Genomic DNA, 144179 nt, shown 5'->3' with positions numbered 1-144179 from the left:
TAATAACACCTATCTCCCAGAGTTGTTGTGAAGATAAAATAAGAAAATTTATAAAGTGTTTTGCAAACCTTAAGGCACTATATAAATGCTCCCTACTTTTGCATAGGTTGTTCTCCTATTTCTAGCTACTCTACTCTTTCTCGGCTCCTCCAGGAATTCCCTTGTTTCTCTGAATTCCTGATGTTCATCATTCCTTCCTGAACCCTGGCAATTTCTCACATTCATACATTACCATTTGTTCAGCCATCTTCCAGTCAAGGGGCATCCGTTTTGTTCCCAATTCTTTGCAAACATGAGAAGTTTTTGCTTTAGTTTTACTGGAAAGAGACTAAGGATAAGAAATCAGGTTGGTATGAAGGACCTTGTGCCCCTGACAAATCTCCAGGTTGTATAGACCCTCCCTACCAGGTGGTCACAGTGGAGCTCCATGACAGGGCAGGTATGGCCAAATTTAGCAGGCTCCGACAAACTCCAGCAGCCCATGCTCCTCTTCTCCTAAGGGTCTAAAATCAGACGAAAGAGAACATGAGCCCCTCAGAGCCAGAAGGGAGGGGAAAAAATGTCAACCCTTTGCTGGCCTGGATGGCTCCATGTGAACAGAATGTCTGGTGCTGTTAATGGAAACAGGTAGGATCACACCAAGGACAGTAGCCTTGAGAAGCAGTCAGACAGCCTGGGTCATAGTTGTGACAGATAGTCCTCCCAAACTCTAGGTTCGTGCCGGTTAATTTTGAACATGCCCAGTATCATTAATGTCTTCGTAGTGTTTGGTATTCACAGCATTTTAGAGCTAAAAGGGATTTGTAGAGACAATCTAGCCTAAACTGATCATTTTACAGATGAGAAAACCAAGGCCCAGAAAGTGATTTACCCAAGGTCAACCATGTGAACCAGGGTTTCCTTTTTCCTAAGCAATGGTTATTTCCGTTATTCCATGCTGTCATTTTGGGTTTTTTGCTTCCAGCAATATAACTCCATGACCTCATTTTGTGTTTTTCTTTCTTTTCTATATCACCACTTCCTCTATGTGATGTGCAATCAATGCTATGGCAGAAAGCAACTACCAAGTTGGGATCCCAACTCTGTCTCTATATGATTCTTCAGCAAATTATGTCACCTCTCTGGGCCTCAGTGGGTTCAACTGTAAAATGGACTAAATTAACTCTAGGGTCTCTTCCAACTTTAGATCCCATGACCTCTGATCATGCCAGAGCCCAGAGTATACCACTCCAGAACACTATCAGCCATCACTGGAAACAGCATAGACTGTCTTCCATGTAAACAAGTGGGCGTGACCTGGCTGCACAAGGCCAAGACTGCTACAGATATCTGTCTTTTGCATTTCCCAAAGTCTATTTATTCATCCACATGCCAGAAAAGCTGAGCTCAAAATCCATCAGAGGCCACTGGTGACTGGCCACAGAGAGTCCAGCCCTTCCAGGGGAGGATGAACAGGCAGAGTTCTAGACCTCGTTTCCTTATTTTGGTGGGGTAACTAGACAGTATGGCCAATGAGGAAGAGAGCTGACTTTGGAGTAAGGAGAGTCTTGGTCTGATACCCACCTTTGACTATGTGACTCTGGGAAAGTCACTCAGTGTTGCAGTGTCTCCAATCAACTCTTCAAGACTGTGAGTTGCAGAACAATTGTCAATCTGCTTTGACAGAGGAGATTTCATAACTAGAAATGAACAAATGGATGGATAAATAAATGCAATATTTTTAAGTGCTTCTACATGCAAAGCACTATGCTAAACACTAGTGGTACAGATTTAAAAAACAGACAGTCTCTGCTTTCAAGGAGCTCACGTTCTAATGGAGTCCACCACACCAATGAAATCCTAAGTCTAGACCAAAAAAACCCATAAAACTAAGACATTTCAGGAGAATTCTATAGACATATAGATTTCATCACTGCATTAAGCAAAGTCTCTCATGCTATTCTTGTGGACAAAACAGAGAGATAAGAGTTAGAAGAGAGTGCAGTTAGTGGGATTTGGAACTAGATAGCCAGACCCAAACAATCATCAATAACCACTCAATGTCGACTTGAAAGGATGTCTTCAGTAGAGTGCCCCAGAGACCAGTCCTTAACCTTGTATGATGTTCAACAATTTTATCAATGATTTAGATTAAAGCACAAAGAGTATGCTTGTCAGGTCCAAAGTTGACACAAAGCTGAGAACACACTGGATGATGAAGTCAGGATCCCAAAAGACCTCTACAAGCTAAAATATTAAACTGATTGAGTCTGAGAAAATATGATATAAAATTCTATACTTAGGTTCAAAAATGCCTTTTCACCTATATGGGGTGGGAGAGATATAGCCAGGCAATATAAAGATGTTCTGAGGGGACAGGGGTTCATGAACTGCATGAAGGGTTATTCTGTTCTGGTCAGAAACCCAGAGGGTCTTCCCATCCCAGATCTATTTTTTAAGAGGCCATTTTTTGCCTCATTTTTATTAAGCCTTAGTCACTGAGTGGGCACTGCCTTAGTCAAACTGAGACCCCACAGAGGACTTAGTTTCTTATGAAACTAAAGACCTTAGCTTGAAAAGTTCAAGGCCCCCCACTGCATCCTGAGCCACCTTCAGTTGTCCTGATCCATATCTGGCCACTGGACCCAGATGGCTCCAGAGGATAAAGTGAGGCTGGTGACTTTGTACAGCCCTCCCTCACTTAAATCCAATTTACTTGCATATCATGGCATTACCTCCCTCATGTTGTGGTCCTCTTCAAAAACACAGGACAGGAAGCATGAAGTATGTGTGTGACACAGAGAGCAACCACAAAAGCTAATACTAGCCAAGCTTAGATTTTTTTTTAAAGTGGCATTGTGTACGGAACAAAAGAAGTGAGCATTCTCCTCTCCTTGGCCCTGGTCAGGCTACATCTGGAATCTTGTGGTGAGGTCTGGGAAGCATATTTTAGGAATGATATAGACAAGCTGAAACATGTTCAAAAGAAGGCAACAAAGATAGTTCAAGGAGCAGAGAACACATAATTCGAGAAGCATTGGAAAAAACTGCAGATGTCTGGCTTGGAAAAGAGAAGGTTGGGGCAGCTAGGTGGCTCAGTGGATAGAGCACTGGTCCTGGAGTCAGGAGAATCTCAGTTCAAATCCAGCCACAAACACTTACTAGCTGTGTAACCTAGTCAAGTCACCGGATTGCTGTGGGGGAGGGGTTTAGGAGGAACACAATAGCTATCTTCAAGTATCTAAAGAGTTACCATGTAAAACAATGGAAAGTGATCTGCTTAGCCCCAGAGAGCAGAATGAGGAACTGTGGGTAGAAGTTACAAAGACACAGATTTAGGCTGAATGCAAGAATAGTACTGTTTCCAGTATCCTTAATCATCTAGTGGCAGTTGGTCAATGTGTAATGCTGGTGACGATGAAGGCCATTTCACCACAACAGTTGCTTTCCTTGACTTAGCAAGTAGCAGAATCAGGATTTGAATTCAAGTCCTCTGTCTTTAAAGGCAGAGTTTTTCCAAAGTATCATTCTGCCTCCTTTGAATCAGCTCTCTGCATCCATCAAGGAAACATGAAATCCAATAATTACAACCACATTTCTCAGAGACAATTCCACAACTGATATCACCATACAAATGAATTCCAAGACAATGGAATAGATCCAATTACAGTGAATATAAAATCTAATGTATATCCCATTTTACTGTCATAAAACCTAAATCCAATCAATCACATGTTTAACAGAATTATACCTGTAAAGAATGCAAATTGATCTTGCCTTAAATGCAAAGTTCAATTGTAGAAAATAGAGCAAGTGATTAATCATTAGTGCTTTTAGCCATTTAACACTCCCAAGCACTTTGCAAGAATCACATGTCTGTATTTCTTACGAAGAAATCCATTATCCAAACAAAACTACAATAGAATCATAGAGCTTCCAACTAGAAGGAATCTTTGACCCCAGCCAAACCTTTTTATTGTACAAATGGAAACTAAGGCACAAAGGGGAAAGTGACACACCCAATGTCACACAGCGAACAAATCCTAGAACTGGGATTAACTCCCAGGTCTTTTGAATCTCACACCCCAAACTTAATCAAGAATACCCATAGAAGCCCCAACCACTCCACATGGTAGTAGGTAGAAAAGGGTGGTAGAAAAAAGAAAACACTATGAGAACACCATTTATCATCAAGGTGGAATGGCAAAGTGCTCAGACACTCATACTTTCACACCATCAAGAGACAAATAGCTCCTCCTCTCCAACTGTTTTTACTGAGAGCCTCCAAGGTAGGGCCATGACTCAGGCAAGAGTCAGCTATAAAACACAGATGGAAACCCTACACTGGTTCTCCAAACTAATCTACTCAAAATGCTGAGGGTTATTTATGGAATCAGAAGAGTTCAAGCTGAAAAATCCATCAGAGGCCATCTAGTCTAATCTCCTCCTTTTACAGATGAGGAAACTGAGGACCAGAGAAAAGAAGTGACTTTCCCAAGACCCCACAAGAGTAATCATTCAAACCCAGATCTCTCAATACAAACCAAGTGCATTTTCTATCTCACCGCTTCCATCACACTAACCCAGTTCCAATAGTTATTTGTCATAAAACAAGACGTTAACTTGTACCTTTCTTGACTTACCTCTGACCCATCCCTATGTCCTTTTCTGGTTCATCTTGCTATCCCCTGGACACTCCAGAGTCCAAGACCGTGTGCTTCATTTGTGTTTATTTCTTTCCATGCATTGACTTCTGTCCATGTTGAGAAGAGGCACAAACTCTTCACATGTTGTAAAAAGTCAGGAAAGGGGGCAGCTAGGTGGCACAATGAGTAGAACACCAGCCCTGGAGTGAGGAATACCTGAGTTCAAATCCAGCCTCAGATACTTGACACATTTACTAGCCATGTGACCTTGGGTAAGTCACTTAACCCCAATTGCCCTGCCTTCCCCCTTGCAAAAAAAAAAAACTTTAAGAAAAAGTCAGGAAAGAAAAGGGAGCCTGGGATCCCCCAGCTTTACACAGGTATGAGTTTCTTGAGTAGATATAATCACAGTATGGATCCATTTCTACCCTTTGTGGGATCTGAACTAAATCAGGTCTTCAAAAAGACAAAAAAGACAGACAGATGGAGTGGCATCCCTAAAAACCTCAGTACAATAGTGTAGCCAGAATGGACTTTGTTTTCTTTGAATGACTCAGCTTGCCTCGTTGAGCTTCCCTGGACACTTGCTCTTCCGGGACAGGACCAGAGCTTCCTGTGTGATGAGTTGTGGGGCTGACTGAGGGGAGGTGTGTTAACATAGTCTACGCTAAGGGGAGGGGCCGAGTCAAGAACCAATCGGCCCTGGTCGTTCAGGCGGCGCTTGATGATGTCAAAAACTCTATAAGAGGGGAGAGGATAGCTTGAAGATCCTCCTTTCCTTTTCCGGTTGGAGCCAGAGACACCTACAGCCGAAGCTGAGCTGCCGGTAGCAGAGCTGACTAGAGGCTAGTGGGTAATCTTCTTATCGTAGAGGGGAAGCATATATATGATTTTGCCTTATACCATCTCGCTTCTCTGTGGCCTCCTGATTACCTTTGTAAGGCGGACTTATTGGGCCTGAAAGCTTTTGATGAAAATATCAAAATGGGGGCGCTGGTTTGTGGGTGTGTTATTGTGGAGTGTAAATACATGCTTTAGTTCTCCTGCCTTCTGCCTAGAGAATTCCTTATATCTTGCAGTTCCGGACCTTTTAGGCACATATGAGATTCTCTTTGAAATCATAAATTCTACCTTCCTAATATATTTGGCGACGAGGTGGATGGGATTGCTAGATATAAGATCTCTATTCAGAAGCAGAAGAACTTCAGAGGAAGAGATGAATATCCCAGGGTGGGAGGATCCATTTTATTCCTCCTTAGCAAAGGAATTGGCTAAAAAAGCCGGACCCTGTGAAAACTGGGAACCAAGGCTACAGAGAGGAGATCCTAAGGATTTGGAAAGGTGTTTACAAGAGGTTGGGATTCAGCTAGGCAAAGCTGGATAGTGTTATCAGCCTACCAGCTAGTATATGAAAGATTGAGATTAAGTGAAAGAGATGGGGGCACTCCTATCCCACAGCAAGAAGGGGAATCTCAGATAGCAGAAGAACAAATTGAAGCTCAAGAACCCACTGACTCAGATGAGAACTTTTCTATTAATGTGGCTAGGAGCAACAGGAGGCCAAATAAGCCAAGAGTGCATCCCAACTCAGCCCAGACCACGCCTGACTGCCGGCTTTGTCCTTGCCATGGTGGCAGGGGAAGCGAGTGGGGGGAAAATGAGACAATGTTAGGGGCTGAGACAGAAAACGCCACTAGGGTTCAGGACATCCCTCGCACAGAGAATGGGAGATGGTTAAATACTCAGACAAGCATTCGTCCTGTAGAGAGGAGGAGGACAGAAACCCGAGGTGGGAATTTAGTTACGAGGGAATTTCAGGAAGATTTCTCACCACAAGAGGTCACAGATATTTTAAGTAGATTCAGCCAAAGAGTAGGAGAACCATTAATATCTTGGATGGTAAGGCTCAGTGATCAAGGGGCCGGTGGAATATTAGTGGATAAGAGGGACTGTATGAGATTCGTAGGTATCAGCCACGATCCTCTAGTTCAGCAAGCTTTTAGGGAACATCATCAGCGAGGAGATGATGCTAGCAGGACTACCCTGTTGGCATTAGCTGCTGCGGGATGCAATAAGAGATATACTAATGATTCTATGTGGCCCACTGAGCACAGACCCTGGTATTCACTTAAAGATTGTATCATGAGAGTAAAGGAGGAGGTAATGAAACTGCTATTATGACAGGAACTGCAGACAAATATTACAATGATCCCATAGGAACCCCTCATAGGAATTTAATAATTAGGACAGCTCCCCCTGCTTATAAACAACTAATTTTGAATCTGTTACTTGGGGAAGTAGGGACCCATCTTACAGAGGTGATAAATAAGATTTTACAGTTACATGACTTAGGAGACTGGGGAAGGGATAGATCTCCTCGAGAGAGAAGGGTGAACAGCCAGCAAACTTGGCGCCAAAATGGAGTGACAAGAAAAGAAATGTTCACTGCTCTATTGAGAGCAGGGGTAGGTTTTGAAATGATAGATGGCATTCCAACCAATGAACTGTACAGGATGTACCAAGATAAACGACTCGATAACAGGAGAGATAGGGAAATCAGAACTGCTCCTGCAAATGCTACAGATGTTGAACCTTCATACCCAAGTGAATCACATGCTAGGGAATACTAGGAAACAGGCCAGGCCCCAGCCCAAATTAAGGAAATACGTAAGCTGGATTGCAGACCTCACATTAACTTGACCATATATTGGAAAAATGGGTCAAGTACCGTAACTAGGGCATTAATAGACACTGGGGCCGAGGCCACCCTTATCTATGGGAATCCAGACAAATTCAGCCATGGAACTCCTATTACCATCACAGGACTAGGAGGGACTGAAATATCAGCCAGACAAGTTAAATTGATGATGAAAATTGGACAGTTGCCCAAGAAAGAATATAGTGTGGTTATTGTGCCTATTCCTGAATACATCATTGGAATAGACATTTTGAAGGGTATGACCTTAAATTTACCTGAAGGGAAATACCAATTTGCTGTGAGGAAAATAGGCATTAATGCAGTCTTAGTGGGGAAAATCAAGATGGATCCAATCACTTTGCCCGAACCTTCTGAAGTAATTACTTTGAGGCAATATCGTGTGCCAGGTGGGCAAGATGAAATTGCCAACACTATAAGAGAATGTGTTGAGGCAGGAGTGTTAGTCCCTACAACTACTCAATGGAACAACCCTGTCTGGCCAGTCCGAAAGTCAGATGGGACATGGAGGATGACAGTAGATTATAGACAGCTGAACAAAGTGACTCCTCCCTTGTATGCTGCTGTTCCAGACACGGTTACTTTAATAGAGAGAATACAAAAACATGAAGGGACTTGGTATGCAGTTATTGATTTGGCCAATGCCTTCTTTACAATCCCAATAGACCCCAAGCAATGGAACCAGTTTGCTTTTACTTGGCAAGGCCGACAGTATACATTTACATGCCTGCCACAAGGATATATTCATAGCCCAACTATTTGCCACAGGATTGTAGCTGAACATTTGGATGAATTAAAGCTACCTGGCATACAGCTTACACATTACATAGATGACATCATGATACAGGGAAAGAATATAAAAGAAGTGGAGGAGAGTTTAGCATTATTAATTGACCATATGAAAAGCAAAGGATGGGAAATCAACCCCACAAAGGTTCAGGGGCCAGCTCAAACTGTAAAATTCTTGGGGATACAGTGGAATAGAGGACTGCGAGAAATTCTCCCACAAGCTCGACAAAAAAGTCAGGATTTTCCCACCCCTACTAATAAGAAAGAGGCCCAAAAGTTCATAGGGCTATTTGGTTATTGGAGACACCACATCCCACATTTGGGACAGATTTTAAAACCCTTGTATAAAGTCACCAGAAAGAAATATGAATTCGATTGGGGCCTTGAACAAAGTAGAGCTTTTGAGGAAGCAAAGGCTGCTATACAATTAGCTCTGGACTTATGGCCTATGCAAAATGGGCCAGTGGAGTTACAAGTGACTGTACAAGATGACTATGCAAATTGGAGTCTGTGGCAAAAGCAACAGAGCCGAAGTGTACCTTTAGGCTTTTGGTCAAGGAAACTGCCCTCATCTGGAGTGCAGTATACACCTTTTGAGAAGCAGCTGTTAGCTGCATATTGGGCTTTAGTAGAAACTGAGCAACTAACCCTCGGTCATGAAGTGATATTAAGGCCTGGAATTCCAATTATGACTTGGGTAATGAGTACTCCAGCTTCTCACAGAATTGGACATGCACAGGAGGCGAGCATAATCAAATGGAAGTGGTATATTCAGAATAGGTCCAGAGCAGGCAAAAGTGGAGTTTCTGCTTTACATGAATCGGTGGCGAACATTGGCACTGAGAGAAATGAAAAACCCCTTGAATCTAAGCAACAGATGGTGCCATCCTTAGTGAAATGGAATAATGGGTATGATGGACTAAGTGTAGAACAGAAGAAACACGCTTGGTTTACTGACGGGACAGCAAAATATTTAGGGCAGAAGAGACATTGGAAAGCAGTGGCCTATAACCCCTGTACTAGGCGAACTCTGGAAAGTTCTGGGATAGGGGGAAGTAGCCAATATGCTGAACTGATGGCAGTACATCAGGCCATCAGAATGCAGAAGGGAGGACAGTGTCATATATTCACTGATTCATGGGCGGTAGCTAATGGATTAGCTACTTGGATGCCTATATGGAGGAATCAGAATTGGGAGATTCATGGCAAACAAGTTTGGGGTAAAGAGTTATGGGAAAATATATGGGACATGTCTTTGGTTACGGATTTGTCAGTTTTTCATGTTGATGCTCACACGACCCTGACCACACCAGAGTGTGAGTACAATGCACACGCGGATCGACTAGCAAAGATTGCCACTGAATGTATTGTCCCTACTCCAACTGATGACTCAGCCTTAGCAAGATGGGTCCACCAGACCGCCGGCCATTTAGGGGTCCAGGCCACCCACCGATGGGCACAGGATCGAGGTATCAGTATCTCTCATGCGTTGTTAAAACAAGTAACAGAGGGGTGTTGTATATGTCAATTAGAAAAAGAACGAACTCTTCCTAGGATAGTAACTGGAGAAATAGCAAGGGGAAAAGTTCCAGCCCAAATTTGGCAGATAGATTATATTGGCCCACTACCCCAGGATAAAGGATGTAAATATGTATGTACTTGTGTTGACACCTATTCAGGTGTACTAGTGGCTTGTCCTTATAAGGACACAACTCAGAAAAACACCTGTAAAACCCTAGATATTGTAAGTTTATACTATGGAACCCCAATGCAGATTCAAAGTGACAATGGGTCACATTTCAAGGGCAAAAAGTGAAAAGATATTGTGTGTTGAATAATATAGAATGGATATATCATATTCCATATTACCCACAAGCATCTGGGCTGATTGAAAGAATGAATGGATTGTTGAAAGAACAGCTGAGAAAATTAAGCTCTAATAATTCATATCGACATTGGAAGGATAATTTGTCTATTGCCTTATGTAATTTGAATAATAGGCCCTTAGGGGGGAGTACACCTCTAGCCAGAATGATGACCCCAAATTTGCAGATTAGAGAACAGCAAACACGTGAGATCCAAAATATTGAATTTTGGACTGTGAGGGAAGATGTCCCCCTACCATGTCCAGGAACACCTGGTTCGGCAGGATATGATTTACATTGTATAGAGAATTTTAGGTTGAATAGGAAAGAGATAAGAAAAACCCCTACTGGAGTATGTACGAGAATCCCCAAGAATCATTTTGGATGGATATTACCTAAACCAGGATTAGCAGCTCAGGGAGTACATGTATTGGCTGGAGTGATAGATTCGAATTATCAAAAAGAAATTGTTGTGACACTCCAGAATTTGGGTGAAAAACCTGTACAATTTGGTAGGAATGATAGGATAGTTCAAGTGATTATTATCCCCTGTGAAAAAATACCCTTTGTGAAAACTGACCCTCCTCCCAAAATAACTACTAGAGGGGAAAAAGGGGCTTGCTCCATTGATAGAATAAAGTTGGGAGCTAAGGTATGGGTAAAACAGAAGCCAGATGATATTCCAAAGGCTGCAGAAGTCATAGCCCACGGGAAGAACAACACTGTAACAGTTGTCTATTCAGGGGAAGATAATTACCAAATCGTGCCCCTGAACCATATATTTTACCGTGAATAGGGCTATAATATTAGATTCACGGATCCCACAGGTATGGCCGATGCTGGTAATTGACACAAGCCACTCAGAGGGAAGGTGACTTTGTGTGATTAACGGATGAAAGCTTGTACATCTGGGGAAAGGCTGGGAGGACAATCCTAGCCTATCTAGGATGGGATCCTCCTGGTTTCCCTTGTACATCTGGGGAAAGGCTGGGAGGACAATCCTGGTCTCCATCTAGGGTGGGATCTTCTTGGCTTAGTTTCCTCATTGTGTTCCGTTTAAAAAGAAATACTTCCCATCTGAGTTTGGCTCTGATATTGGATCTCTGCATAACTGAAATTTCAACTAAACTGGAGATGATTTTATTTGAAGGATAATAGCCCATACTTGCCTACTCTTTTTGTTCTCTCTTTTAGTTAACCTTGTCACTAGTTCTGTCTCCTGCAGGTTTAAGCACCCTGCAGTTTCCGGTGACTACCTAAGCATGTAGCATTCTTGGAATTCCTGCCAGCTCGCTAAAGAACTGAACTCTGGAATGGGACTCTTTGGGGCAGGGACACCTCTACATCCAATTTCAGCAAGAAGAAGCTATGGAAAATGAGACCTTCACCCCTTACCCCAAGATTTTGAGCCCCAATTGTTTGAGGGGGGAATGATGATAGTGTTCTGTGTACTTATTTTGTGTTATCCTTGCTATATTGTTTTATTGTTATGATATTATTGATCCTATGTAATGGATATGAAGATCTAGGGGTGGACATTTGAATTATTAATAATTATTTTGGGATGATTGATTGAAGAGATTATCTGGCTGGGATCTAGGGGTGGATCACATTTGAATCGTAAACCAATATTTGGGAATGTCACTGAATGATATGTTTTGCTTTATTGTGAATGATATGTTTTAGTTTCCTGCATAATTGGATCACAATGTTCTAGGATATATAATTTAATTTGAATTATGATTGGATTGTGCATCCTAGAACATTGTGAGGGGTGGAGTGTAGCCAGAATGGACTTTGTTTTCTTTGAATGACTCAGCTTGCCTCGTTGAGCTTCCCTGGACGCTTGCTCTTCCGGGGCAGGACCAGAGCTTCCTGTGTGATGAGTCGTGGGGCTGAATGAGGGGAGGTGTGTTAACATGGTCTACGCTAAGGGGAGGGGCCAAGTCAAGAACCAATCGGCCCTGGTCGTTCAGGCGGTGCTTGATGATGTCAAAAACTCTATAAGAGGGGAGAGGACAGCTTGAAGATCCTCCTTTCCTTTTCCGGTTGGAGCCAGAGACACCTACAGCCGAAGCTGAGCTGCCGGTAGCAGAGCTGACTAGAGGCTAGTGGGTAATCTTCTTACCGTAGAGGGGAAGCATATATACGATTTTGCCTTATACCATCTCGCTTCTCTGTGGCCTTCTGATTACCCTTGTAAGGCGGACTTATTGGGCCTGGAAGCTTTTGATGAAAATATCAAAATGGGGACGCTGGTTTGTGGGCTTGTTATTGTGGAGTGTAAATACATGCTTTAGTTCTCCTGCCTTCTGCCTAGAGAATTCCTTATATCTTGCAGTTCTGGACCTTTTAGGCACATATGAGATTCTCTTTGAAATCATAAATTCTGCCTTCCTAATATAAATAGACAAGAATTGACTAGGACACAGGGTACATAAATATAATAAAACAAGGAAATCAGAATTGGTCTTAGTGAGTGGTTAACCCCCATGGCTCCTTTAGCCCATAAATCTCTGTAATGGGGTTCTGACAACTGGGAGAAAATACTTCTTAATCAATTGATAAATATTTAATATGCAGAATCACAAAGAATTTGAGCCTTGGAAGAGACCTCAAGAACAATCTAAGCCAGGGGTGGGGAACCTGTGGCCTCAAGGCCACATATGGCCCTCTAGGTCCTCGAGTGCAGTCCTTTGACTGAATCCAAAGTTCACAGAACAAATCCCCTTAAGGTCACAGGTACCCCACCCCTGATATACATACACAAAAGTAATCCATACAATAATGTACTCAAGAAAGACATTAAATAGCACAGAGCTAGAGTGTCTCCCCCTAGAAACCTGGCCCAAGAGAGATAAGTATCAACCTCTGTGACTTCAGTAGAGTATGGGTTTCTCTAGGTCTCCAATTCATCTGTGTCTGTCTCTGGGTGGTAAAAGCAGTAGCTGGTCAGGTTACTAAGTACAGTGACTCTTGGAGAGAACCAAATTCAGACTAATCTGCCTAGATTTATGTGTGATGATGTTATTCTGATGCTCAATGTCATTGATAGTAAGACCTACCAAGAAACTGACAATCCCCACTAAGAGATAAGTGGACTCTGGAAGGAAATGTAAGAGCAGACAAAATTCATTGTCTTTATGATTTTATAGAGGCCTAATCATAGCTCCCTCCTCCAAGGAAAGAATCCACAAGGAATGTAGACATTAGCAAAAGCAAATGAGAAGCTTATTCTGGTGAATTGGCCTAGTGGTGCTAGTTTAGCATGCATGGTACTGACCATGGTGCTGAACCAAGCACCAGTCACTTGAATGACTGCAGCCACTAGCAGCTGTTGTTACACAGACCTGGTAGTAGCTCCTTCTATCTTGGTAGTAACTCAAACCTATGTGTGCCAAAGAGGCAGAAATACTCTGGCTAATCATCAATGCCAGCAGCTTCATCTGTGAGCTGAACTGCTTCTTCTTTGGGTGAACTCTTAAGACCTTAATTTCAAGAATGTATGACCAGCAGCTGCCCTGCCAAAAGAAACTGCCCCTGCCCCTGCCCCTTTCTGTGTCCAGAAGAGGTCATGGCCTCCCTAGTCCTATGAATTTCATATGCTTTTCTACCAATGTTCTGAGTGCCATCTCTATCCATGATGAAGATGTTCTGTTCTCTTTATTCCCTCCTGGATCCCTGTTAATCTATGCAAGGATCCTTGAGGGTCTGGGAGAAGGCAAGGCCTTTTCCTGATTGCCTATGATGGTGGCCTGGGGTAATTTACAGCTCTCAAGCCCATTTTTCCCAAGTGCCAATGTCTTGAGGTCCTATTCTGATTCTTTAAAGGGAATAAAAAAAGAGAAGAGGTATAAGCCATCATACAGTCTCTTTGTCCTTTGGCAAGGAAAGCCTTTTCTAGCCTGCCAATTGCCCTCCAAAGGTCAGGCTGCAGTGATGTGTGCACTGGTAAGAAAGGACTCCTTCCAGTGTAAATGAGAGCAATTAAGACTTCCTTCCTTGGGCAAGAGGTTTCTCTTTAAGGGCACTTGTCCCCACCTGCCTAATACCCTCACTATGATCACGCAGGGTTGATCTGAAATGTAGGCAGAGTATGGGGTACTGTTTGTATGGTACACCTGGAAGACTCCAACCACCCTGAAATATATCTCACTGTCAAATATTTTAAAATTCTGCTGTTAGACATCCACAGATTCATCAAATGTTTGGGGGCATTAATTTATTAAGAGATAAAAAGCCTATGAAAAAGAACTTCAATAGGATTTTTGACAGAAATCATGGAGGAGCTGAATAAATGGAAGAATATCTCCTGCTTGTGGTTAGCATGAGCAAATATAATAAAAAATGCCAATACTTCCCAGATTTAATGCAATTTCAATAAAAATACCCATAGGTTATTTTGTAGAATTAAAGTTATAACAAAATTTATATAGAAAAATAGACAAGAATATTAAGAAGAACTATGAAAAAGAAAATTGGCAAAGGGGGAATAACACAATCAGGTTTCATAATGTATCTAAAAGTAATAATTATTTTTAACTGCTTAGCATTGGGAAAAGAATAGAGAACTAGATCAATAAAATAAAGTAGAAAACCCAGAAATATATATATAATACATATATATGTACACACACACACACACACACACACACACACACACACACACATATACATATATAGAGAGAGAGAGAGAAAGACAGAGAGAGAGATAATATACAATGCTCAGTGGAACATGGAGCATTGGTCAAATGATTTTAACAATTTTCAAAGGAGGAAACACAAACCGTCAATAACCACATAAAAAGATTCTCAAATTCCCTAAGAATAAAATACAAATAAAGACAACCGTAGGATATCAGATTACATTCACTGAAATGGCAGGAATAAGAAAATTCAATGTCAGTAGCACTGTGAAGAAACAGGACACTGTTCTCAGTTGAGCTAAGAGGGGTTATTGCAGAACAGCAAACTATGTATGAATTGCCATGTAATTATAGGTAGTATTTATACTGCATTTTAAGGTTTGCAAAATGTTTTATGAATATTTTCTCATTTTACTCTCACAACAATGCTGTGAAGTTAAGTGATGCTGTTATTCCCCTTTTACAAATGAGGAAACTGAGACTGGCAGAGGTTACCCAAGGTCACACAACTAGGAAAAGTCTAAGCCCAGATTTGAACTCAGTCTTCCTGGTTCCCAAGTCCAGTCCTCTAGCCATTGTATCACCTAGCTACTAGAACAACTGAGACATTCATACAGCACCATCAGAATGAGAGAATTCCACTTTTGTACTGTCCAGGAGCGAACTGGCCTATTGCGTGACTGTATGCATCTCCTACTAAGTCAGCCCATTCAGGATCAGCACCAGGGAAACCTTAAGTTTCCAGAACAGAGACTCTAGGGAGGAAGTGCTGCTAGTCTGTATCTGTGAAGGAACTACTCTAGGCAAGATCAATCTGAAAAGGTGACAATTGCCACTGAAAATTGCCCCAGGCTAGTATGAATAGGCTCTTGGCTAAGAGTGTGGCTCTGATGTTCCCACTTGTTCCCTTCGCCTCCATTCTCAAAGGACAACACACCCAGGGAAGAAGTCAGGCTCGTACTTCTGCCAAGTAGGTGGAGAGAGAAACAGGAAGGATCATATAAGCCAATTAAACCAATTCACATAGTACCTCTGGATGGAGGAGAGGGGGGAAAACTGAATTATAAAAGAAGAAATTTGTTAATCCCGAATTATTCTCCACTTGGTAGAATTTCTGATGAGCCATGTGACTAAGGGAAAAAGGAGAGTTCCAGGCACACTTAGGGAGAGATCTTTGTCCTGGAATCAACCCCACAGAGGCAGCTGCCTACTGTCTCGGCATAAGCTCCACATTAGAATCCCTTCCAGCTGCTGGCTCAGGGTAACGATTTTTTTTTTGTTGTTAAATTTCTGACACTGCAGAACCACTATCACTTCTCTCTCTGTTTCCCACAAGCAGGAAGTAAACTTCTCTAAAGAGGAATAAAAGCAAGGATGCGAGGAAAAACAGACTGAAGGCAAGAAGGGAATAGGGAAGGGAACAAGCATTTATTGAGTGCCTACTGTATGCACACACTTTATAAATATCTCATTTGATTCTCACAATAACCCTGAGAGGTAGGTGCTGGTTTTATTCCCATTTTACAGTTGAACAAAGTGAGGCTGGGTGGTTAAATGACTTTCTCAGGATCACAGAGCTAATAAGTGTTTGAGGTCAGATTTGAGCTCAGGTCTTCCTGACTCCAGGCCCAACCCCCCCCACCCACTGTGCCACCTAGCTCCCCAAGAGAGAATGAATTCTCCTGGCCTCATCTGGGATTGCTTTCTTTTTCTATACTTGATTCTGGTTTGCCACTGCCACAGAACATGGGATGGATGTGATGAGAGCTGTGCTTTTCATTCATTTGAGATTTATTAAGTAACTCCTCTGTGCAGAGATACAGAAACAGCATAAGGTAGTCCTTGCCTTCATGAAGCTTATATTCTAAGTGGAGGAGATAGAGTATACACTGGCTTCCTCCCTGTTCTTGAACAAGACCCTCCATTTCCTGACTGGGTATTTTCACTGGCTGTGCCCCATGTCTGGAATGCTCTACCTCCATCGCTCTGCCTCCTGGCTTCTCTGGCTTGTTCATGTCTTGGCTCATCTTCCTCAGGAGGCCTTTCCTAGTTCCCCATAATGCTAATACCTTCCATTTTACTTTACCTCCCTTCTACTCCATCTATATCTTGTATGGACATAGAGGTTGACATGTTATCTCTCCCATTAGACTGAGGCCAAAGGCTGTTTTTGCCTTTCTTTTCTCCCCAGCACTTAACATAATACTAAATGCATGGTAAAAGCTTGTTGTCTTGTATGTGTGTTTATCAGTAGCTGAACACGCATTTATGTTAGTCCAACTGTGATATTCTAGCTAGCACATTTGCTCGGGGGGCAAGGCTTTCCCATGATAATGTAAGGAATATTTTTAATAAACTAGTCTGAGGAGGAGCAGATGGGGTCCAAGGGGGGAGAAGAGGGAGAGACTCAGACATGACAGATAGGATTCTTAGCAGGAGCTGGGGAGCCCCCTCCCACCCAGGACTCCATCCTCTGTCTGGACAGCTGTCATAAGAAGATGTGCCATTATCAAGAGAATCCAGGAAACTCCAAACCTGCTCCCAACAAGCTTTCAGACCCAGACAGCTTCCTATACTGGCAGACTCCCTGGAGAGTGGCCCCAACCCCTACTCACTTGATCTAAGCAGAAATTTACATGGTGAAACTTCCTCCCTCAATGTCCCCCACCCCCACCCCCACCCCCACAGAATTCTCTATCCTGAGAATGCCCCCAGCTGTTCTGTCTTTCTGTTCCAGCTGTTCCAACTGGGATCCCACAGACAGTCAGTGGTGCAGGCTACACTTATCAGCGAGGAGTCAGATGAATATGGTTACCCAGGGGCTGCTTTTGACAATCTGTCTCTCGGGCCCTTTAAAAATGGCCACAGAGTGGCAGTTGATATATTAAGATATTTTTTTCTCTCTGCCTCTAATTTCAGCCTATCCGTCTCCCAGGTGGAGCTCCGTGACAGGCGGTGCCGGGGAAGCAAATGTAAACAGGCTGTTGGCCCAGACTGATGATTTCTGCATTACTTGCCTCAGTCTGAGCAGATGGAGCCCTGAAGGGGTGGCACAGAAGAGATTAGAGACAGAGACACCCAGACACCTTAGGACCAATGGTCTCTAGGGGTCACCCTCTCTCTCTCTCTTCATTCCCTTGGTGCCAGGGAAGTTCATCTCTCCTAAGGTTTTAGGAAAATACCAGCTTTGTTAAAATGGCCTGCAGACTTTTGCCAAGAGCCAGGGCCTGGGAGGCCATAGGCTGAGGGAATCTTCTGGGGAAATGTACTGGGAAAGTCCCTCAGTCCCCTTGGTCGAGCCACAGCCGGAATATTGTGTTTAGTTCTGGGTACCACATGTTGACAAAGACTCTGAGAAGCCTGAGAGTGTCCTGGAATGGGAACGAGGATGGGAATCATTCCCTATGACCATCAGGTCACTGGTGCCTTCATTGCTCAGATGAGAAACTAAGGCCTAGAGAGGTTTATATCAAAGGTCATCATTGAGTCCGACACTCTAATTTTATAGATGAGGAAAACTGAGGCCCAAGAGAGTTAAGTGAGTTGCCAGGGGTCATACAGATAGGATCAGAGGAATGATTTGAATCTATATTCTCTGACTTCAAAACCAGCACTCTTTGCCTTACATGGGAAGGAACTGGGAATCAGATTAGAAATGAGAACACTTCTTAAAAGTGTCAGTTTTATTGGTGTTCCTAACTCCTTGTATGTAAACTCTCTTCACCAATATCTTCAATTGATCTATTCCTCAGTCTTAGAGAATAGCCCCGGGCACTGAGATGTTAAGAGGCTTGCCCATGGGCAACATAACCAGCATGCATCAGAGCCTAGGTCTGTCTGACTCCAAGGCTCATCCTATATCCAGAGACAGCATGATTTAGTAGAAAGAAGACCTATGTTTAAAATTTCTCCTCTGACACTACCTGTGTGACCTTGGACAAAGCACTTAATCTCTCTGGGACTCAGTTTTCTGATCTGTAAAATGAAAGGAGTAGATTAGAAGGTGCCTGAGGTTCCTTCCAGCTGTATATATCGATTGTCCTATGACCCCAGCTATGACTTAGTAGATAACTCCTGGCAAATAACTACCTGAAGAGCTCAGAGACTTTAAGTGTCACACATGGTCACACAGCTAGGAAGTTTCTGATGCAATATTTGAGCCTGTGTCTCCCTGACCCCAAGCCCCAGAATCATATTCACTCCAGATCTCATCCCTTTATACATTCATATAGACTCAGAAATAAGATGGATCTGTAATTTCTTCAGCTAGGAGGAACTCCAGGCAGACCACTCACCTGTGACTTGGTTTTCCTAGGAAGGGCCTGAGGCACCTTAAACAGCTCATCCAGAGACTTCCAGCTAGTGAGGTGAATCTCCTCAGTTTATATATGGGGTAGTTGAGGCCTAGACAGCTTAAAGAATTTACTCCAAGGTCGTACAAGGGGCAAAGACAAGGTAATTCCACATCTACATCACTATGTCTCTATGCTCCTGTAAGTAGCCTAAGCTGGACATGGACCGGATCCAAGTCTACCAAGGCCACCATATCTATTTGTAACCAGCAGCTGGAAGGGGGCAGGAAGGCCAGATAAGGTGATAGCTAGAAGGATTGCCTGTGGAGAATGGAAAGCATTCTCCCTTACGGTGACAGACCCTCAGAATATGGGGCAAACCTGGAAGCCCAGACTCCTGGGTTCGATTTCCAACAACACTCTAAGGTAGGTACTATTATTATTATACCAGTTTTACAGCTAATGAAATGGAGGCTGAGAGAAATTAAATGACTTGCCTCCAGTCTGACAGGTTGTATGTGTATAAGGCAGAATTTGAACTCAGTTCTTCCTAACTCTAAATCCAACATTCTATCTACTATACCACCCGATTTTCTTCCTAACTTCAGAGCACACATTACACTATGAACCAAATGATAAGCTCTGTCCTTCAAGGAGTTTAAAACACATGTGACCTTGGGTAAATTGCTTAATTCCTGTGAGCCTTAGAGTCCTCACCTGTAAAATGGGAGCATAATATAGTAAAACTTTGACATTCTACCTGCATATGGTTATGGTGAGGATCGAAGAAGATATTGAGTATAAAGGGCTTTGTAAGCCTTTAAGCACCATGTAAGTGTCAGCTAGTATAATTTAAATGTTCCTAAGGCCCTTGGCAGACCCTGACCTACTATGTGCCATGATAAAAAATTTCCAAGAAGCTCAGAAGCTTGACATAGAAGTAAGCAAAGGAAGGAGACACAAATATCCCTGTTTTTCAGATCAAGAAAGTGAGGCAGCAGAGAAGCTGAGAAATCTATGGTAAGTCCTGTGTGAGATGACTTAAAAAAAATACCAAAAACTGCTGGTACATTTCAGGGGTCGTACAAGGTCATACATGTAGAGACTGACCTTTGCCCAAGCCAACAGAGCCACAAGGTGATTCCTTACATCTTCAAGGAATTCAGGACCTTCTGAACGAGATGGGAGAGATGAGTAAAGCTTCCAGTTCTTTCAGAAAGAGCAAAGTATACTTTTCTGGTGGTTTCCATTGACACAGATAAAGCTGAGAAGCTGCCCATCAACTAGTATTTTACCAGCTGATCAATTTTGTGTAATTCTCACTGAATTAAATCAAATTGAAATTTAATTCCCTTCCAGGAACAAATCCCATGAAAGGATTCAGAGAAGTGTTTGACTTCCTGCAGGCACCTGAAGGATGAAGTCTGCTGAAAGGCTAGAACACGATGTGTCTGTCACCCATGATGCCCGCCTCTAGGAAGGCACAAGATGGGTATCAGTTTTTGATGCAACCTTCTCGTAATTTGTCCTCTCACTATAATTCAAACTCTTCAATCCACTGAGAATTCAGCCACCATCTTCACTGAAATCTGAACACTGTGTCTCTTTCAGTAACATAAGATGTATTTGTCACCCCTGGAAACTTGGGCTAATATCCAGGAAAAGTATTGTTAAGTACAATTATCTCTGTGTTTATACTGCAGTCTGCTGAGATAGTTCTTCTCAATATTTCTTAGCCCCCAGGACATTATGCTCTTCACCTTCTGGGTTTGAGAAGGGCCTAGCAGGGGGTCAGGTATTTCACATGGCAAGTCAGTCAATAAACATTTATTAAGTGGCTACTGTGTATCAGGCACTGTGCTAGGGTTATAAAGAAAGACAAAAATACTCCCAGCTCTCAAGGAGCTCACAGTCTGATGGGAGGAGATAACATGCAAACAGCTATGCACAAACAAGCTCTATGTTGCATAAATTGGGGATAAGCAACTGGTAATAAGGGGGATCAGGAAAGGCTTCTGGTAGAAAGTGGGATTATAGCCGGGTCAGGGCATGAAACTGGGCACCTAGGTCAGAAAAAGAAACTGACAGTCCTTCTGCAGACCCACAGAAGGCACTTTGATTGATGAATCAACTCACTAATCAATTGACTAGACAAATATTCAAGCTTCTTGATACCCTCACCCATCTCCCCTCAAAAAAAGTCTTCATTGCGAGCTAACAAACAGTCCTAACCCTCCCAGTTTACCTTCCTTCTCCTTCTCCATGTCCTCTTCTCCTTCTCCTCCTCCTCCTCCTCCTCCTCCTCCCTCTCCTCGTCCTCCTCCTCTTCCTTCTCGTCATCCTCCTCGTTCTCCTCCTCCTCCTCCTTCTTCTCCTCCTCCTCCTCCTTCTCCTCCTCCTCCCCCTCCTTCTCCTCCTCCTCCTTCTCCTTCTCCCAGAATTAGTCAGAATTAGTCGCCAGTGGGACTGAGGTTGTGTCAAGTTCAAGGTCATAAAACAGTAAATGTCAAAGGGAAGACATGAATCCATGTCCTCTGACTATAGTACCCTTACCATTGGACCACACTGCCAATGTGAAGAGAACACAAAGAAAGCCCCCAAACTTGGCTAGATTAATGGGAAGACCATAGACTTAGAGATGGAACAGCCTTTAGAAGCTATGAAGTCCACCCCACTCATTCCATAGATGAAGAAACTGGAGTATAGAGGGTCACATAGCTAATAAGTGCCTGAGGCAGGATTTGAACTCATATCTTCCTGGCTACCAGTCTAGCACCCTACTTACTATGTTGTCTATCAGTAGGTAACAGCATCACACAATGCCATGACTGGGAGTTGTCCAGGATGGGCAAGACTGTATGGGTTGCAACTCACTTCAGTACAGGGAAGTACTCTCCACACCCACTTAGACTACTGGCATTTACAAGAGTCACTAGAGACAAACTGAAGATCAAGATAACTATGAATCGTAGATTCAGGACTAGAAGAAATCCTAGAGATCATTTAATTTCATTCCCTCATTTTACAGATGAGAAAACTGAGGCCCAAAGAGATGAAGGGATTTTTCCAAGGACATGTAGAGCTCCCCCTATCCAAGCCAAGGCCTATTGATTTCTCCTTTGAAACATCTCTCGAATACAACCCACCCCCCTCCTCCGACACTGTCCTCACTCTAGTGCAGGCCCTCATCACCTCACGCCTCCATGACTAAAAGAGCTTGCTGCTGGGTCTGCTTCCTCAAGTCTCTACTCCAATCCATCCTCCAGTCAGCTGATGAAGTGATTTTCCTAAAACACAGATCTGATCATGTCTCCCCCCGCCCCTTCTCAGTAAACTCCAGTGGCTCCCTATTGCCTCCAGAAGCAAATACAAAATGTTCCTACCCTTCCAGTCTTCTTATTCCTCAACACATCATTCATCCAATGACACTGGCCTCCTACCAAACATTCCATCTCTTGGCTCCGGGAATTTTTTCTGGCTGTCCCCATGCCTGGAATGATTTCCCTCCTCCCCTCTGACTACTGACCTTCCTGGCTTCCTTTAAGTCTCAACTAAAATGCCACCTTCTTTAGAAAGCCATCTCTAACCCCTCTTAATTCCAGTGTTTTCCCTCTTTTAATTATTTCCTATTTATCCTGTATATCCTGCACATATACACACATATACATATACACATACATCCTGTATATATATACATATACATATATATGTGTGTGAGTGTGTGTGTGTATATATATGTGTGTATATATATATATATATATATATATATATATATATATACATATATCCTGCTTGCTCTGTGTGCATTTATTCTGTGTTATCTCCCTCATTAGATTATAATGCCCTCCTTGAGGGCAGGGACTGCCTTTTACCTCTTTTTGTATCCCCAGCACAATGCTATGGCACTTAATAAATGTTTATTGATTGATTTGAACATGGATCACCAAACAAAGAGCAAGACATAAGCAAATCCAAGGAAAACCTTGAGCACAGATCCTAGGTTACAAAGTACATGTTTTGGAGGCTTACAATCACAAGGAATTTTTTTCCCCTGGTTAGACCTGAACTCTCTCTCCCATCTTTGTCTTCTCATCTCTCTTTCCCTCATACTTGGAACAGATCACTTCTCCCTCCCCACTCCCCATTTCCTCCAGCTGCAAGATCTTTGGCCACTGAGTGACCTCCAAACCAGAAACACTGGTCTTCTTGCTGTTAGTTGAATGTTGAACATAACCCTCTACCTCACTGCCTTTACTTTGGCTGTGCCCCCTACTTGGAATGCCCTCCCTCCTCACCTCTATCTCTTAGCTTTCCTGACTTCCTTAAGACTCAATTCAAACCTCACATTCTTCAGGAGGCCCCTGCTTTCCCATTCCAATTCCCCCTCCATCCCCATGCTAGTGCCTTCCCTTGGAGATTATTTCCAATTTGCCCTGTATATATCTTGTACCTACATACCATGCTTGCACATGGTCTCTTCCACACACTGTTAAAATGTGAGCCTTTGAGGTGGGGGCCTATTTTTGCCTTTCTTTGTATCCCCAGCATTTAGCACAGAGTCTGGCATAGAGTACTTAGTCATTTTTCAGTCATGTTTGACTCTTGGTGACCCCATTTGGGGTTTTCTTGACAAAGATACTGGAGTGGTTTGCCATTTCCTTCCCCAGCTCATTTTACAGATGAGGAAACTGAGGCAAACAGGGTTAAGTAATTTGCCCAGGATCACACAGCTAGTAAGAGTCTGAAGCCAGATTTGAACTTCGAAAGATGAGTCTTCCTAACTCCAGGCCCAGTACTCTACGCACTGAGCCACCTAGCTGCCCGGCATATAGTAAGCCCTTGGCTGACTGGCTTTAGTCTTAAATATTCTCTGACCTCCCAGACACCAAGGTAGGGACAGCCAAACTCCAGACCATGTGGGACAGAATTTTTGTGTTTGAGCACAACTTAATTCATTTATCTATTCTGGGGACAAGTAGGTGGCACCGTGGATAAAGCATCAGGCCTGGACTCAGTAGAACCTGACTTCAGATTCAACCTCAGACACTTACTAGTTGTGTGAACCTGGGCAAGTCACTTAACCCTGTTTGCCTCAGTTTCCTTATCTGTGAAATGAGCTGGAGAAGGAAATGGCAAACCACTCCAGTATCTTTGCCTAGAAAATCCCAAATGAGGTCACAAAGAGTCAGACACAACTTATCAACTAAACAACTATTCATTCCACAAACAATAATTTAGTGGCTACAGTACATAGAGCACTGGATATGTGGCTACACCTGCTTCTAATCCATTCCCTATTCCAAAGCCCAAACATCATTTGTCAGTGCCTGATATGGGACTTTACACACAGCAGGCACTTAATAACAGCTTCTGATACAAAGGAGTGAGATGGGCCAGACATGGGAGGAGCAGAGAGCATGTGGGAGGAATGTTCCTGTGTGAAAGAAGTTTCTCCCTCTCTCCTTCCCCACCCTCCCCCAACCCCCATCCCCAAGGCATCCTGGGAAGCCAACAGGAAGGGACATTTTTATTTCTTAAGGCCACCAGCCAAGCAGGGGAGATGCCAAGTCTTTCTCTCTCCATAGCAACAAGGATCTACTCCAACTCTGGGACCTTTCTCCTCCATCTTCCCCTGGGAGGTCTGTGACCCACTCCTTCGGAAGTTCTTCACTCTGAGGTCTCAGTTTCAAACACACCTCTCCTCTACTTCCTCCCCAGCATTCACCATTAGCATCCATAAAGCACTTTAAGGTCTACAAAGTGCTTAACTCGAGTATTCTCAACTCCAAATCTAGAACTCCATCCATTACAAGAACTAGCTGCCTCTGACAGCAGGAGAAAAGAATATCCTGGGTTGTTTTAGGGAGGGAGTCGGGGCGGGGGACATCCAACAAACATATAGATTGGTTCCTCCACCACTACTACAAAAAAATTGAAGTCACTTAGCTTCTGGGAGTTGAGATCCTCAGTAGGATGAAATGAGTCATAGACCTTGCCCCTGCCTTTCTGTGATGGCACAACCAGCCATTATATAGCAAAGTCTACCGGGTGTCCAGTTTGGAGTGAGACAAAGGAGAAATAGACCCATGGCCTGTCCTCAACAAGCTCACACTTAGGGCAAACACAGGAGGATGTGAGTCATACACAAGATCATGAGAGTGTTGAAGTGGGATGGGGCTGGGTAGAGGTGATTGTACCACTCAGCACAGAGAAGGAACAAATCCAAGTCCTGTCTTCAGAGGGCTCACACTCCGGATGGCTGAATGCACCAGGCCAGACCTGTTTGGAAGAGATAGAGGTGGGGAAAGAGGATGACAGAAAAAGAGTAGATTCAGACCCTGCCCTCAGGGAGCTCAGTCCAGGAAGGACGTGGGCTCGCCCTCAGTTAAGGACTCAATTTACCGTATTTTTATTAAGCAAGGTTCTGTGCTAGGCACTGGAATTTAACAATAAAAGTGACAGTTTTTAAAGGTGAATACATTTTCAACATTTTTGAGTGTGGAGACTCATTTTTCACAGGTCTCCTAGATGACAGTGAGGAAGGAGTAGGGGAAAGGGATGTGAAGGGGGACAGGGACCAGGACAGGGATGGGGAAGGAGATGGGGGTGGGGTGGGAATAGAAATGGGGTGGGTATGCAGATGTGGATGGGGATAGGGTGGAGATGAAGATGGGGATAGGAATGAAAATGGGGGTGGGGATGAGAACTGGGGTGGGGATGGAGATGAGATTGGGGGGTAGGGATGAGGATGGAGATTGGAATGGGGATGGGGATGGAAATAGGGGTGGTGATGTGGATGGGACTGGGGATGAGATTGGGGATGGACATTGAGATGGGGAGTGAGTGTTGGAAAAGGAGTGGAGGGAGTACAAGATGGGAAATGAGAAGTCCTGCTGACAGGGCAAAAAAGCCAGTTTCCACGAGTTTGGCTCAGCAGACTGGCTGCAAAAGATGGGCAAGGTAGAGCAGGACGGTAGGATCTGCATAACATTGCTATTCTCCCCCTTTTCCCCTTGGTTATGTTTTATCTCCTGACCACAAATTCCACAAGGAGCCCAAGCCTCCTCTCCCTCTTTCTCCCAGAGATTGTGAGCTTCCTGAGAGGGGCCTGGGTCTGCTCTTCTGTTTCCCCCAAAATGTGAATTCCCTAAGAACAAAGCCTGGACCTATTTCCCCTTCCCACATCTCCCCATCCAAACTGTAAGGTCCCTGAAGGCACAGCTCAAGGATTTCTCCTCCCCTGGTCTCCCTGCCCATAGTATGGCACAGAGCTGGAGGGGAAGGGAGGAGGAGGAACTAGAGATCTCTAACCATGTGTTGCTTGATTGCTGCACTGTCCATGGCAAACAGACCTTGCCACTCTCTTCCCAGCTGGCTTCCTGGACTCCAAGGACCCTTGGAGACATTACCCTCCAGTTCCCTTCTCTAACAGCAAGCTCTTGTCAGCGTAGAGGGGAATCTCCAGTCAAGAGCCCCAGCATTTTGTCCTTGGACTTGTGCTGTTAAACAGTTTTATCAAAAGGTTTAGATGAAATAAATGACAGACTAATCAAGTGGTTGGATAACACAAGGCTTAGGAGAATAGCTAACATGTTGGATAACAGAGATCGATGTTCAAAACTATCACAAAGTGTAGGTTCCAACAAGAAGAAGTTCAATAGGGATGAGTGTGAGGTTCTGCATTTAGGTTCAAAAAAATCAATGACCAGATGAGAAAGGTATAGAGGGAAAAAAACCTGAGGGCTTTGGTGGATTGTAAACTCGATATGTGCCAACAGTGTGGCATGGCTGCCAAAAGGCTCAAGTAATTTTAGACTGAATTAATCAAGAAATAGCTCCCAGAATCAGAAAAGTGAGTCCCTTTGTCCTCCTCTGCCCCGATCAGGCCACATCGTGTGCTCAGTCCTGGGAGCCTCCTCATAAGGAGTAAATCAACTTGTCTAGAACTGGTCCAGAGGAGGGAGAAAATGTGATGGTGAGGCATTTGGCCCTGAAGATCAGTGGAAGAAACTGGCAGGAAGAGCACTGGCTCCAGAGTCAGAGAACTGGGTTCAAATTCTGTGCGATCTTGGGCAAATCACTTAACCTCCTTGTCCCTCAGTTTCCTCATCTGTAAAATGGAAGAGGCTGAACTAAATGCCATCTGGACCAGCTCTAGATCTAAGATCCTATGGTTCTGGAGAAAAGAAAACATGGCGGTTATGATAGCTGTCTTTGCACATCTAATTATATGTTCCCTAATTGAAGATGTGCCCCACTGCTCTGTCCCTGACCTTCTCCTTCTCTCTTTCTCTCTTTCTGTTTCTGTAGCTCTGTCTCTGTCTCTCCTTATTTCTGTCTGTCTCTTCCTCTGTCTCTCTGTCTCTTTGTCACTCTCTGTCTCTCTCTCTCTCTGTCTCTCTCTCTCCACCCCCCTCTCCATCAGTTCCCATGGATTCAACTACCATCCTATCCCCACCATTTCAATGAAGATGACTCTCAGATTATATCCTGGCCTTTCCTCTCTACCCTACTTCAGGGGCCCATCAGTCCTCACCTGGACTATTTCAATGTCCCCTTGTTTAGACTTCCTGCCTATCCATCATACAATTACCAAAGTGATTGTCCTAAAAGCCCAGGTCTGACCATGTTACTCTCTTGTTCAGTAAACTCCAGTGGTTCCCAATGACCTCTAGAGTTAAGTACAAACTCCTCTGTTTGGCATTTAAAGATTTTCACAACCTGGCTCTCCTTTGCAGATTTATTCCATAGTATTTTCCTTCACACCCTCTACAATCCAGCCAAACTGAACTTCTTGCTGTCTCTCATGCACAGTGTCCCACACTGCTCTCATGCCTGGAATGCACTCCCTTGTCACCTCTACCTCAGATTTCCTCAAAGATCAACTCAAATGTCTCTTCTACATGAGGCCTTCTCTGACCCCTCAGCCTCCCCTCCCCAAATTACTTTGCATTTAATTTGTACATATCACTTATGTATATATTGTCTTCCAATGGATTGTAAGCTCTCTGAGGGCAGAAACTAATTCCTTTTGGTCTGTGTATCCCCATCTCCTCATACAATGCCTGGTATATGATAGGAATCAAACAATCAAGCAACAAACATTTATTAAACACTTATTATGTCCCTGACCCTATTCCAGGACCACAATGAGAATACAAAGAAAAGTCAAGACATGGTTCCTGCCCTCAGACAGCTGATGCTTCTTAAGGAATTGATTGATAGATGAATATCTAAAGGATTGTCAAATGAAGCAAGGAATAGACTTTATGTGGCTCCAATGGGTAAAACAAAGAAAGGAGAGTTACAAGGAAACACATTTGGATTCCATTAATGATTTAATTCAGTGAGCATTTATTAAGCACATACTGTTTACTCAGCACTGTGCTGGCCTTTAGAAACACTCCCCCCCAAAAAAATGCATTCTTTACCCCTACATTCCTATAAATTAACATGTTAGTTGACTGATTATATTCTAGATAAGGAAGACATCTAATAATTAGGATTATATGAAGACAGAACAGGCTGCCTGGTAAGGTAATAAGTTCACTATGGCTGGAATAGTTCCAGAAGAGGATAAATGACCCCCTGTTAAAATGTTGTAGTGAAGGCTCCTACACTGAGTGAGAGATGTATATAAATGACCTCTAAGATCCCTTCCAACTCTGAAATAACAGGTTTCAAGTACTCCCTTTTCTAATTTAAAAGGAGTCACTATGTCCTCTTAAAGGAGGGAACTTCTCCTCTGTTCTCAAACTGAGATCACCCACTACCTAATATTTACTGATTAATTTGAAGATAATGGTTTCCTTAGTAACCATCATTCTCAGAATAAAATACCTCTGCCCTATGATATAGACTGGATTATCTGCCAGCCTGAAGTTATACAATCTAAGCTTACCATGACCTAATTTAGTAAACACATTAGTCAAAATATTCAGAAATTTCTCTGCTTCCCATGGACAGGCCAAAGGAGGTCTAGGCCTTTGTTTTTCCATATCAAGGTTGAATGAATTAATGAATGGGTGAAAAAGCATTTATTAAGCCTTACTATGTGCTAGATACTATGCTAAGCATTGAGGATTCAAGTATTTTAAAAAGAGACAGTTTCTACCCTTAAGCAGCTTCCATTCTAATAGGGGAAGACAAAATTGATAACTGGGAAGAGTACTTTTGCGGGGAGGTAAAAAATTGGAAGGTAGTAGGTGGAGGCCACCAGCCATGGGAGGCCAATGGCGACATGGCCAGGGTGGATGATTACTCTCTTGTTCAGTAAACAGGGTGGATGATTGGATGGAATATGAAATTGAAACATGGTCTAGTATCTAGGCCCAGCCAATACATATAGCAGGCTAAGTGGGTTAGTTGGTACATACTCAGTCACCAGTCAACTGGGTAGGGCCCTAAGAATGGAGCTTTCAAAATGAGTGGATTAACATCTCCAAGGTAGGGAAGCCTAGGATTGGGCATACCAGGGCTGAGAAGCTGAAAGACTGGTTGACTTGCATTGTATATTGTATTGTATTGTATTGTATTAGGAAAAAATCATGTGGTCATAGGATCATGAGTTGTAAGAACCTTCAAGGTCACATAAAAATAAAGATAATAATAGTGCTTATTCCCTGAAATAAATCCTGAAGTAATTGTCCTGTGTAGAGTGCTATGGAAGCAGTTAAAGTGCTTTAGAAATGGAGTTAAATGTCAGTCACAAGTCTTCATTTTACAGTTTGTAAAATCATAGAATTAGAGCTGGAAGGGACCTCTGAGGACATCTAAGCCAACCCCATCATTTTACATATGGGAAAACTGAGGCCCAGAGAGGCTAAGTCTTGTGCCCAAGATCCCACAGGTGAAATATCAAAGGCAGGGATCAAATCCAGATCCCTACCGACTCTAAGCCCCAAGCTCTTTCCATTTTCCCCCCAGTACTTCTACAAGCACATAATCATGGCACTCTAAAATGGGAGGAAACTAAAGGCTATCCAGTCTAACTCCTTCATTTCACAGATGGGTGAACGGAGGCTGGGAGAAGTAAGTAAGGTCATCTGTCCAAGACCAAACAGATCATATCAGGATCAGCACATCTGATCATGCTTGAACTGAAGGGTTGGTTTGGTCTTGACACAGCTTGGCATGAGAGATAGAATCCTGAACTTGGAGTCAGAAAGAACTGGGTTCAAAACCTACTCCAATACTGTTTGGGAGATTTTCTTAAAAGTCAAGCAAGTCATTTAATTTCTCTGATGCTCTTTTTCCTCATAGATAAAATAGGAAAAATAATATCCTACCTCACAAAATATCTGGGAGGCTCAAATGTAAAGAATTTTGAAAACTTTGAAATGCTATATGAATTAAATGTCAATTATCATTATTATCTGTTGAAAGTGAGTTTCCTAGAAATCTTGTCCAAGTTTAAGACAAGGAAGAGTAATTAAGTAGATTACCCCCTCCACAAATCTTGTAGGTTGCCCATTCTGAGTACCCTTGCTAACTAAGCGCCCTCCATATGTCTGCACCAATATGCCCAATAATACAAGGACCTCCAGGGTGTCCCATCATGGCTATCATCCACATGGTCAACCAACCAGGGCCTTGGCCTTCCTTACTAATGAAACTCTCCAATCAAACCCATCTTTTTCACTCCTAATGTCATTATTACCCGTGTCTTCATTACCTTCATCATTCCATTTCTCTACTCAAAATCCTTCTATGGGTGGTGGGGTGGGAGGGAAATAGGATTTATTAAGCATCTACTATGTCCAGAAACTATGCTAAGTGCTTTTTACAAATATTATCTCGTTTTATCTTCACAACTCTAAGAGCTAGATGCTATTATTATCCCCACTTTACAGCTGACAAAACTGAAGTAGACAAAGATGAAGTGATTTGCCCAGGGTTATGCAGCTTTCTAGATGTGTATCTGAGACTGGATTTGAACTCCTGAAATTCCTGACTCCAGGCCCACCATATCCACTGTAATACCTAGTTCCATACAGTGCTGAGAAATATGTATATTCTTTTGCATTCCCATTTAGAAGATACCATAAGTCATTTAGTTCTAGTTTTTCCAGCAATTCGTTCAGTTCTCTATTTTCCCTTTTATTTATCTTTCTGCTAAAATTATCCAAAACTCAGAGGACATTGAAATCTCCTGTTACTATTGTGTCATGTATGTCTATGTATTCTTGTAGCTCAGTTCATGTTTCCTTTGTGAATTTAGATGCTAATGCATTTGGAGCATATAGATTTAATATTGATATGATTCCTTTCAGTATAATATGGTTTCTTTCTTTATCCCCTTTTGTGTTTTGAATATTTTTTTCCTTTGTCTGATAGCATACTTACAATTCCTGCCTCCTTCACCTAAAGAACAAAGTACAAAATCTAGAACAAACTGGCATTCAAGGCCCCTGACAGTGTAGCACCAACCTACCTCTCCAGCTTCATCATCCCTCACTACTTCCCTACATGTGCCCTATACTCTAGCTAAACTAGACATCTTGCCAAGTGATGAGACAGCTCGCCAAGCTTGTATTCAATCCAGGGTTGTGGACAAGGCTCAGTCTGGGGCCATATTTGGTAGGTCAGGCCTGAAGGACTGACTTCAAGCATTGGGACTGTGTCTCTTAATTGCTTCAAACTTAAGAATTTCTTAATTCACAGATGTTCGCAGAACATAAAACCTGGAAGGGATCTTAGAGATCATTTAATAGTAGAATCATATATTTAGAGCTGGAAATAACCTTATCAGTGAGCTAGTTCAAATTCCTCATTTGACAAACAAGAAAACTGAAGGCCAGGAAGATGGTGACTCTCCCAAGATCACACAGGTGACAAGTGGCAAAGATGGAATTGAACATAGTTCCTCTGACTCCAATCCAACAGTCATTCCACCACATCTAGTCAACCCCTCACATTCTGAAGACAAAGAAACTGAGACCCAGAGAGAAAGACATGACTTGCCCAAGGTCATTAAGCCCTGTGCCCAACTCAGTGTCACCTGGAGCTTGATACTCTATTTTATTTTGTTGTTTGTATGTCCTGGTCTTGTGATGCCATCATATAGGGAATTCCTTGTGTGGAAACTCCTTCCAGTGATGCAGGTTAGAAACTGCTCTGTCTTAAAGAGCTGTCTAGGGACACTGAGAGGTTAAGTGATTGGCCCACGATCATACTAACAGTATGTGTTGGAAGTAAGGCTTGAAACCAGGTGGTACAGTGGGTAGAACACCAGGCTTGGAGAAAGGAAGACCTGAGGTCAATCTAGCCTTAGATATGCACTAGCTCTGTGACCCTGGGCAAGTCACTTGACCTGTTTGCCTTGGCTTCCTCATTTGTAAGATAGGGATAATAAAAGTAATTACCCCTCAGGGTTGTTGTAAGGATCAATTGAAATAATAACTGGAAAGTACTTAGCACAGGGCCTGGCACACAGTAAATGTTATAAAAATGTTAGCTATTATTGTTACACAATACTGATTCTGACATTCCATTATGGTATTCTATTGATAGCTATGATGGTGATAATTGTGCTTAAGTCTGTTCCAGTGACAGAAAACTTGGTGGACTCCAACTAGGACATCCTCATTTCTATTTTTTCCCTAATCACTCTTAGGATCACTCCTAAGACCACAAATTTATAGAAAGAAAGGGCCTTACCAATCATCTGATACAATTCTCTCATTTTATAGAGAAAGAGACTGAGGCCCAGGGTGGTTAAGTGACTTGACCAAAGTCACACAGATCCTAAGTTGAACCCAAGCTCCATATTCAGCAGCCAACCCACTGCACCAAACTGATAACCTTGAATGTGGGTACTCATTATTTTTTGCAAGGACAAAGCGTAAGAAACCACACACACACACACACACACACACACACACTCACACACGCATGCCTGCACACGCATGCCTTTGTGTGTACGCAGGAACATCATTCTCCCCACTCAATGCAGCCATTTTTCTCAGGCCCTGACAAGTGATCCTCCAGCCCTCAGACAGGGAGCACGCTCTGTTAGGTTTCTAATTGATAATATCCCACCACTGATGTGCGCCTGTCAGCACCTCATGCAACTGTATGAGAACAGGTTTCACACTCCTTGTCTGAAACAATTTTTTACAGATAAGCCCAGATTAAGCAGAAACGGCAACAGAATTCAGAATGTACAGGGCCCAGGCAATCCAAAGCCATTGAAAGCTAGGTAGGGTAAAACCTGGCCCAGGACTGGAGTCATAACTAGGAATTTGGATGTCCAAGGCAAATGCAGCTGGGGGTAGGCAGACCTAGGGAGATTCACAATGACACTGAACCATAAAGAGGAAACTAAGGGTCCAGGACATTTTTCTCCCACCCCTGGCATAGAAAAACTAAACTGCGGTATGGGAAGAGCTTATGATATCGCTTTTGCCAACTCTCCCTGACACTTCCTGAGGCTGCTTATCCAAAGTACCCCTGTGAAAGGTGTGGTTGGGTTATCCAAGTCAAGTGGCATGATTTTGGGGTACATAAATGTCATTTAGGTAACTCAGAGGTAAATGACCCAGTGATATCTGATTAGGCTCCACTCAAGCCTGCCAAGTGGCTTCCAAGAACTACTCCTGTTGGGTACAGCAGTTTCAGGAGAAAAGGCAGCCCAAGACCGGGTAGAATGGCTTGAATCCCCAAACTCTGGAGAAAGATGTTAGGTGGGGGGATTCATAAGGATAGAGGAAGGTGAACCTCAGAAGTAGGGCACCATAGTGATGGGACTCTGGAATAAGGAATCAAAGGTGATTACAATGGACAGTACAAAACTAGCATAGCGTCATGAGGTTCACGGCCAACAGGCTAAAGGACCACCACAAGAAGGTGAGTCCTAGAAGAGGGATACTATAGTGATGGGACCTTGGGGTAGGGAAAGAGAGATGAGCACAATGAACATGGAAAAACTAGCATAGGGCCAGTGAATTCATGGCCATCAGACCAAAGGACCACTCCAGGGAGGAAATAAGTCCACCAGAAACAAGCCTCATTTCTATTTTTGCCCTGATCACTCTGTTACATCTGTGCCTAGGACTATAAGAAGCCTTGGGCACTTTAGCAATGAGGGTCAGGGTGATCCCCTAGCTCTGACCATTTGGATTGAAAGTCCACAAACTCTCCATCAGTGAGCATAGGTTCACATAGAAGGTGAGCTGGGCACTCAAGCACACCATGACCATCCTCAACACAGATCTATGTTAGTGAATAAGGACCATGTCCCTAGTCCAGGATTTGCTCTGAGACAGACAACAGAGCATTGGTAACAAGAGTCAACAATTCTTTTATATAGTACTTTGAGGTTTACGAAGCAATTTACATACATTATCTCATTTGGTCCTCATAACCCTGTAATATAATTTTGAGCCCAGACCTATAATTCCATTGGAATAGCAATCTCCCAGTGAGGAAATGCCTACCAATGCAGAGAAGCACCTGCTCTGTATTTTATGATCTTCATGCGTTGTCTGGGGCATTGAGAGGCTGAGTAACATGCCCAGGATCACACAGCCAGGATGTGTCAGAGGCAGGATTTGAACCCAGGACTCCCTGACTCCCCAATAGGTTTTCTATCCTTTACCTTTCACTGTTCTGTTCTGCTTCTTGAGGGCAGCAACACAAGCAGCAGCATCTACATTTTAATGATGCTAAAACTGGGTCACTGTGAGAGATGGTCACATAGCTAGATATTGTTGGAGCTGGGACTTGAAATCGGTCCTGCTTTCCCCTCCAGCCCAGTGTATTCTCCATTACACCAGGATGCTGAGATGACACCTAAAGAGGTTCAGTTTCCCTGGGGTGACAAGATTCATTTCCAGGAGTAGGGCACAGTTTGGAAGGAGTGTGGTGCTGAATACAATATCCAACAAACATTATTAAATGCCTAGTGCCTCCATGGTTCTGTGTTGGGGCTAAGGAAGGGGAAGAGAAGAAACATTTCTATGGTATCTGTTAGGTGCCAGTGGCTGTGTTAAGTGCTTAGGGATGCAAAAGTAGAGATGGAGAAGACCTCAAGTACCTTCTAATGGCCTGAGATGAATAAATGGAGAAGCATTTCTATGTGCAAAACACTATGCTAAGTGTGATGGATCCAAGTAAAAAAGTTGTTGTTGAGTCATTTCCAACCCTTCATGACCCCATTTGGGCGAAGATACTGAAGTGGTTTGCCATTTCCTTCTCCATATGAGGAAACTGAGACAAACAGGGTTAAGTAACTTACCCAGGGTCACACAGCCAGTGTCTGAGGCCAGATTTGAACTAGGGAAGATGAGTCTTCCCTGACTCCAGGCCCAGCACTCTATCCACTGTTAGAAAAGTAAGACAGGCCTTTCCCTCCAGGAACACATATTCTAAACAGAGGGAGACAACACGTATAGGGACACTTTAGGGACAAGGCAGATGAAAAAGTCCAGTGGTCCTTAAGGTGCAGAAGCAAAGACTTTTGGTAATGTATCTTCTGTCATGTCATTTCCATTGATAAAGCCATACCTATTTCTAATGTGGAACCATCGACAGTGTCAAGTGCTTGGGTAGTAAGCTTTCTTTTCCTGATCTTCAGTAGCTATGACTGCCAAAAAGGCAGGAGTCACCAGGTTTCATTGCCATAAGGATGCTTCCCTTGATGATGACTGAGGTCCCCAGGCAGGGAGCAGGGACAGTGGTCTAGAGAATGCTGCTGCTCCCAGGTCTTGGGCTAACTTGCCCATCAATGGCAATTGGTCACCAGTAGATGCTGGTGGTGGCACAGAGGGTGGGCCCCTTCTCCACGAGGGATGCTCACCTCTGTGATTAGCTGTGGGAACCAGGGAGGAAGCATGGCATCATTATCCTAAGGGCTCTTGGGTTCAAGGTCTTGAGCTATCTTGACCAGGGTTTGAGGGGAGGTGATAGCAGTGATTTGATCCAGCTGGGGCCCTTACTGAAGTGATTACAGTGACATATTTTAAATTAAATTTCTACCCAGGCAACAAGCATTTATTTTCTCTCCCTCTCATCTTCCTCCCAACTGAAACAAGACAAAACTCTTGTAACAGATATTCATCAATCTCACATCCTTCCCTCTGAGTGTCCTAGGGAATCACTTTCCCCTCTATAGATGACCTACAGCAAAGCCCCTAGTGATCAGCTTCGAAAAGTTAAGCTGCTGTCACATGTTGAAAGACAGGGTTGGGGGCAGGAAAGATCACTGCTTCCTTTCTGAGCAAAGACCACAATTTAATTGGGAAAGACCTCAAATACTCATGGGATCCTAGGAACGTAGACTTAGACCTGAAAAGGATCTCAGAAGCCAACTAGCCCAACCCCCTCATTTTAAAGAAGATGAGGCCAAGATAGAGGAAGACACTAGCCCACAGCCAAGTGGGTAATTTAAAGGCACGTCCAAGACCAGAATACCAAGACATTTAGAGCTTGCAAAACAATTTCTATTATCTCATTTGAGCCTTGCAGCAGCCCTAGGATCTAGCAATATCATCACACCTCTTTTACAGATGTGGAAACTGAGACTCAGACAGGTCAAGTGGCTTGCCCATGGTCAGTATCAGCAGTGAGATATGAACCCAAGTCTTCAGGACTCCAAGATGAAGACTCCATACCCTTTATCACATTGCCACTCATAAGTCTCAGAAGACTCAGAGATTCCTAAGCTGGAATGACTCAAAGATTCACAAGATCGTCAATTTAGATGTGGACAGTACCTCACAGGCCATCTAAGCCAACCTCCCCCCTTACAGATAAGCAAACTTAGGGCTGAAAGAATCTTAAGAGCCTTATCTCCACATTACAGACAAGACAACAAAGGGCCAGGAAGGTTGTCAGAGGGCATCTGGCCCATCATAAAACTATACAAAAGGTCCCTCTATACTATCCCTGACAAGTGGACCCCCCCAGGTCGAGCTGTATATTATTTTTTGGCTCTGCTTTCTTCGGTCTTCATGTACATTTCCCAATTGTCTTTGAACTCTGTATATTCTTTGTTCCTTTATGCACAACAATATTCTGTTGCATTCATATATCACAATTTGTTCAGCTATTCCCCAGTTGTTGAGCGAATAGCTTGCTTCCAATTTTTTCCTTATTACAAATGGTGCTGCTATGCATATTTTCCTACAGATAGGTCTTTTCTTCCTGTCAATCACTTCCTCTGAGCAGAAACCTCAAATCGCCCTCAATGCATAATTTTTATTTTGTAATTACCGATTGTTTTCAAAAATGGACCATTCCACATTTCTCTCAGCAGTGAGTTGGCACTCCTGTTTTCACATAGTCCACTATAGGCATTTTCAGACACAAGTCTGGCTATGACTAGCACAGTCTACCCTCACCAGACCCCACCTGTTCCACCTAGCTCTGCTAGCCAACCTGGCCTGGTTCACCTTGTCCCTATCACAGAAAGTCTGGGAAAAACTGTGACCAACTATGTAGTGACCTCTCTCTGGAGCTTACTGACTCACAGGGTTTCAGCATAGTCTCCTGGAATTTTCTGAGATTCCCTGGTAGTATTTTGTCATATTCTAACACAAGGCCCTGAACATATTAGATACTAATAAATACTTCGGCTTTTTCTTCTGTCTAGATACCAAGAAGAAGGGATTTGGAAAAGTTCCAAGATGTACTACCACCTCTCCAATGAAAACCAAGGTCTTCTGGGTCTCTCTATTCAAGTTTCTTTTTCCCCATTTTCCAATTCCATTTTCCAATCCCTGGGAAGCAAATTTGATCTCCCCACCCCCAGCTGTCCCTGGCTCTGCACTCCCACCTCTTCATTCATTAAGTAGCCCGTAGGGTCCTTTTTGCCCAGGACTCTCTCCTGGTGGTTGTCTAGGCTGTGACTGAGGAGAGCTCTCTCCTTTCTGAGCAAATGCTAAGCTGGGGCCCAGAGGGGCCTTCCTGTCATCAGAATATCCTCACTCAGCTTAGATTCCTCTCCCATATGTTTCATTGTATCAAAGATCTCAAGCATGAAGGAACTTCAGAGATCAACTAGGCCAGCCCCCATTTACAGACGAGGAGACTGAGGCCTAGAAAGATTATATGACTGGCTCTAGAGCACATGGGAAGCATCAGAAGCAGATCTGAAACCTCATCCTCTGACTCCAGAGGCAATGCTCTTTCCACTGGACCACACTGCCTTGCCCTCCTTCCCATACTCACCAGTATGTTCTATTACTTGGGGAAATGCCTGAGGTACAATGAGAAGACCATTGGATTTGGAGGTAGAGGACCTAGGTTTAAGTGTAGCCCTACTCTGTGCTATCCAAGTGACCCTGGGCAAGTCCATCTCCCTCTCTGAGCCTCAACTTCCTCATCTTTAAAAGAGGTTATAAGAAATGAAGTAGGGGGTGGTTTCAGAGAAACATGGGAAGACTTATATGAACTGATGCAGAGTGAAGTGAGCAGAACAAGGAGAACAGTTTATGCAATTACAGCAATATTGTGAAGATAGACAACTTTGAAAGACTTAGAAACTCTGATTAACACCAAGACCAACCACGATTCCAGAAGACTCATGATGAAACATGGTGCCCACCTCCTGATAGAGAGTTGATGGACTCAGTACCTGCAGACTGAGGCATGTTTTTTGGACTTCACTAACGCAGAAATTGATTTTGCTTGATTATGCGAGTTTGGAATAGGAGTTTTCTTGTTCTTGCTTTCTCAATGGGAGGGGGGAGTGGGAGATAAAAGAATCTTCATGAAAATAGCTATATTTCAATATAATTAGTTTCCTTTGGAATCTTATGTATTTTGTGCATCTAAAAACATGATTCCAAGAAGGGAATCCATGGCTTCATGAGGCTACCAAAGGGGTCCATGACCCAAAAGAGGTGGAGAACCTCTAAGATCCCTTCCAGCTGTAAATCCTATGAACCTGGAACATCTCTGCCTCAGAGGAGTGTGTGGGGTCTGACCTCTGTTCACTTGGCAGTTTATGCTTGCAACCCCTTCTCATTTCTGTGAGGCTCAGGTGGATACTAATGTGGATTATTATTTCCAGAAGCTAGGCTGGCAGCAACCTGGCCCAGAAGACAGCTGGGAACCTTCGTGGCATTGACTACTGGCCAAGGATTAATCCACAGAATGGACCCTCTCCTTACCCAGATAATCAAGAGCTTTCTCCCTATATAAGCCTAAAGGAGACAGATGCCAACATGCACAATTCCAGAGGCTCCAAGAATACCCTTTGCCCCCAAGCTAACTATGGGGTCAGGAATTCTTAGGGAGCTGGTATGGTTGGGTGAGGAAGGAAGCGGATCATAGGGCTTAAACCTGAAGAGGACCTTAGGGTCAACTAGTCCAACCCTTTCTTTCTATGGATGATTAATCTGAGACCCAGAGAGGGAAAATAATTTGTCCAAGGTCACACAAGTAGTAGGTGGCAGAACCAGGTTCTGAACCTGGGTTCAAATTTGACCCCAGTTCAGCATTCTCGAATCTACACTAAATTGTTTCCTCTCCTTTTCTCCTCCCCACCTCAGGCTCCCCAGGCCTCCTGTGAAGTAGGTTAGTAGAATGAACCCAACCCCGTGGCCTCACTCTGGGAACACAGTCATATGGGTCAGTAGCTTGTAATCTCCAGGAAGGAGAGATGGGAAATGAGCAGAGGGTATACTGGCTAGCTATGGTCCCTCTCCAACCCAATCTCTATATCCTTCTTCAACCTTCTCCTAAGTCTCAGTCCCTGCAAGGCAGGAGTCTCCAGCATGGGAGTTTCTTTAATCCAAAGGTTTCATTCATCTCCCCACTGGGCATCCATATGTTTTTCTACCTTGTGGATTTCCTGAATATGCAGAGATGGAGGAGAGTAGGGTAAGAACTGGAAACTAGGACTTCATGCCCCAGCTACCTCCACCCCACCACCTCAGTACCAAGCCCTGCCGCTTTGGGGACTATCAAAGCTGGCATTGCCAGCCCAGGGCCTCTGCCTCCCAGAGAAGTTAGAAGACAGATGAGGAAGAGTAACGTCAGTCTGTGATCGATCTAAAGAAAGGGGCAAGAGATTTAACTCCAGGCCTCCTGACCTGACAGGGCCAGAAGGAAAATAAGTTTTCCCTTTTACTTAAAGTCTCTGAAAGCCTCAACACAATCCATCAATTGCAAGCCCCGCACCCTTCCTCGACCTTTTGTTCAAAGAGAATGAAGTTTCTCGCTCCAATTTTCTTGGATTTGGCCGTGGCTGGAATGCAGAAACAGACAGAGCTAGAGCCCACCCCGGCAGGGGCCTCAGGCAGACTCCACACCTGGAGGAGCGAAGGGGCTAATGCAGCATCTTCTGGAGCTTACACAGGTGAGAGATCAGAGAAAACTAAGGAGAGGGAGGAGGCAGTGAATGGGATTTGGTCCAAAAAGCATTGAATTGTGGAGTCCAGATGGATGAAGGGAAATGAAAATCCTGATCAAAACACATCTGGGTTGTTCCATCCAGTCCTGGGCACCACATTTTAGGAAGGACATTGACACTGACTCTGGCAATTGACATTGATAAGGGCTCTGAGTCAAAGATCCTGGCTTCCAATCTCACCCCTGTCACTGATTACTTGTATGACCTTGGATAAGTCAATTAAACTTAAGGGCAGGGACTGTCTTCTTTCTGTTTTTGTATCCCCAGCACTTAGCCCAGTGCCTGGCACATAGTAGGCACTTAATGAATATTGATCAATTGAGTAATGGACTTAAATCTCCCTGGGCCTGTTTACTCAATTGCAAAATGAGGGGGTTGGGTCAGGTGACCACTGGATCTATGATCCCATGATCCTATTACCAGTGGGAGCACATCCAAAAGGCGGTGGCCTAGGACAATAAGAAGGCAAGAGAGCAATGTCGTCAAGGCTTGGTTGGGTAATTATAATAGCAAACATTTCTAGAGCATTTGAAAGTTTGCAAAGCACTTTATGAACGTCTCATTTGATCCTCATGACAACCCAGAGAGGTAGTTGCTATTATTATCCCCATTTTACAGATGGGGAAACTAAGACAGACAGAGGTGAAATGCCTTGCCCAGTGTAACACACCTAGTAAGTGTCTGAGGCTGGATTTGAACTCAAGTCTTTCAGACTCAGTCCCAGCACTCTATCTACTGTACCCACTTGTGCATGTTTAGCTCAGAGAAGAGTTAACATGGAAGGAACAAGATATCCATTTGTGGCATAGTAGAAAGAGTGCCGGATTGGGAGGACCTGGCTTCAAATCCTGCTTCTGCCACTTACTACCTGTGTGACTTGGGCAAATTACTTTCCTTCTCTGAGCCTCCATCAAGAGAAGGCATTTGCCTAAGGTCCAGTACAGTTCTATATCCATGATCCCATGATCTGTTTTCAAGCAGTGGCAGCATTAAGAAGCCTCATTGTTGGGGCAGTGGTGCAGTGAGTAGAGCACTGGCCCTGGAGTCAGGAGGACCTGAGTTCAAATCCAACCTCAGACACTTGACACGTACTAGCTGTGTGACCTTGGGCAAGTCACTTAACCCCAATTGCCCTGCCCCCCTCCAAAAAAAAGAAGCCTCATTGTTACCAGTCTCTGTGAGACTGGTCATTACCATAATTTAACAGAGCTTTGAATCAGGAAACTTCCTTTGCAACAGTAGATGAGGGAGACCTCAGAGGACTCCAAGATTCCAGAGTGCCGCTATTGGTGTCCTCCGGGGGGGCTGATAGAGCACCTTTGGAGGGTCTCGGCAGCTATTAACCTATTAACCATCCATGCCAAGGGAGTCACTGTCATGTCCAAAGGCATCTACTAGGTAAGATACAGGGAGAAAGAGCTTAAGCGAAGACAGTTTTATGGTATTTTGTAGTCAATTCTGCAAAATCCTTTGGTTTTAATTTGTGAAGGATTGTCACAAAGAAGAAAGATTAAACTTATTCTGCTTGGCCCCAGAGGGCAGGACTGGAATCAGCGGGTTGATGGGTTGATGTTCAGGGAAGCAGATTATGGCTCTATTAAAATAAATATTTCCTAACAGTCAAGAGATATCAATAGAATAAGCTGCCTCCAAATGTAAGAGCTCCCTGCCACTTCCAGTGTTCCAGACTGGCTCACCTGCTGGCCCACGTTGTAAACATCTTATCTCCCTCCTCTATGCCTTTGTCCAGGCTGTTCCCCATAGGGGGACATAGAGCGCTACCCAAAGCCTCCCCAAGTCTATCCCCTCTGCTGCCCCCAGTAGCTATTCAGGCCCTCCTGGCAAAAACAAAAACAAAAAACGATTACTTTGTACTTCATTTTGTATCAGCTTAGCTGGGTCTGTATTGTTTCAGTAGAATATAAGTTCTTTGAGGGCAGAGATTGTTTATTTTTTTTCCTTTTTGGTCTTCATAGGCTCCAGCACATCACAAAGAAAGTACTTCACAACAGCTGCTTGAATAAATGAAGCTGAAAGAATGATCACTTGCCTCGGATATTTTAGGGAGGATTCATGCTTCAGGGAGGACTTGGATTTGGCATCTCCTGAAGCCCTTTGCCACCTGGCCCCCTCCTGCCTTTCTGCTCTTCTTAACCTTGACTTCCCTCCACATACTGAATGACCCAGCAACACTGGTCTTCTTGCCATTTCTTGAACATGACACTTCATCCTCAGACTCCGGGCCTTTTGCTTTTTTTATTAAATCACTTTTAAGTGATGTCTTCTGTCTTTTATAAAAATCATCGTTTTCCCTGGTATCCCTCTTTTGCCTCCTAGAGAGCCATCCTGTATAACAAATGAAGACACCCTTTTAACAAATAAAGAAATTCTGTATAACAAATAAAGACATCCTATATAATAAAGATGTCTTATTTAACAAAGACAAATAAGAAAAAGAATTTTAAAATCAGCAGAATTGATCAATACATTGGAAAAGTCCAAAAGTATGTGCAATGTGTAAAACCTGTGGACCTCCCAGCTCCACAAAGGGGTGGGTCGGGGGTGTCCTCTCATATCTCTTCATTCCAGTTATGCTTGATCCTTATAATTTTGCAACATCCCTCTTGGTTTGTTTTTGTATGTGTAGTTGTTCTTTCCATCTACATTGTCGTAGTCATTGTATATGTTCTTTTCTAGGCTCTGCTTCCTTCACTCTGCATCAGTTCATGTAAACCTTTCCATGCTTCTCTGTATTCATCACACACTTCATTTCTTACAGCACAGTAATATTCCATTACATTCACGCACCACAATTTGTTTAGCCATTCCCCAATCAATGTGCGGCTAGATGGTACAGCAGGCTTGGAATCAGGAAGACTCATCTTCCTGAGTTCAAATCCAGCCACTTAATCCTGTTTGCCTCAGTTTCCTCATCTGTAAAATGAGCTGGAGAATGAAATAACAAACCACTCCAGTATCTCTGCCAAGAAAACCCCAAATAGGTCTCAGAGAGTTGAACACAACTGAAGACGATTGAACAACAGTAAAATTGTTGTGCATCTACTTTATTTCCAATTCTCTGCTATCACGAAAAGTGCCATTACAAATGTGTTGGTGGATATGTGGGGATTTTCTTTCAGTGGCTTCCTCAGGGTATAAACCCAGTAATGAGACTCTATGTCTTTCCACTGGCTGCCCCCCATGTCTAGAATGCTCTCCCTCCTTGTCTCTGCTTCCTGCCATCCCAAATCTCAATTCAAATCCCAACTTCTGCAAAAGGTTTTTTCCCAGGATACCCCAATCCTAGTACCACCCATCTGAGATCACCTCCATTTCATACTGTCTGTATCTTTTCTGTGTATAGGCACTTGCTTGTTATCTTTCCCATTAAAATGTAAGCTGCTCAGGGACAAGGAATAGTGTTGTTTGTTTTTTCCTTTCTTTGCATCTCCAGTGCTTAGCACAGTGCATGGCATGTAGTAGGTACTTAATAAATGCTTGTTGACTGACTGACTCTGAGGTCCCTTCCAGTTCTGAGATCCAGTGATGATCAAATACTTGTCTATGTGACACGACACAATTATTTTGATTCCATTTTTAATGAAATCCCCTGAACTAGCCAAATGTTTGGGTGTCATCCAGATAATAAGTATTGAAAGACCAACAGAAACATGGATCCTGAAAGAGAGAGCAAAACAAATAAAGACAGAGACAGATGCAGAGACAGAGAGGCAGAGGCAAAGAAGAGACACAGAGCCAGCAGGAGACAGAGAAGATACATGGAGGCTGACATGGAAGAAGACACTGAGATAAAAAGAGAGGAAGATAGAGATAAAGGGAGAAACTAAGAATGGCTGCTATGGAGAGAGACACCCACACACAGAAATTCTGGGGAAGGCCAAGTTGGGGGATAAAACCTGGAGAACAGGGCTGGGAAGGAGGATAAGTGAATGGAGGGAGAAGAAGGGAGGGACAAACTGGGCTGAAAGCAAGGTCTGATTAGCCAGGGTCCTGCTCCCAGCCAGTGCCCAATACAACATGCAAAAATCCCTGTTTCCTTGGAAACCAGTTCTGGGGCCTGCCCGGCAGGCCAAGGAGAGCTGGTGTAATCAGACCCCCAAGGCGAGGGGAATAAGCTGTCCTGGGGTTCCCAGCCAAATTGCCTGCCTGCCTGCCTTCTTGTTTAAATTGGTAATTTCCCACCTCCTCCTTCCCTTCCTGAAATTTGCTGCCCAGAAGTATCCTTGCCCATGACTGCTCTCCTATTTGGAAGCATCAGACACCAAGTCCAAGTCTGATCTGTCCTCCCATCCCCCACCCCAGGCCTGAGAGTGTCCAGTGGCTTGGGACACTGTGGGAACGGAAGGTCCTTCTGCTCTTTTTTTCCTTCCCTCCCCACTTTTTTTCCCTGGGGCTGGGGGAATATTACAGGTGTCTGCTAGAAATAAGGATGGAGATCATACCGAAAAAATGTCAGCCTGTCCAGAGGATTTGGGTGAGCAAGGGCTTCAGCTCACTCCCCAGGCACAACTCACACTGGATTCATGCATTTTCACTGATGGTCCCCATGCCTAGACTGTCTCCTCACCTCCACCTCCTGGCTTCCTTCTATCAAAGCTAAAACCCCACCTTGTGCAAGAAGCCTTACCTAATCCCACTTTGTGCTGGTACCCTCTGAGATTCTCTCCTTGTATACATCTTGTTTGTACATATATTTAGATTGTGAGTTCCTTGAGGGCAGGGCCTGCCTTCTTAGCATCCTTACAGCTTAACCCAGTGCCTGGCACATAGTAGGTGCTTAATAAATGCTTGTCAATGTGGAAGAGAATAAGCATTTATTAAGTGTCTGCTAGTCCCAGGCACTGCATTAACACCTCACAATAGAGAAGAATTGTCAAGAACTGAGCTCATGCAGATGATAGGGAAAAGCCTTAATCACAGGTATTTATACCTGAAAGGGTCTTAGAAGTCATTTTATCCAACTCCCTCCTTTACAGATGAGGAAACTGAGGCCCATAAAGGTGAAGGGACTTGCCCTCCATCCTAATAATGCTTGTCTGCCTCAAAGATGGGATTTGAACCTCTGACCCCAGAGCCTTGGCTCTTCCCACTTGCTTACACAGTGGTGGACAATCCATCGACCCTGCTGGCTAGGCAGACTCTCTCTGAGCAGCCTGGGCAAGGAGGGAGGCCACAGTTAGAGAAGGCAATGATGCCCCCCTCCAGCTGACCAGGAGGGAGGCCACAGTTAGAGAAGGCAATGATGCTCCCCTCCAGCTGACCAGGAGGGAGGCCGCCATTACAGAAGGCAATGATGCCCTCCTCCAGCTGACCAGGAGGGAGGCCACAGTTAGAGAAGGCAATGATGCCCCCCTCCAGCTGACCAGGAGGGAGGCCACCATTAGAGAAGGCAATGATGCCCCCCTATGGCTGACCAGGAGGGAGGCCACAGTTAGAGAAGGCAATGATGCCCCCCTCCAGCTGACCAGGAGGGAGGCCACAGTTAGAGAAGGCAATGATGCTCCCCTCCAGCTGACCAGGAGGGAGGCCGCCATTACAGAAGGCAATGATGCCCTCCTCCAGCTGACCAGGAGGGAGGCCACAGTTAGAGAAGGCAATGATGCCCCCCTCCAGCTGACCAGGAGGGAGGCCACCATTAGAGAAGGCAATGATGCCCCCCTATGGCTGACCAGGAGGGAGGCCACAGTTAGAGAAGGCAATGATGCCCTCCTCCAGCTGACCAGGAGGGAGGCTGCCGTTAGAGAAGGCAATGATGCCCTCCTCCAGCTGACCAGGAGGGAGGCCACAGTTAGAGAAGGCAATGATGCCCTCCTCCAGCTGACCAGGAGGGAGGCCGCCATTATAGAAGGCAATGATGCTCCCCTCCAGCTGACCAGGAGGGAGGCCACAGTTAGAGAAGGCAATGATGCCCCCCTATGGCTGACCAGGAGGGAGGCCACAGTTAGAGAAGGCAATGATGCCCTCCTCCAGCTGACCAGGAGGGAGGCCACAGTTAGAGAAGGCAATGATGCCCTCCTCCAGCTGACCAGGAGGGAGGCCACCATTAGAGAAGGCAATGATACCCCCCTCCAGCTGACCAGGAGGGAGGCCACAGTTAGAGAAGGCAATGATGCCCCCCTATGGCTGACCAGGAGGGAGGCCACAGTTAGAGAAGGCAATGATGCCCCCCTCCAGCTGACCAGGAGGGAGGCCACAGTTAGAGAAGGCAATGATGCCCTCCTCCAGCTGACCAGGAGGGAGGCCACAGTTAGAGAAGGCAATGATGCCCCCCTCCAGCTGACCAGGAGGGAGGCCGCCATTACAGAAGGCAATGATGCTCTCCTCCAGCTGACCAGGAGGGAGGCTGCCGTTAGAGAAGGCAATGATGCCCCCCTACGGCTGACCAGGAGGGAGGCCACAGTTAGAGAAGGCAATGATGCCCCCCTCCAGCTGACCAGGAGGGAGGCCGCCATTACAGAAGGCAATGATGCTCCCCTCCAGCTGACCAGGAGGGAGGCTGCCATTAGAGAAGGCAATGATGCCCCCCTACGGCTGACCAGGAGGGAGGCCACCGTTAGAGAAGGCAATGATGCCCTCCTCCAGCTGACCAGGAGGGAGGCCACCGTTAGAGAAGGCAATGATGCCCCCCTCCAGCTGACCAGGAGGGAGGCCACAGTTAGAGAAGGCAATGAAGCCCTCCTCCAGCTGACCAGGAGGGAGGCCACAGTTAGAGAAGGTAATGATGCCCTCCTCCAGCTGATTCTGATGTCTCTTCAGCCCCCTGATTCCTCCACCCCCTCATTTCACAATCAGTCCTTGCCTCCAACCATCTGAGAAAGACAACCCTTGCCCGGAGTGACTACTTCCTGCCCAGCCAGGTCCAGGCTCTTTCTTAGGGAAGCATACACCCACAAGCATCCACACAGCAGGACACTCACACCAGCAGACTTCAGTGTACACCTACACAACCAGTCACAGCCGGGGCGTTTGGCAGGAGAGTGATTTCCCTCGGCATCAAGTTCCAGACTTTTCCATAGCTCACTTCCTGCCTTTTGTCAAGGCCCTTCCCTACTCTAGGCCTCAGTTTTGCCATATGTTTGATAAGGTTGTCAGTCTCCAAAGTCTTAAAGTGTAACAAAGATTTGGAGTCAGGGGCTCCAACTACGAACTCCAGCTCTGCTTGTATACCAGCTCTGTGATCCTGAGCAAACGTCTCCTTCTCCCTCAGGGTCTCAGTTTCCTCACAGATAAAATAACAGAAATGGACTAAGCTTCTTTCTGGCTCTAAATTTATAATCCTGTCACTATGAGCTTTATGAGGGCAGGGACCGCATCTGACCACTGCTACAATCTCTCTAGTATTGCCATCAGCCTACATGAACTCAAAATACTCTCTTTGTTTTTTCTTAGCTCACCCAAAACAGGTAGTGGGGGGGGGGGGTTAATGGTTTTGTTTGCAATCAAGGAAAAAGGAAACAAGCAAAAAGCACTTAGCACACTGCTTGACACATTGTAGGTGCAAATATAACATTTGATCCTCACAACAACCCTGAGAGCAAGCTATAATCACCCCATTTTATAGCTAAGGGAACTAAGGCAGATAGAGGTTAAGTAACTTGCCCAAGGTCACACAGCTAGTAAGGGTCTGAGGCCAGATTTTAATTCAGGTCTTCTTGATTCCCTTCCACTGGGACACCCAGTCACCAAGGGAAAGAAGATGAAATAAATACAAGGTGTCAGAACATGGATGTAATGCAACATAGGGTAGTAAGGGAAGTATTGGATTTATGGCTATAAGACTTAAGATTCGGTTTCCTCCTCTATAAAATGACTCAGTTTGAACTTGATGGCCCCAAGGTCCCCTCCAGCTCTAGAGCTAGGATTCTTCAACCCTAGGATAGGACAATGGATCTGATGTCAGAAAATGTGGGTTCGAAACTCAGCTCTGCCACTTCATAGCTGTGTGACCTTGGACAAAATCCCTTGACCTCTCTGTAAAATGGGGGAGGTGGACTAAATAATCTAGCTAATCCCCTTAAGTTCTAAGTCTATGATACTACGACACCTTGAATTAACAAGACATCAAGGCCTGCAGTGCTTGGGGAAAAACACTTCAGAGTCTGTAGGGAATTGAGGCAAAAACCTGACCTTGGGGCAAGTCTCTCTGAGTCTCATTTTCCCCATTTGTAAAATTAGGCAGTTTAACTAAATGATCTCTAAGGTCTCTTCCAGCTCTAAATCTTATATTGCTAATCCAGATATAAACAAGAAAGGAATGGATCAAAACCAGCAACAGCTTTAGTCTCATTAATGTGGTGCCATGAAGCAGAGAAAAAGATTCAGGGTCAACTAAGCCCAGCAAAGGTTTGAAGGCAAGGGACTCCCCACTGGACTCAGGGCCAGGAACAATGAACTTGCCTTGTGTTTTGGCAGGAGCTCCTCACCAGAGCTCCAGTCCCCTGCCCTCCCAAGCCTTTGTCTGTACAGGTTCACAGAGCACCCAGAAGATGCTGATTTCTTACTGTTGTGTCAGCTAGGCCAACACACTCCAAGGACGACTCCTCTTTCCTTGGACACTAGAGTCAGTGGAACCCAGCTGGTGGCCAGAAGGGGCAGAGGAAGACTTTTCATGGTTTCTCCTGAAGATATTTCCACAGGCTTTAGGCTCTTCCCTCACAATATAAAACCACCCAAGAAAGGCAAGTATTTCAGATAACAACTCTATGGGACAACCATACACGAAGAGCATCAAGAGAGGAAGAATCAATCACTCTGCCCCCTTACTCAATTCCCTCTACCTATTTTGAAAGGCTGAGCAAGTAGGTGCTAGAGTCACCTCTCCCTCCTGAAAGAGATGTGACCATTCCTATTCCCTGGTTGAATGGAAGTTGAATCATCTCCTGCTGTATCAGGACCCTGGACAGCAGCCCAATCCCATTCACCATGTGTTGCTCCATTTTAAGAGAACTCCACAAAGTGGAAACAAAGTCCAAGACTCCTAGATCCCTAGTGCTGTCCCTTTGGAGTTTGTTGGTAAGAGACACTTTATTGTGATGGGTTGAGGAAAAGATGAACTATGAACTCTTGACACATGATCTGCTGTGAAAAAAGGGAGGTGCTTAATAAAAAATTCTTAGGGAGGTAGCAGCAGAGCTAGGGTTAGAATTCACATATCTTGTCAATCAGTTCTCTGCGTTATTGAATCTGCCCCATGCAGAATACAAGCCTAATGGGTAATGTTGACTCTGTTCTACTTCTCTCCCCCACCCTAACCCCAGTTCCAATCCTAGGCAAGCAGCAAGGAAGACAGATCTTGGAGGTGTCAAAAGCACTAAAAGTTTAGGGATGGAAATAAGGGGAAGGTCCCAGTCTAGAGGGGTTCTGGAGGGGGACTCTCCTAGTCTAGGAGAGTCATTCATTCAATCTGCTACTAAATAAGCACCTATTATGGTATAAATCCCAGGTACTAGAGGAGATACAGGGATGAGTATGACATGATCCCTTTCTTCCTCTTGGGTCTCACAGTCTAGCAGGGGGCATGATATAGATACAAATATGCCATACACAATAACCATAATGCATAAAATAAGAGCTCTGCAATGTAACACCTGGCCGTGGCAGCCCTTAGCTGTTATCTATTGTTTTTCCTCTTCATTTTCTTTCTGTTAGATGCCAAGGAAGAACACAACTGGGAAAAAGGAAAGTGATCTGATAATGCAAAAAAGCAAATGGAGGGTCACAGAAAGTCACAAACTCCAGGAATTTAAAAGGGAAGGGCCAGCTTTGTATGTGTGTCTCTCTTGCTCTACCAGTGGGCACTTTGACTCTCAGATGGCCGTGATTTGGAGCTGGCACAGTACGAGCTGCTGCTGTGGCCCTGGCAGCTCAGTAGAAAGAGATGCCAGAGAAACATGTAGGGATGAGTAGGAGAAGATGCCAAGGCAGCACCTGACCAAGAGCCCCTCTGACAACCAGGCTATGTGATATCCAACAGGGCTTTGTTCAACTGCCAGATAGAAGAGCATTGATGAACCCACAAAGGAGTCCCTACAGATCCAATCCCATGGTAGGAGATGATGGTGAATCAAGACAGGGATCACTCCCATCATTACAGTTGAGACCAAAATGCTTGAGGGGTGATCTCCAACTGTTATGGTCTTTGAGGACACCTTTCCAAATGCAGAACATTGGGTGGGGACAGGAAAATAGGATTTTAGACCTTGCTAGGATCCTCAGGGGAGGTTTAGGGCAGACCTTATTTGCTTTGTTTTTCCTGTATTAAAGAGTCCAGAAAAGAAGAGGAAGAGGAGGAGGAGGAAGAAGGAGGAAAAAGAGAAGGAGGAGGAAGGAGGAGGATCAAAGAAGAGGAAGAAGGAGGAGGAAGAGAAAGAGAGGGAGAAGTGCATCTGGGAGAGAGGATAATGAGTTCTATTTTGGACATTTCAGACACCGATGGGACATATATGTGAAAATGTTCTGTGGTAGTTGGTGATACAAGTACTAGTGTTCAGGAGAAAGACTAGAACCGGATTTTGGATTCATCTGCATAGAAACAATCATTTGAGCCACAGAAGAAGAGATACCCCAGGAGTGAAAGGATAAAGAGAGAAAAGGGACCAGGACAGATCATTGAGGGAATACACACAATTAGATAATAATTGTTGCTGTTGTCCGGTCATTTCAGATGAGTCCAATTCTTTGTGACCCAATTTGGGCTTCTCTTCGCAGAGGTACTGGAGCGGTTTACCATCTCCTTCTCTAGCTCATTTGACAGATGAAGAAACAGGCAAACAGGGTTAAGTGACTTGTCCAGGGTCACACAGCTAGTAAGTATCTGAGGCTGGATTGAAATTCAGAAAGATGAGTCTTCCTGACTTCAGGAACCAGAATTCTATCCACTGTGCCACATAGCTAGCATTTATGTAGCACTTTAAGGTTTGAAAAGCATTTTCTAAATATTATCTCATTTTATCCTCAGTTCAACTCTTGGATATAGGTGCAATTTTTATCCCCATTTTACAAACAAGGCAGAGAGGTTCAGAGACTTGTCTGTGATCACACAGCTAGTAAATGTCTGAATTCACATTCAGAGCTCTCTGACTCCAGGCCCAGAACTCTACACACTGCACCACCATACTGCTTCTTGATGTCAAGAGAGATGATGATTCAGCAAAGGAGCTATCAAGCATGTAGGAGGAAAGGTGAGAGAGGAACAGAGGGAGAGAGGAAGAGAGGGAGGAAGAGAGAGAGAGAGAGAGAGAGAGAGAGAGAGAGAGAGAGAGAGAGAGAGAGAGAGAGAGAGGTGGGGAGAGAGAGAGAGAGAAGTAAGGGAAGAGAAAGTGTCCAATAGGAGGAGGTGGTTGACAGTGTCAGAAGGTGTAGAGAGGTCAAAGTAAAATGAAAACTAAGGAAAGCCCTTCAAATTTAGCATGTAAAAGACAGTTGGTTGTCTTGGAGAGAATAGTTTCAGGTAAGTGGTGGGCTCAGAAGCCAGGTTTCAAGAAGTGAGAAAGCAGAAGACCTTTTCTAGGAACTTGGCCATGAAAGAAAAGGAGGAGGAATGTACTGTGATAGCTTGAGATGACAATAGGCAAAGTGAAGATAATGGTTGGGTTTTTTTTAAGGATAGGGGTGTTTGGGGCATGTTTGAAGGCAGCAAGAAAGAAGTCAGTGGATTAGGAGAGGTTTAAAATTTAGAAGTACAAGTAGAATGGTTGGCATTGGCAAAGAGAAGGGCCAGCTCTATAATGAAGCAAAAGAAGAAAGAATGGGGGATGAGGTTGAGGTGATTTTAAATGTAGAATTGAGGAAGAGAGGGAGCTGGCAACCAAGGGCCTCAATGTTTTTGAGAGAGGAGAGAAGAGAGGGGAGAGGGGAGGGGAGGGAAGGAGAGGGAAGAGGAGGGGAGGGAAGGGGAGGGAAGGGCAGGGCAGGGAAGGGAAGGAGAGGGGAGGGAAGGGAAAGAGAGGGGAGGGAAGGGGAGGGCAGGGGAGGGAAGTTTTCTCATTTTTAAAATGGGGACAATAGCAGCACCTACCTCCCAAGACTATGCTAAGGATAAAATGCGATGTGTAAAATGCTTTGCACACCTTAAAAGTGCTATATAAATGCTAGGTCTTATTAAAAGTATTAAAATTTTGAAGAGAAGAAAATCAGCCAGAGTTGGTGCGATGACCTGGAAGAACAAAGAGAAATGGAGTGACTAGAGGTTGTGGTGAGAATTCAGAGTAAATTTAGGTGGGGTGAGGCACAGGGTGAAATGGAAGGACTGGTGGTTATGGTTAAATAGGGAAATTTCAGAGTCATGGATTGCAAAGATGGAACACGTTTGTGATTAAAATTTAGCACCCCATTGGGGACCACTGCCCCAACTTACACTCGCAATCAAGGGTTGAATGCCCAGAGAAGAAGTTGTTACTTAGGTTCTAAGGTGACCCTGTAGGTCTGCCCTTCTAGCAATATAGCTCATAGTCCCTCATCGATGTGTTTCCCATGAACAATTATCCAGCATACTCAATCCACTGACAACAGAAGTATTTACTCATATATCATGGCAAGAATAGGGGGTACAACACATCCCTCCCCATAAACTTAAGGCACACTTTCCCATAGATACATGCAGAGGAAGAGTGGGCTCAAACTTGAGAGTACAATAGTAGTGAAACACATGTATATCCCATACATATGACAAAAGCAACTTACAATTCCTTGTACCAACAGAGCCCAGAAGTACTTCCTCTCTTTGGAGAATCTTCACACAGCTCCCCTTGGGTAAAGCATCTTCGCTGGTTGGATTGTTCAGCTAGGTTCCAGGGTCCCCTCCTCTCCATGGCATACTCTTCTCTGCTTCCAGCAGTCACGCTGTTTGAAGCTGCTTCTTCCCTCAGGTGACTGTATGTCTGTATTTGTGTCTGGAGTGTGTGTCTCCGCTCTCCATTGGATTTAACGATTAAGTGGGCAGGTAGGTGGCAAAGTGGACAGAGCACTGGGCCTGGAGCCAGGAAGACTCATCTCTTTCTGAATTTAGATCTGGCCTCAGACACTTACTAGCTGTGTGACCCTGGGCAAGTCACTTAACCTTGTTTGCCTCAGTTTCCTCATCTGTAAAATGAGCTGGAGAAGGAAATGGCAAACCACTCCAGTGTCTCTGCCAAGAAAACTCCAAATGGGGACACAAAAAGTTAGAAATGACTGAACAACAACAACAACACTGATCGTGTAGGACTGATGAAGGGGACTGGTCAAGTCCCTTTCAAAAATAAATGGCCAGGGAAGAAAGAGAAAAGAAAAATCCTTCCCTCCCCTCCCCTCAGGTATCTTACTGCACTTGGAGTCAGGAAGGCTTGGGCTCAAATACAGCCTCAGAAGCTTATTAGCTATGTGACCCTGAATAAGTCACTTAACCCCTGTCTGCCTCAGTTTCCTCATATGTAAAATGGACATAATAATGACACCTACTTCCCAGGGTTGTTGCAAGGATAAAATGAGATAATATTTGTAAAATACCTTGCAAACCTTAAGGTAATATGTAAATGCTAGCTACTGTTACTATCACTACTACTGCTACTTCTACTATTACTGCTACTACTACTACTACTACTACTACTACTAGTACTACTACTACTACTACCACCACTACCACCATTACTCCCAATCCCACCCCACCATTGCTGCTGCTGCTGGAGAGGATGGCCAGGGATGCAATACCTTCTGAGGAAAGCCAGATTCCTATGATTTCAAGGAGATGGAAGGAGTCTGTTAAACACGCGCGCGCACACACACACACACACACACACAGAGGCATGCATAGGCATGCAATGAAAGAAGAAGTTAGAGTCAGAGGCCTGGGAAGGTATAGGGCTGACAAGAATGGGAACGAGAGAGCAGGGAATGGTGGCCACGAAGGAAGGGAGCTTTGACCCAAGCAGCCTCTGACTCAGAATCACAAGAATTCTACACAGAGCCACAGAGCCATAGGTTGTCACACTCTTCTTAGTAGCAATCTCAATATTGATTTGATCATTATTCCCTGAACAAGAGGTGGTTATACAAAAAAGTAAACACACAGAAAGGAAAAAATGCAAAAACCCAGCGCGTACAGAGTGACACACAAAAACACACACATGAAAATAGAAAGGTGAACATATAGACCCATGGACTCTGGAGCATGGCTCTCTATGTCTCTGTGTTCTTGGTTGTACATGTCTTAGTGAACGTATGGTTTTTTCCCTTGTCTGTGACATGTTTCTGTATGTCTATGTATCATAGATAATTTTCTGTATCATGGATAATTCACCAAACACAAACATAAAATCATATAAAAATGTACAGAGACGCACAGATGCCACAAATACAGAAACATGCACATGCAAGAACACCTAACCTCGTTCCAGAGTCAAAGATTTATTCCCATGGTTCAATATCTTCAAGGCTACTCACTGTCAAAAATCTCTGGTCTGGCATTCAAGGCGCTGAACCATCTGGTCCTAGATATATTTCCCATTTTTCCTGTTGTGTTCTAGCCAAATTAATTTTTGCACAGTTCCTTGAAATGTTCACATGTTCCTACTGCCATACCTTTGCTTATGCTGTGTTACCCCTCTCTTCTCTGCCAGTCTAAATCCTTCTTGTGTCTTACTTTCTCTAGGAAGTCCCCCCACCATCTCACTCCATAACAACCTCTCCAAAAACACCTATATTCATTCTCTTCCCCCGCCCCCAAGCTGGGCCTTGATACTAGTAGTCATACTTTCACATATTCCTATCTCATCTGCCCAAATAGACCAAGAGCCCCATGAGGGCAAAGCTGGGTCTTACTCATCATTATCTCCCAGACAGAGTAAAGCACAATACTACAGATACACACACACACACACGCACACCAGAGAGAGAGAGAGAGAGAGAGAGAGAGAAAGGGAGGGAGGGAGGGAGGGAGAGAGAGCACAGTCAGGACAGATTGACCCAGGCCTCTGAAAAGAAGATATTAAAACCCAGATGACAAAAAATAGATTTGTACGATCAAAAAAGCTTTGTTATCTTAGTCTAGTCCTTCCCCCTCTTTGGGGCATCAGCTTCACCATCATTAAAGTGAGGCAGTGAAACTAGATATCCTATAAGGTCCTTTGAGCTCCAAATCTATTATCCTATTACTATGTGACCTTAGGAAGGCCCCATCTCTGGGTCTCGGTTTCCTCGTCTTTAAAATTAGAAGATGGAACTCAATGACATCTAACTACACACTTACCACTCAGCTTTGAATTTACAAGGAGGAGTAGATTCAATGGGGGATATTTGGATGACAAGCACAACTCATATGGAACAAAACCCCACCCTAGCTCAGCTTAGGTCATCTAAACTCACGTTGCGTTCTGCTAGCATACCAGCTCAGGAGAACATATTTTTAAAATAAAATATTTAATCTGTATTAAAACAATTAGTAAAGGAACAGTGAAACAGTCTAAGCACAGATGCTGTGAGTGGGTGGATATGGGAAAAACCCTCTCCTCCATGGCGCATACTCTAGTGTGGGAAGGGTATGGCAAATGTCTCTTGCATGACTAAACCAATGGCACAGAAGATCAACTCAAGAGGTGTCTGAATCTCCACTCACAATGTCTGGCACTCTCCACCATCTTAGTCATAACAACAGGTCCCCTTTCTTAGTCTCAGAATCATCCAGCTGGTGTCAAAGGCTGCCTCCCAAGATGCTCTGCTTTTGCCACTTTCCCTGTATCAGGCTCTACTATGACCACCAGCCACATGCCCCTTCTCCTCCTTCTTCAAAGTCTTCATTGTCCTTCTAATACAATCATCCTTTAATGAGATCCTGGGCACTTCAATTAGGCCCATCCTTGAGGCCTGGAGTTTAATGGGAAATACAATCCTTTCAGGCAGGTACCACTTCCATTTTAATATGTAAGCTTTTTTGTTTATTGCAAAGTTGATTATGTGTGCGTGTATGTGTGTTTCATTTCACTTGTCCCATTTGGCAGGGATCTGAAGTGAAGACTTAAGACATGAATGGTGCCAAGGAGATAAAGATACACTGGACAGAGCATATACATACCTGTTCCTCATCATGCCTAATGGCTCAGTAGGCAAGAGTGAAGTACTAATGACACCCAAGTTCAAGAGCTGCCATGACCTTGTTACTGAGAGAGAAAAAAAAAGCAGCTCTTGGGTCCTAGACTGAACCCCAATCTCACCCACCTATCTTGCTAGTATTTGCCCATGCCAACAGAGTGAGTACAATTCTGTGAGGTCTTTCCCTGCTGTGAAAGCCACAGTTCTACGTAAGGGAGTCATTAAATACCTATGAATTCCTTGTTGAGTGAGGGCCCTATCTAGAGGCAGGAAGATGGACTATATGCCTTCTACAGCACCCCACAATGATAAAAATGTGTGATTCTATAAGCCTTGATGTTTGTCTTCTCTCCTTCAGTCAAGCAACATCATTACTCTTCCAGGGGTGCCCTGACCTCCAGGTAAGTCTTCAATCTCATTAAAGTTCACATTTTTCCCCTTTGTCTAATTATTCCTAATTGGAGGAAAATTGTTCAGCAAAGCATATGTCAGCTCCTTAGCTCTGGTGTCCTAGCAACCCAGCCATGGGACCAAGGGGAGCCACCGCTGCAGTCTCAGCATTCCAGTGAAATGGTGGGGATAGCAAGGAACCCTTATACCCTGGCATCCCCCCCTTCCCTTTCACCCCTGCCCAGCTCTATGGTATCCTCTCCCCCAGCCAGTCCAGTCAAAATGCTGGCTCCGCCACCATAGACTCTGTCTGAAAAATAAGCCCAGCCTTTCTGGGAATCGCAAGGTGTCTCAGAAATAGATTTCCAATTTTCCAGCCACCTGCTTGGCTGAAAGATATTCCTCAGTTTGTAATTACTTTTCAGGCACTTAACTAGAGTTGAGTTTCTAGGGCAACTTGATGCATCTTGTAATGGGCTTATTGGTAAATCTCTCCTTCCTGCTCAGGTCTCCAGTCTGGAGCAGGCCAGATGAGTGAGTCTTCAGGGGCAGCCTGGCCCAAGCTTGCCTAGGACAGAACATCTCCCTAGCAGCGCTAGCCCTGGGAAAGATGCCAGGAGAATCAGGTTGAAGTCCCTCAGCTCAGTCTTACTGTCAATTATGCAACCCTGGGCTTGAATCACTCAGTTTCTTTGCCACTCTGTTTCTCTGTTAAAAAATGAGAATCATAGGAGCTAAAAATTATAAGCATCAACCATTCTAAAGAGCACTTTAGAACTATGCCCAAAGAGCAATCAAATGTGCATACCCTTTGTTCCAGCAATACCACTGCTAGGTCTGTATTCCAAAGAGATCATCAAAGGGGGTGGGGGAAGGACCTACATGTACAAAAATATTTATAGCAGCTCTTTTTTGTGGTGGCAAAGAATTGGAAATTGAGAGTATGCCAATCAATTGGAGAATGGTTGAACAAGTTGGGATATAGAATTGTAGTGGAATACTATTGTGCTATAAGAAATGATGAGTGGGTCAATTTCAGAAAAACCTGGAAAGACTTACATGAACTGATTCTAAGTGAAGTAAGCAGAACCAGGAGAACATTGCGTATAGTAACAGCAACATTGTGCAATGATCAACTATGATAGACTTAGCTCTTCTTAGCAATACAATGATCCAAAAAAATTCCAAAAGATTCATGTGGAAAATGCTATCCACATCCAAAGGAAGAACTACGGAGGCTGAATGCAGATTGAAGCAGACCATTTTCACTTTTCTTGGTTGGTTTTTTTTGTGGTTTTTCCCTTTTGTTCTGATTCTTCTTTCCCAACATAACTAATGTGAAAATATGTTTAACATGATTGCACATGTATAACCTATGTCAGATTGCTTGCCATTGTGGAGAGGAGGAAAGACAGGGAAAGAGGGAGAAAATTTTGGAACTCAAAATCTTATGAAAAATTAATGTTGATGACTAATATGAAAATATGTTTAATATGATTGTACATGTATAGCCAATATCAGATTGCATGCCATCTTGGGGAGGGGAGAGTGGAGGGAGGGGGAGAAAAATTTAGAACTCATAATCTTAAATAAGTGAATGTTGAAAACTAAAAGCAAATAAATAAAAACAAAAAAGCAGTAATTATCAAAAATGAAGGTTGAAAACTATATTTACATATAATTGGAAAAAATAAAATACTACTTATCCAAAAAAAGAATTATAAGAATCTTCAAAGATTATTTCATCTAATTCCCTACTAATGACTCCAACTGGTGGCCATCCAGTCATGCTTCTAGCAACAGGGAACTTACAACTATCTTGTAAGGCAACCCTGCAATCAAAGATCTAATTAGCTTTTGTGACTGCCATGTCATATGGTCAGCTCATATTGAGTTTGCACCACTCAGACCTCTGGGATTTTAATCATATGAACTATTGTCTAGCCAGGTCTCCCCTATCTACAATTTAGCTCAAGAAATATTTATTGAGGACATTTTATGTGACCAGCCCTAAGAGAAAATACAAACAAGTACAAACTATAGTCCCTTTCTTCAAGGGTTTGATCTCCATGAAACATGACATATTCATAGGATTGTTGAATGTCAGAAATGGAAGTCAGCTCAGAGACCATCCAGTCTAACTCCTCATTGGAAGGATTGGAAAACTAGAGTCCAGAAAGGGGATGGAATTTGTCCAAGATCACACAGGAAACAACTAGAAAACAATTGAAAACAAGACAAGTTCAAGAGTTTAAATTAGTGAAAGTAGCAATAAATGCTATGGAAGGTCAGAGGAGAGGGGGAGGGAGAGCTGGGAGGCAGGGAGAGAGAGAGAATGAGAGAGAGAAAGAATGAGGGAGGCATAGAGAGAGAGAGGGAGGGGGAGAGAGAGAGAGAGAGAGAGAGAGAGAGAGAGAGAGAGAGAGAGAGAGAGAAATACCTCCAGCCATCCTCTTCAGAAATGGCCTCTTTCTCTCCTGCCTCCCAACCCACAGAATGAGGAGGAGGAGGAATTGACATAGTCCTTGCTCCTCACTTCTACTTCCAGATGTTGCCTCTTCCACCATTACTCAGCTACTTCTCCCCCTCTGAAGTTCACACAATTCAAATGTATCACCCTACCCAAATCCACATAACTACAATAGCCAACCTCCCTCTTTCCTTAATGAGTTCAGCTCAATTCCAACACAACACCCCATCCTTGGTAATTTCAGTGTTCATGTTGATGACCTTCTTGATGTCTTCCCAGTTCATCAACCTCAATTCCCTTGATTTTGATCTCTGCTATGCCTCAGCCACCCCCAGGAGTGGTCACATCCTTGGACATCACTATCACACCAAATTGTTCCATATCCATGATCCAAAACTCTTTCATGACCCTTGTCTCAAGTAATGTTATCACACTGAGTAATGTCTCATCATAATTTCCTGTTGCTGTATTTCTTCCCCTACTGCCTCATTCCTCCTAAACTTTCTCTTTATTCTCACTATGACCTCCATCACTCTCAATTCATCATCCTTTCTGGCTTCATTTCCTTCACAGTCTTTATGAAACGATGTACTGTCTTTGCAGAGGTGGGGAACTATGGGTGTAGAACATTGCATATCCCATCAGACTCAGTTGATATGTTAGTTTTGCTGAGTTGCTTTTTTTTCTTTCTTATTCTTTGCAAGAAGAGTTGATTCATTGAACATAATATATATGTATATATGTATGGAAATAAAGATGATGTAAAAGCAAAGGTGTCAATAAAAATTTTGAAAACAAATAATCTCTGAAAGTAGCTCAAATGTCACTTCCTCTTTGAAGTTTTCCCTGATTTCTCCAAGTAGGAGTGTTCTTTCCCTCTTCAGAACTCCCATTTTTCCTGACTCTATCCTTTACTCCTATCACTCCATACCTTGTATTATACTGTTCTTGTAAGAACTCCTTAAGGATAGAGACCACTTCATTTTTTATTAATCTTTCCCTAGTGCCTTGTATGTGGGAGGTACCCAATACGTGGTCATTGAATTGAATTCAGTGAGTTGAATTGGATCTTCAAGAAAGTATGGGTGACCATTCGTCAATTATGTTGTAGTTGGAATTCTTTTTCAGACACAGATTGGACTAAGTGACCACTGAGGTCCCTTTCAACTCCAGAATTCCCCAGTTCTGTGAATCTATGTGAGCTGAGATGGTCAGAGAAGGCTTTAGGTAAGTGGGACTGGAGCAATAAAGGAATGATAGAAGACGGTCCTGTGGTTGACTAGGCAGGCAGGTCTTCAGGTCCCAGTTGAGAGGAGAGAGGTGATCGCTCCAGTCAAGCATCCCCCAAAGGGCCATTCTTTTTGCTGCCAGTTCTGTTTCTTCCCAAAAGGCTAGAGAAGGGTCCTGGGGGGATGGTTCTGCCCAATGCTGAACAAACAATTCTCTTTCTACTGAGGAGGAGCCTGTCTGGCATTCCCTGGAAGGTGAGGTGGGGGAAACGGGGGGCTGCATCCATGAGTAATGCCTGATCAGCAGAGAACACACAGGTGGGAGCCCCCAGTGCAAGGGGCTCTTGATCATGCCCCTGCTCAGCCTCTGCAAAGACCATATCTGCCCTGGCCTCTTTATTTATCACCTGGAGCTCCTCCTTCTCCCTGCCAACTCTGCAAGGAACATTCTGGCTACCACCAGACAGCCCCTGCCTCTTCATTATAAAAAGTGGAATTTATTAACTTTAGCCAGACTCCTGTGATCCAAAAATCACCAAGTTGTATCCATGAAGGACACACCACTAACCTTTTCTCAATGCTACAGACTCAACCATCTCTTTGGCTTGAATTTCTCCCCTTGTCTCCCCAGTTGTCCTTTTCTGTCTCTGTCTCTGTCTCTGACTGAATCTGCTTCCTTATCCTGCCTGTCTCCTTTTCTCTTTGGGTCTCTTCCTTTCTACCCATCTCTATCATTCTGTTTCTCGGAACTCTTTTTTGCCTTGTTGTCCCATCATTCTGAAAGACCCACCTAACTGTGGAAAGAAGAAAAAGACAGAAGGAAGGAAGGAAGGAGGGAGGGAAGGAAGAGGGGGAGGAAGGGAGGAAGGGAGGAAAGGAGGAAAGGAGGGAGGAAGGGAGAGAAGGGAGAGAAGAAAGAAGCATTTATTAAATTTCTCTTATGTACCAGACACTGTGCTAAGAGCTTTACAAATATTTTCTCATTTGATGTTCACAACAACCCCGGGAGGTTGGTACTAGTTTTATCCCCATTTTATAGTGAGGAAAGTGAGGCACAGAGGTTAAATGGCTTGCCCAGAATCCCACAGCTAGTAAGTGTCTGAGGACAGATTTGAAGTCAGGTTTTCCTGAGGGAAGGGCCCCAGCACAACAAGGAACTGTCTCTGTCTTTCACTTCCTCTCCTCCAAAGCTGCTCGAACAACCAAGCTCAAAGTGCCTGTTCAGTGGTTCTAGATCAGACTCAATCTGGAGGCAGGTCTCTAGTGACAAGGTCCAATCCTTAGCCACGTCTTGCTCAGCATTCCTATCAATGACTCGATCGAATATCTCCAACTAAATGTCCAACAGGCACCTCAAATCCAGTATGTCCAAACTAGAGTTCATTTTCATCCCCCCAAACCCTCCTCCCCTCTTCACTTCTCTGTTTCTGTTAAGGGCACCACAATCCTTCCAGTCCCCAAGTTCACAATCTCAGAGTCATCCTTGGCTCTTCCCTCTCCCCTACCCTCCATTGCCAATCAGTTACCAAGTCATCACTTCCGTCTCCACAGCATCTCTCCCATCCAGCCCCTTCTCCCTTCTCACATGACTTCTACCCTAATTTAGGCTCTTGTCCCCCTCTTTTCTGGACTCTTGCAACAGCAACCTAACAGGGGCCCTACTTTCCATTCTGTCTGCTCTCCAGTCCATCCCTTTCACAAATGCCAAAATAATCTTCCTAAAGCAAAAGGCTGACACATCACTCTCCTGGTCTAGAAATTCCAGTGCCTCTCAATTGCTTCTGGGCTGAAATGTACCTCCTCATGCTGACATTTCAGGCCCTTCATAATCTGCACAAGCCTACCTTCCCAGGCTTACTGTACTTGACTCCCCTTCACATACTCTGCCTTTCAGCCAAATTGACTTACTTGCTGCTCCTCACACTGGGCATTCCATTTGCCACCTAAGTGTCTTTGCAAAGGCTGTTTCCCATCTCTGGGGTCTGCTGCCACCTTGTCTCATCCTCTTAAAATAGCTTCATTTAAGTATTGGGGATGAGGTATTTTGTCCATCCCACAGGAAACCTTTTCTGATTACCCCCTAGTAGTTAATGCTCCTTCTCTACTCGAATTCCCTATATATCTGCCTGGCACACAGTAAATGCTTAATAAATGCTTGCTCACTGACTGACTTGCTGACTGTCAATCAAGTTTTAAATGCCTGTCTCTTCATATGTTGTATATTCTCCATAGAAAATAAGTTTTTGAAGGCGGTGACTCTTTGTTTTGTCTCTCTGCCTCCAGCTCCTAGGACAGCACCCTGCCTGTACAGGGCCTGTGTTTGATGCTTTAAAAGTGGATTGGATTGGATTGGATGAAGGCAGACTTATCAGGATTGATGAGCTCAGTACAAGGCTGCAGTGTGATGAAGCAGCCAAAAAAAAGTCTAACTCTATATTAAACTGTATTCAGAGAGGCATGGTGCCCAGAACCAGGAAGATGCCTATCTCATTGTCCTCTGCCCTTGTCACACTACACCTAGAGCACTGTGTTCAGTTCCAGGCATTAGTTAGACTTTAGGAAAGACAGTGATGAGACAGAGAGCACCTGGAAGAGGGCCACCAGGGTGCTGAGAAACCATGAGATATGAGAAAACCTAGACTGGAATTCCAGCAGTTCCATTCATTAGCTCTGTGGCCCTGGGAAAGTCACTGAAACTCTTGATGCCTCAGTTTACTTATCTGAAAAATGGAGGTAAGAATACTTGTGCTGCCTTACAAGGTTATTTCTAGGATAGTGTTTAGTGAACCTTAAAGCACTATATAAGTGAGTTGTTGGTATTATTATTTGAGGATTGGCTGAAGAAGGGGTGGGAATGGGGTTTTTCACCAGAAGAGTCTTAGAAGACACCCAGAAGGCTGCCAAGTAGGACAGGCATTAGGCTCTGGAGGCTAGAATCAGGACCACTGCAGGGGATCTTATAGGGAGGCAGATTTCAGCACAAGATAAGGAAAAGCTTCCTAGCAATCAGAGCCATCCAAAAGCAACATGGGCTTATCACAGAAGGTCTTCAAAAAGTGGCTGAATGAATGACCATCTGTCAGGAAAGCCAGGGAGGAGCTTCCTCGTCATCATTACTATCATCACAAGACTTCAGAGTGAAAGGAATCTTAGAGATTCCTCTGCTGGGAGGAAACTTATGCTCGCTGGTGGCTAACACCTATTCTAGACCTGAGGGACCACGCTCTGTGAATTCCCCTGTGCATACAAAAGTCTCGCTCACTCCAGTCTATGTCTACTTCAGCTATGTCCACACTTACTGACACTTGCATCCTGAGGTGGAGGTAGCCACTTTTAAGGAGATAAAAAGGAAAAGGGGGACCTGCCTTGGAAGGGCTCACAGTCTCCATATGGAGAGACCTTGTCTGTAGGACTTGAGACTGCAGCAGAGTATTGAAAAGAATCTGGGTTCAAACCCTAACTTCTGTGCTAATGTTCTGAATGACCTTGGGGAAGTCACAGCTTCTCCAGGCCTCAGTAAAAGGTGGAGGTTCAATAAAATGATTTCTAAGGTCCTTCCTAGTTCTGATCTGCAGGAATTCTACAGGGAGAGTAGAGCCATGGAGGGCAGGAGTGAAGAGGATGTTCCTCTTTTCCTAAGAAAATAATGATCTCTATAGTAAATGGAGGGAGGGTGGGGGTCAGCCTCCTAGTAGCATGCCACAGGGCTCTGTCCTTAACCATGTTCTGCTCAGCATTCCTAACAATGATTTGTTGTTATCCAGTCACTTTTCAGTCATGTCCAACTCTTCATTTGGGGTTTTCTTGGCAGATACTGGAGTTGTTTGCTATTTCCTTCTCCAGCTTTTTGCAGATGAGGAAACTAAGGTAAACAGGGTTAAGTGACTTGCCCAGGGTTATACAGCTAGTAAATGTCTGAGGCCAGATTAGAACGAGAGTCTTCCTGACTCTAGGCCCTGGCTCTATCCACTGTGCCACCTAGCTGCCCATCTTGGTTCCTGTCCATAACAGCATTCCTATCAATGACTAGATGAGCACTGTCTTGGGCCTTAGCACTAGACAGAGAGAACTCACACACATATATATATACACACACACAGACTCACATAGTGAGACACAGACATAGTTACATGGTGAGCTCCACACTCACATGCAGCCCACAGTGAAAGGTACACACACACACACACACACACACACACACACATACACACACATAGAGTGAGCCACACACAGACAGTGAGTCTCACAAACACAGTGAAATACACACTGATACATAGTCAAATATAGTGAGTCCTAGACACACACTGACAGAAGGCAAAAAATACCCAGATACATACATACATGCACGTACACACAAACACATAGTTAGATGTGCACACATGGAGAGTGAGCCCCAGAAGGCACAGAGAAGGATCCCACACAGGCACACAGTGAGCCATGCACACAGGTACACAGTCATAGCTCCCAGGATTACCTGACCAGAACAATGATGGACCAGGGGACGGGACATTCTGAAGCCCGCGGCATCCCTGCACCAATCATCTTCTCTGGTGGCCCCCAGTTAGTCCAAAAGGCTCCAGTGTGGGCCAAAATACACAGAGGCAAAATAAATCAACCACTGTACTTGGAGTCAGAAGAACTAAGTTCAAATCCTGCCTCAGACACTTAGAGTAGCTATGCACAGTGACCAGCAGGATGTCATTTAACCTGTCTAAACTTCAAGTTCTTTCTTCCATCAAATGAGGATAAAAATAGCAGCATCCTTGGGGGGTTATCATAAGGATTTAGAAAGTGTTTTGCAAACCTTTAAGCCCTATATTAGTGGCATCTATTATTATTATTACTACTATTATTATTACTAATATTACTACTACTACCATTACTAGTACTACTACTACTGCTGCTGCTACTGCTACTGCTTCTACTGTTTCAAGAGGGAGCGTGGTATATCATATAGTGAGCTGGCCTCAAAGCCATGAAGACTTCAGTTCAAGTTGCTGTATCTTGACTGTGTAACACAACAAGACCTAACCTCCCAGTACTCTGGACAGCTCCCTAAGTCTAGAAGTTGCAGAGAAGGTGTTGGCCTGCACTGGTAGAGGAACATTCCTCATCTGGGCACTCCCTGTGCCAATGTAATCAGAGATCCTATCCCTCTCCCTGTCCTGCTGCCTTACCTGGGCCCTGCCTTTCCTCTCCCTCACCCTACCCCGTCCATCCCTAGACCATCCCTTTGCCCTAGCTCTTCCCAACACAATCTGTTCCAGCAGGATCTTCATTTCACCTCCTTCATGCCCTGTGGAACCTCTTCACCAAACTCATCATCCCATGAGACTGCATTAGCCTCAGAACTCACACTTCATCTGTAGCCTCTGGACCCTCTGGTGGCCCCTCTGATGGGAGGACTGGGGGTGCAGGGAGCAAAGAACTCTTCCCAAATCCTCCATCTAAAGAGGGCTCCCAGACACTCTTCAGTTCACACTGCCTCATCTTCTTTAGACCCGGCTCCATCACTCTCAGTAAGGGTCCCTTCTCCCCATCTCTCCCCCCTCCGCCCCCACCACCACCTCTTTTGTGTATTGTCTACCCCATTAGATTATAAACTCCTTGAGGGTAAGGACTGTCCTTTTTTTCTATTTCTATCCCTAGCATTTGGAAGGGAGGATAGAGTGCTGGACTTGGAATCAGGAAGACACATCTTCCTGAGTTCAAATCTGGCCTCAGACACATTAGCTGTGTGACCCTGGGCAAGTCACTTCACCTTGTTTTTCTCAGGCAAACCACTCCACTCCAGCCAAGGGAAGAATCAGTTTAGGTCATAGAGTTGGAAATCAGTCCCTATTCCTACGTAGATAGCTATCCCTCCAGCCTCTGTGGTGATGTAAGCCCTGGGATTTCATTTACTTAGAAACAATGGACAAAACTGAGATGTGAATACAGGTATGTCAGATTTCCAGGCCTCCCTCCCACCCCCTCCTCCTCCACACTTGGATTCAATGGTTGATTTTTGGAAAAGGACCAACATTTCCAATCATCTTCCACTGGGGGTTGGGAGAGAAAAGGTCCAGGATCCCCAGGTATGGTTCATTTCCCAACAAGCTGGGATCTGCACCCAAGAGTCTGACTGGAGCTGAGTGCCCAGGGGCACATGGACAGGTCCCCTACAGTCATACATCAGAACAAGTGATCACTGTCCTTGGGGAAAATTCCAAGCAATTTCCTTGTTCCACCAGCCTCTCCTCATCACCCAGTCCCCAACCTCGAGGGCCCTACTGAGTTCTCTGCAAGGACCCACTGAATCATCTCTATTCGGCCTTTTCAGAATCAATTAGAAGTCCAGGGGATGGGCAGGAGAGGAGAGGAGTCCCAGGCAGACATTCATTTATGAGCTAATGGAGATACGCACAGATCTCATCACAGCAACTTTGTCGGCATTTGGACAGCCCTTTAGCTGCATTCTATGAGTTTTTCCTCCCCCTTCCCACACACATACACAGCCTCCTCATCTCTCCTTCCCCTCCCACCCCAGGCCTTGGACTGGGTTTCCCGTTAGCCCTGCAGTGGAAATTGCTTCAATCCTCTCATCTCAGTCCTGCTCTCTCTCAGGCTTCCCTAATGGAGCCCATTTGTAGAAATGTCTTTAGCTCTCCACAGGACCAAGCTGAGAAAGAGCTCACTACAGGCGATTGATTCTCTATTCCCTTTCCTTATCACCACCCCCCCTCCCAGGCTGCAATGAAGAACCACCGTCCCCCTACACACACTTTGTCACAATAATTACAGCTCAATTTTCTAGAGCAATTTAAGATTTACAAAGCACTTGTCTCAAAAAACACCATGGGAGGGAAGTCAGGCAAATATTATTATGCCCATTTTACAGATGAGGAAACTGAGGCTTACAAAGGGGAAGCAATTTTCCTGAAGTCATACGGCTGGCAAGTGTCCAAAGTTAGTCAACAATGTAGTCTTCAAACCCAAGTTCACTAACTCTAAAATCCAAGAGTCCTTTTGTTTGAGAGAGAGAGACCTAACATAGGTAGAGGGGGGGTTGGGATGTGGGGTCCCTGAAATTTCCAAAATCAGAGGTCAAAGCTAGATGAGCATCCAGGACCAGGGAGTAAAAGGTCACACAGAAAGGGAAAGATCAGAACTAGGAGGAAAACACATGTTTCTTACCTCCCAGCCTCCCTTACTCTAGGGGAAACAGCCACACAGGAGTTTACATATCAGAAACATCTGGGAACTTTGCTGAGATCCAGAACCATAAGGAGGGAGGGTGACAGAGCTTTGCCCCAGAGAACCAACCTCTAGGGGACAAAGAGGAAGCCCTCCTTCCTACCCCTGTCCCAGTGCTTTACAATTCTCAGCAGGTCTTGCCCCCTTCAGGCACTATGAGGGTCCTGCCTCCTTCAGACTCCACCCTCTCTGTGTCCTGGGAAGTGGAGGGTTGCCCAGTGGGACTGCACTGCCACAGCATAAACTCTTCTACAACCTACCATTCCTCCATCCTCTTCTTCCTGGTGATTGCCCAGTGCAACTGCAGAAGCAATTAATCAGTCCTAGCCAGACACTGTCCTAGGTGCTAAGGAGATACAAAGACATTTTGGAAGCCCTTAGAGGAGCCTGTTACTCGTTCTATTGAGGAAACCACAGATACATCAATGTGTGTGTGTGTGTGTGTGTGTGTGTGTGTGTGTGTGTGTGTGAAAATCACTCAGAGATTTGCTGAAGGGCTGAAGGATGGGACCTGGGAAAGTCTTCCTCTTGAGCTCCAGTCCCTAATCACCATCCTTGCCTTTCGGGTATCTCAAACTGGAAATCCTGTAGGCACCTCAAACTCAGTATGTCCAAAACAACATTACATTTCTCTAAAAACCCTCTGCTCTTCCTAACTTCCCTATTACAATCCAGAGCACCATCACCCTTCCAGTCACCCAGTCCCAAAACCTCCTTGATCTCACTCATCCCATATCGCCAACCTGTAGCCAAGTATTGTTGTTTCTCCCTTCACAGCCTATCTTCTTTTGGGCCAATCAATTAATCTTGCAGTGCTCTAGGCATATCACTAATTTGTATTAAAGGCATCAACTTGAATTGGCAGAAGAAATTTTCCCTACCAGTTAAATCATAGATTCAGTCCCTATTCCTATTCTCCACTTGGTCACTACCCACGTTCACATCCTCCTTACCTTTTACGTGAAACACTGGAAGAGCCTCCTAACTTGTCCCACTGCTTCAAATTTCTCCCCTCTCCAATCCATCTTCCACTCAACTACCAAAGTGATTTTTCCTAAAACATGGTTCTGATCATGCTATTCTCCTACTCAAAATCCTTCGGTGGCTCCCTTTTACCTCCAAGATCAAATTGAAAGCATTAAAGCTCTTTACAACCTAACTCCTTCTCACCTGTCCAGTCCTCTTACAATTTACTCCTCTCCTAAGAAATGATGAGCAGGTGGATTTCAGAAAAACCTGGAAAGACTTACATGAACTGATGCTGAGTGAAGTAAGCAGAACCAGGAGAACATTGTACACAGTAAAAGTAAAACTTTGCAATGACCAACTTCGATAGACTTAGCTCTTCTCAGCAACGCAAGGTTCTAAGACCATTTCAAAAGGCTTGGGATGGAAAATGCTAACCACATTCAGAGAAAGAACTATGAAGTCTGAATGCAGATTGAAGCACACTATTTTCAGTTTTTTTTGTTTTTTGTTTTTTCTTTCTCATTTTTCCCTTTTGTTCTGATTCTTTTTTCAAGACATGACTAATGTGGAAATATGTTTAACATGATCATACATGTATAACCTATATCAGATTGTTTTCTGTCTTGGGGAGGAAGAAAGGCAGGAGGGAGGAAGAAAGGAGGGAGGAAGGAAGAAAAATTCAGAGTGCAAAATCTTACAAAAATGAATGTTGAAAACTATCTTTACATGTAATTGGGAAAAAATAAAATACTATTAAGCTAAAAAAAAATTTACTCTCCTCCCCATGCTGAACAATCTAGCCCTACTGGCCTACTCTCACATGACAGCCCTATCTCCCACCTCCCTGTGTTTGTACAGGATGGCCCCCTGCCTGAGATGCCCTTTCTCCTCACCTCTGCCATTCCCTTTTCTGGCTTCCTTCAAGACTCATCTCAAATCCTATCTTCTACAGGAGGTCTTTCTTAGTCCTCTTAGCTTCTAGTGCTTTCTTCTCTAAGATTACCTCCCATCTTTTCTGTACATTTGGTATGTGTCTAGTTATTTACATGTCTCCCTCATTACGATGAAAACTCCTTGAGGGAATATATTGTTTTGTTCATTTTTGGTTTTGTCCTTTTTTGTATGTAGGGAAAGATTCCCAAGTGTAGAAAGGCCTACTATGTCGGGGACTGTCCTAGACATCTCTAGCTTCTTTCTCCCCTACTTCCTTTTCCAGGGGAGATTTTAATTCCTGCCAAGAGGGGAAGCAGGAAGTTTGGGCTGGAGGATGCTCTGTTTCCTCAGAAAGGGGGTACTGGGCTAGAATAGTAACTATCTGCTCCCTTCAATATTATTAGCCTTGGGGATATGATTATGTTCAATCTAACTTCTGATTGCTTTGTCATTTGGACACCCTAATTTCTATACCCAAGGCTTGACCCCTTTCCCACCAAATACCAGTTCCACCATGAACACACATAGGGAATAGCAAAGAAACCCATAAGTCCAAATAATAGCAAAATATGAATCAGAAAAGGTATATAAATGGGAGAGACAGACAGACATACAGACAATATAGAGGGAAGGAGTTCTCCCATTGGGAGCAAGCAAACTCAGCTCCACCAAGAAAGAGTATCCTGGATCGCACCCAAGGGAAAGTCCCTGAAGTCTCTAGTGTAAAATGTGATGGAGTCTGCCAGCTCTTCTTACGTCTTCCCAGAGTCTTTGCCTTCAGCAACCTGAAGTGGAGTTGGCCTCTTCCATCTTCTCTCTCAAAGCTGGAAGCCAGAAGTGACTTGATGCTTCAAAAGTCCCCAGAAAGACTCGAAGCTTGAAGAGTATTGATGAAGGCTGACCCTTGAAGAGTCCAAAGGTGACTGGAAGCTCAGAGTCCCAAAGGGGGACTGGCTGAGACCTGAAGCTCTTACCCCTCACACAGGGAGGGCAGAGCCTTCATCTCCACCAATAAGGAAAGAGTCCCACACCAAGTTGTAACACCAGTGCTTAGCTTAGTAACTACATAGTGCACACTTAATACCTGCTTGTTCCCTGACTGACCAGCAGCAGGCAATATCAGGAAAGGCTTCATATGGAAGGAAGAGCTTGAAAGGTACAAGGTGGAGATCAGGAGGACACGTATTCCAGGCAAGATGGAATGAGGTGTTTGAGGAACAGCAAGATGGCCACTTTGGCTGAACTGTAGAGTGGAGGAGGGGCAGTAATGAAGAAGGTGGGGGAGAGTGGTTGAGTTGTTTCAGTAGTGTCTGACTCTTCATGACCCCAGTTGGTGTTTTCTTGGCAGAGACACCAGAGAGGTTTGCCATTTCCTTCTCTAGCTCATTTTACAGATGAAAAAACTGAGGCAAATAGGGTTGAGTGACTTGCCCAGGGTCACACAGCTAAAGCATATGAGGCTAGATTTGAACACATGAAGATGAGTCTTCCTGATTCCAATCCCAGTGCTCTATCCACTTTGCCAAGAAGGTTAAAATGGGGAACTTTGCTTTGTGCCCCTCTTTTTCTCCTTTGTCTTTTTCCAGGGGCTGCCCATCACAATAGGACTGCTCCCGACTGGGTGGACCATTTTCTGAGGACCCAAGAGCTCTCATCTCCCACTGAGCTCCCACCCCCACCACACTGCTGCCCTGTTGCCCAAAGTGCCAGAAATCCAACTACAGCTCTGTAACCACTCAAAACACCACCATCTTCAATATAGGCTTCAGTCCCTGGTGTTCCCAGGCTCCCCTTCCCCCATCTCCAAGGGCCTCTTCTTCCCCTCCCCAGACCCATCCTTCAAACCCCTTTCAGAATTCACTGCCTCTCCTGGAGAATTCTCTGGCCTAAGGGATAGAAGAGGAGCTGGAGACAAAGGGGAGCCCTGAGCTGTCAGCTGGATATCTGTGGAAGGTGAGGCCACAGCAGAACTTCTGCCCTGAGAGATGAGCATTTACCTCTGCCCCTTCTTGGGTCCAGACTGCTATGGCTCTGGCCCCACTAGCTCTCTAGTTCTCCCCAAATTCACCTCCTTGCAGAGCCCCACCTTCCACGGGTGCTCTGGCTTCCAGCCTTCCTCCTCTCCAGTTGTATGAACCACTGCAGCTCCAGGCCTATTTTGGCCAAAACTTCAAACCTATCTAGGCCCTCAGTGAAATCTGTTTACTGCACAGTGTTCACAATTTACATTTTGCTCCTTTTACCTTCTCTAGGGAGCCCTTGGGCTCTGTTCTGGCCTTTATTTTCTAGCCTGCCCAGTAGGGTTTACATTTAATCTGTACTAGATACCCTGTAATTGCTCTTCAGCCTTTCCATTTGGCAAGAACACTTCCAATAAACCAGGAACTCCCTGAGGGCAGGGTTATGTCTCTCCTACCCCAGAGAAGGGCCTTCCCACATCTTCCTGTGCCCTAGGTATACCTTGGGGAATGGAGGGAGGTGGAACAGAATTTGACTCTGACCAGATCCTAGATCTGGCCTCCTGAGGCCCATGATGAGCAAGGAAAGAGAAGGCAGAGAGCAGAGAGATGATGCACTGCTGGACTGAGGGGGAGGGAGCTGGATTAAATCTGGAACAAATTCATTTGCCATCTTAGAAAAAGTCATAAAATCAATACTGTCTGGCAGGTACTTTTCCTTTGGAAATTTCATCAGCAGGGACCCCATTCTAGGCTTCCTTCTTGCCATCTCCCTCCCTCCCACTCTCCCTCCAGCTTCTTCCCCAATCCCATAGCCCGCATCCTCCATATCTGCAGAGGAGACCCTGAGCCTTCCATTACCAATGAGAGAGGAGTTTAGAGGATAGGGGAAGAGGGAAGAGGAGGTTGAATGAGTAGAGGGGGGTAGCATCAGGGGCATTCAGTAGAGATTAGAGATTGGAGATATGGGTGTCGAGGGGAAGGGGGATTAGAAAAATGCTAGGGGTGGTGGGATAGGAGGGGAGGAGTAGGTGAAATACTCAGGTGTCTAGGCCTGGGGAGCATCTGGTCTAGAAGACTGTGGAAGGAAGGAGGAGTGGCTTCCTGCTCTAGACTGGGATGAGAGTCACCTGGCACTAAGTGGTGATGGGTTTGTTTGGTTTTTTCCCCAACACTTCCACCCACACTCATACACATGTAAACCAGAGATCAACAAGCATTTATTAAGCACCTACTATGTGCCAGGTACTATGCTAGGCACTGGGGATATAAATGCAAAGAATGGAACAATCATTGTCACATGTATGCAACATCTTGATGGTGTGTGCAGGGACACATGTAGTCACACCCCAGGGGAAACACGCCATCAGCCCCACTTCCCTCAGTCCCATGGTCTCTCTCCACTTCCCTGACTAAAGTCTGACTTTCTCAGCCTGATATTCAAGGCCCTCTACAACCTGGTTCCACCCAGCCTTCTCCAACATTGTCTCCCATTCTGCTCCCATTTCTGCTGTCAACAAATCGCTCTTCCTCCCCTCCCTCAGTTTTCTCCTCTACACCCCCACCTCACTCCTCATCCTCTCCTCCTCTCTGCCCCTGTGAGCAGGAAGGGAATCGGCTGGCCTGAAAGGCTCAGGGCTGAGAGCAGAAACCGCAGCTATCGATCTATACAATTGATTAGGCCATGATCTGGGCAGCAAACAGGAGTGATGATAAGGCCACTGAAGGCCTCCCTTCCGGGACAGCCTGTGGGGAATTGCTGTTGTTCTTGGCACCTCCCTCTGATGCACACATCCTGCCCCTCCCAGTATCAGGGAGATCCCAAAGCATTCTGTAATCACTGCCTGAGGCCTGGGGCCCGGAGTCATAAGGAGACCTCCAGTTTCTAGTCCAAGACTGAACTAACCAAGCCAGGCCCTCTTATTTCCAAAGGTTCATCTACCCTGGGCCCCCAGCTTCACTGAATGAATTCCTCCTACTAATATTCTATTGCCTTCCTCCCACACTTTAAGATTTATAAAGCACTTCCTTAAACCTAGATTCTGGCCTTATTCATTTATTCATTCAATAAACATTTATTAAGTGACCTCTGCCCACAGAATATTATGCTAGGTACTGGAAAAGATAGGAAATTCAGATAAGACACAGTCCCTGACCTCATGAATAAATGAAAAAGCATTTATTAAAGGCTCACTATGTGCCAAGCACTGTGCTAAGCCCTGTGGGATACAAATAGAAAAGGTTAAACATTCTATGCTCTAAGGAGCTCATTCTCTAATCAGAAGAGACAGCACTCAAAAGAAAGCTCGGCTTCAGAGAGCTTGGAAAAGTCCAGGAGGTCTAAAGGCACGGCAGAGGGGTAGATGACAAGTCTCAGAGGTCAATGGGCCCAATGACAACACCAAGTCTATGGGGAATGGGGGCAGATGCCAAAGCCTGGGGGATGCTAGGAGGCAATGCCAGAGAGATGGTAACTGGAAAGAACAAAAATAATGACTCCCATCAGATCCAAACCTTAATTCAATACAATTCAATATAAGTGTCTACTGTGTGCCAGGCACTGTGCTAAGCACTGAGGACACAAACACACAAAATAGTAAAAGTCCCTGCCCTCATGGAGCTTATAATCTAATGGGGAAAGCAATATGCAAACAAATATATACAAAGTGAGCTATATACAGGACAAATTTTGTTGTCCAGTCGTGTCTGACTCTTCATGACCCCAGGGATCATGGCACACCAGGCCCTTCTATCCTCCACTAATCTCCCAAAGTCTGTCCAAGTTCACGTTTGTTGTTTCTATGACACTATCTAAATTATCCTCTGACGTCCCCTTTTCCTTTTGCCTTCAATCTTTCCCAATATCAGGCTCTTTTCCAATGAGTTCAGTCTTCTTATTATGTGGCCAAAGCATTTAAGTGTCATCTTCGGTATTTGACCTCCCAGTGAATAGCCTGAATTAATTTCTTTAAGTATTGACTAATTTGACCTCCTTGCTGTCTGAAAAGGAAATAATTAACAGAGGTAAGGCACTGGAATTAAGGGGGATTGGGGAAAACTTCCTACGGAGAGGTGGGATTTTAACTGGGACTTGAAGCCAGAGAGGACAGTAGTGGGAGTAGAGGAGAGAGCATTCTAGGCACGGAGGACAGTCAAAGAGAACGTCTAGAGCTGAGAGATGGAGTGTCTTGTTCAAGGAACAGCCAGGATGCTGGTGTAACTGGATCAAAGATTCCTATGTGTCATGGGATGAGGTGGGAAAAGACTGGAAAGGTAGGAGGAGGCTAAGTTATGAAGGACTTTGAATGCCAAAGGGAGGGTTTTATATTTGGTTTTGGAGGCAAGGGGAAGCCACTGGAGTTCATTGAGTGGGAATGGGGAAGGGAGGGGAGGTGATATGGTCAGACCTGTGCTTTAGGAAAATTGCTTTAGTAGCTGAATGGAAGATAAATTGGAATGGGAAGAGACTTGAGGCAGACAGACTCAGCAGCAGGTTATTGCAATAGTCCAGGTGTGAGGGGATGAGGACCTGAGCTAGAATGGGGGCAGTGTCAGAGGAGAGAAGGGGGCATATTTGAGAGATGTTGCAAAGGTAAAATTGACAGACCTTGGCAACAGTTTGGATGCAGAGGGAGAGGGGAGAGAGAGAATGAGGAATCCAGGGTGACACCTGAAGGACTGGGAGGATGGGATTGTCCTCTTCAGTAATAGGGAAAGGAGGAGTGAGGGAAGACTTAGGGAGAAAGATAATAAGTTATGTTTTGGATATGTTGAGTTTTAAGATGTCACTTGGATATCTAGCTCAAGATGTCTGAAATGCATTTGGAGATGCGAGATTGGAGATCAGCAGAGAGTTTTGGGAAGGAAAGGTAGAGTTGAGAATCATCAGGATAGTGATGATGATAATTCAATCCATGGGAGCTGATGAGATCACCAAGTGAAATAATATATAGGGAGAAGAAAGGATGACCCAGAATAGAACCCTGGGACATCCATAGTTAGAGGGTATGATCCAAGGGAGGATCCAGCAAAGAAGACAGAGAAGGAGTGGTCAGATATGTAGGAGGAGTGCTGTCCTGAAAACCTAGAGAGAAGATAATGTTAAGGAGAGAGAGATCAACAGTGTCAAAGTCTTCAGAGGGGGTCAAGGAGAATGAGGTTTGAGAAAAGGTAATTGGATTTGGCCACTAAGAAATTATTAGTAACTTTGGAGAGAGCAGTTTTTTTGAAATGATGAGGTTGGAAGCCAGATCATAAGGTGTTAAGAAGGCACAGCAGATACAATGCTAACCCAGGAAGACCTAAGTTCAAACCCAGCTTTAGACACTTACTGAGGTAAGAAGACCTCAGACTGACATGCCAGCACCTTGTGCATTCCATCTCCCTCTGGGCACAAGGTGTCCTCTGAGAGAAGGCATCTGGAGACCAGGGCCAGGGATCTTCCATCTGCCCCAAAGCAACCACTTCCTTCTGTATCTGCACAAGGCAACATTTACCTCCTGCTGCCAGACCAATCTCCCAACTGGGATGTGGAAAGCCTCCAGTGAAAATAAAAGCAACCCTCCCGCTTTGACTTCAGGTCTCTCATCTCCTGCTACCCCTATCCTTTGAGGATTGAGGAGTGGCACCCTTCACCCATTGATGAACATTCTCACACCTAGTTATACCCTTCACATCCCAGTGACTCTGAAGTCCTTTAGATCATCATCCAAACGCTGTGTATTAGCAAGCACCCTAGCAGGCACAGGATGGCCTGCTACCACGGGTTCTTTGATCCGCTTTTCTAAAGGAAAAACAACTTCAAAGGGGTCAACAATCTGACTTCAATTAAACATATATAAGTCACTCACCAGGTCAGGGGAAAGGTCAGCATCCTGAACATGGAGAAAATACAAGCAGAGAAATTAGCAGAGATCTAACAGATAGGGCTCCAACTGTCTGAACAAAGTAATAGATACATAGTCACCAGACTAGGGAACACCAACATCTGGGTGTTGGGGTGGAGGGTGGGGACTCCTTAACAACAGCTACCCAAAGGCTTAGTACCAAAAGGGTGAAAACCTTCCTCCAAGCAAGCCTCCCCATAAGCAAGCTTCCCCTTAGGCAAGTTCCTCCTCCAATGGGCTCTGTGTGACTCAGGATGTGTCACACCTGTGAACTGGGCTGGAGTTGAAAGCACCAAGACATCTGTGATTGAAATACCTCTGTACCTTTAGAATTGGGAACACGGCCCCTGTTCCAGAAAAAGGGGGACACGTAGTCACATAGGCCTATTGATGGACAGGGAAGATCTTATATTCCATTAACCTTACATCCCCAGTCCACACCCTCTACCACCTGATTCTTCATTCCCATCCTCCTCAACCCTCCCACCACAAAGCTTCATCCTAATTCTACCCAGCACTTGCACTGTGCCCTGTGGAATGCCTGTTCCATAGGCAACAAGCTTCCTTTCATCTTAAATCATTTCCTCTCCCACTCCTTCCATCTCCTAGCTCTTACTGAAACCTGGCTTCCTCCTGGAAGCCTCCTTGACCATCCTTTTCAGTACTGGCTACATTTTTACTTATTCTCCTCAGTTCACTGGTAGAAAGGGGGGCATTGGAATACTCCTTGCTTCCTATTGCCACTTTCCGGTCCTCCCCTTCTTCTATCTCTCAAGAACCTCTCTTCCTTTGACATGGTATTCATATCTACCACACAATCAAAATCCTGGTAGCTGTTGTCTACAGACCCCCAAGTCACTCCCCTTCCTTCCTCAATGAGCTCAGTACTTGGCTCACAATTTTTCTTACCTCCCCAACTCCGGCCCTCATACTAGGCGACTTCAACATTCAATACTGATTCTCCCTCAAATACTTCAAACACTCAGTTCCTCAACCTATTCACTTCCCATGAGCTACTCCTCTGCCTCACCTCAGCCTCACACAAAAAAGTCTACCCTTACTCTTGCCATCACCCACAAATGAACCACCTATATGTTCAAGAATTCTGAAATCACCTAACCCAATCATAATCTACTGGCTTTTCTCCTCTCTCTCTGCCTTCCCCTACAAAACCCTACTCTTTCTCTGCACTGTTAACTCCAGTTTTCCTTGAAACCTCAAACCTCTCCCAAGCCATCTCCTCTGAACTAGCCTCTCTCCCCTCTTCTCCCTACCTTGACCTCTTGGTGAACCAATTCAACTCTGTACTATCCTCCTCTCTTGAACCCCTATCTCCCTTATCATTAATCATGCCCAGCCAAACCTCAGCCTTGTATCACTCCCATCATTCATTGCATTCAGTCCCATACATATTAAGCTGAATGAAGGCAGAGAAAATCACACAACCATTCTGACTGGGTCCACTACAAATTTATGTCCACAACTTCATCTGGGCCCTCACTACTGCTAGGCAATCCTGCTAGACCTCCCTTATCAGCTCAATTCACAGAGGCCCTTCCAAACCTTTTCACCCCTCCTTAAACTCTCATGGCTTCCCCTCCCCCCACTCTCTCAGCTGAGAACCTTGCCTCATATTTTAGAGGGGGAAAAAATTGAGGCCATTCACCATGAACTCCCTCTTTTCCCCTCTTCCTCTTCTCCTTTCACTCAGATGACTTCAGATGACTGCCACTCTTTCCTCCTTCACCCTGTCTCACATGATGAAGTAACCCTCCTCCTTACTAAGGCTAACCCAGCTTTACTTGTTCAAGCAATCCCATTCCAACCTATTGTAACAACAGTGTTGCTAGCAGCTGTTGTGGGGGTGAAAGACCAACAACAAAAGCACACAGGAGGGCTGCTAGCACAGATTCTTTTGATCTGCTTTTCTAAGGAAAACAACTTTAAGGGGTAAACAATCTCACTTTAATCAAACATACATATATCATTCACTTAGTTCGGGGGAAAAGTCAGTACCCTGAACTTCAGAGAAAAACAAACAGAAGTTACAAATATACATTATATAAACAGAGCAAATAACACAAACAAGTCTATCCATAGCAATACATAGTTACCAGAGAAGCACCAACATCTGGGTTTCTTCAAAGCCAGGGGGCTCCTTAACAACAACTACTCAGAGTCTCATTTGGTCAAATCACACAACACTCTTCCAGTGAATAAGAGCCCCAAACAAAACACTAACCTCTGAGTTTATATACCCTTCTTAGGGCCCCCCCGAAGGCTTCACACCTAATCAGCAAAATGGTGTGGGCCTGGGACTTTGGACCTAGAAAGACTTGATTATTTCAGCATTAAAAAAAAGAGAAAACAAAAAAAAAGTCCCACCCTGATTACCATTACACCTATCTCTTCCAATAGATTGCCTCCTCTGTCATTCCCACTCTTTCTTAATTTTCAGTCTCTCCCCATTTACTGGCTCATTTCCTATTGCCTACAAGTGTGCCCATGTCTCCCCATGCTGGGGGAAAATCCTTCCCATGAGCCCTCCACCCCCACTATCATCCTATATCTCTCCTGCCATCTAAAACAGGTGCCTCCACTTTCTCTCCTCTCACTCTCTTCTTAACCCCTTATGATCTGGCTTCTGACCTCATCATTCCAACAAAACTTCTCTCTCCAAAGTTACTAATGATCTCTTAGAGGCCAAATCCAATGGCCTTTTCTCAATCTTCAGTCTCCTTGACCTCTCTGTATCCTTTAACACTGTTGATGACTCTCTTCCTTGATACTCTCTTTTCTCTAGGTTTTCAGGACACCTCTCTCCTGGTTCTCCTCCTACATATCTGAGCACATCTTCTCTGTCTCCTTTGCTGGTTCCTCCCCTGGAACCCACCCTCTAGCCATGGGTGTCCCTCAGGGTTCTTTCTGTTCTGGGCCCTCTTCTTTTCTCCCTCTATATTACTTCACTTGGTGATCTCATCAGCTCCCATGGACTTAATTATTATCAGCATTCTGCTGATGATTCTCTACTCTACCTTTCCTGCCCCCAACTCTACTGACCTCCAATCTTGCTTCTCCAACCGCCTTTCAGACATCTCAAATTAAGTGTCCATTAGAAATCTTAAGATCAATATCAACAAGCTCAAAATTCATTATTTTTCCCCTAAATTCTCCCCCTCCCCTACCTTCCTTCTTATTGTAGAGGACAACACCATCCTCTCTGTCTCTCAGGCTTCCAACCTATAAGTCATCCTGGATTCCTCACTATCTCTCACCTCCCCCCATATCTAAGCTGTCACCAAAGACTGTCAACTTCACCTTTGCAACATCTGACAAATATACCCCCTTCTTTCCTCACTCTAGTGTAGACCCTCATCACGTCGCAGCTGAACTATTATAAAAGCCTGCTGGTGGGTGTGCCTGCCTCAAGTCTCTCTCCATTCCAATTCAGTCTCCATTCAGCCACTAACATGCTTTTTCCTAAAGTATAGGTCTACAATGTCACCCCTCCTCCACTCAATTAACTCCAATGGCTTCCTCTTACTCCAGGACTAATTAGAAATTTCTGTCTGTCATTCAAAGCCCTTCATAACCTAGCCCCCTCCTACTTTCCAGGCATCTTACATTCACTCCTCAGCCTATACTCTTCTGTCCAGTGATACTGGCCTCCTGGCTCTTCCGTGAATGAGACCAGGAGTGGGGAACCTGCAGCCTCGAGGCCACATGTGGCCTTCTAGGTCCTCAAGTGCAGCCCTTTGACTGAATCCAAATTTCACAGAACAAATCCACTTAATAAAAGGATTTGTTCTCTAAAACTTGAACTCAGTCAAAAGGCTGAATCCAAGGACGTAGGAGGTCACATGTGGCCTTGAGGCCACAGGTTCCCCACCTCTGAACAAGACCCTCCATCTCAGCTCCAGCTGCCTCCCCATGCCTAGAATGTTGTCTGCCCTACCTCTGCTTCCACTACTGACTTCCATGACTTCAAGTCCCAACTAAAATCTCGCCTTCTGCAGGAAGCCTTCCACAACCCCTCTTAATTTCATGCCTTCCTTCTGTTAATTATCTCCTATTTATCCTGTATATAATTTGCTTTGTATATTTTTTTGCATATTGTCTCTGCATTAGATTGCAAGCTCCTTGAGGACAGTCACTATCTTTTGCCTCTTTGTATCCTCAGAGTTTAACATAGTGACTTGCACATAGTAGCTGCTTAATAAATGTTAATTGATTGATTGATTACTGGCTGTGTTATACTGAGCAAGTCACTTAACCTCTGTCTGCTTCAATTTATTCCTTTATAAATTGGGATCATAGGACCTGGGTTATCGTAAAGATCAAATGCAAATGATCAACACAGTGTCTGGCACATGGTATACGCTTAATAAATGTTTGCTCCCTTCCCTTCTCCCACCACACTGTGATCAATCAAGTATCTAGGATGGGTTGTGTTATGGCCCATGGTCAGGAGGGAAAGATAAAGAGGAAAGAGTGTCCCAGGTAGAGGGAAAATGGCAGGCATGGGAAGAGGGTGGAAGAAAACAGAGTCTAATGGCTAGTAAATACAGATAATTATAATATATCTTACAGCATTGGCCTATTAGTGAATGCTCTAGCTGCATACTGTTGCTTATGACTTCAAGTCATAGAACATGACAGTCTCAAAGCATTGAAAAAGAAAAATAGAGAGACACAAAGAGTTACTTAGGAGGGTTAGCTAGTCAGTGATGGCATCAAAGAAATGTATGAGTGAGGAAGACAGGCTGGTCACATGGCAAGAGCAAAGGGTAACCATTGGACAGCCCATGTACTCCAGTGGATGTCAAGAGAGAGCAAAGGAGTCCAGCACATTGGGTGGAATGTCTAAGGGCAAACCTAAGGGAATCAAAAATAAGAGTCACCCAGGATGGACGGACATGGATGGGTTGCTGTCTCAATTATAGGGGGAACACATCTTTGACATCGTAGGCCCATTTGAGTGGCCAATTAAAGATAAACAAAACAAAGATCCATATGAGGTCTCAGGAGAAAATCAGTATCAACTAGAGGGTCAGGGAAGGCTTCCCTGAAGAGAGTAGCATTTAGGCAGCATTTTAAAGGACAGCAATAATTCAACAGTAAAAGAAGGGGAGAGGAGGCATCTCAGGGAACATTGTGAGCAAAAGCATAGAGAAATGAGACTTTGTAGTGCATTAGGGAACAGAAGAGGAGCATGTGATAAAAGCCTTGAAAAAAGGATGGTGGCAGACTATCTGGGCCTTGAGTGTCAGGCAAAGCAGCTAAGGACAGGTCAAAGGGATGCAAAACCCCTATACTTTTTGGTCTGTAGTTCCCAGGACCTTGCTAATCCTGTGTTTCTGAAGTACCTGGGACCATGAGTCTGTCTGATGGCAGAGCTCTGAGGAATGTCACTGGAATGGAAAAACAGGCCACCAAGGGGAACCCTGGGAGATTTCAGGACCAAGATCATCCAAAGGGGCCTCCCCCAGAACTAGAGCAGGAGGATACCTGACAAAGACATATCTACTTCAGTGCATGTCTTCATCTTTACAGGAGGAATTAGAGACTCCCCAGGCTGATTGAGGAAAGAAGACATACCCATGGAACCATAAGGGCCCAAGAAGACCAGGAAATAATAATAAAGGTCTTAACTGAGTATAGGCAAGTATTAAACTGTGTCTTTGGACACGGGTGCCATGGAAGGAGTTAGCTAAAAGGAGACAAACAGAAATAATAGGAAGGATAATAACAGCTCCAACTGGCATAGCACTTTACAGTTTACCAGAAGAAAAGCATTTGACCCAGCAAAGTTAAGTACAATTTTAAAGGCTATCCTACAATGAGGTGTCTCTCTTTTGCACATTAAGATCACACAAGAATCTTTTATGGTTATAACCACTTTGATCAATGATCCTTCTACCTTCCAGTAGAATGTAAGTTCATTGTAAGTAGAGTTCATTTCATTCTTTGCGTTTGTATCCTCAGTACATAGCATTGTACCTGGCACATAGTAGGTGGTTAGTAAAATATTAGATTGTTTGATTGAATTAATGAATGACTAGCAAGCAAAACATAAAACAGAGAGATGTATGCTTACTGTGGATATTTGTTCAACGATGTCATGAAGGATATCCCATGCAAAATCCAAATAAAAGAAAAATTCCAAGTAGATCATGAGGCTCTTCAGAGGGTCCTCTTTGTGGAATATATGACTATAGCATCGCACTCTTAAATAAAAGGGATTAGCCTAACAATCCACACAAGAGAAACAAAGTGGATGGAAAATGCTTATTGTTCAAGCTGGAGTATTAGGCAGCCCATTGAGTTGGACCATCAGTACCTATGTCTTGGACAGACACTGCAGATGAACAACATGTAAGGTCCAGCACAGAACAAGATGAGAAAAACAGGCTAGATTCCATTTGAGCAATTGGATAGTTCCACCAAAACCCAGTTTTGTTTTGTTTTGTTTTGTTTTTAACAACAATCTTCTCTTAATGATGCTCTTTGGCTGTGAATTATGGAATGCTATGAGCTCTGGAGAATAGATATCAGAGGTGACTCAAAGAATAGCAACAGCAACAAAAATGTGATGAGTGCAAAAGTATCACCATCCTATAATTCTAATGATTTGCATATGACGAGCGGTATAAAAGACATCCCCAGTGATCTATATGACTGGAAAATAGTCTTGGGTCATAGATTTGAGATGGAAAGGACCTCAAGGTTCATCCAGTCCAACCTCCAACCATCAAGTTTCCTCAAGGAAAATGAGACCCAGACAAGTTAGGTGACTTGTTCAAGGTTATACAAATAGGAGATGGGCCAGTCCTGTATTGAATTCCAGGGACAGCAGATAGATAGCATGGATACTACTAAACTGGTATTCACTAAATATTTTAAAGCCTAGCAAAAGGCCTTCAGCATTTTCAGTGATCTTCTGTGGAGGATTTACGGAAAGTAATAGATGAGAATCACACAGAACAAAGAGGTAACAATCTATGAATCTAGGGAATGCCTACACAGAAGGGTCCAGGGTGGTCTTCCTTCTGTTCCTGATCTTGTTCCTGGTTCCTGGTCTTCCAAACCATGCTCTCTCATTCTGGAACTTCCCTCAATTCCTGGGGGTCTTTAAACCCTAGAACATCCAATTACTACTCCTAGGACCTTCTCAATCTGAAACCTCCCTCTACGAGGCCCACCTCTTTCTCCCACTTCTCCAATTTTGTGGAAGACCCCCAGCCCACTTTCATTCTCCTTCCAGCTGTGTTTGGGCAACTGGACTTCCAAACCATGCTTCCCACCCAGTACCTTACACACACACACACACACACACACACACACACACACACGCGCACACACACACACACACCTTTCCTTTTCAATTCCCTTTTGTGTATTGTCTTCCCCATTAGAATGTAAGCTCCTTGAGGGCAAGAATTGTCTTTCTTTTTGCTCTTATTTACATTCCCAGAACTTAGCACATGGTCTAGGACATAGTAAATACTATTAATAAATGCTTTTTTCCTTCCTTCCTTCCTTGAACAGAAGAGGGCACCAATCTGTGAAACCGTAGACATTTACAGCTTTTAGGGGCTCTCCCATCTATTTACTCCAATTGATCTCTCCAATAACTTTACAAGGCAAGGGTTACTATCACCACCACCTCCACTTCACAGATGCCAAAACTGAGGTACAGGAGAGGGCAGTTACTTAATCAAGGCCGCCCAGTTAGTAAGTAGCAAAGCCAGGCTTGGAATGAAAGTCTTCCAACTCCCAAAATCTTCAGTCCTAGAAACACTGCCCGGCAGCCAGCCCATGGCCAAACCCAGGCACTCTCCCTAATCTCCTTCCACTTCTTCCTACCAATTTGGGAGACTCTTGGATGTTCTAGGTTGGAGAAAATGCAGGACTTACCTGAAGAGACCTCACCTGCTCTTCCTCTGATTCTTGCCTCACTGCCACATCCTCCACTATCCCCTCTTCACCCCTCTCATCCAGATCCAGCTTCTTACAAAATCTAACTAAACACAGAATAGAAAAGCAGCTCAGGGATAAACCCAAGATGGGCCCCTGGAGGACAAAGGGTCCTAGGGGAAGCTAGATCTGGGCAGAGCCAGGCCCAGGCTAGGGCTGGAGAGGGATGCTTGCCACACGGTCTGTTGACTTTAGGGATGGGGGACAGTCAAAATCCACCACAGCCTGAGCCTCTGAACTGTCACCAGCTTTGGGGCCTAGGGCTGGCCAGTTTGGGGATTTTGGGTATCACCTTACAGAGAGGTATCTGCATTTCCACCCCCCCCAAGGAAATAAGCAAGGGATTGTCAGCATCCCTGAACTCTCATTTCTGCCTAGTTTTAGCTACTATCCAAGCCCTGCCCAGTGAGGTGCCCACCTCCCTACACACCTCTGATGCCACCTAGTGTCTCTTTGTGAGCCAGCTTTCCCATGTGAACTTCCAGTTACAAGTTACCTTTGTTGATGGGGCTTTGGTGATTGGGATGGTGGTTGAAGAGTAAAGGGACCTGGGTTTGAGTCCTGTCTCTGACAATGACAAATACCTTCTTTTTTCCTCTCTGGGATTGGTTGGCCCCATCTGTTAAGTGAGAGGGCTAAGCGATATTAATGGCCTCTAAGAACCCTTCCATCTCAGATAGTCTAATCAGACACTCCTGCTGAAGATATGGTGCCCTGAGTCCTGTTTGGGACTTGTCTTAGAAAGGATGGAGATGTCATTTAGCAGACAGAGAAGGTCCCATGCCTTGCTGATGTCAGTCACTTACCCTTTGACCAAAGTATTCCTGGTGACAGAGCCCTGGTCATAGCAGCTGGTGGGGGGAGGGGGCACCAGGAATATAAGGAAAAGAAAAAGGCTTCAGCCTAAACAGGGGAGATAAAACTGAGTCTTCATCTTGGGAAGCCCCCATTCTGGGGGACAGGACAGGCCACATTCCTTGGACAGAAGCAGATGGAGAAATAATAATATTAGTTCTAATTTGTAAAGCAATTTATGTACATTATCTCATTGGATCAACCGAATTCTGTGCCCTAAGGAAATGAGGGTGGAGAGAGCATGAGCCAGACCAGATGGTGAGATCTTAGCCCATCTCTCTCTGTGGCTGTCTTTGTGTCTGTCGCTCTCTCTAGACCTCAATGCATCTTTCTGTCTCCAAGTGTGTCTCTCTGTTTATGTCCTTCAATGTCTCTCTCTGTGTCTCCCTGTCTTTGTCCATCAGTGGGGGGGTCTCTATCAGTGTGAATTCTGTCCTCTCAATATATGTTTCTGTCTCCACCACTTAATATTTACCCCTGAATCTGTCCTTCAGTGTGGGTCTCTCTCTGTGAGCATGTCTCTGTCCCTTAGTGGGGATCTCTGTCTCTGACTCTCCTCTCCTGCCTTGGTCTCTCTCGGATACAGTCCATTAAATTCCCTGCCCTGGTGACCTATTGGAAAGGGGGCTCTGGAGTTAATGACTAAGATGAGCAGCTTTAATGAGCAATCCTCCCAGGAGCGTCCCAGCAGTTTCAGCCTCTACAGGCCATTGACCTATGGCACCTCCTCTGCCTTCCCAGAGAGGAGGGAAACCAGCTCCTCCAGAAGTCACCCAATCTATCCTGCAGCTCCCAGGCAGGCATTGTCTCCGCCTGTCTCAGGGTATCTCTGGTGAACAGAATAGAGCCATCGACTTGGAATACAAAAGACCTGTGTTCTAGGTCTACCTCTGACACCTACCACTTCAGGCCAGTCACACACTTCCCTAAACCTGAATTTCTTCCTCTGTAGAATGAGAGGCTTGGACTAGATGGCCTCTGAGGGATTTTCCAGTCCTAATTCCATGATCCTATGAGGCCGATTGTATCCCTAGAGTTTGTTATCTCATCTGTAAAATGGTACCTGTAGTATCCACTTTATGGTGTTGTTAGGAGGTTCAAGGTACTTTGTCAACCTTAAAGTACTACATTAATACAAATTGTTATTATTATTATCAAAGGTCACTTGGAGAAGAGATTCCATAATTCCTCCAGCTACCCCTCATAACCTAAGCACCTAGGGTCTAACCTAAATCTTGCTTGAAGCTAAGTGGCCCAGTAGATAGAGTACTGGTCCTGGAGTCTGGAAGATCAAGCTCAATTCTAGCCTTAGATACTTACTAGCTGTGTGACCCTGAGCAAGTCACTTGCATTCTATTTGCCTCAGTTTCCTCAACTGCAAAATAGGGATAATAATAGCACCTACCTGCCAGGGTTGTTGTAAGGATCAAATAAAATAATATTTGTGAAAAGCACTTAGTACAGTGGCTGGCACATGGTAAACACTATATAAACACAGTTTTTCAGTCATGTCCAACTCTTTGTGACCCCACTGGGAATCTTGGCATGCTGGAGTGGCTTGCTATTTCCTTCTCCAGCTTGTTTTACAGATGAGGAAACTGAGGCAAAAGAGGGTTAAGTGACTTGCCCAGGACCACACAACTAGTAAGTGTCTGAGGTCAGATTTGAACAAAGGAAAATGAATGTCCCTGACTCCAAGCCTGGCGCTCTATGCACTGCGCCACCTAGCTGCCCTACATAAATACTCTCTATTATTAAGTCAACTTCTTCCTACCCATATATTGACCCTGTCTAGTTTGGCATGTCATTTTATAATGAAAGAGAGACAAATAACAATTGCCTAAATGGTCTCTTAGACCCCAGCCTCCCCTTTCTGATCCATCTGGCACAGGCTACCAGAGCTATCTTCTAAAGGCGCAGGTCTGACTATGATAACTCCCCTGATCAAAGACCTCCACTGGCTCCTTATTTCCTAAATAATAAAATACAAACTCCTTAGCCTGGCTTTTGTGGCCCTCCACAATATCACAACCTCATATTTCCAGCCATCCCAGTCTTTTCCATACTCTCTACACACTAGCCAAATTAGGTTTTTCTCTCTCTGATTCCTTGGAAAGTAATGTGATTTAGTGGAGATACAGCTGACCTTGGAGTCAAAAGGACCTTATTTTTATTTCTGACAATAACTACTGGTGTGAGTTCGAGCAAGTCATTTTCCTCTGCCTGGGTTTCCCCATCTATAAAGAAGGAATAATTATACTTATACCACCTACCTCATCAGCAAGGAAACAGATTGTTGTGTAGAATAAAATGGGAATGTTAGCCTGGTCCTCCACAAGGGTCCACAATCCAGCATTAGCCTACCTTTCTGGTTTTATTTCACATTAGACCCTTCCACGTACAACTTTCTAGATGAGCTGTTCCCTGAACTCAACATTCCAGACTCAGGCTCCTTATCTTCCTTCAAGGTCTGACTCAAGTGCCACCACCTCTATGAAGACTTCCCAGATCTTCTTCAACCTAAGTACTTATAAAGTAGGCTTCCTTGGGAAATGATGGGTGCTGGGTAAGGGCAGTAAGGAGAGAAGTGGGATATCCCCAAAGAAGACCCTGGTCTATCTTTCAGGAGGCACTCTCTGATGTAAGGGCTACATCTATGTACAAGTTAAAGTCACTCCCTTCACCCCTCAGTAGAACATAACTTATTTGTCTCTTTCCTCTTTCCATCCCCAGTGCCCCAGTACCTCGTAATCACGGTTGTTGTGTTGAATTGAGAAGGCTGTTATTGCTATCCACATAAGTGGCCTGGGATGTCCTTTCTTCCCCTTGAAATCCTCCCCATTGGTGGGAGAAGCAGGTAGTTTTCCTGGTACCCCCAGAAAGACTAGAAAACTCTACCTTTCAAAAGGGAAAAGAAGGAAGGACAATACCACAACCAGGGAGGGTTGTGCTGTTATATAACAGTCAACAGATGGGGCCATGGCTTCCTGAAAAGGGACAAGAAGAATTATTCATAGAGTCATAGATATTGGAAATATAAGGGAAGGCATTTCTATAGTGCCTACTCACAGGTTGTGTTTGTCCTTCATTCTCAAAGAGGACCATGACGTCAGGGAAATGATGACATGATTTGCAGTTGACTTTGATTTGAGTGAAGGAGGGCTGTGCAAGGTCACCAGCCTCACTTTCTCCTCCAGAGCCATCTGGGTCCAGTGGCCTGATATTCACCAGGACTTCTGGAGATGACCCAGGATGCACTGGGAGATACTGGCTCTGTCTCTCTCTCTCCCTCTCCTTCCTCTCCATTCTCCATTTCAATGGCTGAAGGCTGCCTCCTTGACTTCAGGTTTACTGGCTAGATTTCTTTCTCAAAAACCAAGTCTTAAACCCAATTCACTCTGGAGCTCATAAATTGGACAATAGGTCCTTGCCCTCCTAGCACAGAGTGAGTACAAATACCAAATTATGACTATTTCTCTTTTGGCCAGGAACCCTGAGGGTCTTCCCCTCCCAGTTTTATTGGGTTTATTTTTTGGGTTTTGATTAAAGGGGCCATCCCTTGATTAACTTTTTAAAGAGGCCTATTCACTGAATGGGCATTACCTCACTCAAAGTGAGAACCTGAAAAGACCTTAGCCTGAAAGGGGCAGGATCTCCTAATGCAACCTGGGCCATCTCCAGTCCTCCTGGTGAATATCAGATGGCTCTGGAAGAAAAAGTGAGGCTGGTGACCTTGCACAGCCCTCCCTCACTCAAATCAAAACCAACTTCAATTCATGTCAGTGCCAACTATGTGCCAGGCACTGTGCTAAGCTCTTTTTACAAATATTACCTCATTGGATCTTCAAAATAATCCAAGGAGGCAGGTGTTATTCTTATTCCCATTTTGAGGCAAAGGTTAAGTGGCATCACCTAAGTGTCTGAGACCAGATTTGAACCAAGATCTTCAAGACTCCAGGCCTAATACATGATCCACTGTGCTACCTAGCTGCCTCAAACAAAGGAACTCAGAGAACATCTAGCTAAATCCTCTCATAAGGAAACAGGCCCAGAGAAGGAAAGCGACTTACCTAAGGTCACACAGCTAGAAAGCATCAGAGCTAGCAGATCTTCTGAGCCCAGGTCCAGGGTTCTTTCCACTAGGCAAGCCTAACATTATGAACCAAGGACCTGAGGCACCCTTCTCCACTAAGGACCCCAATCAACTCTGGGTCCAGGCACATGGTCTAATCCAAGTTCATTGTCAGGATAGCCCAGCCTCTAACAAATGGGAGACTTGGCTCTCTTTTCTCAGATTCTTTGGTTCATCAGATCCCTACATGAGTATCTCCCGCCCAGGGACAGATTATTTAAGGCTTAGATTTGGGCTCGTGTCTGGGGTCTCCCTAAAGTTCTGACATGAGCATTTTTCACTTTTTCTTGGTTCTGAACCGGTCCAAGTCTTCTGGTAAAAAAAAAAGTCAGTCCTCTTGTGGGTGGAGCAATTGTTGGGGTTTCACATGCTTTCTGCTAGTTGGCTCTGGCTTGATGGGACCCAAGATTCTCAGACTCACAAGGTTTCCTCCAAGCCTGAACACATCTACTTTAAAAACGATGCTACATTACCCACCCAGGAAAGGAAACGCAATACAGAAAAGGCAGCCTGGGACCCAGAATTGAGTCCATGTTGTACAGGGGAGCAGGGTGGGGTGGAAGGAAAGAATCCAATCCCTCCTCCAGTTCCCTTACAAGGGGAAGGGAGAGGGGGAGGAAGGGAACAAGCTTTCATTAAAGGCTAACGTTCCAGGAATTGTACAACACGCTTCAAAAATATTATTTCATTAGCTCCTCATAACAATCCTGGGAGGTAGGTGCTATTACTATACACATTTTCTAGATGAAGACACTGAAGTATACAGCGGTTAAGTGACACAGCTAGTAAATGTCAGAAGCTGAATTTGAACTTGGATCTTTCTGACTCCAGGTCCAGTGCTCTATCTATCCACTACCAGCTGCCCCAAGAGATCTTCAAACAGAATATACTATTTGTCATAGCAGACAGAGCAAAACAAAATTCAGATGTTGTCTCACCTTCTAAAAGATCTACTGAGTCCGCCTCCCATACCTTTTAGCACTGAACCACCACAAGGCTGGAAGCAGCCAGGGCGTTTGTCCTCTCCAGCTCATCCAAAGGTAGTCACCAAGTCCCTGGAATCCTGGAGAGTTTCCAAAGGAGCTCTGGCTATGCACCCTGGAATGTCCTCTATAGGCCAATCTAATCTTTTCCATATTAGCAGTAGTGTGCTGGAGCCAGCTTATACCCACCCACCCACCCCCAGCCAAGCCCCTCAGTTGTCAAATTTTCAGTATGACCATCTGAACCATCTGAACCTCAGAAATTGGCAAACATTAGAAATCAGGGCTTGATTTATTGTTTTGTTGATTGCCTAGATTTAAGATAGTGATAGAGAAAAAATGTTACTAAAGATTAAGCTTAAAAGTGTGTCTTGCTTTTCAGGGAGCTGGTTGTTGAACATTTACCAGCACACCTCAGCTTGTCTCCTTCTGTGGACAGGGAGCCAGGAGCTGCTGACCTGGGGTCAATGAGCCAGGATTCAATTCCAAGATGTATCAGAAGAACAGGGGTCCCTAGACACACCTTATCAGGTTCATGAAGTGTCTCTAACCATCGTACCAGCTGGTCAGGGAAGAGCAAAGATGGAGGCCTGTCAAGCTTATGGACAGGACACCAAACCTTCCGCTCTAGACCTGGCTGAGCCCAGGTCACTAAATCTGTCTAGACCCATAGAGAAGAGTCAGGCTGCCATCTACTGTCCGTGAGGATAGAGACTGTCTCCCAGCTCCCTGCATTTAGGCTCTGCTTCCTGCTTTCAATCCCTGATCCTAGTTCTTAACCCCTTATTACCAACTCACAGGTCCCCTTTCCCTGCTTCCAGCTCCATGCTCCCAATTCCTAACCCCTCTGCTCCCATCATCCCATCTCCAAATCTATTCTCCCCACTCCCAAATACATGCTGCCTCTTCTCTGCTCCCAGCGGCCCCTAGTGTCAGGGAAAGTGAGGCCATGTAGAGATTTGATGTGAGAAAAGGAAGAACCAATCCTCCTTGGGCATGAAGCCAGTCTTTTCATTGCCCAATTGGCGGGCATAAAGCCAATATTGTCTTCTAGAATTTCGCCAGAAATCAGTCAGGCTCCTAAGCTTGCGGTTTGGAGACTCCACATTCATCATTTAAAAAAAAAAAAAAAGAAATCCTGACAATGGGCCTCACCCAGTCCCGCCACACCTTTCTCATTCTCCTCAATCCTTCAAAGATGAGTGACAATCTCAGAGCTCCCATCCGCCAGGTCCTCCAGCCAAATGCAGTTCTCTGAGTCTGATGACTCGAACTCTTGCTATTTCTCAGAAATTTCAGATTTCAACTCCGTGGCCATCATTTTGTTCAATCCGCCCCAGCCCGAAAAATCATGATCATTAGAAGATAAAATAGAAGGAAAAATAAGACCTAAGTCTCATGGAAAGAATACTCCCTTCTAGGAAATGGGCCCAAATCCTGCCTCTGGTGATTCCTTACTCCCTGCCTACTTTTCCTCATCTGTAAAATGACAGAGCTGAATTGCATGTCCTCTGAGGTTTCTTCCAGCTCAGAATCCATGATCCTGTGACAACTGTCATCCTTCCAGCCATGCTGCCGGTGGTCCTAGCTCCCATCCCTCATCTTTCTTTTTCTCCCAACAGAGATAGAAGGGGGGGAAACGTCCTTTCGGCTGCCCTAGCATCCCCCACGAGCACCAGCCGATTCTGAGCTTTAGCGCTCGGACGTTATTCTTACAGGGCCATGCCGTGCTTCTTTGTGCATCATTATTTTACTTGTCTTTGTTCCATCTGCTACACAAGTTTGATTTTTTTAAGAGCCCCAATCTAACAAAGACACCACTGTCTTACAACACAGTAATATGGACACATCATCACGGTTGGAACTGGAGTCGGGAAGATCCGAGTTCAAATCCTGCTTCAGACACTTCTTTGTGCGACCCTGGGTAACTCTTCTAAGCTCTCTTAGGCTCAGTTTTCTCATCTGTGAAATATGGATAATAAGAGCACCTATCTGACAGGATTGTTGTGAGAAACAAATGAGATGGAAACGTAAAACACTTCCTTGTGGTTGTAAGATTGTGAGCTCCTTGAGGGGAGAGACTGTCTTTCGTCTCTTTTTGTATCCCCAGAGCTTAGCACAGTGCCTTAAATACAGTAGGAGCTTAATAAATGCTTATTCATTGACTTTAGAGATTGGCTTTGCAAACCTTAATGTGCTATAAAAACTGTAGAAATTATTATCAGGATCTATCAGGATCAGGATCATTTTAAATAGAGTAGCTAGGTGGTGCAGTGGATAGAGCACCCAGCCTGAAGACCAGGGTTCAAATCCATCCTCTGACACTTACTAGCTATGTGACTGTAGGTAAGTCAATTAAACTTGTTTGCTTCTATTACCTCAAATGTGAAATGAGCCAGAGAAGCAAATGGCAAACCACTCTATTATCTTTGCCAAGAAAACCCCAAAAATGGGGTCACAAAGAGTCGGACACAACGGAATAACAACAAACTATTTAAAATGCAATATGAGTCAACAAAGATTTATTGAATAACAAGACAATTTATTTTTTTAAAAGCCACGTGATGTGGTGGGGAGGAAGCTGGTTTTGGAATTAGAAAGATAAGTTTTCAAGTTATACCTCTACTAACCGTATGACCATGGGCAAGTAACCTCCCCATGTCCTGGACAACTTTCCGAGTTGAGAAATTAGAGAAGCTTCTGAGCTTCATTGAAAGATGAAGTTCCTCACCAGGAGTTTCCTTCAGAGAAGAAATCACCGATCCCTTCAATAAATAAATAAAGCCATTTATTAAGTACCTGCTACATACAAGGTGGTGGGTATACAAAGAGAAAAACAACAATCCTCGCCCTCAAGGGTCCTATGTCCTACTTGGGGGATACCACAGGGACACAGATGCAGCAGTATAAGTAGGCTATATAAGGTAGGAAGAGAAGGGGGCAAAGGAAGGGTCAGACAAAATGCTCTAGGAATGTCTAAGGAGGTAAAAAGTACAAACAGGTATGTGAGAGGATGACAATCAGGAAAGGTTTCTTGGAGGAGGTGACACCTGAGCTAAGTAAGCCTTTTTAAAAAAAAGGGGGGGGTGGGAATTTGAAAGGCTGAAATAAGAAGAGCCCACTTTCCAGGCATGGGAGACTGCTTTGCAAGTTCAGGTCAGCTGAAGACAGCACCTAGAATAAAGTGGTCCACTTTGACTGGAGCCTAGAGGGGTGAAGCAATACACTATGAAATAAGCCTGGAGAAGTAGGCTGGAGCCAGACTGTGGAGGACCTTCCAAAATCCAGGGCAAGGAACTTGCATTATATCTAGAGACAATGGGTACTGAAGCTTTCTAAGTAGGGGAGCATTACGGTCCAATCTGTACCTTAGAAAAATGATTTTGGCGATTGTGTGGAGGATGGATTAGAGAAGAAAGAAACTGAAGATAAGAGAGGAAATTAAGAGAGAATTACAATGGTACAGTGAGTGGGGACAAGGGCCTGAACCAGAGAGGGTGGCTGTATGAATATAGAGAAGGAGATTAATGGGAGAGATGTGGGGCTAGAATGAACAGAACTCGCTGGCTTATTGGGTATGGGGGGTGGGAGTGGGGTAGGGGGGGCAAGGGGATGAGAGAAAGGGAAAAGTTGAGGATGACTCTGAATGTGCAGACTTGAGTAACTGGAAGGATGCTCATGCCCTCTCCGGAAACAGGTTTGTAGAAGAAGCATGGTTAGGAGGGGATCTGAGTACAGCTGGATATGGACATCTGAGAGTCATCTGGGTATGATTCCTGTCTCTTCTCACAAGCTGGCATTCGTGGTGGGAGGAGTGGGTACCATTCGCCTTTCTTTCTTGATGTTTTGGGGAAGCAGCCCCAGGTAATTTGGATTATCTGGTCCAGCTGCCCCTGAGATAAAGAGATAATCAGAGAGAGACAGAGACAGAGACACAGAGAGAGAGAGGGTGTTCCCTTAAATCCCAAGACCTAGGTCGGACAGGGGGTGTTCACATAAGCAACACCAAAAAGCTGGGGCAGAAAAGAAGCATGTGCTTTCAGCCTAATTATCATTGGATTGAAGACTTCTTGCCCTGTGCAAAAAGCCCCATAAGAGGGGATGTGGGGACCAGGTACAAAAGAAGGCTTAAAATAATGTGGAGGCAGCATTTTTGAAGCGGTCTAAAACATTCTCAGAGAGCTGTAACCCCAGAGAGGTGACTACTACCCCTAAGTTCTAGAAGTAACCCTATGAGGCTTGAATTCTAACACTATCACTCGCAAGCCCTCACCGGCGTATGTATCATTAACAGTTGGCCTGTAGACTTAGTTAGCTTTTAGGAAAGGCATTTACTAAGATGTTTTAACAAGAACAGGAGGTATAAAACATTGCCCCAAAAAGCCTAGGGTGTACTCTCCCACAAATACCCATAGCATCCATGGAAATATGGGGCTCAAACTTAAGAGTATAATGGTAATGGGGCACACTTGAGTCAATAGCCAGCACTTCTCCCTGCTAGGACAGTTCATGGTCCCTGAAACTGTCACCTTGCTCAGGTGGTTGACCTTCCATATCTGCGTCTGTCCTTGTGTATCTCTACTCCTAGCAAGATACATTGTCTCCTACTGCTCCAATGCCTCCAAAAATATAATCAATGGAAGTGGAGGAGGGGGAACCCCACATAAATGACTCTCTCTCAAGGGCCTTGTTCTTCCTGCACTCCTGACCCCAATTCTCCAACTGAACTCTAAGTCTTCCAACTCCTAAAATGACTTACTCTTTTTTATACATAGGCCCAAGAGAGATAACATCCTCTCAGCTAATCACAAGATGTTTCCTTCTATAGCATTATCTGCCTTCATCCAATGGCCAAAGTCAACAATGAATGAATAAACATTTATTATGTACCTACTATGTGCCAGGCACTGTGCCAACACTGTGGATATAAAGAAAGGCAAAACTTATCCACACATTATGGAAGACTTGTAGGAGAATTTCTTAATACCTATTTTACACTTTGTGATTACATTAATTGAGGTAGGGAGTGAAACCCTTTTTATGACACCGGGTACTGAAAGAAGTGATAGATGTGACCGTGACTGTCAAGAGATGAATAGCATGTTTCATCATGAGTCCCCTGGAAAAGTGGTGGTCCATTGCATCGATCAAAATTCTTAAGTCTTACAAAGCTTGTCTTAACAATGTTGTCATTCTTGTGTAAATTGTTCCCCTGATTCTGTTTAATTCGCTCTGTATCAGTTCATACAAGCCTTCTCAAATTTCTCTGAAACTTCCTTTCTCACCATTTCCTACTGTGCAATTCCATCTTAAACCCTCCCCCTATGAACTCTTCAGTCCCGTGACACTGACCTCCTTATTGCTCCTCAAACTAGACACTCCATCTCTGGGCTCCAGGCATTTTGGCTGGCTATCTCTATGCCCTCTCTCCTTAGCTCAGCCTCCTGGCTTTTCTGGATTCCTCCAAGTCTCAGCTAAAACCCTCTCTCCTAAAAAGCCTTTTTCTCACCCCACTCCCCTTATTTAGACTGCCTTCTCTCTATTGATTCTTTCCAACTTATCCTGCATCTAGCTTGTTTGCACATAGTTATCTGTATGTTGTCTCCCTGCTTAGACAGTGAGTTGAGAGCCAGAGCTGTCTTTTAACATTTCTTTATATCCCTAGTGCTTAGCACAGTGCCTGGCACATAGAAGATGCTTGATAGATATTCGTCAACTGACTGACAATGCATAGACATCTCCTTAGTTTCTGGTTCTTTTTGCCACCACAAAAATGAGCTACTAAAAATATTTTTGTGCATTTAACTCCTCAATCACTTAGTAATGGTATCACTGGATCAAAGAGCATGCCCATTTTAGTAACTTTGGGAGAATATTTCCAAATAGAAAGACTGTACCAATTCACAGCTTCACCCACAGAGCATTAGCGGGCCTATTGTCCAACAGTGCCTCCAACATGGATCGCTTTCCCTTTTTGTCAGCTTTGCCAATCAGATGATATAAGGTAGAATCTCAGAATCACTGTCAATGTTATCTGAAGCATCATTGACAATGAAAGACATGCCTCAGGCTCTAGAGAAGGGCAAGTATTGTCCCTTTGGGGGGGTAGGTGAGACAATTGGGGTTATGTGACTTGCCTAGAGTGACACGGCTAGTGTCAGGTGTCTGAAGCCAAATTTGAACTCGGGTCCTCCTGACTTCAGGGTTGGTGCTCTATCCACTGCACCACCTAGCTGCCCCTTGTCCTATTTATCAAAAAAGACATCTGCAAACTATAGACCTTTGAACTAGATTTCTGCTCCCAGCAAAATTCAACTGGGGGGGGAAAAGCAATGATCAGAAAGCATCCCAGAAATATGAAAGTGTCAAGAATAGGTCACACCAAACTAACCTCATTTCTTTTTTTTCTTTTTTTTTGGATCGCACCTATGATTTCACCAGGCTGGGGTGCAGGTGAGGGGTGGCGGTGAGTAGAAAACTCCCACCATCTATTTCTACTATAATTCTTGTCCAGGCCTCACTCTTCTTGGACCCTGGAGAAAAGAGTACCCAGCCTCACAGTACTCCAGGGCCTGATTGCCCTTCTCCCCAGTCCTAACTCTCCTCCTATCTCCAGAAGTGGTCCAGGCTTCAGACTATCCATGACGCCTATGAGTCAAATTTAGACAACCCATGTAGACGTACATACTTTACATGGGCCATGCACACTCATCTTACATGAAAATGTGGCCCTGGAATTCAACACAATCCTCCAAGTATGATCTGACCCTGGCACTGTCACATCCCTCATTCCTGACACTACACTATCTCTCTCTTAATGGAGACTAATATAGAATTAACATTTTTTTTTTACTGTCAATTCTCAAATTATGTTTGTCATCCACTAAGACCCCCAGATCTTTTTCTCTTGAGCTATCATTTATCTGGGTATTCCTTAGTACAGTGGATAGAACATCTGGTTGTTCCACCTCCAGCTCTAAGCTCCATCCCCAACTACCACCCAGCAGCCACTAAGACCCCCAGATCTTTTCCCCTTGAGCTATCATTTATCTGGGTATTCCCTAGCAAAGAACATCTGATTTTCCCACTTCTAGCTCTAGGCTCCTTCCCCAACTACCACCTTCAGTCCCCTAGTTTTGAAATCTGACAGTCAGCAGAGACCTGACTCTATGCCCCAGGACTCTACTTGTCCTCAGTGGTGTTTTCCTTCTGCTGCCTAAGTACCATAGGTCCCAGCCCCAGTTAGCAAGAGAGCAGACTCAACTGAGGTTAAGGCTAAAGCAGAAGCCAGCAGCCAATGAAAAGTACAGTGATCCGAAGGGCCCCACCTCTGACACAGGCACACCCAAGCAGTCTTCTCTTTCCTAGGTAAAATGATTTCTCCTTAACTGGAGATGAGTTTTAGCTACACTTTCTTTGGCCAGCTGTGAGGAAAGCAGCCCCCTTGGGGATCAGTGGTGAAGGAGGAGCCAGGCCAGCGGCAGGCCAGCCCACCAGGTAAGTCAGTCCCTCCCTCTCTAGCTCTCGGGTCCCCAGCTCTCCAGGCCCCAGATCCATATGTGAGATTCTCTGGGCAGCTGGCAAATAGAGAATTCCAGGGACTCATATAAAGGGCAGAGACAAGAAGGGGATCACCTAATTCAGGTCCAACGTAATCCCCAGGAAAATGGGTCCAGAGGCTCCTGATCTGGTTTACCTGGGCTGGAGTCAGGAGCCCTGTGAGGGGGTGGCTGGCTGATGATACCACCTACATGGAGCATCTTGAAGACCAAAATGGCTCAGAATGGAGCCCCTGCTGGAATATACACTCCACCACCCCCTCCCCAAAAGCTTCAGGGCCAGCCCCTTCTCCGGCCCCATGGAGAGGATGAGTAGAGACATGAGTGATCTGCTTCGTGGCAGCTAGAATCCAGATGCCAGAGCTGGGTGGGACCTGTTCTTCTGGCTCAGTCCAGGCCTGCCCGATGGAACCTCTTGCCTAGTATAGGCTGCAGACTATTTTACTCCAGGAAGCTAAGCTTCACTGATCTGGAAACCCCGAAGGCATGAAAGGCAGCAGGGTGCAGAAAGCACAGCAGGGCCTCCCAGAGTGTCCCTTAAGGAACCCCATAAGGAGTTCCCTCTCTCTTGGCTTCCCCCAAAAAACCCTTTAAACAGAACTAAACTAGCATGACTTGGGGTAGGAAGCACCCCTCTTGGCAGCTAGGTGGCGCAGTGAGTAGAGCACTAGCCCTGGAGTCAGGAGGACCTGAGTTCAAATTCAGCTTCAGACACTTGACACACTTACTAGCTGTGTGACCTTGGGCAAGTCACTTAACCCCAATTGCCCTGCCTTCCCCCCTCAAAAAAATGTAAAAAAAAAATATTTAAGGACAGGATAGGATGGAAGGAAATATAGTTAGCCTTTCACAACATGAGCATTGTGGAAGTGTTTTACATAATGATACAGGTGTGATCTATGTTGAATTGCTTGCCTTCTTAGGGAGGGTGGGTGGGACGGGAAGAGGGGAAAGAATTTGGAACTCAAAGTTTTAAAAGCAGATGCTTAAAAAATTTTTTTAAAAAGTTGGTTTTTGAATGCAGCTGGGAAACAAGATATATAGGGAATGGGGCACAGAAAGCTATCCTGCTTATATAGGGGATGGGGCGGAGGGAGTGGGGTGACAGAAGGGAGGGCTGACAGGGGAACGAGGCAATCAGAATATATGCCATCTTGGAATGGGGGGGAGGAGAGAAATAGAGGGAAAATTTGTAGCTCAAAACCTTGTGGAAATCAATGTTGAAAACTGAAATATTAAATAAAAAATATAATATAAAAAGTATCCCTCTTTTAATTCATAATAGTAGCTGATATTTATATAACATTTTAAGGGTTGCAAAAAAAACGCTACATATATTATCTCATTTGCTCCTCACAACACTCCAGGAAGTAGGTAGATGCTATTATTATCCCATTTTACAGATGAGGAAACTGAGGTTCGTCAAGGTTTTAAGTGACCTGTCCAGGGTTCACCCAGGCAGTAAAAGGTCTGAGGCAAGATTCAAACTCAGGTCTTCCTAACAAAGTGCCACATCCCTTCCACCTAACCCTGAAATCAAAGATTGGCCCTAAACCCAGATCTTAACTGAGCTGTTGCTCCACCCTGGGAGACAAGACAATTCAGAAAGTTCAGGGTCACCTTTCGCCTCTGTTCCTTTGCTTCCAAGGGTTCGGAACCTTCGGCTTCGAGGCCAATTGGATTCAAAGGGCCACACTTCAGGACCTAGAGGGCCACATGCGGCCTTGAGGCCACAGGTTCCCCAAACCCCGGACAATCCAAGAAGGCTCCTTGGCAGAAAAAGGACCTCGGGACACAATTCAATTCAGTTCAGGAAACCTCTTTGAGTAACCCAGGACCCTGCTCTCAGGAAAGTATAAAGTTTAGAAAAGACTTGCTCACTGTCCTCCACCCCCTTCCCACCCAAGGAGATTATATTCTAGGGTGGGCGTGGGTGATAATAACTGACACTTACATAGTTCATTAAAGTTTACAAAGCACTTTATTTTCTGGAACCTCCCAAGAGGCAGCTAATTAAATCCTCATTTGAATAGCTGAAGAAACAGCCTCAGAAAGGTTGAGATCAGCTTAAGGACTCGTGGCTAATAAGTGTCAGAGCCAGTATTTGAAACCAGGCCTTCCTGACTGTGGGCCAACCATATCATGCTACGCAATGGTAAATGAGGATGCCCTGGTGCTGGGGCAGGATTTCAAGCTAGAAGAGCTTGAAATGTAGTCAAAACTCCCTCATTTTAAGAAAACTGTGCCCCAGGAAAGCAGCATACTAGTGTGGAAAAAAACATAGCATTTCAATTAATCTCAATTCAGTGAACACTTATGAAGCACCTACAATGTGCAAGGCCCTATATTGGGATGCCAAGAGGTGGTTCAGCGAATGGAGTACACTTGGACTGAGGAAGACCTGAGTTCAAATGCAGCCTCAGACACTTAGCAGCTGTGTCACCTTAGGCAAATCATTTAACCTGTTTGCCTCAGTTTCCTCATCTGTAAAATGAGCCGGAGAAGCAACTGGCAAACCACTCCAGTATCTTTGCCAAGAAATTCCCAAATGGGGTCATGAAGTGTCAGACACAACTGAAAAGTGACTGAACAACAATACCCTCTCAAGGCTGATTCAAGGATCAAATGAAAAGATATTTGTAAAGCCTCTTGCAAACCTAAAAGTGCTATATAAACTGCAGCTATTATCATTACAAAGACAAAAAAGTCGTCCCTGCCCTTAGCAAGCTTACAATCTACTGGGAAGGGATGTGACTCTCTCACACAGTTAGGTAACATACCAAGTAATTTCAAGATAAAGAAAGTCATCACTAATAACTGAAGAACCAGGGAGGGCTTCACGTAGGAGGCAGCACCTGCGCTGTTTTGAAGGAAGCCAGGGATTCTACAAGATAATAAGGAGGAAGGGCATTCCACACCTGGCAACCACTTAGGGAGTCCCAGTTCAGAAGCCAAGTGTCTGTGTTGGGTCTGAGCTTCCCTTCTGTAAAATGGGGATGATAGTAATACCTTCATTGCCTCCTCCTCTCTTCCCCACAGGTTGTTGTAAGCCTTAAATGGTCATTATTATTTAATTATCTGCCCTGGGTTGCTCAGGTCCTTTGGAAGAGAGTGGGAGTCTCATTGGAGCCCTCTAATTGGAAACTCTTTTCACTAAAATATGGCCCGGCTGGCACCCAGGACGGTTGTTTTTAGTCATTTCAGTCATATCCGACTCTTTGTGACCCCGTTTGGGGTTTTCTTGGCAAAGATGGTGGAATGGTTTGCCATTTCCTTCTCCAGCCCATTTTACAGATGAGGAAACTGAGGCATACAGAGGTTAAGTGACCTACCCAAGGTCACACAGCTAGTATGAATCTGAGGCCAGATTTGAACTCAGGAAGATAAGTCTTCCTGATTCGAGGCCTGGTGCTCTATCCACTCTGCCACCTAACTCTCTTGTGGGTAATGATAATGACAATTTTCATCTCTGTAGCAATTTAGGATTTATAGAAGAAGCTGAGGCTGAAGCAGAGGTGAGAGTGATCTGGTGAGTTTTCTATCCCTATTGGAAAGAAGCATCATCATTTTAGGACTGTAGACCTTAGAAGTCATCTAGTCCAACCCCTTCATTTTACAGAGAGGGAAGTCACCCAAGGAGTAAATGACAGTGCCAGCATTTGAACCCAGGTCCTCTTGATGCTAAATTCCAGTCTCTTTCTACCCTATCACACTTCTGACCATCCCTAGTGCCCGAACCTAGACTGGACTATATAATGAGCAGTGTAGTCTGAGCCAGAGCAAGCTTCTGTATGTGAAGGGCAGGTGTGCCTCCCTTTACTCAATAGTTAAGTTCTTTAATCATACTTTGGATTTTTATAAACAGTCATTGTAAAAGTAATAAAATTAATTACCTGAAGAAGCCACATAGTAATTGTTTTAAAGTGAACAATCATATTGTCCTTTCTCTTTATCCGAATTTTCATTATCTGGGCTTGCTTTATATAAGTAAGGTCCACCTGTGCCAGGCATCCCCTCCTCCCTTCCCTGGGGTCTTGCCCAGGGGAGATGCCTCTGCTAGAGCTGACAGCACTCAGCCAGGTGACTAATACAAGTACTAACACCTCACGTTAACTTGGGGCTTCACGGTTTCATCACAACTACCCGATGAAGTAAGCAATTGAAATATTATTATCCCCATGCTACAGATGAGAAAACTGAGGCTCAAAGAGAGTAAATATTAGAGCCAGGTCTCCCGACTCCGGGTCCCACGCCCTTTCCCTTCCCCGGGCTGCCGTTCCCGCCCACATTTGAAAAGAACAGACATCTCCCTCCAAGCACCTGACCTGGAAACCCATCCCCCGCTTGACCCAACCCATGCCCTCCCTGGTCAACTGTCATCTTGTTCCCCTGCAGCGGCAGCCGCGTTTCTGAGGGACAATGAACTGGGGAGTGTTCGAGGGACTGCTGAGCGGGGTCAACAAGTATTCCACAGCTTTCGGCCGCATCTGGCTGTCCTTGGTCTTCATCTTCCGCGTGCTGGTCTATCTGGTGACGGCTGAGAAGGTGTGGAGTGACGACCACAAGGACTTCGACTGCAACACGCGCCAGCCGGGCTGCTCCAACGTCTGCTTCGACCACTTCTTCCCCGTCTCCCACGTCCGCCTGTGGGCCCTGCAGCTCATCCTGGTCACCTGCCCCTCCCTGCTTGTGGTCATGCATGTGGCCTACCGGGAGGCCCGGGAGCGGAGACACCTGGAGAAGGTGGGCGAAGGCGGGGGGCGCCTCTACCCAAACCCAGGCAAGAAGCGCGGAGGTCTCTGGTGGACCTATGTCTGCAGTTTGATCTTCAAGGCCGGCGTGGATTCAGCCTTCCTCTACGTGTTCTACCGCTTCTACCGAAACTACATGCTCCCACATGTGGTCCTCTGCAGCGAGGACCCCTGCCCCCACACCGTGGACTGCTTCATCTCCAAGCCCACGGAGAAGAACATTTTCACACTCTTCATGGTGTCTACGGCCATCATCTGCATCTTACTCAACTTGGTAGAATTGGGTTACTTGATCAGCAAGAGGTGCTGGGAGTGCCCGAGGGGAGGGAGAAGGGATTCCAAGAAGGACCTGCTGTCTGGGGGTGACCTCATCTTCCTGGGGACAGACCCCAAGCCGCCCCTTCTGCCCTTTTTGCCTGATACTCCCCGAGACCAGGTGAAGAAAACCATGGTATAAATAGCTGCCTGGACAAGGAGTCCACATGCACTGGTGGGCATCATGCAGCACTGCCCACAGAATCAAAAGGGCAGAGCACTAAGTGAAGACCAAGGACCCAGTCTGGTGTGGATCTAAGGTTCCCTGTCTGGGTGCCATAAACTCCTTTGGGTGGGGAGACCCTCACTGGTTCATCTAGAAAGGCTGCACTTAGTCCCTCCAGTAAAGGAGGCACCACAGATAGGGGGAAGCACGGATGACCTGGGCAATGGTGACATTCTGCAAGTCTTCCCATCAGGAAGTCCTTTGGGCAGGTCAAGCCTCCATCCCCACTGCCCCATCCCATTGCAATGTTAGCCTACGGTGTTACATCCAAAGGAAAATAGAGCAGTTGGGCCCACCGTTTATGCCATTATGGGATGGGACACAGGTACCATCAAGTGCTCCCACAGCCTTCACAGTCACACACATCCCTCCATCCTTTATCCCCATGGAACAAAAAACCCCACCAAGGTTTTGTTCTCAGAAAGGAGGAAGTCAGACTTGAGTCTGGCCACACTCCAGCTGGAGTCATTCCCTTCCACCTCCCAAAATTCCTTCTCTCCAGAGGTGTGGAGAGGATGCCTCAGTGCCCTGCCCTCTCCTCCCCACCCACCCCCCCCAACTTCACCTGCCCTGGGGACAATTAGTGCCCTATCCTACCCTGCAGGTGCTGGCTGTTCTAGTGAATCATTGAATATCAGAGCCGGAAGGGACCTTAAAGATAATGGAGCCCAACCCTAGTCTATAACGCTTCTCCAATCCTTCCTCTACCCCCACATATACCCCACAGTCCTCCATAAGCCTGGTTAGAGGCAGGGTGGGAAGATGGACCTCCTCAGACTGCAGTGCTCCAGGGTTCCTCAGTTATCGTGTTAATTTTCTAGTGGTGAACTCTCTGTGTTTTCTCCTTCCTAATAAAAAAACTGCTTGAATTTGGAACTCAAAAAATTTTTTAAGTTAACTATTTTTGTTTACATGTAATTGAGAAAAATTAAATTAAATGTTAAAAAATAAAATAAAATACTGCTTGGTAGCTGGATGCGCTGATTCACTGAGATGTTTTTGAAGGGAAAGGGTGAAGCGCTGGGTTGACTTGGAGGAATGAGACAACAGAAGGGCATAAGCAAACCCTATCCCAAGCTCCGTCCCCGTAAGGAAAGGACTGAGCTGGAATCTGGAAGTCCCAACTGGAACGCACTCACAAAATTCCAGAACTCAAGAGGCAGAAGGCTCTTTAGAGACCACCTGCTCTAAGCTCCCCGTTTTAGGGATAAGGAAAATGAAGCTCAGATTTGAGAAGGGACTTGACCAAGGGCACTCAGCAAGTTAGCCCCAGAGTCAAGACCGGAATCCAGGTCTTTTGACTCCAAAACCAAGGCTCATTCCACTGCACTATTTAACCTTTCCTCTTACACCCTGAAACTCTTCCCTGAGCCTTCTAGCACTCCCACTGGGAGGGGTAGCCTTCTCCAATCTCTCGGTACTACCACAACTGCCCACTCCCCTCACCTTGCTCAGCCTTGATCTCCTTTCAAAACACCAAGGCAGAAATGGGTCTTAAAATATAGTTTAGGAACCAATCAGGAAAAGGTGAAAGTATTCTTGTCACTGTGTTATGAAGGATGCCAAGTCGTGGGACCCCTGGGGCCCTAGTCTCCTCATAGGATACACTAGATTAAACCTGGCCTAATTCTCATGTGAAACACCCCCAGAACCATCATCCTGACTGCGCATGGCCTGAGAGAGAGACAGAGAGAGAGAGAGACAGAGAGAGAGACAGAAAGAGAGAGAGAGAGAGAGAGAGAGAGAGAAAGAGAGAGAGAGAGAAAGAGAGAGAGAGAGAGAGCAATGCTCCATATTATGTCTGGTGACTTGCTCTAGGTCATCCAGATCACAAGCAACACAGGGAGGATTTGAACCCAGGTCCCTAGAATACAGAGTAGTGCTCTTTCTTCTCTTCCATAACACCTGCCACTTCTAAAGGCATGTTTCCTGTAGCTAAAATGCACTCCCGCCCCCAGTTCTCATATTCCCCTCTGGTAGGAAAATCTGTGAATTCCAATTCCCAGTAATGACAATGACAATTATAACCACAATAATTCACATTTAAGTATTGTTTTAGGTTTACAATGCACTTTCCACACCGCAGTCCGGTAATGAAAATGTTAATGTCCCTATGGGATGGATGAGGAGGGATGGGGATCCGAGATTTGCCCAAGGTCACATAGCTAATACACATTCTAATAGCGGAACAGCTAGATAAAACGTGGACCATTGGAATCCAGACACAAGGTAGTGATCTTGTTGAAGTGGCTTGAATTCCTCTCTGCTGGCAGAGGTACTTCCCTGCCCCAGGGGCCAAGGCAGAATCTAAAGTTAACCGAAACTGATAGACAGAAAACCTAGCCCAGCGCCCCTGGAGGCCCATTGCGTTGGAAAGTCCCTGCCCCTGCCTGCCTACCTGACAGCCTTGGGAGCAGGAGTGGAGCAGAGCAAAGTCCCAGTGTTTGCTCTGTCTCAGTGCCCGTATTGCCTGCCCATCCACCCACTGGCCCGACAAGGTGTCTTGGCTCATTGGTCATGGCTGCTCCGCCCAGCGGGTGATGTGCCTAAGTGGGACAAAAGCTTGAGGGAGGCCCTTGGGTAGAGACAGGAGACCTCAGAGGTGGTTCTCATTTCAGCTGCAGCTCCAGGTTTGGGCTCCGACTCTTCAGGAAATGGGCCAGAGGATAGCCTGCTGGGCCCAGAACAGGTGAGACAGCCCACTGTGGGGAGGACAGATGCCAGAAGCCAAGTCCGGGGTCAGGGCGGGGAGGGGGGGGCGGCGGGGAGCCTGCTGAAACTAAGAGCGGGCAATAAGGAAGAGGGAGCTACCCAGGAGCAGGGGCAACATGGGCATCGGGATGGGACCAGAGGAGGAGGATCTAGACCAGGGTAAACAGAGTAAAAGTCTCACAGAGCTTGGGCTCAGACCACCAGAGTTCCAGCAGGTACCTGGCAAATACAGGAGACCATTTAGATAGAAAGCAAAAGGAGCCAGGTCTCCGGCCTTCCTCAAACATGCTTCCCATCCTTTGGGCAGAGGTCTCCTTGGCATATGCCTTCAGCTCCTTCACTCCTTCCCCATTTGTCTGGCCATTCTGGAGACGGGATAAGGACAAAAGAGAGCAATGATTTCAGAGCAAGGACTCGAATGTGGATCTAGGACCTAGGCAGAAATTCTTGCCAAGCCAATGAGAAAAACCAGCTGGATCCATCATAGATTCAGTCTTTAGAGTCAGGAGGGACCTCTAAAATAATCTAGTCGGATCCCTTCATTTTGTACTTGAGAAAACTAACCTCTGGAGGAGTGGGGTGATTGGCCTCAAGGCAAATCACACCGGAAGGCAATACTAGGCACAAGGGAAGGTCTTGAGGAAAAAATAAACTAATAGGGAGAGAAATAGAGGACAGCACCTTATCTCAAGGATGGCCCCACCTCAGCAGCAATTCCAGAGCCTAGTTTCCCGACCCAGGAGCATTGTTGTTCAATCATATCCAACTCTTCTTGACCCCATTTAGGGTTTTCTTGGCAAAGATACTGCCATTTCCTTCTCCAGTTCATTTTACAGATGAAGAAACTGAGGCAAGCGGGTGACTTGCCCAGGGTCACATAGCTAGTAAGTGCCTAAGGCTGGATTTGAACTTAGGTCTTCCTGACTCCAGGCCCCAGCATTCTACTATGCCACCTAGCTGCCTAGAATATGAAAAGTAGAGTCATGGAAAATCCAGAAGTCCTTTCCTTTTGGCCTGAGATGGATGCACTAGGGGATTGTTGGGAGAGGAAGCAATTTGTTCATGTTCTTTGGGTCAGACAGATGTCCTTAATTGTTTTGTACATCATAGAACTCTTGGCCAATGTGATGAAGCCTATGGAACCCTTCTCAGAATCATCAACGTTGTTATTGTTGTTTTAAATTCAGAATCCAAGGAAATATTAAATTTCGTGTTAGAGGTTAGTGGAAAATTAAGATGACATTTTTTCCCATCCAAGTTCTTAAGCCCCAGGATATCTATCCAGGGACCCCAAGTTAAGAACTCTTGGACTAACGTGAGTCTGCATGACTAGAACCCTCACAAGAAAGACAGTGGTATGGGGGTTAATCATTGGGGACTGGGGAGGCAGGGCAAGAAATGATTGTTAAAAATGTATTAAACATCTACTATGTGCCAGGTTCCACTGTGCTAAGTGCTGGGGACACAAATACAAAAAAGAAAGACAGACCTTGCCCTCCAGGAGCTTACAATTTAAAGGAGGAGACAATACACAGAAAGGAAGCTGAAGGGGAAAGGGGTGGAGGGGGAAGGAACTTTCATAGTCATGCAAAGGGTCTAAAGGTGCCTGGGATTTCCCTGTCCTTCCTTAGCCCCAAAGCAGATAACATACATTCCTATTGTCTTTGTCAGTTGGATGGGCTAAGAGGTTGAGATATGAGATATTTTTATTATCCCTGCATTTGAATCATCCAGGATACCCTGCTGATTTGGGAGTAGATGGAACTAAAGTGTGGCTACTTCCATGTTAGGTGATTCAAGGGACAAGCATCTCCTGCATCCTGTGTCAGTGACTTGGACAGCATGAACTGGGCATTCCTCCAAGGGCTCCTGAGTGGGGTCAACAAATATTCAACCATCCTTGGCCAAGTGTGGCTGTCAGTGGTACTGATATTTCGAGTACTAGTGTATGTAGTAGCAGCAGAGAAAGTGTGGGACGAAGACCACAAGGACTTCGACTGCAATACTCGACAGCCAGGTTGTGCCAACGTCTGCTATGACCATATCTTCCCCATCTCCCACGTCCGCCTGTGGGCCCTACAGCTGATCCTGGTCACATGCCCCTCACTGCTCGTGGTCATGCATGTGGCCTATCGAGAGGAGCGGGAGAGAAGGCACCGCATGAAGCACGGACCCCAGGCCGCACGCCTCTATGGCAACCCAGGAAAGAAGCGAGGAGGCCTCTGGTGGACCTACCTACTGAGCCTGATATTCAAGGCTGGCGTGGATGCCGGATTCCTGTACATCTTCCATCGCATCTATAAGAATTATGACTTGCCCCGTGTGGTGCACTGCTCTGTGGACCCCTGCCCCAATGTGGTAGATTGCTTCATCTCCCGACCCACGGAAAAGAAGGTCTTTTCCTACTTCATGGTGGCCACGGCTGTTATCTGCATCCTGCTCAATCTGGGGGAGGTATCCTACCTGATCTGTAAGAGATGCCAGGAGCGCCTAGGTTCACAGAACTCTAAACATCGGCAGCGACAGAGGCGTAGTCACCATGGTCCCTTGGGGTCTTTGCGAGATGCCTGTCCCCCTTATGCTCCCTCCCAGGCTTTGCAACAAGGTGACCCCTCCAGGGAGGTCACATTGCCTTGTTGAAGTCTCTCATTTCAAACAAGAATAGAAAGATAAGACAGTCATAGAAAAACCCTGGTTCTGGAGTTAGAAAAACTGAGTTCTTCTATGCCCCAGTGATTTTGGGCAAGTCCTAAGTTTTATCATCTGTATAACGAGAAGATTGCACTAGATCATATCTAAGGTTCCTTCCATCTCCAAATCTGTGATCCTAAGATGCGATGTTGACATCACTACAAGTATAATGGAGGGCAGGGGTGGATGGATGAGAGATTGAGCCATTACCTCTTTCTCTCCAGTCAGCCTGGCCAGAGTCCCCTCACCTGAGGAAATGTGATCTGAAGTGAGCAGCAGACCCTTAGGAGGAGTAGGAAGGGTAAAGACAAACCGGCCACCAGCAACGGAGCCCATCCAATAACCAAAAAATTCAGCTTCTGTGTCTCCTTCCCCTTGGGAACTCTCCCTTCCATGTGCCCCATAGGAGAAGGTAGTGGGGCTGGGGGTGTCACCATGAGGAGGTAAAGGCTTATTCAGGGGCTGGGTTAGGACCTCATGTGTATGCACACCTACAAAAGGAGAAAATTCTGAATAAAAGCTTTTTATAAAGTACTTGGCAAACAGCCCCAGCCTTGGAAACCAAGTCAATAATATTCAAGGTAATTCACCCCTACCTTCTAAGCAGGGGTGGGGAACCTGCAATCTCAAGACCACATGTGGCCCTCTAGGTTCTCAAGTGTGGTCGTTTGACTGAATCCAAACTTCACAGAACAAATCCTTTTATTAAGGGGGTAAACTTCAGGGATGCTCTAGGGGGTAAAGTACTGGGGATGTGGGATAGAGGGAAGGAAAGAAGAAAAGATGAGGATAGCTTCCTACAATTAAAGTTGTCCACTTCTGGAAAGGGCTGCCTTGGGAAGCAATGGGGTTCCCCCACAATCACACACTGGATATCTTCAAGCAGAGACCGGATTGGGAAGCACTTGCTGGGAAAGGGGCTCCTATACAGGGCCACTTTGGACAAGATTGCTTCTGAGGTCCTTCCAGCTTTGAGCTTCTATGGGAGAAATGTTGTCCCTTTTCTACTTGAGTTTTAGAGTCTGGATGATGTCATGACCCTGAGGTGGCCAAGTCAAGACTCCCCTTTGGACCAAGGTGTGCCCCTCTCAGGCCAGCAAAGGAGAGAGAAGCTGAGGATATTCCATCAGCTAGGAGACAGGTCCCAAATGGCTTTCCTGGCTTTGGCCAGAGATAGAGTTTGAAGAGGAGAAAATCTGGGAAAGGGAGGCAGACAGACACCCACACCCACAACCCCTTCCCTCAGCCCAGCTCAGTACCCCTCACAGGCTGGGACTTGCCTCACTGCAAATGACTCAGCCTTGAGTATGGAAAGGGGCGCTTGGAGAGAGACAGTGGGAAGGAGAGAGAAGGTGAGGGAGAGAAGCAGGTCACATTCTGAGAAGAGAACTACACCTCCCCTGTGGTTGGTTATTTATGTGTTTTCTTCTGTGGGGGTGGGGTGTGAAGGGAGATGGCAGGGAAAGAGGAATAAGGATAGAGTTCTCAAAAGAAAAAATGAGAACAGAAGGAATCTTGACCAAACGGGACAGCTTTGAAAGTTACGTATTGGATTTACTATATGATTTAAAAGAAAAGCAAGCTCTACGTAATAGAAATGAGCTTTTTATGTATAGTCTCTCCTTCCATCCTACAATTGTATGTGAAAATATGCATTTTATTTGGTTGTTGTTAAATTCAGAATTATTTAAAAATGAAACAGATATTTAAAAAAAAGAAACAGTTCTTTTTGTCCAAAAACAGCTGTACTGGGGTGGAATGGAGGGGAGAAAGGGGTGGAAGGGCCTAGGAAAAGGCAACTTGGAGAATAGATCAGTGGCACCAGACATCTAATGACTTGTCCAGAATTGAGCTGCTCATACCCCAAACAATTAGCATTGCTGGGCCATGACCCAAGAAACCCCTCGTGGACAAAATCTCAGAGTTGGAAAGGACCTCAGAGGACATCTAGTCCAATTCATACCTAAAAAGGAATCCCTGCCCCACACCATCCCCAACAAATGGTCAACCATTAAAGACTTCATGCTATAGAGAACTCACTACCTCATTCCACTTATAAAAAGCTCTGTTTGTCCCTTAAAATGTCTTTGAATCTTCACCACCAGCACCATCCTCTTCTCCGGTAACTAAAACAATATCAGCAGCTCACATTTATAATGTTTTACAATTTATAAAAGGATGTCCTTTGAAGACAACTGGCAAGGCAGGTAGTACAAGTAAGCAGCATTATATCCATTTTACACATGATGAAACTGAGGCTCCTAGAATCCAAATGACTTGCCCATGGACATGCCTGGGGTGAGAATCACTGGGCCTCTCATTAAAGAAGGGAGTGACAGTCCCTATCCTAGACCTTTGTCCCCCCACTTGACAAGCTGGGGAATGCCTCCACTGGAATCCTGGACTCATCCCCTGCTCACCTCATAGACAGTAAAGAATTATTTGGACCAATTCACACACACACACACACACACACACACACACATACACACGTACACACCTGGAGCTCAGGGAAGATGGTTCCTTTTATTTAAAAGGGAAAAAATTATATTGATGTATTTTGTTTTTAGGTCACTCAAATTTTCCCCAGTATCCTTCCCTTTTCCCTTCCTAAAGAATCATACTTAATGACAAAGAATTTTTTTAAAAAGGAAGAAAAGGGCAGGGGAGGGAAAATCAGCAAAACCAATCAATATATTAAAAAAAAATCTGATGATATGCAAGATGCTACACTCCCAGGGAACTCTCCTCTGCAAAAGAATGGCAGAAGCATCTTCTCTGATCTCTTCTCAGGGACCACCCTCATGCTTTGTAACTTGCAAATTTCCTCTTTTACTGTGGTGTGATGATTGTTCTATCCATCTACAATGCTGTCATCATCTTCTATAGTTTTCCTGGGCTCCATTTATTTTCCTGCATCAGTTCACACAAATCTTTCCATGCTTCTCCGTGTCCATCATATTTATTACATGTTTCCTTTATGCTTAAGGGCACTTTTCAAAGGGTATCTACCCTCCTCAGTGAGGCACCAGGCTTAGCTTCTCCATTTCTGGCCCAAACTCCCCACTCTGACCCATGAGTGCTCTGAGGCACAGAGCAAAGACTGGCCCTGCCTAGCACCTTCTTTCTGCCTGAAAATATCCTCAGGAATCCCAAGGGTCTAGGATGATGAGGTAGGCCTAGGCTCTCTATCCCAGGCTAAAGTGACAGAGCCTCAGAGCTCAAAAGACTGGATATGTGTTCCACCGATTACAGCTGAAGATGGCTGGCTCAGGCAGCTGCCCCAATTTCACACCCACTGATTACAAGCACACCCAGCCCCAGATGACTTCTTGAATCAGGCCTCCTGTATAAGGCACACCTGAGCCCCTGCAGAGGGTGTGGCCAGGGTTGACTTATCCCCAGTTATGTTGAGACCAAGGTGAGAAGTGAGTGCTAATTTACTGAAGGACAGACAAGCACCAGTCCTGGTCATTCAGGCACATGGGACCAGGGAAAAAGAAGCCCCTGAATGAAGCATTAGGACTAATTGATCTTAATAGGCTTCCTGGAGGAGAAGAAATATTCCTCTGCAGACTCAGACCCAGAACAACAAGACTCAGTCCCGGATTGTCCCCCAAGAATGGATCCTTTGTGGGCAGTAGCTCCACCTCCTTTAAGATGAGGAAAAAGGGGGTGAAGTCAGGGCCATGAAGATTGACCTAAGCCAACTTTTGGGGGTCAATCCATCCGCTGCTCCTGACCCACCTGATTTCCTTTCTAAACCAAACACAAATGACTTTGGACCATCCACTCCTCGGCCTTGTGCATATACTGGCCCCCTACACCCCCACCGATAACTGATGGCTGCCCACATTTGGCTGGGGGACCTTTCTGACCACTACCCAAGCTCTTCCTGCCCTGCACATGTTCACCACCACCCCTTACTCATACTGTTGTTGTTTGTCCTTCATTTTCACAGAGGACCAATTACTCTAGGAAGACAGGGGAGAGGAAGGGCTGGGAGGGTGGGGGAGGGGGCAAACTAGGCATGGCGTATAGTGGAGGAGTGGAGTCAGAGGCAGGTCCTTCCAATTAACGGCGACATAGATGAACGTCCCCTCTCTGGGTCTCAGTTTCTTATTTCAATCCTATTTGATTCCAAAAGCACTTCTAAGCACCCACTACATTTAAGACACTGTTTGGCACTGGGAATACAAAGCCAGAAATAAACAAACAAAAGAGATCCTTGCCTTATTCTATTGGGCTGATACAAATGGGAAGATAAGTAACTTCAAGATGTGAAGGGGCTGAACACTCACACTCAAGGGATTAGATTATCATCCTGAAGGAGGTGGACCTGGAAGGATGGTGTCAAATCTAAAAAACAGGAGGCAAAGAGTCCAGAAAGGACTCAGATGCCTGTGCAAAGATGCCAAGGCAGGAGATGAGATGCCCTGGTCCAGGAACGGCCAGTAGGTCACCTTGGCTAAAATACACTGTGTATAAAAAAAAATGGCAGGAAGAAACGGTAAGCCTGGAGAAGTATTGTGATGGGCCTTAATTACCAGGCTCAGGGATTTCTGTTTGAGCCTATTTAGGCAGCTGTGGCTTAGGGAAGGGAGACATTAGAAGCAGGGAGACCAATTAGGAAGCTGTTGCAAGATTCCAAATAAGAGATGATAGAGGGCTTGAAGTGGGATGATGGTCATGGAAGAAATCAGATTACAGGATCATCCATTTAGATCTACAAGGGATTGTCTAGTCAGACCTCTTCATTTTTTTTAATATTTATTTTTAGTTTTAGTTTACAACACACAGCTCTACATAATTTTGAGTTCCAGATTTTCTCCCCTCCCTCCCCCCTCCCTCCCCAAGATAGCATGGAATCTCATATAACTACCATGAATAACTTCGCATTGAATTAATTTATACACTAGTCAAGTTGCGGAGAAGAATTATGACCAATGGAATGAATCATGAGAAAGAAGAAACAGAACCAAAAAAAAAAAAACCCAAAAACAAAAACAAAAGAGAAGAGGAAAAGGTGAGCATGAAGTGTGCCTCAATCTGCATTCAAACTTCATAGTTCTTTCTCTGGATGTAGATAGCATATTCTCCATCATGAGTCCTTTGGAGTTGTGCCTGCACCTTGTGTTGCTGAGAAGAGCAAAGTCTGTCAGGGTTGGTCCTCACGGAATCCATATATCTGTGGTTGTGTACAGTGTTTTCCTGGCTCTGCTCCACTCACTCAGCATTATGTCGTGTAGGTTTTTCCAGGTTGTTATGAAGTCCGTATCATCCCCATTTCTTATGGCACAATAGCATTCCATTACCTTCGTATACCACAGCTTGTTCAGCCATTCCCCAATTGATGGGCATCCCTTTGATTTCCAATTCTTGGCTACCACAAAAAGAGATGCTATAAATATCCTTGTACATATGGGTCCTTTTCCCACTTGTGTGATTTCTTTGGGATACAACCCTAGAAGTGGTATTGCTAGGTCAAAGGGTATGAGCATTCCTCTGGCCCTTTGGGCGTAGTTCCAAATTACTCTCCAAAATGGCTGGATCATCTCACAACTCCACCAGCAATGTAACAATGTTCCAATTTTCCCACATCCTCTCCAGCATTTATCATCCTCCTGCTTTGTCATTTTAGCCAATCTGACAGGAGAGATGTGGTTTCTATGAGTTGTTTTGATTTGCATTTCTCTAATCAGTAGTGATTTAGAGCATTTTTTCATATGCCTATAGATAGCTTTAATTTCTTCCTCTGAAAACTGCCTGTTCATATCCTTTGACCATTTCTCAATTGGGGAATGGTTTGTATTCCTATGTATTTGACTCAGTTCCCTGTATATTTTAGAAATGAGGCCTTTATCAGAGATACTAGTTGCAAAGATTTTCTCCCAATTTTCTGCTTCCCTCCTAACTTTTGTTGCATTGGCTTTTTTTGTACAAAAACATTTCAATTTAACATAATCAATTAATTATCCATTTTGCATTTTGTAATGCTCTCTATCTCTTGTTGGGTCATGAATTCTTTTCTTTTCCATAAATCTGATAAGTAAACTATTCCTTGCTCTCCCAAATTACTTATAGTATCAGCCTTTACTCCTAAATCATGAACCCATTTTGACTTTATTTTGGTATATGGTGTAAGATATTGGTCTATGCCCAGTTTCTGCCCTACCATTTTCCAATTTTCCCAACAGTTTTTGTGAAATAGTGAATTATTAGCCCAGAAGCTGGCCTCTTTGGGTGGACCTCTTCATTTTACAAAAGTGGAAACTGAGGCCACAAGAGGCTAAGTGGTTTGCCTGAGGTTGGTCATATGGATAGTAATCAATAATCAATAAATGTTTATTAAGTGCCTACTCCATGCTAAGCACTGGGGATACAAAAAGAAGCAAAAGACAGACCCTGCCTTCAAGGAGGTTACAAGTAAGGGACAGAACCAGGGTTGACCATAGATGTTTGTCACTGCACCATGCTGCTTCTCACCAGAAATGCAGGAGGTGTTATAGGTACCTCCACAATGAGATCTCCCAGCTGAATGGATGAGGTAGGGAGCTTGAAGGAGAGTGAAGCATTGAGGATACTCTCAAGTTTCAAATTCAGGTCACTGAGAGGAAGGGCAGAAATAAGGCAGATGGGAGGATGGCCAGGTTTCAGGAAGATAATGAGATCCATTTTGAACACATTGAAAAAATGTAAAATGAGGGTGTTGGACTGGATGGTCTCTAAGCTCACCCAGCTCCAAATCTCTCCTACCCACCTCCCTACCTCCAAGGCACAGCTGGGTTCACCAGTGCCCACAGTTTCACACATGGGACCAAGGAACTGAGAAATCAGCTATACCCACCCACCTGCCTACCCAGAAGTAGAGGTCCACACCTGGACACTCCTCTCCCAGAGACTGAGGAGAGATCAGACAGATGGGAGGAGGACCAAGAGAGGGAAATGGGAGTCACCGAAGTAGAGAATATGCAGGAGGAGGGGGTGGTGAATGTTAAGAAAGGTCAAAGAAGATGAAGACTGAGAAAAGGCCATTCCAACTTAGTTATTAAGAGGTGACCTTTGAGTGAACAGTTTCAGGAGAGTAGTAGAGGCAGCAGCCAAAATGCAAGGGGTGGAAGGGATGACCAAGTACCAAGAAAGCGAAGGCAGTGAAGGGTAGAATGGTCTTGAAACAGGAGCTAGGACAGACCTGAGCCTCCTTCATATGCATCAGAGAAGGAGCCACTAGGAAGAGATTGAAGGTGGGTGGGTGGGGCTGTGTGTGTGTGTGTGTGTGTGTGTGTGTGTGTGAGAGAGAGAGAGAGAGAGAGAGAGAGAGAGAGAGAGAGAGAGAGAGAGAGAGAGAGGTGGGGGATGGGGGGGAGGAAGAGTGAGAGAGAGGAGAGAGGGAGAGACAGAGGGAGAGAAAGACACAGACAGGGGAAGAGAGAGAAAGAAACAGACAGAGGTAGATTATAAATTCCAGGAGACTGGAGGGAACAGGATCAAAGGCAGCAGCAGAGGAACAAGGAAAGGAACCACCTTATCCACCAAGACTGGAGTAAAGAGGAGACAATGGGTGAAAATGTAGAGAGTATTTGAAGACTAGAAAGGGATAGATAAGAGAGTTCACAATGTATAATCCAAATCTTCCTAGTGAAAGAGGAGGAAAGGTTACCTGCTAAAAGCACAACAGGGCTGGGGAGGGACAAGAAACCAGGTGTGGTGGTATAAGCCTTTAATCCCTGCCATGAGGAAACTAAGGCTGGTGCATGGCTTCAGTCTGAGCATTCTGAGTAGCAATGAACTAAACCAATTGATCAGGTGTTCACACTGTCTGGCACCAATGTTGTGAGCCCCCAAGAACAGGGGGCCCCAGGCTCCCCAAAGAAAGACAAACCAGCCCTGGTTGAAAACAGGTCAAAGCTCCCATGTTGAGCAACAGTGAGATCAGCCTGTACGTGGCCATGGTACTTATAGACTGGGCAAGATGGGGAGACCCAGCCACAATTTTTTTATTTGAAAAATAAAAGATGGGACAGGAGTGGGGTTGGAGACTTGGGGAGGAGAGGAAAAAATCCAGAACAGTCATTAGTGGAAGGAGGGTGGGGAGTCCATCAGAGATAAATAAAAGAATTGCCATCCATAGGTGAGGGTACAGTTGTAATGGACCCAGTCAGCACAGTTTTGTGACTTCCAGCAGAGGTCAATGACTTCCTTGAACATCAGAGAAGGTAAATGGTAAAAAATAACCCAAGGTTAAGAAATAGCAGAGCTCCTGAACAGCAGATGATCAGACCAAGGGGTTTGAGGGTGGAAAGCAATGATGTCATGTTGAACTGTTTGACCATGGGTCAAGATGATGAAGAGAAGGAAAAGAGACAACTCCCAGGAAGAGGACTGGAGAGACATAGAGAGATTAAACAAGAAGTGGAGGTCACTTTGACGATGAAAAGCAGGTTTAGGAGGAGTGAGGTGGTGAGAAAGGCAGTAGTAAAAGGGCAGGAGATTGTGATCAGAGAGAAGAATATCAGAGTTCTGGATCATGAAGGTGGAACAGTTTTGGGTAATAATGAGGTCCAAGGTGTGTCCACCTCTGTAGGTGGCTGAGGTAGACTGGAGACAGATCTCACTGGAGTTTAGGAAGATGATGAACTGGGACACCATTGCATAGGGGATGCCATTGCATCAGAAGGACCTTCCCTGGTGATTCCTGATGATTCAGGATATGGGTTGTTTCACTGTTTTTCTTTGTAGCCCCACTCCCTAGCACTGTGTATGGCACATGGAAAATGTGCTCAAGAAATGCTTGTTGATGGATTCGTTGGTTGGTTGATTAGAAGGGTCATCTACATGAATTTTAAAGTCATCCAGGATTAATTGGGCTATAACAGCAGAAGGACAAGTGTGCAAGGCATTCAACAGTGACTTGTGGACCTATTTAACTATTGGATCAAGTATTAAGGGGAAAAAGTGAGGCCGGAAGAGGGCTGATGATCTGGGACAATAGGAAAGAATGAGGAAATTCAAAGCAAGGTAAGGATTAGGAGGTGTGAGGCAGTGGGAGAAAGGGAAGGACTGGAGATTTTTATCAGAGAGAAGGTTTTAAAAATTCTAGATAATGATGATGAAATAATTTCGGGTAATAATGACACATAAAGCATAATAACTCCTGTGGGTGGCTGAGGAAAAGTGGAAGCCGAGATTGTGGATGCTGAAGAGGCTGGTGAACCAGGAATAGAGGGTCTTTATTGCCAACGTGGCTTTTGAAATAACCAAAGATGTGGGTAGAGGTTGAGGGGGGTGGAAGATTGTAATGCTGACACTGAATTCATTGAGAATTACAGCGATCTGAATGCCAATAGGTGACAGGATCTGGCCACAGTGATGTAGTTGGGATGGTCAGATAGCTTGAACTCTAAAGAAGAGGCTCTGATTTGACAACAGAAGGCCTAAGCTAAAAATCCTGGTTTGACCCTGGGCAAGTCCTTAAACTTAAATTTCCTGGGCCTCAGTTTCCTTAATTTTAAAAAATGAGGGGGTTGGGCTGAATGAATTTTAAGGCTGCCTCCAGCTTCAGACCAGGCTAAGAGAACCCAGTAGTGGTGATGGGAAACAAAATTAGGTATAAGCTAACACCCCAGGGCAGAGAAAGGAGAAGGAAGAACAAACGGCCAACATAGAGACAGTGACAAGGAATGAAGGTCCTTCGAGTAGAGAAAGCCAGGTCTCCCTGAGAACTAGAAGGAGCATCAGAGGCAAAGATGTAAGATGAGGGGGCCTGCTGAAAGTTCCTAAGAGAAGCCAAAGAGCAAGACTAAGGCTGAGTCGATGGGGTCTGAGAGGTGAGGTAGGGTGTAGTTTTCACCCTTCAAAAACAGATTTTCTGAATCACAGGAATACAATGAGCAGGAGAGAGGAATTTACTTTCCCCAGAGTAAAGAATGGGGAGGTGAGGACTACAGAGTAAGAAGGTAAACCGGCCCAGGGTTCCTAGTAGAATGCTGGTGTGAAGGGGTCTCTGAAAATCATGGGATCATGAATTTAGAGCTGGAAGGGACCTCAGAGATTAGCTAGTCTAATCTTTTTTTTTCACATTTTTATTGCTCTTTTGTTTTCCCTTCAGCTCTATTTCCAAATGCATCCTTCTCTCTCTCTCCTGCCCAGCAAGCCATCACTTGTAACAAAGAAGGAAGAAAAGTGTGGGGTGGGGGGGGGGGCGTTCAACAAAACTAAGCAACACATCTAACAAAAACAATAGAATATGAAATGTCCCATACCCATAGTTCCCCACTGACGTAAAAAAGGATGGGATGTGCATTTTCTCATCTTTTCTTCAGAGACCTGTTTCCAACACTTCTATTTTATAGAAAAAAGAAACTGAGGCCCAGAGAGAGGAAGTGATTTATCCAAGGGCACACAGTAGTAAGTGGCAGAGCCAAGATTCAAATATAGGCCCTCCTATTCCAAATCAGTCAGTCAGTCAGTCAACAAGCATTTATTAAATGATTCCTACATTCTAGGAACTGTGTGAAGCATCAGGGAGGCAAATATAATGGGGAGTGGCACGTGTTCAGAAAACCTCCGACAGCATCTACCTATTTGGAAGGGACTAGGCACCCCAAGTCAGTCATTATGGTGGGTAATGGGAGTGCCTTGAAGAGACATGAAAGCGCTTGTGGACATTCTGTAACTGGTTCTGGTTATCTGACAACACAGAGAATGGCAGCCCCTTTGATTGGTTGCAAGGCTAGAATTGATATTGTCTTCAAAAGTCATCCAATGCCTTGGACATTCTCCTGGATCCTCTCAGTTGGTAGATCTCTGATCTTGATTCCACTCTTTTGCTGATGGCAACCAATAAGAAACTGCTGTAAGCGACCCTCTCTCGAGGTGAACATTGGCCCAATGGATAAGGGCCATGGCATTTCTACTTTTGTTTTAGACGAAAAAAATTGGATACTCCATCCTTGTGAGCTTCAAAATGTCAGGAGAGTGAACTATCTGGTCATCCAGGATTCCTGGAGTTTAATTCTATGCCAGGTTTTGCAGCCAGGCCAACATCAATTTGGACGTGAACTTGGAGGAACCAGTGCTAAGCTAAATCTCAGCCAACTTTCTCCAAAAACTAAGACGTGTAGGGGAGAATGAGATACTGGGGGGAAATATTTGTATTTTTGATATTGTTATATCTAGGAAGTAAATATCCCTTGGTAAAAGCTTAATACCAACAACAATAATGATGATCTAACATTTATATAACTCCATGCGCTAGGCACTACGTTAAGTGCTTTACAATTACAATCAGTGTTAAATGGTTAAATGGAAGAGGGATGCTAGTCATCGTTGGGGAACACAATCAGTGAGGACTCAAGCATTGGAAGAAATTCACTCCAAACTTTCAGTGTCACCCTGATACCCTGAGGGGGCAATGTATGACCTCGCTCTGAGCTACAGGATACTCCCTACATACATAACTCTGAATCTGGCTCTCTGTCCATCGTTCCACAATTCATGGGAGTGAGGAGTGGACCCTTGTAGTCCAAGAGACTTTCATGTTAAAGAGATGATTTTTTAAATGGGAAAGAAGGGGGCTAGCAGTACTAGACTTCAGACTATACAACAAAACAGTAACCATTGGAACAATTTGGTTAAGAAATAGAAAGATAGATCAGTAGAACAGATTAAGAACACAACATACAGAAGAAAAGGAACACAGTAGCCTAGAGTTTTACAGACCCAAAGACCTCAGCTACTGGACTAAGGAATCACTATTGGGGGGAGGGGGGGAAGTGCTGGGAAAACTAGAAAACAGAATAGCAGAAATTAAGTAATATAGAGACCAAAACATCTTACACTACATATCAAGATAAGATCCAAATGGATGCATGAGATAGGCATAAAGGGTAACATTATAAGCAAATTAGAGGAACAAGAAAGAAATTATCTTTAAGATACTATAGTTAGGGGAAGAGTTCATGACAAAACAATAGAGATGATCACAGAAGATAAAATGGATTATTTTAATTATGTAAAATTCTAAAATTTTTGCACAAACAAAACCAATGCAGCTGAGATTAGTAAGGAAACAGTTAACTGGGAAAAAAAATCTTTGCAGCAAGTTTCTCTAATAAAGTTCTCATTTCTAAGACATATTAAAGAACTGATCCAAATTTATAAGAACAAAAACTATCCCCAATAAAAAGATAAATGATCAAAGCATGTGCCCAGAAAGTTTTCAAAGAAAGAAAGCTAAGCTATCAACAAACATATGAAAAATGCTAATCACTAATAATAATGCAAATTAGTAGTAATTAGAGAAATGTAAATTAAAGCATTTCTGACATTCCATCTCAGGACCATCAGATTAGAAAAGATGATAAAAAGGGATAATGACAAATGTTTGAAAGGCTGAGGGAAAACAAATGCATTAATGTACCACTATTGGAACAGTGAATTGATATAGCCATTCTAGAATGCAATTTGGAACTACATCCTAAAATTCACTAAACTATGTGACTCAGTGATACCATTATGAGGTCTATATTCCCTGAAGATCAAAGAAAGAAACAAAGGGCTCACTTGTACAACATTATTAATAGAAACTCTTTTTTCAGTAGCAAAGCCCTGGAAACTAAGGGGTGTCCATCTATTGAAGAATGGCTAAACAAATTATAGCATAAGAACATCATGGAATATTATTGTGCCTTAAGAAAGGATAAAATGGATGATTTCACAGAAATCATGAATGAATTGATACAGAATGAAGTGAGCAGAAATGGGGAAACAACCTACTGTATACAATAACAAAAGCATTATACAGAAAAACATTGAAAGACTTGAGGACTCTGATGAATGCAATGATAAACTACATACAGTTCTAGAGGATCAATGACAAAGCCTGCTGCCCACCTCTTGATTCAAGATGCAGGAGGAAGGGAGGGAGGAAGAGAGAAAGGGAGGCAGGAAGGAAGGAAGGAAGGAAGGAAGGAAGGAAGGAAGGAAGGAAGGAAGGAAGGAAAGAGGGAGGGAGGGAGGGAGGGAAAGAAGGAAGGAAGGAAGGGAAGGAAAGAAGGGAAGGAAAAGAAGGAAGGAAGGAAGGAAGGAAGGAAGGAAGGAAGGAAGGAAGGAAGGAAAGAAGGGAAGGAAAAGAAGGAAGGAAGGAAGGAAGGGAAGGAAGAAAGGAAGGGAAGGAAAGAAGGAAGGGAAGGAAAGAAGGGAAGGAGGGAAGGAAAGGAAGGAAGGAAGGAAGGGAAGGAAAGAAGGGAAGGAAAAGAAGGAAGGAAGGGAAGGAAGGAAGGAAGGGAAGGAAGGAAGGGAAGGAAAGAACGAAGGGAAGGAAAGAACAAAGGGAAGGAAAGAAGGGAAGGAAGGGAAGGAAAGGAAAGAAGGGAAGGAAAAGAAGGAAAGAAGGGAAGGAAGGAAGGAAAGAAGGAAGGAAGGGAAGGAAGGAAAGGAAGGAAGGGAAGGAAAGAATGAAGGGAAGGAAAGAAGGAAAGGAAGGGAAGGAAGGAAGGGAAGGAAGGAAGGGAAGGAAGGAAGAGAAGGAAGGAAGGAAGGGAAGGAAGGAAGGGAAGGAAAGAAGGAAGGGAAGGAAAGAAGGGAAGGAAGGAAGGAAGGGAAGGAAGGAGGGAGGGAGGAAGAAAGGGAAGGAAGGAAGGAAAGGAAAGGAAGGAAGGAAGGAAGGAAGGAAGGAAGGAAGGAAGGAAAGGAAGGAAAGAAGGGAAGGAGGGAGGAAAGGGAGGGAGGGAAGGAAGGAAGGAAAGGGAGGGAGGGAAGAAGGAAGAAAAGAAAAGAGGGTCATTGAGGTATCTTTTATTTAATGCACAGAAGAAACAGATGGAAGGTCAGAAAGAATCACAGATTAGCAGAATGGCTTTAAAAGCTACAGATTATACATATATACATACATACAGATTTACATACATATATGTGTACATATATATGTTTTAAAAGAAAAGAAGCTACACAAAATACAACAGAGACCTGTAGTTTCGTGTACAATTTTTTTTTCTGTTCTACTATGTATAGGAAATACCCATCTTATTTGGCGTTTCTTAAGTTCAGAATGAATTTTTTTTAAATAATTAAGAAATAGACCACAAAAGGAAGTAATATTATAAGTTAGTTAAGGGAAGACAGAATCTTAGGTGGTTAAGTGGGCAAAAACTCATATTTATAAAGCAATGGTGGACTGCTCCTAAAGCATTCACTCTGGTTTAACACTCTGCACCACTCCCATCCTAATGATGACAAGATGACTTCTTGAACTTTGAAAATTCAGAAGACCAGAAGCTGTCTCCTTTTGCCCCAAAGCAAAAGGCTGTAGCTTCATGCTACAGCCAGCCATGCCACATGGCAGTGCAAACTCTACATGCACAAAGAAATTCACATGTGGGAATCTCAACATGCAACCAAAACAAACTTACATGAGTACCCTAGCCCCTCAGTGTTACCCCTAGAATCCCAAGGGAAGAGGTAGTAACTATCCTCTGGGGCCCTGGCCCACCAATGGGAAGGAGACTTGAAGAAATAGCACTGTTAAGTCTAAGTGCCCTCTACTTTCCCTTAGGGTGTCAAAGGAGCAGTCTCTCCTCTTCACTTCTAGATACTTGGGTAACTAAGAGGGGCTGGGAAAACTTGGGTGAAAGTTGCAGTATTGAGTCATAGTTTCCCAATATTGGCCCCTGTCCCAGGCCAGGGTCAGCCTTTAGGTCAGGAATTGCCTCCTTGGCTTGAGGCTAAGTCTTTCCTGATGCTTCACTTCTGATTTTCCTTTAAAGACAAGCTTTCCCTGGCTATGGTCAAGTAAGCCTGAGCCTGAGGGTGCCCTGAGTCATGATAGACTCATGGCTTAGTGTATGTCTGGCTCTTCTTCTATCCCTGTTCTGCCCTAGGGGAAAATCACTCTCTTGTTGGAGACTCGGAAGGAGGTGTGGTCTCAACCAAAAGAATTTCCCCAGTCTGAATAAAGAAATGTGGTCCCGTACTCAAGGACCCCTCCAGGCTAAACGGGGTGGGGGACTTGGCCCCAGACTTGGAGATCTCCTAGTCTGAAAGAATTTGAGGCACACATATGAAATTATTGGAGAACTTTGAGCTACAGTGTTTCAGGTTTAGGGTCATATGCCCACCTCTCACTCATTAAACTCCACTCCCCATAGCTCACATTTATATCTAGTCTCTAAAGTGGCTTTGGGGCCCTAGCAATGGGACTTGATTCTAAAGCCACAGCTATAACTAATACGGCTGGGCTTTGTGCCAGGTATCATGCATGGGGGCACAATGCTTCCTTTTAGCTAGTCTTCCATCTTGGAGAAGGGAGAGAAGGGAAACTCCCAGCCCCAAGTGGGTCTGTACTAGGAAAATGTGCAGGCACATATGGGTGCACTAAAAAGAGCCTCTAGAGAAGGTTCAATCCAGGCAAATGGGTGAATCAGGCTTCAGCCAGCCCAAAGGTGAGGAACAGGTAGAAGTTTGGTCCCCTGGCCTACTTTCCACCCTTTCTGAGGCCTTCCTCTCTGGGGGATCAATCAACAAACATTTAAGATATTTCACTGTTCCAGGCATTCTGGTAGGTCCTGCAGATACAGAGACAAAACGGAGCAGTTCCTGCCCTCAAGGAGCTGCTATTCTATCAGGGAAGATAACATGTGAATATACAAGTAGATACAGATTAAATTAATATAAAATCATTTGAGAAAGCAGGGCATTGGCAGGCAGCTGAGAGAATCAGGAAAGATGTCAAACAAGCAGTTGACAGAGCTCAAAATGAAACAAGGGATCTTGAAGGAAGTAAGAGATTGTAAGAGGCAGAGGAGAAGAAGGAGGGCATTCCAGGCATCAGGGACCATCATTGCAAAGGCACAAAGGTGGGAAATGTGCATGAGAAACAGCAAGGTCAGCTGGGCTATACTATCGTGTGTTTGAAGGGTAGTAATGAACGATGGGCCTGGAAAAGTCAGTTGGAAAGGGGTATACCTCTCTGGACCTCTCTCTGAAAAAAGAGCATTCTACGGCCCCCACATCCTCCCCAAATGAACTGTGCCTCAGATTCCAGAAGTTCTGGCTATGGCTGAGTCTAAAGCAGAATTCATTATGTGGGTGAAGTCAGTCCTTCTCTATGGGGTTACCTGGGAACACAGGTGGGAGAAAAGGAAGACAAGTATGAGCACATCTGTCTAAAGACAGACTTGTCTGTACACTTGTAGGTAAACACACAGGTGTATGTTTTTATCTCACACCTGGATTTCACAAACATATGAGTGTATTTACCAGGGAATGTCTGTGTTCAGGCAACTAGGTGACCTAGTAAATAGAGAGAACACCGGACATGAGTTCAGATCTGGTCTCAGACATTAGATATCTGTGCAATTCTGAGCAAATCATTTCTTTTTCTTGGCCTCATCTATAAAATAGGGGTCATCATAATGCTTACTTTACAGGGCCATTGTGAAGATTGAATTGAGATAATAAGGTCCCTCGCAAACTTTAAAGGGCTATATAAACTCTGGCTATTATCCTTTTTTGAAAAGGATAGGGCCAGACTGTGTGATCACTCCCCTTGAGTGACAGGGACCAAACAAATTGAGAAGCATTTGCTTAATGCACAATGGCCTGGGAATCTAGATGTTTCATTTCCAAATATTCTGCTTCCTCCCTCCCTGACTCATCTGGATCTCAGGCCCTTGTACCTGCTTGCTTCATTCATCCCTATGTTTCTGGCCCTGGTCTTCCCAGTCTAGAGAGAAGAAACCCTATGAAGGCTGAGAGGATGAGCATAGCTTGTGGGTGGAGAGTCACAAAGTCCAAAATTGTGTCTGGGTGGGGTCGTAGGGGCGCTTCTTTGGTGGAGTCAGGCTTGAGGACTCGGTTCTGAGAAGGAAGGAGTCGTGAGTAATCCCCAGCGCCACACAATTCACCCTTTTCAGGCCAGGGTCCCCATGGGCTTTCAGAGGGCATCCCCCTTCTACCACCAGTGATGCCCCAGCCTTACCATCATTCTTCCGCCAGTTGTCTGCCACTGTCTCAGAGCTCTTCAGAAAACAGATGAGGGTTTTCAAAAGGCTTTCACTAGCAACCACCTTACAGAGAATTCTACCCTCTCCTGCTGGTGCTGGGGAGGCAGGAGGTCATTTAGAATGTTGAGTAGCTGTAGATATCCTGTGCCTACATTTTTCTTGCATATTGTCACCTCCATTAGAATGTAAGTTCCTTGAAGGCAGAGGCCTTTCTTTGTATCCCATAGTGCCTAGGTCCAAGGAAGCATTTAACTTTTAAAAGCTTGTTGACTATCTGACTGACTAACATTTGGATTGGATAGCTGTTTAGCAATGGGTGCCAAAATGTTTCATACTTCATTGGAATCCAAAAATACTGCTTTATTATGGCGTTGGGGGACATAGATTAGAGCATTCATGGAACAGGCCTGTGAACAGGCCTTTCCAGAGAGCTACATATGCTCCGGCCTCTTGCTAAAGGACGTGTTATATTTACTCTTCTGTGTACATACATACTGTATCCCCCAAGTAGAGTGTAAGATCCTTGAGGAAAAAGACAATTTTGTTACTGTCTTTATATCTCCAGCACCTGGTAGCTTCTGCTTAATGATATGTGAGTTGACTTGTGTTGAATGTTATTGAATGCAACAGGCCTGGACAGCTTCTTTAGACCTCATGTCCTGGCAGAGCCTGGATCTGGGGCCAATGGTGCCAAGAAACAGTTCTCTACTGTCCTGGAAACTACCGCTCCCTCCTGGGAAAGAGCCGCACCCAGCCCTTGCCCACACTCCAGACACAGAGTTTGGTTGATAAGAAAAACAAAACAACTTTCCAAATTCTAGGGAGTACTCTTCCTCCCGGTCCTGAAACCTGGGGGACAGAGGCTGACTCACCTTCACCTCCTCAGCCTGCCCCTAGTTCTGTGTCTCCTGGGACAGGTCTGGGATTTTCCTTTGACCCCTCACCTTTCTGCCCATCAGTCCCTGCTTTGTTGTTGCTCAGTCATGTCCGACTCTCTGTAACCCCATCTGGAATTCTCCACGGTCTCTGATTTACCCATTTGTAACCTCAAACACAGAGCCCTACGCTAGGCAGGGGAGGGGTGCTGAGAAGGGGAGAGACAGTTCTGGGCTCACTGAGATTCTCAAGCCTCCCAGAACTTCCAGATTTCGAGGTACAAGGTGCGTTTCCCTCAAGAGAAGAGAGGAAGTAACTTTGTGTAGACCCTCCTCCTTCTCCCCCCACACCAGTCTGGTTGAGGAACTTGGACTCTGCCTCAGAGAACCCCTAATACATCCCAGCCCCCCCAGAGAGCCCTCAGGCTAAAGCTAACAATCCCTGACTTCTGGGAACCCCCAATGTGAAGGGGAGACCCTGCCCCACCCTTGAGGAGTCTTTGTCTTAGGGGATAAGCTTCCAGGTCACAAGATAATATTTATGTGGGTGTTGAGGGACTCCTCAAAGGTGTGTGATAATGGGAGGAGGCCCCTAAAGCTAAGGGTGGGACCCTGCAGAGTGAGGTCAGGATGTGGGGGTGGGCCTTCCTTCTTAGAACAGATCCACACCCAGAAGAGGGCTGTGGGGAGTGGGAGGGAGGAAGAAACAGATGACCTCTCAGTGCTCCCTGACTTTAGGTATATACGGGGGCTAGGCTTGGGTCTTCCTGGCCAGGGCCTCCTCAGTGCTCTCCTACCGTAAGAGCCACTCAGCTCCCTCCTGCCCCATTCTGGGTGTGTGTAGGGTGGAGATCAGGGTACTTCTTCCTGAGGAGTCCTGAAGGCTACTAAGATTATGGGGAAGGCAGACTTCCACATGCATTTGGGGGGCTGCGCCTCAGTCCTTCCCCAGAGGAAGTTATATCCCTAACTTGGGGATGAGATAAGGAAGGAGTGGGACTCTGGGCTGCAAAGGCTTGGGGAAAGGCAACTCTCAGACCACCCAGGTTCTCAGGCCTCCCTGAGTGTTTAGACTCCCAAACACTGCTGTTTTTGCTCAGCTGCATTCTGTCCACTCCCTGGAAGCCCTTGTCAAGTCAGGTGGTTGTTGTTTGTTGTTGTTGTGGTGGTTGTTTGTCCTTCGTTCTCAAAGAGGACCATGACATCAGGAAGGTGATGCCATGACACACAAGTGAATTGGATTTGAGTGAGGGAGGAATGTGCAAGGTCAAGTCAAATCAAGAAGCACTTTTTTGAGCACTTACTACTGCAAGGCACTGTGCTAAGCACTAGGGATAGAAAGAAAAGGAAAAAAAAAGTCCTTGCCTTCAAGAAGCTAACATTTGAATGTTAGGTCAGGCTCACACTTCAAATTCCTAGAGTGGGAAAGGGTCTCTTTCCCTCCTTCCATCTAAGTTCCAGCTACATTGGCCTACTTGCTACTGCACACACACACACACACACACACACACACACACACACACCACTGCATCTCCAGACTCCTTGGTTTTGCACTGGCTGTGCCCCATACCTAGAATGCTCTCCCTCCCCACCCCTGCCTCCTGACCTCCTTCAAGACTCAACTCAAATCCTACTTTTCCCAAACCCTCCCACTACCAACACCTTCCCTCTGAAAATGCCTTCCCCTTACTTTGTATACATCTGATATATACCTAATTAAAATGTGAGTTCCTTAAAGTTAGGGATTGTTTTTGTCTTTCCTAGCACAGCTCTCAGCACAGCACCTCATTCTTAGTCAGAGCTTAATAAATGTGGTTGACTGACAAAGGACCTTCTTTCCTGCTCTGGCTCTGGGAGACACTGAGCTGATGTCTCTATGCCACATTTGGGGGCATTCAGCCTGGATAACTTCTCCAACTTTGACATTTTAGGGAGCCCCTGATGTTACTGCCATGGGTACTCCCTGCACCCCCTTGCATGACTTTGCAGCTAGCCTTGCTGCGGTTGAAAAATCGGTCTTGCTGCAGCCTCTGAATTCGGCTCAGCCGGTCCTGTAAGACAGGCGTGGAGTCTCAACCCCAAGCCCATCCTTTTCCAAGACTTTCCAGCTTGCTAAGACCTGCCAACACTTGCCTTGGAAAGCCGGGGCCACCACCTTAAGATGACAAGGCACTGGGAACAGACGTCAGGGGAGGCTCAGAGAGGTCGACAGTCACACATCTTTTGTAGTGTTTATCATGCCCAGAAATACAAAGCTGAGATAAGGCACAGTCTTTGCCTTCATGGAGCTCCAGGGATAACACGCAAATACACGCAACTACAATGGATGTTGTATTTTCAAGAAGCACTCAGTAAATGCTTTGTTCATACATCAGGCATTGTGCTGCGTGCCCGGGAGACAAAGACAAAAGAAAAAATATTCCCTGACCTGAAGAAATTTACATTCTGCTGGGGTGGGGATGGGGAGGAATAGCATTACGCTGATAAATAAATCACACAATGTACGATAGCATTTATGAAGTACCTACTATGTGTCAGGCACGGCTAGGCACTTTAGAAAGATTATCTCATTCTATATAACAACCCTTTAAGGTAGGTGCTATGATTACCTCCACTTTAGAGTTGAGGAACTGAACAATAACAGTTGAGAAAACTGAAGTAAAAAGAGATTAAGTGACTTACCCAGGGTCACACAGATTTGTTGCTTTTGTTCTGTTGTTTCAGCCATGTTTTTCTCTTTGTGACCCCACTTGGAGTTTTCTTGGCAAAGATACTGGAGCGGTTTGCCACTTCCTTCTTCAGCTCATTTTCCAAATAAGGAAACTGAGGCAAACAAGGTTAAGTGACTGGCCCAGGATCACACAGCTAGGAAGTATGTGAAGTTGGACTTGAACTCGGGTCTTCCTGACTCCAGACCTAGGACTCTAGTCACTGTACGGTCACCTAGCTGCCTCATTATTTTTTACTTTTCTCTTACTGTTTTTTGGTTTTGTGATTTCATTGATTTGGGGAACTCCAAGTGAGAAAATTCCATCAGTCAGATGAGCACAGTATACACCACCATTTTGGGTGGTAGAGACTAACAACTTTAGGAAACAGGAATGGCCTTTTTTAGGAGGCCTTTAAGGGACCAAAGGTGATAAGAGAAAGAATTCCAGGTTTTGCTGGGGGAGGGGGAAGAGGAGCCCTTTGTTTTCTAAGAGGACCAATGACATCACAGGGTGATGTCTTGACTTGCACATGAATTGGATTTAAGAGAGGCAAGGCTGCCCAAAATCATCAGCCTCAGTCTCCCAGACTCATCAAAGTCCAGTGGCTAGACAAAAGTCAGGACGACTGGCAATGGCCCGGGTTGCATCTGTCCCACCAAGCTCTAACAGCTCCACAGACTCTGCTTCAGCTGCCTTCCTAGCCACTGGAATGAATTGTTCTCATCTGCCTATCCCACCAGGGGAACTCTTCACATACTCGGGAGAAGACACCCTCCCCCAACTCACTGACAAGTTTGAGGCCCACCTGTTACCCTCAACCTGGCCTCAGTAAAGGCACAGAGCTGGGACATTGGTAAGTGGGTTAAACTGGCACAAAACTAAGTACTAAAACTAAGGTCTGAGGCGGAAGGCTGTTACAGCCTAGAGGAATCACCACTAAAGGTTTCCTAGAGGAGTTGGGTTTGAAAATAGCTAGGATGCCCCCCATGTTGCTGTGTTTTTGCCTGCCCTCCCCCACCCCCTGCGGACCCTCAGCCCACAAAGAAACAAAGGATACCTCAATTTAAAATCAACAGAATGGTGTTTTGGCGGGGAGTGAGATTTCCTAGGGACCCCAACCAGGCCCCATTCCACTGCTGTTAGGCATGGGCCTAGTGGAAGCAGGTAGGGGAACCCCAGAGAAGAAAAAACCCTTCCCTCCCACGCTCCTGCTCTTCAGCCTTACACTAAGTATGGGAGATGCAGGTGCTTCCCAACCTGCCAGACAGGATGTAGTCCAGGATTTTTTCAACACCTGAATCTTCCCAGCCCACAGACAGCCCACACAGCTTTTCCATTTGTTGGCATTCATTTGTTTAATGGTTCCAGATTATTGAGGGGAGGGGGGGGGATATCCTGTCCTTTGTTATAATACATTTAATTACTTCCCTTCTCCCTCCCCAAATCTCTAATTCAGTGCTGAAAGAACAGAAAAAAAGATATTCTAGAAAGAAAAATCAACACTTAGGAGGAACATGGTCAAATATTTGAAGAGCTACCATGTGGAAGAATGATTACATTTGTTCTGTTTAACCCCAGAGGGGCTGAGTTCAAATCCTGCTTCTGACACTTACCTGTACAACCTTGGGCAGACCATTCTGGAAAACGACTTGGAACCATGTCCCAACAGTCACTAACCTGTGCATAAACTTTGACCCATTGATAGCCCTACTAGGTCTACACCTCCATAGACAGGAAAAGGACCTCTATGTACAAAAATACTCACATTAGCTCTTTTTATAGTGACAGAAACCTGGAAACTAAAGGGATGCCTATCTGTTAGGGAATGGCTGAACAAATTAAGGAATACCATTGTGCTATGAGAAATGACAAAAGAGGTGGTTTCAGAGAACCCTGGGAAGATTTCTATGAACAGATAGAGTAAAGTGAGTAGAACCAGGAGAACAAGTCATACTAATAACAATATTGTAAAAACAAACAACTTTGAAATATTTAAGAACGCTGACCAACATAATGAGCAGCCACGATTTCAGAGAACTGATGAGAAAGAATGTTACCCATCTCTAAATCGAGAAGCAATTGACTCCATGGGCAGAATGAAATACATTTTTGAATACTGCCAATGTGGGGATCTGTTTGCTTGTATATTTCGTAGATGTGTCTTTTGTCTGCGTATATATTTGTTACAAGGGTTTTCGTTAAGTGTTTTTCTTTATTTCAGTAGGAGGAAGGAGAGATTAAAACTTGGATAAGTCATTTCTCTCCAGGCCTCAGTTTCCTCGTCTGGAAAATGAAAGGGTCAGACTAAGGGGTCCCTTCCAGTCTATGGAAGTCTATGACTCTGATCCTATCAACCAGAAGCAATGGGTAAAAATCAGAGAAACAGATTTTGGCTCAGTTTGAGGAAAAACTTATCAGCCACGAGAGCTGTCAGAAGCTGGGGGAGACTTGTATGAACTGGTGTAGAGTAAGGTCAGTGGAACTGAAAGAAGAATTCACACAATGATGATGATACATGGAAAGGGAAAAGCATTAAAGGCCTTCAAAACTCTTATCAATGCAGTGACTGCTCTTAACTTCAATAGGCTGAGAATACAGTAATGCCTCCCAGCCTTCAGCAGAGAGCTGGTGAGCAAAAGGCAGAAGGAGACATACACAGGCAGGCATGACCAACATGCTGATATGTTTTGTTCCACCATTTTTATTTGTTGTAAGGAGAGGATGATAAAGAGGTAGGTGAGTCAGGAATCAATCAATCAATTAATTAAGCTAGTATCTATATAGCACTTCAAGGATTGCAAAGTACTTTATATATCATCTCATTGGATCCCCAAAATAACTTTGTGAGGTAGGGACTATTATTGTCTCAATTTTGCATCAGAGAAAACCGAGGTATAACAGGTTAAGTGACTTGCCCAAGAGCATTTAGCTAGTAAACATCTGAGGCAAGATTGGAACTCAGGTCTACCTGACTCCAAGTTCAGTGGCCTATTTATTTAACTGCCGCTGTATCAGCGAAAGATGGAAAGAGAGAGAAAGGAAAGAAAGAGAGGAGGAGGGAGAGGAAGGAAGGAATGAACGAACAAATGAACGAACAAACGAACGAATGAATGGAAGGAGGGAGGGAGGAAGGAGGAAGGAAGGAAAGAAGGAAGATCAATAAAACATTTTTAAAAATAAAAAAATAGAACTGTCCTGCAGTGAAATGGGCTGCCTCTACAGGGCAGGTAATGAATTCCTAGACATTTGGAGGTCTTCAAGGAAGAAACTAAATGACTGCCTATTAGGGCTATTGAAAAAATTCTTGTCCAAAAGAGAACAAAGTTGGACTAGATGTTTTCTGAGGCCCCCTCCCACTCTGAGATTGGGGATGTTGATCTCTTGGCTCCAGAGCCTTATGGAGCTAGTCCCCAGTCAAGATTGATGATGGGGAGCCAGATGGGGGAAAGAGTGTAGGCTGGAAGTCCAGGCTTCTGGGTATCACTCTCAGTTCCACCCACCTTACCCCCATGCCTTCCCTCCATGACTGTCTCAGCATCTCCCCAAGTAGAGGAATGAAATCCTCCATGGAGGGGGGAGGGGCTAGGGCCTCCGAGCAGTGCCAAGCAGTGGTGAGGCAAGTTCCAGTGAGGTGTTTTTCCAAGATAACAGGGAAGGAAGGGGGAGGGGAGCATAGAGAAGTTGCTCTCAGCACTCTCCTCCCTCTCTCTCCCAGGGCCCAGCTTAGTAGGAGAAGTGGGCTAAGACCACCAGAAAAGACTCTCTCCCAAGCATCTATGATAAGAGACCTCAGACTGGCTTGTGCCTGGGACAGGGAGTGAAGACTTCCCCAGGAGCCAACAAGTCTTGGGGTGGGGGTAGAGAGGCTATTTGTCAGAAGAGGAGGGTCTATTGTCCCACAGATGGAAGCAGCAAGAGCTCTGGGCCCTGACACTGGGCCCAGGATGGAAATGCTTTGGGATAGAGAGAAGAAGAGAGAGAAGTTAGTTACCCAGGTGTAATCATTAGCTGTGATTATCTCTAATTACTTTAATTCTGGCTCGTAGCTGACTCAATTCCCTGAAGCCGGAGCAATGATCTCTAGGGAAGGAAAGCCTGCCCAGGGTCCAAGGCTCAGACATCTCTAACCACCTCCCCCAGGAAGGGACCTAACCTGGGCAGAGGTCATCCTTGGTGCCCACGAGGATGGCTGCTCTGGCAATCCCTTCCCCAGCCCCCACAGATATCCCAAGCCAGGTCAAGCATCATCTTTCCCATTCACTCCCTCTGAGCCTTGGGACCCCAAGGGGGGGCCAACCACAACTCCTTAGAGGAAAGAGGTAGGGCTGGAGCCCTGCCCTGCCCCACCCTCCATTATACTAACTTAACTGTGACTAAGCTCAAGGCCAGGCAGGGGGCTCCTTCTAGAAAAACGTCTCAGCCAGCAACCTTTGAACCTCACAATCTCCAAGTAGGTGGAGAGTTGGAAGGGTTATGAACCACTTTTGTGAGGCTAAGATCTTGGGGGGGGAGAGGAGGGGGGGAACAGTGGAGATATTGCCTGGGGAGATCACTGGAGAACCAGGGAAGCCAGCCTGCCACCCTGAGGCTCTGGAGAAAGCTCAGAAATATAGATAGGAAGAAAGATGCAGAAAGCCACCTTTATTACACTAGATATCAGGCCTCAGGAAGGACCCAGTAGGACTCCTGAGGGAAGAGCTGAAACCCCTGAAAGAGGGAGTGGGAAACCCCTGAGAAAAGACCTCCTGGATCTAATCCCTGAGGGACTGGCTGGGGACCCCTGAAAGAGGATATAGGGAACTACTGAGGGAAAGACTGGGGACCCCCGGAATAAAGTACCTGAAGCCCCTGGGATGGGTTGGCTCAGGTGGAGGGGAAGAGGCAGCAAGTACCAAAGCCAGCACCTGAAAAGTGATCAGTTCAAATCAGGGGCCTTGGCTTCCCATCCAACCTTGAACACTTCCTAGCCATGTGATGGTGGACAAGTCATTTTAACTGAGTCCTCATTTGGAAAATGGGGATGATAATTTTGCACTACTGGCCTCAAAGGGCTGTGGCAAGGAAAGCCTTTGCAAACCTGGCAATGCTTTATGAATATGCGTAACTCAAGCAAGCAGGGAAGAGTAATGCAAAAGCCATCTCCCTCCCTGCAGTAGGACTGAGGTTGCAGAATGCTACATACACTGTCAGACATCACTTGAGTGTCTGCTGGGTTTGCTCTTGTTTATTACAGGAGTGGGGAACCGACATCCTCGAGGCCACGTGTGGCCTCTAGGTTCTCAAGTGCGGCCCTTTGACTCAAAGGGACCTAAAGGACCGCATGTGACCTTGAGGATGCAGGTTCTCCACGCCTGGATTATTACAGGAGCTGGTTCATTGGGAGGGTGTGGGGGGGATAGATCACATGATGACATGACTGTGACCTAAAACCAGAAAGTGTCAATAATTTTTTTTTCTTGTTTTTAGGGGCTAGAGGTCTAAGCTGGGTGTGTCTCAGTGTCCTGGGGAGGGAAAAAGGGGACGCAGACATTCATTCCTAGATAGTAGAGAGATGACCCCAGGTGGGGCTTTCTTGGAAACTCTCTCCCCATCACCTGCACCCCCAGGTTGGGAGGGTCCCAGCCTGGGTTATCCCTCATGCGTGTTACTACCTTGGGCTGGCCCACTACATGCCTCACAAGTGGGCAGGGCAGATCAACCCCACCCGGAGGAGGAGAGTATGAGCAGGCTGAGAGAGAGAGGAAGGTGGGCGGGGACTGAGCACTTGTCTAAATCTGTCGCTCATTTGCCACCCTGCAGGGTTTGGAAGACGAGGAGCTGGTAGGTAAGTGCTACCTTTGGGATCAAGAGGGTTAGAGACATTGGCTGGGGAGCAGTCACCAGCTGAGCCCAATGGGGCATGGACACTGTCCCTGGCCCCTCTTTTCCCCTCTAAAAAAAGTGGCCTGATTAGGAGATGGTTTCTGGGCTAGGGCTGGCTGAGGGGATCCTGGTCTCCCAGTCTGTTGGGCAGGTGTGAGCGGCAACCTCAGAGGGTTCAGAGGGTCAAAGGCAAGTTCTCCTTTGCTTTTCAGCCCTTCCAGGAACCAGCAAGTTTCCATGCTTCAGATTGCAGGGGATGGGGATAGGGATAGGGATATGGATGGAGATGGGGATGGGGATGGGGATGGGGTTGGGGATGGAGATGGGGATGGGGATGGGGCCATGAGTGGGAAGAAGGGGGAAAGTGGTGCAAGTAAGGAAGGAGGGAGGAAAGAAAGGAAGAAAGCAGGAAGAAGGAAAAGTAGTCACCCCCCCCCCAAACCTAGGGAAGTGCTATAGGATTCAGGTTCCTGCTCTTCCCTCCCTGAAGAAAGGGAAGCCTGGGTACTAATCCTCAAACTCTCAAGTGGGTGGTCGGGGATGTGCTGTGAGCCCGAGTTGCCATGCTTGGGGCTAGGGCTGAACTCCAGCCCCTTCACAGAGCTCAGTGTCCTGTCCCATACCTAATTAGGATCCAGGAGAGAGTAAGTCCAGGACTGTTGTTGGTCTGCCAAAGCCCTTAGCCTCCGTCCCTTAGATGTTAGCCGAAGCGCTGTGTCTTCCATACCACCCACCACTCCTGTCCACAACAGCTCAGTCAAGGGAGTCAGGAGCCCAGAACCTGCTCCTCCAGTCTTTGATAGGGGTTGTAACCTTACTCCAAACCTCTCCCCAGCCTCCCGCCTTCAACTTGAGGGAAGGTAAGCCCCGCCTGTTCCCTGCCCTCAGCCCAGCCAAGGAATTCCTTCACGATGAATGTGGCCTCTCAGTGATTCAGTGTTAGGGATTCTGAAGGGGGGTGGTGGTAGTAAGGGTGGGGTCTAGAAGTCAGGAAGGTGGCAGGGGCTATTGAGAAGCAGCCCCCATTTTCAGGGACAGCCCCTTGGGAGCAAACCAAACCAGCAAGGAATGGGAGACTACGAAATAAGTATATAATCAAAATAGGTGCAGAACCAGACCCATTATCCTTAAGGTTCAGTGATTTACTCAAGTTCACACGGAGGAGTAACAAGCAGAACTGGGGATCATGTAGTGACTCCCGCTCTGACCCACCCTTCTCCTAACAGACCTCCCTTCAAGGTGCTGCTGGTAGGATGATGGGAAGTGCTAATGAATATTCATATCTCTAGGATCATAGATGAAGAGGGCAAAGGGATCTCAGAGGCATATGAAAAGTCCAACTTTCTCATTACAAATGAGGAAACTGAGTCCCAGAAAGGTAAAGTCCAACCCAGGGCTTAGGTCCTGACACTTATATGTCAGAGCCAGGTTTTGATCCCGTTATCTGATGCCAAAGCCAGCATTCTTTCCATTGTACCATGTTTTGCAGGGGTCACATCTCACAGTTAAATCTCAAAAAGGACTAACAGCCTTTGACCTACAGGACCACATGCAGGAAATGGAACTTGTGGCCAAACAGCACATACTTGGGACCGGGGGGAAGTAGGAGGGGATGTGGAGGATGAGTGCAGAGCTGGCTAAAGGAGACGAAGGACTGGGAAAAGAGAGGGGTCCGAAGCAACTTTGACTCATGCTTCAGGGAAAAAGGAGAAGTTGGCTCCCCCACCTTACCATCTCAGTTCCTCCTACTCCTAGGAGGGGAGGAAGGGTTTAAAAAAAATCTTCAAGTGGGATTTGTTCCTATTGGAGGAGTCTTCCACAAGCTGCTATTACCAAAGGACCCCCGGATCACAGATCTGGAAGTGGGAGTGATCTTAGATCATGTCCAATCCCCTCGTTTTACAGATGAGGAAACTGAGGCCCATTGTGGTTAAGTGTCTTGCCCAAAGTTGGGCAGAGCCAGGCACAGCCAGGGCCTCTAATCCCAAAGCCAGTATTCTTTCCCCTGCCCCATAATGCCTGCCAGTTTCCCCTGCCAGTGCCACCTCACACACCCCAACACACTCCACATCCCACATCTCATGTGACACATTTCACCCCACCCCAGCCCCGACCCACACGACAGTACCCTCCGCACCTCATACATGACCCACCACACAGTGCTCAACTGAGCCCAGCCACATATGAAACAACATACACTATGCTCTCTAGGCACACACCACCCACCCACATATACATATACACCTTTTCAGGAAAAGCAGCTTCAGGATGTCCCACAGCTGAACCCTCACAAGCATGCATACACAGGTACATGCAGATTCACAAGCATACACCCAGGTATATACATGCACTGGTTCATGGACTCATGTGCATTTATACATGATGGGGGTAACACATGGACAGCCACTCACCCAGACACAAACATCCTTGGACACGCCGGCATTAGGCTGGTGACTGCACAGCCCTCCCTCACTGTAATACAATTCACTTGCAAGTCATGGGCATCATCTTCCTGATGTCATGGTCCTCTTCGAGAAGGAAGGACAACCCACACAATAGTAATTAGTGCATTGGGTGAGTGCCTTGTCACATGAAACCCTGTAGTCTTGGATCAGTTTCTGTCCCTATCAACCCACAGCTTCCAGGCAGAGAAAAGGAATAAAGGTTTTCTTAGGTGGGAGCCTTCAGAAATCCAGAGCCCATCAAGCTCATGCTCTGAGGCCAAACCAAGTCCCTCCCTCCTCACTCCCCCGCCCGCTGCTCCATCCCTGAAGGAGAGGCGGGCACTTGGGCTTCCCTGCGCAGTCCCACCTCGAGCCTCTCGTGTCCTTTACCCTCACAGGTGGGCCCTGCGCCCCCGCAGCCCATGAGCCATGGACTGGAAGAATCTACAGGCGCTCCTGAGCGGAGTCAACAAGTACTCCACGGCTTTTGGCCGTATCTGGCTCTCGGTGGTCTTTGTCTTCCGCGTGCTGGTGTACGTGGTGGCAGCGGAGCGCGTGTGGGGAGATGAGCAAAAGGACTTCGACTGCAACACGCGCCAGCCGGGCTGCACCAACGTCTGCTACGACCACTACTTCCCTATCTCCAACATCCGCCTGTGGGCCCTGCAGCTCATCTTCGTCACCTGCCCCTCGCTGCTGGTCATCATGCACGTGGCCTACCGGGAGGAACGGGAGCGGCGACACCGAGAGAAGCACGGCGACAAATGTGCTCGGCTCTATGACAATGCCGGCAAGAAGCATGGCGGTCTCTGGTGGACCTACCTGCTAAGCCTCTTCTTCAAGCTCATTGTGGAAATCGTCTTCCTCTACATTCTGCATACGCTGTGGTACGGCTTCTCCTTCCCCCGCCTGGTGCAGTGTGCGGGAGTGAGCCCCTGTCCCAACACAGTGGACTGCTACATCGCCAGGCCCACGGAGAAGAAAGTCTTCACCTTCTTCATGGTGGGTGCCTCGGCCATCTGCATCATCCTAACCATCTGTGAGATCTGTTACCTCATCTGTCAGAGGATACTGAGAAGCTTGCGCAGAGTCAAGCGCAAGGGAGCTACTCTGCACTCGCCCTCCTCCAGCAGGGCATCCACCTGCCGCTGCCACCACCTGCTGCCGTCCCATGGGGGTGAGGAGGGCATGAGTCCAAGCAAGGGGGCAGAGGCACTTCGGGCATCTGCCCCCAACCTGACTCTCATCTGACCTGGGGATGGAGCAAGGCAAGGAGACTGGGACTGCCTGGGATGGCTGGAATACGCTGAGCAGGGCAAAGTCAACCCATCTTCATAACTCCCCTGGCTCTTATTCCTCTGGCCCCAGGGCCTGGAAGAGTCAACGTGTGAGAATGAGGGTGGAGGACAAGGCTTGGGGAACATTCACAGAGCAGAGGGTTGTGGGAAAGTTAGGAGATAGCCCTACTCTGGAGGCCTCAGGGAAGATCAGTGGGCAGGGAGAGAGGGTTAGTGGCTAGAGGGGGGAGGGTGGTTATTGTATCTAGCGGCTTTACCCGGTTCCATCTCTTACCCCATACCCTACAACTGGGGGCTGGGGCAGGGTTGGATTAAGAGAGGCTACGGAACTAGATCAGAATAATCCTTTACTCTCTCTAACCAGAACTAAATCCTGTTGGTGATGCTCAGGGGACCTGGCTGTCAGTCCTGTGGTTCCCCCAAGAAGCTGATAGGGAGAGATTTGCAAAGATGGGCCATTCTCCCAAACCAGAGGCTCATAGGACCATGATCTAAGAGCTCGGATCAGCCCACAGGGTTGCAGGTAATGTCAGCAGGACATAAGGACTGAAGTGAGACTAAACAAACCAGACCAAAGCGGATCCAGTAAGGATACTTTGCCAGTATCCAGGAGCTCAGGATATACTGCTCCCTCCAAGTCCAATCTGGTTCACTTCCACCCTTGCCCTCTGGAGAAATCCATGTTAAAGAGACATGCTTCCTATCCTCTGCCCCCAACTTCTGGAAGAAACCTCTAAGCTCAGGGGCCATTGAGGTTTAGTTCCCAGGCCCAACAATGGAGTGCCCATTCTGAAGCCTGGGGCCAAACTTACTAGGAATGCAGGTTTAAGGAATTGACTCACCCTTCCATCTGCCTTGAACCAAGGTTGAAGGCCTGAAGCCCACTGGATATTGATAGGTGAGAATGGAAAGAAGGAGACGAGTCTCTCCTGGAATTCAATAAAGTCCTGTGTTTTTTTTTCTATAATCACGAGGTCACTGGGCTCCTCCAATCCTCCCGGGCAGGGATGCCTTGGAGATTTTGAGGAGGAGGGATGAGGATGTAGGAATGGGGTACAGGGATAGGGGATAAGGGGATGGGGATGTGGAGTGATCAGACAGGACCGAAGGGGACAGAGACAGCAGGAATGAAGGATGTGGGGATTGGAGCTATGGGAAAAGGGGACACAGAGATGAGATCATGTTATTATTATGAAAACGACGGACTCATAAGGATGGGGAACATGGGAATGTGAGAATAGGGGAGTGAAAGAGAAGAGGAAGTGCTGGTTGTAAGAATGGGGCTGTAATAACAAAAGCTGATATTTAAATAATCACCTTAAGGTTTTCAAAGAGATTGTAATACCTTATCTCACTTGCCATAAGTGCTAGCATTTATGCAGTGCTTTAAGCTCTTTACAAATATCATCTCACTTTATCCTCATAACACCCCTGGAAGGCAAGAGCTATTCTTATCACCTTTTTACAGAAGAGAAAACTAAGGCAGAATAAAAGTAACTTACCACAAGCTTCTGAGGTTGTACTTGAACTCAGGTCTTCCTAACTCCAAGTCCAGGGTGGTATCCATTGCCTCCCTTGGAGGATGCAGGAATGGAAGATCTGGGAATAAAATCTGTAGGCCAGTGGCAATGAGGACTGAGAGGATAGGGAATGTGGAACAAGCCAGCTACTGATCCTGATTCTCTTAGTTGTCCAGGAGAGGGCACCATGACCAAAGTTCTATGTCTACAAGGTTCCAAATAAATACACAGCATACAAATGGGAGAATCTGGGGAAACCGTTATGCAAAAGGAGACAAACTCACACTGACAACTTTATGCCCACAGATTCACCCAGAGACACAACAAATCCAAGAAACACCAACAGCCCCACCACCACATACACACAGGCAGAGAGACTCAATCACACACACACACACACAGTTCATTTAATTAAATAACTGCCACTCTGAATCCCAGGGACTAGGGGAGGAAATATCAGAGCTAGGAGATTCCTTAAAAATCTTCCAGTCCCTCATTGAACAGATGAGGAAACTGAGACCCAGAGCTTCCCATCAGATGTAGATAGGTGATGGATGGATAGATAGATAGATAGATAGATAGATAGATAGATGGATAGATAGATGATGGATGTGAATTAGATGTTGAAAGAGCACTGGATTTGGAACAGAAATCATGGCTTCCAATTATGGCCTTACTCTGTGTGTTATTGGGGAAACCCCTGACCTCTGTAGTTCTCAGTTTCATAGAATCACAGAATCCTAGTGTTGGAAAGAACTTCAGCATCCATTAGTCCAACTGACATCTGAAAAGGGCCGCCCTTTACGACTGCCCAACAAGTGTCTATCCAGCCCTTTCATTAAAAGGTCCAATGAGGGAGAACCAACTATCTAACAAGGCAGCCTGCGGGGCCCTTAGGAAGTGTCACCTCATATCAAGCCTACATTTGCCTCTTTGCCACTTCTGCCCGTTGATCTGGAATCTGTCCTCAGAGACTAATCAAAGCAAGTGTGATTCCTCTTCCACCTGACAGTCCAGTCCTTCCAATATTTGGAGACAGTTCTCACGTCCTTCCTGAGGTTTCTCTCCTCCAGGCTAAACATTCCCAATTCCTTCAATGAATCCTCACATGTTCTGACCTCAGGGCCCTTCGCTGTGCTTCTTGCCATCCTCTAGGTACTCTCCACTTCATAGAATCATAAACTGGAAAATGTGGCAATCAGAATTGATCTCTACTCCAGGTGCAACATGACTTGACTGAGGTATAACAGGATTTTTCCTTACTCCTTATTCTTTGAAGCTATGCCTCTCGATACAGCCTCAGTTATCAAAAAGGGGGGGGGGTGGACTAGATGGCCTTCGAGATCCCTTCCAGCTCTGAATCCCATGAGCCTAGGACCCATGGAGAGAAGGTTTCTATATAATGGGGTAAACAGGATAGGGACTGAAGCTGTACAGTCATTGATATAGAGATCTCCCTACACTAATGAGGGTCACCCCCTTCTCTGCAGCTTACAGAGAGCCACCCAGAGCTCTGAGAGGCTACGTGATTTGGCCAGGGGCACATAGCTCATGTGGATCAGAGGATGGACTTAAACCCAGGTCTGCCTGGCTCCAAAGTCTGTTCTCTAACCACTACACCACACTGTCTCTCATCACAGGGAGTCCAATCAGCCACAACAATCCTCCTAACACAAAACCCCAAAGTCTCCTACCACCCTCCCTCTACACTGCCCCTCACGATCAGGAACACAGCCAGCCATGCACAAGGAAGCCCAATGACAGTGTCTCTTTCAAGCCTATGTACAATCACACCCTTTTCTTACACAAGTTGACACCCCAGGCATTCTCATATGGTTTCACTCACAGACGCATGCAGTCTCTCTCCTCATATTCACATCCCCTCTGTCATGCTGACTCAGACGCTCTGTAACACACAGGCCTTCTCACTCATTCACTTTGACTCATGCAGTATTCATCCGTTCCTCTCTCTTAAGAATGCTGATCCTCCCCACTCCCTTAACTGTGGGAATTCAGCCCAAGCCTCTGGCTTTTTCCTTCAGAACCCTGAAGCCCATATACTAAGGTGCAGGATGCCCTAGAAGAGAGAGGGTGAGGCCTGTATACAAATCCTTTTTGGAGTGAGGAATGGGTTTATCCCAGGATCCCTCTATGGGATCAGAATGGGCTGCCGTACCTTGAGGAAAGAATAAAAAGGGGGAAAGCCTCCTTCAGATCCAGCTCAGGGACCAAACCTGCTACCAAAACAGCTCAAGTCCCAGTCACTCAAGAAACATTTATTTATGTGCTAGATTTTTATGCCTTAATACACAGTCATTTTTTCATGCTAGATATTGTGCTAAACACGGAGGACACAAAGAAAAACAAAAGACAGACCCTAGCCTCAGGGAGCTCACAATCTAATGGGGGAGAAAGCATGCAAACAACTATGTACAAACGGGTTACATAGGAAATCGTTTGCTGTTCCTCCTTCGTTCTCGAAGAGGACCAATGACATCAGGAGGGTGATGTCTTGACTTGCAAGTGAGTTGGATTGAAGTGACACAGAGCTGTGCAGAGTCATCAGCTCCACTCTCTCCTCCAGAGTCATCAGAGTCCAGAGTCATTGGAGTCCAGGATGACTGGAGATGGCCCCAGATGTGGTGGGAAACCTCAGCCTTTTTAAGCTAAGATCTTCCACAGGTCTCGATTTGTCTGAGGCAACGCCCACTCAGTAATTAAAGACTGGGTAAAAACTGAGGTAAAAGAGGGTCTACTTGGCTTTCACAAAAGAAATATTCAACAAAGGGAAGGTATTAGAATCCATGGAAACTGGGAAAGGCTTCCTGTAGAAGGTGAGATTTTAGCTGGGACTTGAAAGCATCCAGGAGGCGGAGATGCGTATAAAAGCTCCATGAGGGTAAAGTCCGTTTTCCTATTTCTGTCTTTGTGCCCCAGATACTTTCTTTTGTTGGCATAGTAAAATGGCAACTCCCTCTACCAATACAGGCCAATACCTTCTTAGCAACTTAGATTTAGAGGGTCCCTTGGGACTCGGGGAAGTTAGGTTGCTTGTTCAGGGTAACACGGTCAGTGTATGTCACGGTGAGACCTGAGTCCAGGCCTTCCTTGTCTCAGAGACCAACAAAGTATCTCCACTAAGCCAGGCTGTCTGGCACTTAGTAGATGGTTAAAAAAGTTTGTTAATTTTGTTGAATTGAATATCCAAAGAGGCTGAGATTCTGGAAAACTGCTCTAAAAAGTTCCATTTAGCTGTCATCATCAGGAACATTCATATAACACCTTAAAACTTGCAACTTATATTCAGTATTTCATTGGAGCCTGTAAGGTAAGTCCTTGTTCACACAGTTAGTGTCTGAAACAACGATTGGCACTCAAGTCTTCTTGACTTCTAAATCTGTTCTGCCATAATAAGTGCTTAATAAATGTTTGGAAGGACTTAGGTAGATGTGCATAGGGAGGGTTCAATGGGGTCATTCCAGTAGTGTTCTTAATCCCTGGGTTCAACTTGTGTCTCTAACAATTGCTAGATATATGGTCATGAATAAGTCACTGATTGCCTCTGTTCCTCAAGTCTCCCATCTGTAAAATGGGTACCATATCAGTAGCCCCTCCCTCACGTGATGGGTGCTGGGCTCAAACAAGATTGTATATGTAGAGCACCTTGCAAACTTTAAAGCCTATGTCGGCATCAGCTTTTATTAATTATTAAAAAGATGTTTTGCTCTACAACATGTTCATAGACTAGGGAAACCAAGAGGGGCTTTAGTCTAGCCCCCTCGTTGTACACAGCAAGGAAAGTGAGACCCACAAAGACGAA

At 45.2% G+C, this 144179-nt stretch overlaps 3 protein-coding genes across 3 annotated transcripts; all 3 read left to right on the top strand.

The window, feature by feature from the left end:
* Positions 1 to 102370: 102370 nt before the first annotated feature.
* LOC118839403 (gap junction beta-5 protein-like) lies at positions 102371 to 103159 on the top strand. Its single transcript, XM_036746860.1, has one exon. The coding sequence runs from the start codon at positions 102371 to 102373 to the stop codon at positions 103157 to 103159; it is 789 nt and encodes a 262-aa protein (XP_036602755.1).
* Positions 103160 to 105821: 2662 nt separating this feature from the next.
* On the top strand, positions 105822 to 108595 carry GJB4 (gap junction protein beta 4). The gene is made up of 2 exons (XM_036746661.1): positions 105822 to 105932; positions 107746 to 108595. Exon 2 carries the CDS (start codon positions 107798 to 107800, stop codon positions 108593 to 108595), a length of 798 nt encoding a protein of 265 aa, XP_036602556.1. The 5' UTR covers positions 105822 to 105932; positions 107746 to 107797.
* A 29375-nt stretch (positions 108596 to 137970) lies between these two features.
* GJB3 (gap junction protein beta 3) lies at positions 137971 to 138792 on the top strand. The gene has a single exon (XM_036746708.1). It carries the CDS (start codon positions 137971 to 137973, stop codon positions 138790 to 138792), a length of 822 nt encoding a protein of 273 aa, XP_036602603.1.
* The last annotated feature ends 5387 nt before the right edge of the window (positions 138793 to 144179 follow it).

Source organism: Trichosurus vulpecula, chromosome 2, assembly GCF_011100635.1.
Source record: "Trichosurus vulpecula isolate mTriVul1 chromosome 2, mTriVul1.pri, whole genome shotgun sequence".
Classification (NCBI taxonomy): domain Eukaryota; kingdom Metazoa; phylum Chordata; class Mammalia; order Diprotodontia; family Phalangeridae; genus Trichosurus; species Trichosurus vulpecula.
Note: the sequence above shows the minus strand (reverse complement) of the source record. Positions and strands in the feature narration are given on the sequence as shown.

What these genes read in the sequence shown, in the direction of transcription:
- LOC118839403 (XM_036746860.1), top strand. Translation starts at nt 102,371, where the DNA reads ATGAACTGGGGAGTGTTCGAGGGACTGCTGAGCGGGGTCAACAAGTAT.
- GJB4 (XM_036746661.1), top strand. Translation starts at nt 107,798, where the DNA reads ATGAACTGGGCATTCCTCCAAGGGCTCCTGAGTGGGGTCAACAAATAT.
- GJB3 (XM_036746708.1), top strand. Translation starts at nt 137,971, where the DNA reads ATGGACTGGAAGAATCTACAGGCGCTCCTGAGCGGAGTCAACAAGTAC.